At 38.2% G+C, this 144,179-nt stretch overlaps 2 protein-coding genes across 2 annotated transcripts in view; both read right to left on the minus strand.

Annotated features, from left to right (window-relative positions):
• Positions 1 to 17,329: 17,329 nt before the first annotated feature.
• On the minus strand, positions 17,330 to 105,524 carry prdm5 (PR domain containing 5). Its single transcript, XM_067371680.1, has 16 exons — positions 105,303 to 105,524; positions 99,993 to 100,076; positions 92,946 to 93,068; positions 86,409 to 86,583; positions 85,785 to 85,962; positions 85,611 to 85,706; positions 85,254 to 85,375; positions 81,173 to 81,252; positions 69,543 to 69,627; positions 69,292 to 69,449; positions 67,774 to 67,867; positions 64,767 to 64,927; positions 58,917 to 59,010; positions 37,286 to 37,371; positions 29,086 to 29,190; positions 17,330 to 17,928 (listed from the first exon to the last, which is right to left on the minus strand). The coding sequence occupies exons 1-16, from the start codon at positions 105,399 to 105,401 to the stop codon at positions 17,764 to 17,766; spliced, it is 1,905 nt and encodes a 634-aa protein (XP_067227781.1). The 5' UTR covers positions 105,402 to 105,524; the 3' UTR covers positions 17,330 to 17,763.
• Positions 105,525 to 128,009: 22,485 nt separating this feature from the next.
• The window catches only part of ndnf (neuron-derived neurotrophic factor), an 18,478-nt gene continuing 2,308 nt past the window's right edge, over positions 128,010 to 144,179 (minus strand). The window contains exons 2-4 of the mRNA XM_067371733.1: positions 136,988 to 137,176; positions 134,381 to 134,505; positions 128,010 to 130,183 (exon numbers count right to left, since the gene is read on the minus strand). Coding sequence (XP_067227834.1) covers positions 128,772 to 130,183; positions 134,381 to 134,505; positions 136,988 to 137,175 — 1,725 coding nt within the window. The 5' untranslated portion in view covers position 137,176 and the 3' untranslated portion in view covers positions 128,010 to 128,771. The remainder of the gene's footprint in view (positions 130,184 to 134,380; positions 134,506 to 136,987; positions 137,177 to 144,179) is intronic.

Consider the following 144,179-nt stretch of genomic DNA (forward strand, 5'->3'; position numbering starts at 1 on the left):
GCACACTAATAAACAGAGAGAACTGCATTGCTACAAGGCAGAGCAAGTGTGTACATGCAAAACATTGTCAGTGTTAGTCAGAATTATTCACGTTAACATATAATTATGTGTGTACACCCCAAACCTACCTACTATACATGCACATTTACGATTACACATGATCTAGGGGCTGCTACACATCATTCACTGAATCTGAATGCAACAAATATAAACATGAAGAGCTAGAAAAACACACTTGCACATGGGCCTCCTTTTCTGCTCTCTGACATAAGCCCACATGCTATAAAACACTCATTCACATGTTTGCTTTCTTTGCTGCTGTGTGTCAGTGATGTCTCACTCCTCTCTGAGTGGCTGTCAGTCACTGGATTATTTATCCTTCACTGATTCCCGCTCACCATCTGGGAATTCCACTTTGATTTTCTTTCCTGCAACACCTGCAGTGTTATATTCTCTCCTCCGATCTCTGTCTCTCTCTTTTCCTAATTCCTGCCTCTAAATGATTTCAGACCTCAGTAATTAATGGAGATATGAATGTTGGATGGACGGATGCACGATGGACAGACGGACGGACGGATGGACGGACGGACGGATGGATGGATGGATGCATGGATGGACAGATGGACGGATGGATGGATGTTGGATGGATGGATGATTGTTGGATGGATGATTGGATGAATGTTGGATGGATGAACAGATGGATGGATGGATGGATGGAGGGATATTGGATAGATGAATGGAGAGATGGATGAATAGATGGAAGTTATATGAATGCTGGATGGACAAATGATAGATGTATTGATGGGCGGACGGATGGAAAAATGTTAGATGGATGGACGGAATGACAAATGGACGGATGGCTTGGATGGATGATTGGATGAATGATGGACAGATGGATGGATGAATGTTGGATGGATGGATGGATGGATGGATGGATGCATGGATGGACAGATGGACGGACAGACGGATGGATGTTGGATGAATGGATGGAGGGATGCATGGATGGATGGATGGATGTTGGATGGATGGATGGAGGGATGTATGGACGGATGGATGGATGTTGGAATGATGGATGGATGGAGGGATGCATGGACAGATGGATGGATGGATGATTGTTGGATGGATGATTGGATGAATGTTGGATGGATGAACAGATGGATGGATGGATGGATGGATGGAGGGATATTGGATAGATGAATGGAGAGATGGATGAATAGATGTAAGTTATATGAATGCTGGATGGACGGATGATAGATGGATTGGGCGGATGGATGGAAAAATGTTAGATGGATGGAGGGAATGACAAATGGACGGATGGCTTGGATGGATGGATGGATGATTGTTGGATGGATGATTGGATGAATGTTGGATGGATGAATGGATGTATGGATGGATGGATGGATATTGGATAGATGAATGGAGAGATGGATGAATAGATGGAAGTTAGATGATTGTTGGATGGATGATAGATGGATGGATGGGCGGACGGATGGGTGGAAAAATGTTAGATGGATGGACAGAATGACAAATGGACAGATGGATTGGATGGATGGATGGATGGACGGATGGACAGATGGATGGATGAATGTTGGATGGATGATTTGATGAATATTGGATGGATAAATGAAGGGATGGACAGACGGACAGATGGATGGAGGGTTGGATGCATGGACGAACAGATGGATGGATGGATAAATATTGGATGAATGATTGGATGGATGAACAGATGGGTGGGTGGATGGATGGATGGATATTGGATAGATGAAAGGAGAGATGTCAATGTCAACTTTATTTGTATAGCACTATTCAAACAACACATGTTGACCAATGTGCTTTACAACATCTAAGTATAAAAAGAAATAAATACAATTTTAATAATAGCAATACACACATTAACAGTAATAATAAAAAAATATTTCAACAAGAGGGATATGCCATAGAAAACAAGTATGTCTTAAGTTGTATTTTAAAAACGTGCATGGAATCAGCATCCCTGATGTACATGGGTAAGCTATACCAAAGTCTAGGTGCTACTGCCGCAAAAGCACGATCCCCTTTCCGGCTTAACTTGGTCCTTGGAATTTTAAGTAGATTTTGAGTTTTTGATCTCAATGTTCTTCCCGTTTGATGTTCAGTTAACAAATCTGATAAATAAGACTGTGCAAGGCCATGCAGAGCTTTATATACTAGTAAAAGTAACTTAAAATCAATCCTGTACTGTACAGGAAGCCAGTGCAGGGAGACCAGGGATGGAGTGATGTGTTCATGTTTTTTAATATTCATTAATAATCTTGCGGCAGCATTTTGAACCTTCTGCAGCCGTAAGATAGAGGCTTGACTAATTACTTTATATAACGAATTACAGTAGTCCAGTCTTGATGATATAAGAGCATGAATTGCGATTTCGAGACTCTTAAATGTCAGACAAATTTCATCTTGGCCAGATTTCTCAAATGAAAAAAAAATAGACTTTACAACATGATTTATCTGTGTGTTCAACTTCAGATGGATAGACTTTTGGATGAATGTTGGGTGGGACAAACCTCTCTCCTCTAAACCTCAGATCAGTTCATGAAGTCAGTTCCCTTTCACTTTTCAACATGTTTCTAATGAAACTCAATCTACCACATTAAAGAAAATTAAGATTAGTCCTCAAACCTGTGTGTGTGTGTGTGTGTGTGTGTGTATCTTATAAGTAAAAACACTTTTTATCCAAAGCTCAACCCCAAACAACCCTGCTCTCTGTCCATTTCTGACTCCAAACAGGTGGGTGAATGAAAGCCAAGAACTTTACCGAAGATCTCTCAAGTTACCAGTTGTTTTTAAAAATGCTATGACATCAACATAAATTACAGTTAGGAGACACAGGCCTCTCAGAGTGAAGCATCATGGGTACGTGGGGCTACCGGAGCAACTGCGGACCTTTGAAGATGAGAAAGTATTTAAAAAATCTGTTAAACGAACACTAATCCTGAACAAATGTTCTCCCTAGTGCTCAGCGCTGATGACTTACTGAGGGCCCGGGACGCACATAAAAAGAAGCCAAAGAAAAAAGCGTGAAGCAATACATTCAATGTCTGCATATAAATTATGACTTTTCAGCGAACTGGAGAGGAAGCCTTATAACTTCATTTGAAACATGCTTTTGTTACTGTTGAAAATAACATTCACGGTGAGAAAGAAAATAAGGGTTTCTTGAAAATGAAACATCTTGTGTCACTATAATAAATCACAGAAATGTTTCCTTTTTTGCTCAAGAACAGAAATGTATGGTGCCGCATTAATACTGCCCATGCCAGTGCAAATACAACGTAAATGTAACATTAACACAATGTAAAACCTACATGACGACTGTAGCGTTACCCAGATCACTGAGGTAAAACTGCAACTGAAGCATGTCAGATTTTGCTTCCTGTTAGTGTCAGCGGTTTGTGTGGTTCTATACATATTAATAATTTACATTCTGAATGCTACACACATGAACAATAACACTTTGCATAAGATTTTTCTCCTGCAAAACAAAAAACAAAAAAAGGAATCACATGCAAGTTCCAGAAAAGATCTCAACAATGTCTCAAACTGTGCTCAGATTTTGCCAGATACCAAAATATACAATAAAAAGATTTTAATATAAACATTTCTTCTCAAATTCTTTCAAGAGTTGCTGTCCACATTAATTGTTTAGCTCAATTGATTCATTTGTGTCTATTTTTATTTCCCCTAATGGATTTTAGAAGAAACACCAGAGACACCATGTTAATACTTCAAAGAAACATAAGTGAGATTTCAAATAAAGTCCCCTGAGCAAAGAAAGAGTGACTTCTGAGCCATAATATTTCCTCTGGGTAAATAAGAAAACAGTTTCATTGAGCTGCAGATGGATTTAGCGTGTGTGAGAGCGAGTGAATGTTTGTGTACTGTATGTGTGTGTAGTGAGATTCTATCACACTAAACGCCGCATGGCTCAATGGAGCAGTTCAGAGAGCAGATGAGCGGGTGATGAAGGAAAGGTTTGAAGAAGTTCCTGTGTTTGAAAAAGAGATATATACAGGCGACCCACATACAAATAAAACATACACAGATATGCACAAGAATCCCCCACCACTTCTCTTTCTCTCTCTCTCTCTCTCTCTCTCTCTCTCTCTCTCTCTCTCTCTCTCTCTCTCTCTCTCTTCTTTGGAATGTCATGCTATCTATTATTTTTAAAAAGAATGTAGTAAGCAGTATGAATGGAGTGGACAGTATGCATTTTTTATGTGTTTGAGGGGATGTGTTCCTCAGAGTTCGCTCCTGGGTCTTATTAAGTTCTCCCTTTCTTTCAGTATTTTCATTTTCTCACAGATGCAGCCACTTTTGTATCACTCCTTGTTGCTATAACTCTGCAATACCCAGATGACCTACTGCATGTGCTAAACTGTACAGTATACAACAGAGCACACTGAATGAGATACTGTATTCCAAACTAAAATGTGCTCACATCTTCCATTTGGAGTTCAAATTTCATTTTAATTTTAGTTTAAGTTTTAATAATAAAATGTGCTTTTTCTATTTTTATTATTTTTTTTGTTAAAAAAATATATATTTCCATGTCATCCAAGATGTCCATGTCCTTCTTTCTTCAGTCAAAAAAAAAAATAAAAAAATACGTTTTTTGATGAAAAATATATGGATTTTTCTCCACATAGTGTATTTCAATGGATCCCAAACGGTTGAAGGTCAAAATTACAGTTTCAGTGCAGCTTCAAATCATTCTACACGATCCCAGATGAGGAATAAGGGTCTTATCTAGAGAAACCATTGCTTATATTCTAAAAAAAAAAATAAAAAAATATATATACATTTTAACCATAAATGCTCATCTTGAACTAGCTCTCTTCTTCTTCTTCTCTATTAGAATTCCCGCAGTGTAGACACAAGTGTATTACTGCCCTCCACAGGTCAAAGTTTGAACTAATTGTTATATACTTGCACTAGCATATTGAATATGACAATTGAGTTCAAACTTTGACCTGTATAGGGCAGTAATACACTTAGCAGTGTCCACACTGCTTGAATTCAAATAGAGAAGAAGAAGAGAGCTAGTTCATGATGAGCATTTATGGTTAAAGCGTATAAAATTGTAATTTTTTTTTTTTTTAGAAAATGAGTGATTTATTTACTTATTTTTCATCTGGGATCGTGTAGAACGCTTTGAAACTGCACTGAAACTGTAATCTTGACCTTCAACTGTTTGGGATCCATTGAAATCCACTATATGGAGAAAAATCCTGGGATGTTTTCATCAAAAACCTTAATTTCTTTTCGACTGAAGAAAGAAGGACATGGACATCTTGGATGACATGGGGGTGAGTAAATTATCAGGAAATTTTAATTTGAAAGTGAACTGATCCATTAACATCAACAAAAAACATTTTAGTAGATATTACTAGATATTTCCTATGTAAATATATATAAAAAATATTTTTGTGAGTGGATATGCATTGCTTATGACTTCATTTGGACAACTTTAAAGACAATTTTCTCAATATTTTTTTTTTTTTGCACCCTCAGATTCCAGATTTTTAAATCGTTGTATCATGGCCAAATATTGTCCTATCCTAACAAACAATATTAGCCTTTTACACATAATTTGATTATAAATGACAACTATTTTAGTTTTTAATTCAAGTGTTACTGGATTCATTATTCATCTGGAAAACCCCACCCCCCAAAAAGAAAAGAAAAATAAATAATAATCAGCACCTTGCATTTTTTAAATATTTAATTCACTGGATTGTTCAAAAAGTCACTAACACAAGCACAACTATTGTGATACTATATATACCATTCAGTTATCAGGAATTAATACCCATACTGTGCAGTGTGCTAGTATTTAGTTCCAGTGTTGGGGGTAATGCATAAGTAACTTGAGGTACATAATTAGAATACTTTTTAAGTAACAAGTATTACTTTTTCAAATAAGTATCAAGTGCAGAGGTGTTGTGTGCACAGTGTGAACATGATGGTTATTGTAATTCTAGACTAAATGTGAACATTTACTCAACTCACTTGCAGAAAAACATTCAGTATTCCTCCAAGTTAATAAAACCAGTGAAATGCAATCTTAGAATTTTGCACAAACCTGTAATAATAACCTAAATACTTTATGTATTTAATCTCACTTTATTAACCAATGTCTTTGCTGCTGACCTTCAATGATCCAATTAAACCATACTAATAAGCACATACTAATACATTACTTTAGATTAGATATATAATATTTCTTCTGTATCCCGTATCCAGAATGGCAGAACAGCTGAAAGGTTTGTTTGAGCTGCGCCCTCTACTCTACAGGCATAAATATGCATTTCCTTCAGCCTGAGGCTTATTCATTTCACTTTTGGTGTGAAAGGGCCTTAACATTTGCCAAAAAAATAGAACATTTTTTGTTGTTATTAAAAAACAAAAACAAACAAGCCCAGCACAGGTGAGAAAAAGTAACTCAAAAGTAATGTAACAGATTACTTTTCATAATAAGTAACTAGATAACGCAATTAGTTACTGTTTTAGGGAGTAACGCAATATTGTAATGCATTACTTTTAAAATTAACTTTCCCCAACACTGTTTAGTTCTCTGTATTCCATATGCATGCAGACTTATGTCAGGTTCCAATCTGAGCAGTGACTAATGCGAACATAAAAGAAAAAGAAGATAAAAACCAGAAAAGATGAAAGAGAACAATAAAATGTTCTGTAAAGTCTCTTTCATTCAGTCTTGGTGATTCACATGATGCTCCATCCCACTGATTTCCCAGCATTCACAGCAGTTACAAACCACAGAATGAACCTGAGATTTACACACTCATTGTCATCTTTGTCCCAGTGGACAGAGTCTCTTTCAGCCCGATGTCACGATGCAGCCCAGATCCAGCCTGGGTTCACACTGATGTGGTCATGTCAGATGGTGAAAGAGGTTTTTATCAGGTTGAGATGTAAGTGTGTGAGAGATGCGGTTTTCTCTGAGTCATGGTGGAGGCCCGATGATGAGTTAACCTAACCAGGGTTAGTATGAGACGGAGTGTTTGAGACTCCATACTGTAACCATTACTGTATCCAAGCTTCAGAGAGCCCAAACATGTACATTGTCTATTTGAAATATATAAAAACAGTTATACTTTCATCCTTACTCCAGTCTCCAGTGTCACCTGATCCTTTGATGAATAGAAAGTTCAAAAGAACAGCACTTATTTAAAAATAGAAATCGTTTGTAACATTATAAATGTATTTACCATCACTTTTGATCAAATGTATGCACCCTGTACTGTTTTTTTTTTTTTTTTTCTCTGTATTCTGATGACTTATCATCACGTACACAACAGGAGAAAAGAGGCATTAAAAGATGTTTCCGCTGGTTCAGAATCACCTGTCCTTCCATGTGTTTGAGCAGATGCACGTTATAAAGCGAGCTGTTCGCTGTAGGTAAAGAGAGAGCATCCTTGTGTGTGTATGTGTGAGTGCGTTTGGTTCAGCTGGAGCAGTGTAGCCTTGAGACACAGACAGTTCTAGCCACACACATAATAGAAAATGAGAAATGTGTGTGTGTACGCACACAAATTCTGATGGCCACATGAGTTGTGGTTTCCTGTCTGACAGATATGTGTTGTGGTATATTAGTGCAACACCAAGTATGCACTGACACCAAGGCCATTGATTTTGTTGAATGAGTGTGTGTTTCCAAATGCATGTGTGTGGTCCAGCAGGTTAAGTGTGACTAATTGAGGGGTCTCGGGCAAGTACTGTGTTTCCCCCATTTTCAAAAACACACATGTACACATACACTAGAGGGTAATATCTTTGAATCCATCCGTCAAGGGGATGAAGGTTAAGCAGAGTTATAGCTAAAAGGAGTGACACAAAAGCAGCTATCTGTGTGAGAAAAAATGAAAACAGACAGAAAATGAGAATTTAAGAGGACCCAGGAGTGAACCCTGGGGAACACATTGCCCCTAACACATAAAATGAGAATTAAAGGTATAGTTCAATTTCAAATGAAAATTAGCCCAAGCTTTATTCACCCTCAAGACATCCTAGGTGTATATGACTTTCTTCTTACTGATGAACGGAATCAGAGATATATTAATAAATATCCGGACACATCCAAGCTTTATAATGGCAGGATCAATGAGTATGAGCTGAAGAAAGTATCTCCATCCACATTCATTCATCATAAATATGTGCTCAACACAGCTCCGGGGGGTTAATAAATGTCTTCTGAAGCAAAGCGATGCGTTTGTGTAAGAAAAAATCCATATTTAACAAGTTATGAGTTTACACTTTACAAACGCATCGCTTAACTTCAGAAGACCTTTATTAACCCCTGAAGCCGTGTGGAGTACGTTTATGATGGATGGACGCTTTTTTTTCAGCTCATACTCATTGATCCCATTCACTGCCATTATAAAGCTCAGATGCGTCAGGATATTTATTAATATTTCTCTGATTGTGTTCATCAGAAAGAAGAAAGTCATATACACCCTGGATGGCTTGAGGGTGAGTAAAGCTTGGGCTAATTTTCATTTGAAAAACTAATCCTCATTTTTTGTTTGTACAAATGTGTCTCATCTACAGCAGGTGATAAAACACACCAATATTTAAAAAACATAATTAATAAACAAACTAACAAATAATCTGCATGTTTGGATTGGGTGGACAACCTCATCTACCTCTTACCTCACCATAAAGACTCTATTGCCAGACATTCCTCTTTTCAGGGAGACGTCGCTCCAGCTCTCGCACAAAAAAAAAACCCTTTTGTTTTTGACAAAACATTCCGTTTCATGGGATAAATGGCTTTAATTAGACAGATCCATGTGGTTTGAGTTTTGTAGATGGACATCACATCTTTGATGAAAGATTTTAGTCTTTGTTTGTTTGTTTGCGAGTCTGGGGAAATAAAATCATGCCATTAAGGCATCATTCAAGAAAACTTACAAATATCACAGGAGATTTATTTAGCTATGTTTTCCATATGAGATTCTGCAATCAAGAGAAATTTCCTGTCCTATATTATGATTAAAAAAGAAAAACATTTTTTAATTGTCTCAAGGCATTTTAACTTCACCTCTATAATACATTTATAAAAATGTGAAATTCTCCTTTGCATTTTATGTTCTTAATACATTTGGAATTGATGTGTACTATTTAAAATTTATTATTATTATTATTATTATTAATAATAATAATAATATATAAATAAATAAAAATCACTGTAACCAATACTGCTGTCAATACCGCTGCATTATAAAGACAAATAGAGGCTTTCAAAAGAGTTTTCATTTGGTTATGAAGAAAATCAGAAACATTTCTGCCAGACCAGCAGTGTGACAGATCTAAAATGTCATTCATTTTAAGATTTTTATTTTTGACTTTATAGAAGAGTACTTTTTTTTTTTTCTTTTTTTTTTTTTTTAAACCAGCGGTCTGTATTTTGAGAATTTAATTCAGAATTTTAATTCATTGACTGATACAGCCATTTACATATTCTCATCTAAAAAGTCATTGGCATCCCACATCATTTACACATAATATCAGTCTACCACAGCACACACACTCAAAAAAATAACTCTTTGAACGAACATAAAAAAATCATGGAAAGGATTTCCACATGATTAAGTTGCTTTATTTCAGCATTATGCAATTCTGTTATTCCAATTTAATGTACTTACGTTGGGTCAACTTAATTTATTAAGGTTGATTCAACTTATTTACTATGGTTGGGCACAGCTTAATTTAATAGTGCCAACTAATTTGCAATGTTTTGGAAAATAAATAAAAAGCAATAAATAAATAAATAAAAATAAATTGTTTTCATATACATTGACTTTTACAATTAATTCTTCTTGTTTAATTTTGTGATTTACATAACTTTTGTGATGTTCTGTGTCAGAAATCTAGATGTGATACTGGATTCATCCTAAATTGTCTTGACCAAAAACACTGTAAAGCCTAAATTGATCAGAAGTCCATTTGTGGCAATGGTTTTACAATCAACATAAGCTTACAATGCTTTTGGGAAATACAACCCAGAGCACTACCACAGTGATTACTTTCTCATTAAAGTAATTTGAAAGTTTATTAGCAGGTCCTCAGTTCAAGCACAAGTGCAACAATTCACCACAATGGTAACCCAAAAACTATTAATTAACAGAAACTTTTAAATACCAACATAATAGAACAGTAAACATTAAAACGCCTTTCCATTTTCTCATCTTCCTAAAAACTGCTTAAAATAACACTTTATTTCAACATTTACACTCTTAGTTCAGCCCCTTTGCAAAGCATGATGGGAAGTGAAAATCCTGTTTGATTGAGTCCTGGTTGGGTTTACTTGATGTTTTCATATTGAAATAACATGTTTCAATCAAGTTAAGTCAAAGAGTAATCGTTTCAAGTCAATTTAACATGAATCAATCACATTTAAACCAGAAACCTGATACAATGGTGTTGAATCAAAATAAATTGTTTAAATAAACTGAACAGCATCAAAAAATCTTTTTGAGTGCAATATACCATTTTTATGAAAGTTTTTTCTTTTTCAGGACTTCAAGTCAAAAGTTTCCATAATCAAGAGAGAAAAAAACCAAAAAAAAAAAAAAAACACATTTTAAATGAACTTTTCTGTGTAAATGTAATTCTACTTATTCTGTCATAATTTCCTGTGTCATTTTTACTCTACTTAAATACATGCCCTCCATTCATTCTCCAATTGGAAAATGGACCAAGAAAAGTTTATTCTGTTCACATGTACAGCTCTTTTCTTTCACTGAAACGCAATTCCTATAATTCCCTGTGTGTTTTTCTGTCAGCATTCATCTGTAGAGTGAGGACAGCCCGGTGTGTGTGCGTGTGCGAGAGAGTGTGTGAAAGGCTATACGTTTATGCACGTGTGTGTGTGAAGTGCGGACAGGTTTGTGGTGGAGTGCTAATATACTTTGTGATGTTTGTGATGTGTGTGCTGACAGACCTGAAGGTTCTGCACCATACCGCTCTGCTGATATGTCTATTTCTCCTTTTTGCCTTTACCGGAGTCATGTTATAAATTCAATCAACGTGTTTCTATCATTTTCCCCATTTGGCTTCTTTTTTTTTTTTTTTAATTCCCATTTGACATTTTTAAACGCACTCGTTCTCTCTTTCTATCTTGCCTTATTGTGGGGGAATGTTATGAAATGTGTTTATAGGTTTAGGATAAACCGCCTTGCGTTCACTGGAGACATACCAAGAGACTGGAATCAAATTGTTGCTCTTTGGAGTTGGAATCCCCTCAGAATGGGAATGTCGGGCTCTCCAGCAACCACTAATAATCCTCAGAGCGGCGGGCTGGCCGTGTGTTCCCCGTGGGCTTCCTGATGAGGGTACGAGGGACAGAACTCCAATACGCTATGTTTTCTTTTGCAGAAGGATGAAAGCATGGAATTCCGACTCTGGGATTATGTGTTTGGCCTGGCAACCCAAGTCATGAGAGATAAAACATGAAAAATTCAAGTAACTTACTCAAATCTGCCTAGTTCATAAAAGACAGCAATCAAGCTTCCACCTCTTTATGAGATGAAAATGGATCTGAGTGAGAAAAATTCACAAATTTCCCCAATAGTTGGCTAGACATGGAGGCACTATAAAATCACACAGCCATAGGAAAACGTCAGGATAAATGTTTGCTTTGGCTTGACATAGAGCCGTAGAGAGAAAATGCCTTAAGAATGGTTTGGATGAAGGACACTAGCAGTGTGTGTTCTCCATGTCTCTGCTGATGTAATTGTCTTAGCAGACATGTTTGAAGCTTGTTTTTGCTTGGGAAGATCTGAGGAGGAGAAAGTTGATGTGGAGGTAATGAGGAGACCCGAGAACTTTCATTCAGCTATTATGTCTGACCACACTTAATGTACACACACACACACACAAACACACGAATGTATGTGTGCAGGGACTCCACTACCTCAGCTGAACGTCATACAACAAACATTTATGATTCTTACAGGTTTTGTTTATCATGATAATCTTTACAAATGTGGAAGCGTAAATACAATCGACCGAAGTAAAAAGCTCACCATCACCATCAGACAGCTCTTTTGGTCTTTATTTAAAACATTTTCCCTGAAGGTTTGAGCTTGAATAGTTTGCAAGAGCGAAACACACCACAGAGTTCACCTGTTCGGCTGATGACGTTTTATGTCTCCGACAACCTAAAAAAAAAAAATCCCTCACACACAAGAGGGTATTACTGATGTATTTTTAGGCTGTAGAATAAAATGTGAAAATATCGTGAGCTTGTTATTTCAGGCATTTTATCAAAAACCAATTCAAATATCCAGGGTAATGCAAACGGAAGCCAATGCTAACTCATTTCTTGGATTTGGCCTACAAAAATACATCATTGCCGCAGCACCCTATACATCATCTCTAACCAAATCATCTCTTTCAGTGTTTAGTAGAACTAGATATGCTTTCGCTGTGCCATTCATCTGCAGTAACTGTTTCAGGCACATGATCACATGAGCTCCATGGCCAGCACTGCCATTGGTAGTCACCAAATGTCATCAGTGCTCATTTGCATAAAATAACCTCAAGTCATCAGTCCTCAATGAACATACTGACTTTCAGTCAAAATTTTTACAAGTGAATGTTGATATCTGCTCTTACATATCAAAAAAAATCTTTAGTATTGGTTATACATATGTTTCTAAGAGATAAATGATCAATATTTTATGTAGAACTGCAACATAGGGCCAGATGTGGCTTATTGATTTTATAAATCGTCAGCCATGGCAATATGATAAAAGACACCAATATTTAACAAAATAAAGAAATAATAAATACTAACATCATCAGTGTGATTATTCTTTCTCGTTTAGGTCAGTATTTATGTCAGATTAAAAATAGTTTCTAAAACTAATTTTTCTAAAAGATTTATTTTCTAAAAATAGCAATAATTTATCTAATTAGCCTTGTGAAATGACACTTATCGGATTTAAAATGGTAGAAAGAACAAGGTCATAAAATTGACCAATATTCAATAAATTAATAAAATGATTATTAATGAAAGTAAACAAATAAACTAAGAATTAAATAAATATAAAAAAATAAAAAAAAAAAGAGAGTGATAGATTTCTAAAATAGGAAATTGTTAAACTTGTAAATGGACATTTGATTTTAAAATCATAGCAAGAGTAATGTGATAAAAAGCAACTGTTAAATCAACAATTAAATTTGGTAATAATAATATTCACTTCTGCCAAGTAATCAGTGTTGCCAAGTCTGCGGTTTCCCAATGGAACTGGGCTTTTAAAGGGTTGGTTCACCCAAAAATTTCAATTCGGTCATTTATAATTCACCCTCATTTCATTCCAAACCAGTAAGACTTTCGTTCACCCTCGGGAAACAAATTAAGATCTTTTTGATGAAATCTGAGAGCTTTCTGTCCCTCCATTGACAGCTACGCAACTACCACTTTCAAACCCCAGAAAGGTAGTAAAGACATCATAAAAGTAATCCATGTGACTCAGTGGTTTATCCTTAATTTTATGAAGTGAGTGGGTGAGTAATTTTTCTGTAAACTAACCCTTTAAGCTGTTGATTTCCACCCCTGTACGTAAAGATTTCAGAGCTCCAACACCCTCGAAACATCCCCCAAACGTACAAATTCAATGGAGAATTCAGCCATCCGACAGAGAACATCACATTGGGCTATTTTTGGGGCTATGTTTGACTGGCCATTGGGCTACCTTTGTTGCACAGACATGGCAAACCTGTAAGTAATATAGTTCATAGTATATAGTTTTATTGTATTATAGTAGCATGGCTCATGCAATCAGACTTTAGAGGCATAACAATCTGTTTTATAATAGCAAAATAAGCATTGTCAGACATTTGGTGAACCTCACATACATTCTGTCTGCTAAATGAACCTGACATTGTTTATCCTACTAGATGCTTCAGCTCTCATGTTAAAGCAAATTCACCGCTCCCCTCTTTTATTTCAACTAATGTCCGTTCTTGATTTATCGCCTCCTTTTCTCTTCCTCGCTGTGGTTATGGGCCTGGGTTTCCCTTCTTGGTACCGCTCCCTGTTTTTCCATGCAAACACACATTAAACACACTCTTTTCCTTAGATTCCAGACCCACAGGATTCAATCTGGACAACCATACTTCACATTCCGAAGGTCAGGAAGGCATCCCACACTACCTGTTACTGTGGTGACGGCGGTCCTGTCTGACTGGACGGTTTGTGTGGTGAGAGGTTAATGATACTCCTGAAGTCAGGGTGGAGACCAGTGTCACCATCCACACACACACACACACATACACATACACATACACCGAGGGGCACAGGAAACCAGCAGACTCATAAAGAGAATAATTAGAAACATATATATATACACACTGTACACACTGTGATACTAGTTCTCCATCACTGCTGATAAAGTAAAAAAATTCCAGGACGCTCTTGCAGTCTGCGGTCGTGTGTGTGTGAGTGCCTCGGCCTTGGATTCGGCTGCCAGCGTGGGTTGACAAGGAGCGGGATGTTCCGTCACGCCCGTGGGGGTTGCCGCGGTAGCTCCTTTTTCCCGAGGGAATGCAGCCAGGCTTGGGGCGTCAATGTAGGCATTTTGGGAAGGTTGAGGAGACGGGGAGAGATAAACAGAGGACGCAAGATAGAGAGGGAACCCGCAGTTTGGAACGGATGCAGCAGATACTGATTCAGAATCCTCACACACCACTTCAAAAACCCACAGAGGACGTTCTCACACACACACGCCCTCACAGCTACGCAGATGATGCCGTGTAAATCACTTGTGTGTGTACGAATCTCTGTGATTGAGGACGAATTGAAATGTAGAAAGGATGTGAGAGAAACAGTCCACACTCTGAAGTGGTTTGGAAATGGTAAACGGCCCTTTGAAAGAACTTGAGATGATCATCTCCCACTTCTGACTGTCGTTCTCACACTACGACCGTCCTAGTCCTAGAGAGGCAGGCTTTTGACTTCAGACTGAAAGTCTGTTCAACTTTGCAGCTTATTTTAGCCAAGAAATGCCCACTTGAATAGGAAACGATCATCTGAACAACATTTGAAACAGCCAACTACACAAGTTTTTTGGGCAGCAAAATCTGAAACTAAGTAGCAAACAATTGCTCAGCAGTCTCCGCTAATCTTTAAACAGACAAAGCCAAAGAAACCAAAGCTTCCTGCAATTGCAGATCAATCCTGCTCAATGGTCAGGAGGAATTTTGCACCACTCCTCTAAACAAAACTGTTCCAGCTCTGCAATATTCCTGGGATGTCTGGTGTGAATTGCTCTCTTGAGGTCATGCCAAACCATCTCAATCAGGTTGAGGTCAGGACTCTGGGCTCCTCAAGAAGGAGTATTTTCTTCTGTTGAAGCTATTCTGTTGTTGAATTACTCCTATGTCATTGTCTTGTTGTATCACTCAACATCCTTTGAGCTGCGATTAGCAGACAAACCACGTAATCCATCAAAACGTCCTGATAAACATGGGAATTCATTTTTCTGTCAATGATGGCAAGCTGTCCAGGTCATGAAGCAGCAAAGCAACCCAAACTATGATGGTTCTTCCCTTATACTTCACATTTGGGATGAGGTTTTGATGTTCTCCACCATGTTTCATTTGTCCAGCAGATATTTTCCTAGTAGCATGGTGGAACATCCAGGTGCTCTTTTGTCAAATTAGATGTGCAGTAATGTGTTTCTGGACAGCGATGGCTTCATTCAGGATTTCTTCTAATGAACACAGCTCTTGTTTAGTGTTATATATAATGTAGATGTCACTTTTCACATTGAGTCTGTCTTGAGTCCAAGTCTTGTGATGGACTCGACCCTCTTCTGGTCTCAGTCTCTTGGCTCGGGCACAACCTACTCATGTCTCAGCCTGGACTTGGACTCAAATTGAGCTTGTCTCGACTACAACACTTGTGGATGTTACCAGAGGTGTTACCATGTTCCAGATACTTTCTAAAAATCTTAAGTTGGCACTTTTATGTTAGAAAATGCTAGAAAGAAAGCTAAAAACAATGAAAAGAATCAAGTGAGGATGAAAGAAAGTAGAAATAAACTGAAAAAAGAAAGGAACAGAGGAGAAAACAAGAGATGAGAGATGTAGAATTGTGTACAAAGAATATTTGTAATATTATCTCAGCCTATAGCATGATTAACTCTTGAACTTGTTAAATATGGACTTTTTTTTCCTTACACAAACGCATCAATTCGCTTCAGAAGGCCTTTATTAACCCCCCGGAGCCGTGTGGAGCATATATTTATTATGATGGATGGATGTGGATGGAGACACTTTCTTCAGCTCATACTCATTGATCTCTATCACTGCCATTATAAAGCTCAGATGCGTCAGGATATTTATTAATATTTCTCTGATTGTGTTCATCAGAAAGAAGAAAGTCATATGCACATAGGATGGCTTGAGGGTGAGTAAAGCTTGGGACAATTTTCATTTCAAAGTGAACTAATACTTTAATGCAATCTACATAAGCAGGACATGGTTCCTGGAGCAACATCCTTTGTTGGTCATTCTTATAAACCAATGAGAGCCCTTTGATTTTAGAGAAAAGTTCTGACTTTAGAGGAAAGGTCTGATTTTAAACATTTCAGATTCATCATTACTACTATGCTCAATGGACATGAATGGATTTAAAATGTTAAGAAAATCTCATCCATACTTATTTGTATACTATTGATCCTGCATAAGGGGTACAAGTTTTATCCTTAGAGTTCAGAAGTAGAATTTGTGCATTTGGCTCTGGATCTCAGACTTAATGAGACATTACTTTTCTATCCAAAGCCACACTGAGGCTTTAATTATGCTACAACCAGCGGTAACCAGCTTTAGAGAACAATCATCAACCGAGCATGTCTAATCAAGTATCAAAGCACATCTGATTCCTCAAACACCAACCGTTTACCAAGAACCAAATGTTTATAATTAACTAAAGCAAATGTGATCAGGGCAGAAGCACTGTAGACTGTATCCCACTGCAGATGGACAGGACAGGGTCAGGAAAAAAGTTTGACCTAATAAATTAAAAAAAACAGACCGACCAGATTAGTGGTATCAGTGATTCAATCGTTCATTCATCCAAATGAAATCCAAACTTTCCAACTTAGAATCACAAGATGTTGATCTGACAATCAAACACAAACCTCATGTGAACCTGAACGCTGAAAATATAAAATGATAAATATTGAATAATACAGTTAATTCAAACAACATTTGAAATCAACAAACTTTACTCTCAACAAAGTTGTAGAAAATTGGCACATAATGTTCTTTGGTCACGCAACATCACTCAACAATTGTGAGAAATCTGAAACAACTGATATTGACATACAAAAGTACAAACATCAACAGAAAAAGGAAATGGATCAATATGATGGATATACTTTGTTCATGAATCTCTTTACAATTGCACATGTTCATGCTTTTCTTCAATCTAATCCTGATTTGCAGCCATGATTAAATGCTATTTAATCAGACTGATCAGTCTTGTGATAACATGTTAAATGTCTGAAGGAAATAAACTGGTTCTGGACATGTAGATAGGACAGATCTTTGGCCACTCTAAGTACACCAATGCTTGTGAAAAAGAGTGTGTTGTGTATATACCCTGTGTATGTATGCATCCTTTTTATACATGATTTTATACATGGCTTGTATGAATATGTGTATATGTATAGGTGTGTAATGTATGATTGTCTATCCCTCCGTCTCTCCGTGGACGTTCTCCATATGGACTTTGAGGTAGTCGTTGCGGGTGAACTTCTTGTGGCACAGAGAGCATTCAGCCATGGGTCTGTTGGGATTATGGGTCAGTTTGTGTCTGATCAACATCTTCTTCAAACTAAAGGACAGGTCACACACCTAGAAACACAAAAAACAACCCATTAAGAAAACATGATGTAGTTTTTTCGATTTTTAATATCTTTATCCCAGTTTGAAGTCAACATGAAATGGATTCTTGGAGAGTAAATAGATATTTTCTTACTCTTAAGGCCTTTGCGCACTGAGTCCGAAATTTTCGCATGCGTTTTTTCCATAGACTGTAAAAAATATGGACGTAGTGTCCGTGACGTCACCCATAGAGTTCTGAACAGCAGTTTTGAAGCGTAAATGAGGCCACGGCCATCTTAGCTGCACGTGACCGCACGTCACTCACAGAAAACTGAAAATGGGCAAAGAGGCGGGATGTAGATGGAGCCCATGCGACTTGTTGCTGAAACCACGCCCGCCTAGCATATCTATCTTAGATACTATCTAAAATATCAATAAAGATAACAATATCATTAGAAAGTACTAAAGGTTTACTGTCAATCTACGGTGATTTTTAAGATAACGTTAGAGATGCTCTAACACCAGTTAATTTGTGTGGGGTGTGCAAATAACACAAAAAAATCAACTGGGACTTCATACTTTTAATGAAATAGAGATCGCGAGATGAATCCAATCCGTTGCACTTGGGTAAAATGTCCATTTCAAAACATAAAACATTGTTTATAATGTATAACTCTATACGTACATTATATATATATATATATATATATATATATATATATATATATATATATATATATATATATATATATATATATATTATCTCAGGAACAAAACCTTTAGCCAATGCCACGACGATCCAACAACGTGTGTAGACCAAAACACAATTTGAACCAGAGTGTAAACGTTTTTTTCTGCTGTAAACTTGGCTGTTTTAACATGATGGTCAATGAGATTCTGATCCCTTTTGCAGCCTGTCCCTTTCGATGAAACGCAGTTTAAGTTACTTCCGTATTGGCTTCACGAGAAACTGGGGGAGGTTGTCGCTTTTTCATATTCGTAATCCTAAAAATTTGTCACGCACAGAGACCTTGCACACTGAGTCCGATGCGTATTAATGAATACGTTGCGAAAAAAAAAAATGGCAAAACAATACAAAATGAAGTCTTTAAGCAGTGAGCACGATTTAGTTGTCCTCTATCTCTTTAAAAAGAGGAAATATTGGGTCCATCCAATTTCGAGACAATTTCGAGGCTCAGTTTGATGCTTTGCTACTGGCACAATCTGTCTTTGTATTCCGCACGTTGTTTGTCATTCAGTGCTGCTGTTTTGTGCTGTAGGCAACGTGGATCAACTTGTCAGATGGGCATTCGGGATTTTTGCGTTCACATACGGTGGCTCTGAATTGTCAAAACGTCTCTCAAAATGCGTGCCACGGATGCGAAAAACGCAGAAAATCGAACCTGATCCGAATATTTTTTTGATGGATGAAAGTTTCGGAGGCAGTGTGCAAACTTGATTGACGTAACGTTGGGTCGAATTTATTTTTAAAATTTTCGCATGCAAATTTCGGACTTAGTGTGCAAAGGCCTTTAGTGTCCATGATTCATCGGTGTATGTTATATAAATATATTACATCGTAGACAGTCCTATATTGTTGAACTAATGTGGTTCAAATGACAGAGATGTGGTCGGTTTGGGGAAACAGTCCTGGGGCGCGTTTCCCAAAGCGAACTATGGTCGCAAGTTCCATCGTTACCAATAGAGTTCAATGGGACTTACGAATATAGTTGACTAACAATGCTTTTGGGAAGCACACCAAAGACTAGCTAGTTATTTCTACAACAATGCATTGTGCTATGGTGGTTAAGCAATGTGTTATGTCATTGTGTGTGAAACACACCCCAGAACACCTTTAGAAACCATCCAGAAACCAACTAGCAACATGCTAAAAAAAACACTTTAGCCACTGAATAAGCAAAGGCCTGGCAAACCTACATTGTGGCTGTGACTTTTGTAGATTTTTTTCCAGGACAGGACATAATAAATTAGTCTAGTAGCCATAAGTGGATTTATGTTACATAACCCATAAAAAATACCCATGAGAGGAAGGTTTTTATTTTGGAATTCAAATTTAGTGAAGCGGCGCTTGTTTACAGACTTGATTCTGTAATGTTTTGTGTGTTAGTATGACTTCATGCCCTGCGACCGCAGAGAGGATGTGAAGGCAATGCTCAATACATCAGACCAGACACACAAACAACCAATAACTGAATGAATAAAAACACAACCAAATAACTGCAAGCCAGGGTCAAATCTTCGAACTATGCCATATGCTATTGGTTGAGACCCACACACACACACACACACACACGGACCATTGGAAACAACACTGCCAACAAAACACACACACTCAAAAACAGCCAGTTTGCAAACTGAAGCCAAACCAGTAAATCGTATTCAGTTAAATCCTGCAGTCAGAGCAGCGGCTTGGTGCCATGACACACACACGCGCTCACACACACACACACACACACACAACAACAGATATAGAACACAAATCCATTTCGCATGATAAATCAACTTTATCTCCTCAAGAACACTCAATATTCTTTATCTCCATGAAGAGACAGTGAGAGATATTGCAGCTGTCACTTTCTTCATAAAATGAATGTAATTTTCTATTTAAGCAGCATGAAAATACATTTAACGCCTTGATAGACGACTTATTAGTCTCAGTCTCTCACATGAACTGCAGATATTAATGGCTGTGGGCACATGGTGTCAGGATGTTGTATGCTGGCCATGTGGTGGTAGAAATGTGTCATCCGTTAGAGATTCTGCTAAACCTCCATAGCACGATTAAAACAAACGCTGAGCAGAAAACTATAGAATACTCTGGAAAACTGAATCGCGGTCTTTAGATTTCTGTTTGAAGTGAAGAAGTTGTTTATGGTTGAAATACTGCAGCTTGGTTGCCAAGCAATGTAATAACTTTATTTTTTAAATTACAAATACCCTTAATATTGGTTTGTATTCCAAACAACAACAACAACAACAACAACAAATTTATTTCACATGAAAAAGATTTGAAAAGAGGAAGTAAGTGACTGGATTTGTAATACTTTATTAGTAATATTGTTAAATATTATTATAATGTAAAATAGCTGTTTTCTATGTGATTATATAGTAAAGTGTAATTTATTCCTGTGATCAAAGCTGTATTTTCAGCATCATTACTCCAGTCTTCAGTGTCACATGATCCTTCAGAAATCATTCTAATATGTTATGAATTCAAAAGAACAGCAGTTATTTGAAGTAGAAATCTTTTGTAGCATTATAAATGTCTTTACTGTCACTTTTGATCAATTTAATGCATCCTTGATGAATAAAAGAATTCATTTTGAAAAGATCCTGCTGGCCACAAACTTTTAAATCATAGTGTATAATTTATAAATCATTTTGGGGTGAATTTTCAGATAAAAAGAACCACTGTATACTGTAATATATTGTTACTGTGACTTAAAATTAATCAAACTGTCATATACGATTTTGGTCATACCGCCCATCCTACATGAAAGTTCATGTTTGTGTACTGTATCACTTTTACTCATTCTTTAGGAGTCAAATAATCAAACTTTTCTGCAGCTGAGATTATGTGAATGAGAAAAGAAAAAGCTAGCAAAATTCCACAGAGATATAATATATATATATTGCTTGCATTGTCATGAACAGTGTAAAAAAAAATATTTATTTTTATTTTGTGTGTTATCTTCAGTCAGTTTCTGGCCAACACTTGCATTCATTTCAGGGGTCTCAGAGCATGAATTTTGGCGAGTGTGTTAACATGCTAAAAAAACCCAGACCCTCTCAGATGTCCACAGAACAGTGTGGTTCACTTGTAAAGTTCGTTGTGAACACAACATGCTCAAGTTTCACTTTACTGTCACATTTGTTTAATTCCATTACACAATAGCTAATGCAGGACACCATACAAAAATAATTAAACAATACACTGGAATGCAGTTTGGGAAAGAGAAGAATCAGCAAGTGTTAGAACCCCTAGAGTGTTTATATTTTAATGAGAATGAGCTTGGTGAAATACATTCAAATATGTGATTTATTTATGAAAAAGTTGTTTCTATATTGTGCATTTTAGTACAACTGAAACACTGCATTGACTAATCAGAAGTAAGGTCTAGATCTATCACTTGTGAAAAAGAAGTGTGCTTAAATGTATTGGAAGTGCACTTGTAGTGTACTTCAAAACTTTTAAATATAGTAAAAAAAAACTGTACTTACAGATAATATAATGATAAACTACTCAAGTGTACTTAAAGATAGCACTTTCATGACTATGTTTCTTCACACATTTAAGTCCACTTAAAAAAGTGCCCTTCGCCATAATGTCAAATTAAAAGTTACTTTATCTCTTTCCCTGAAAGTTTTTTTTTTTTAATTGCCAGCCACTGCCTGCATTTTTGATCATTTTCATAAAACTTTCAGTAGAAAATTTTGTTGTATGAATATCTGAACAACATACAACATCTGAGCAACATATCAACAGAGAACAGAGCTTCTGCTTTTAAACAGAGAGAGAGAGAGAGAGAGAGAGAGAGAGAGAGAGAGAGAGAACATTTTATTCTAGCTTCACACATTCTGTTTTATTGAAACTTGAATATGGGTAAGTTTCATGAAAAAAAAACAAAAAACAACAACAACAACAAAAAAAAAACATTTTGAACAAAACGCTGAAGAAAAAAAAAATCGAGTATTTTCAAAGACTCCATCTGGAGAAGATCACATCCATCAACACCACCAAAGCTGTACCTCATCCTGGGTCGATATTTCATGCAGAAACGTTATTCAGTTGTAATTTATATGCTGTTTATTGTTTTATGATAGCATTATTTTACATGTGCTTCTGTCGCTTGTTTCTGATTTTTTTTGCCCATGTTTTGAACAGGAGATGCATAGTAGCGCCCCCTACCGTATAACAGTGGAAAAACAGATTGTCAGCAGGGAAGCATTGTCTAATAAATGATGAAAATTCCATCAATCGCGGGGAAAGAATTAAAGTATTTGGTCCCACTTTATATTAGGTGGCCTTAACTACTAAGTACTTACATCAAAAAATAAGTACAATGTACTTATTGGGTTCATACTGAAGGTGGGATACGGGTAAGGTTAGGGAAAGCTTTGGTGGTATGGTTAGGTTTAAGGGTAGGGGTAAGGTGTAAGGGATGGGTCAACAGTGTATTTATAAATGTAATTACAGAAATTAATTACAGAAATAATTACATGCAGGTGTTTTTAAAATATAAGTACAATGTAAAAACATGTATGTGCACAATAAGTGCATTGTATTAAATGATTAATTTAAATGTAAGTACATAGTAGTTAAGGCCCCTTAATATAAAGTGGGACCAATTATTTTAATCTTTTGACATGCTTTAAAGAAGTACACATATTTTGATATGTTGACTAACATACTAGAGCACATGTAAAGTACTTTATAATTATAAGAAGATTATAGTTGTAACATTAGTGTGTTATTCGATATTAAATTTAAAGTTAATATATTTTAAATGTATTAAATTGTGCTTATCATTACAAATGTGTAATTACAGATACTGTATATATCTTATTACTTTAAGTACACTTTAACTATATTTCAAAGACAACAGAATTATGAAATTACAAATAAAGATGTACTTAAGTGTGTCAAAAAAGCACTCTACAGTTCAGCTAATTGCATTTAATATGCATTTAAACTAATATATTTTTATTTAATTGTAATTAACATGTCCATTAAGTGTCTGAAAACATTACAATCAGTTCACACTTTATAATATTCTTTTAAATATATTATTTCTGTAAGAGTTACTCTTTTTAAAAGTATGCTAAAGTGTACTTATTTTTCACAAGGGATTCCATGTATGGAAACAACAGAATAACGAGATCTAAGCCAATAAAGTTCCTTTAGAGCAGAAGTGCCGCGATAACCGTTAAAGTGTTTCAAAATGTTCAAATCGTCTTTTTGACGTTTCACAAAATAACACCACAAAGTTCCTTTCCTTTAACTTCAACAGGAGCCGTGAAAGACAGACGTGACCACCCCAAAAACCACTTCAAATGCAGTCATATACTCAGAGAAAGTGAGTCAATAATAAATGAATTTTGAGTATAGATGGTTTCTGGCACGTTGAACTTCAAAAATTCTGCGCATGAAAGAAGTGCCGGAATAATTTGCCATCATCAATGGAAGCCATTCTAACAACCGTCATCAGAGCGCCAGATTTCAGACCAAATCAGTCCAGGCTTAAAAGACTTGTCACGTCAAATGCAGAGAGAAAAAACAAGGAAACAGCCAATTTCATTCTCTTATGGTCTTTAAAAAAGTCAAAACTTAGAAAGACACGCTTGCAGCTTGCCATATAAATCAAATAAATACACGGGAATGTTTCTCATTTACTTTGGTGAAATGTATGTGTAGAGACTGCTCTCTCTCTGTGTGTGTGCGTGTGTGTGTCTGTGTGTTTAGATTCCTCAAGAGTCTCCCGCAGAGTGTGTTCACTGCTGGCAAAGTGTTTTAGACAGAGAGGAAACTGCTTGTGTGTGTATCTTTATATCGCTCTCTGATTCTGCCTAAAAGAGAACAATAATAAAGCATTAAATTGTAAGTGTAATAATGAAGAACAGCAACAGCACACTTCTCCTCAACAAGCTGTGGGATTTGAGGAATCATTCATGTCTGTAGCACAATCAAATCATGCAGCTTTTTGAGGTCAGGTGTGCTAATACTACTGTAAGTGATCACATCTGCAATTTTCATCTGATGGATGACTCGAAAGGGCTCGACATTAACACTTGTTCAGGACAAGTGTATTTTTTGAAAGGGCAAGTGAGAGAGAATTTACTTTCCCGACTGGACAAGTAGCCTGACTTTGGTGATGACGTAATGCAAAGTATCCCCAGCTATAAAAAATTGTCACAAAATTTGTTATTTTAAAATTTGCCATTGTGAACAAACCTGTCGCTACTACAACTATTAAACTAAAAGCTACTGAGCAAATGCAGATGGCAGAGCATTGGATAATATTACTACATAAAACAAGAAGGAAAACTGCCTAGGCCAACACGTTATTCGAAAATTCAACTCCTCTATATCCATGATATAAACACGTTCTAGACCACCAGATATAAATATGTCTTAGACACACCATTTCAGTTATTATGATACCACTGCCACCAAAAGTAATTAATTGTATTTGATTTACAATAAAACACATGGTTGTTGCAACCGCTTCACTAACATTGTGACACGTTTAACAGATGAATAATTTTATGGCAAATTACAACATCCTGAACAATAACAATAAACTGTAAAAAATGACCGTGATTTTAACAGTAAAAGACTGTAAAAATGCTGCGGTGAAAAACTGTCAATTGGTTTACAGAAAGTTTCCCTACTATATACGGTAAATAACTGTAATAGATCTAACGGTACATTCAAATACAGTTAAATTCACAGTTTTTGGAAGTGAAAAATAACAATTAATTGTAAAATTAAACAGTGAAAAACCGTAAATTGGCATTCCCACAATTCCCTGCGTGACACTTCACATTTGATATATTTTCATTGAAATAACTCTGTTTCTTCTTAGTTTTTCTCATTTTTTTTCTAATCAGTTATGTACATTAGGGTTTTATGTTACATCTAATGTTGTTAAATTAATGTTTATTGCATTTTTAAAATTTCATGCATGTTACCATGATGGTGTTTAGTGTGTGTGTGAATGACACTGTGTGCACCTGCTATATATTAGTGTTGTCCTCCTCAGCTTGTGGAAAAGCTGCTTGTGATGAACTTTGATTCATCGTGTGACTCTTTATCACCACTGTGTTTAGTGACTGTCAGTGTATTATAAAGGTACAAAACAGATATTAGTACTTAATTTAGTTTGGTAGATTATCATTATATCGGTTAATGAAATATGTTATTTTACCGTAAATTTAACAGATTTTTTTTTTTTACGTTGCTACTGTATTTTTTACGGCAAAGTTCTGGCAACCACAGCTGCCGTTTTTTTTAGCGTAAATTTTACTGGGATTTTTTTTACAGTGTACAGTAAAATAATCAACTGACTATGACCAATGATCTAGCTGTTAGGTTTACCTAGCCAGGAAACTGATGAAGAATACTACTAGAAAACAGACTTTAATGATCAATACTCAGGAAACAGGAATAAACACGTAAACATTAACAAGAACCGACAAACACTAAGGGAGAACTGAAGGCTTATAAGCATGAACAAACAAAGGGAGCTAACAAGATGATTAACAACACACAGGTGAATGAAATAACTAATTAAACCGAATGAGGAAAACTAGGACACAGGACAGAACCAAAAACACAATGAGAACAGGGAGCCTGTTCTTCGTACATCGCTAACTCAGTTAGCTGGATTTGACTGATGACGATTTGGCATGATCTTAGATTGTTCGGTTCTTCGACGCTCATCCTGGACTTGCTGTCATAGCAACAGGTCCGTAAACTCAAACCTGAAGCATTACGTTGCTGTCTTGACTCCAACCAATCACTGCATTGCTGATTGTGGTTTCGAGTATTGATTCATCTGCCCTTTTCATGGAACATGAGAATGTGCAGTAATTTTAGAAAACTTAATCCTGATATTTTAATCCAATTCGTTTTAAGAGCCAAATTAGCCAGAGTTCAGTTATCACGATTAAGATCTGGCATCTGTCAAATCATCTCAGATGTATTAAGTGAGGTACGAAGAACGAACCCCAGGGTATACTCGTGACACTAGCCCTCTAAACATGAAAAGAAATGTCATCATACCTTTAACCTACTCAGTGGAGCTTTATTCTTCAAGGTGAATGAAATTCGTAGGCTAATGTGTCAAATGTGCCAATCAAAATGTGACTTTGTAAAACAGAATGTCCTTATCTAAAAACTTGCTATAGTAGCCTAATATTAATGCTAGAAAGCCTTGTGATTTTTGTTTAAATATTACATTTTATCATTAAAATTCATTTTCCAGTGTTTTTTGGATTCAATAATGCTCAGTAAGATCAGTGGCCAGTTGCATAAATGCTAATATCACAAAGTTAGTCATCTAATATTTTCTTCAAGTCTGGTCATATTTTTTAAAGGCCCACTGAAGACTGTTGTAACACGCAGCAGTATTCAATGTGTTGACATAATTTCAACAGAAATGGGAAGACAGGCCGATATATCGAACAGTCCAGACCCTTTTATGAAATATCCAGTAGCGTTTTGTTTGTTACAGCTTGGCCAGAGACATTACTCTGTAAAACCTCAATTTCCTTCTAATCTCTAACAGTTTCTCCTCCTAATCTCCTTTATATCGCTTTATTATACAGCATTCTGTGCCGAATTCAAATGAGTACAATACCTTTTGTGGTCTGTGCCGACTTGCGCATATGATCCGCTCAGTCACTGTGATTTTGCCAAGTAACACATGTTCCTGGATCAACATATTTTGTTGATCCTGGAACAACATTCCAGTTTGAAAATGTACTGCTAATCCTTTCCCTACCCCTAAACCTAATCCTACCCATAGCTTATCCCTAAAATCAGAGTGATAGGTGAATAACACTGATGTAGAAGCACCTAACGCTGGTTGTAAGCCTAAAATTGACATAAACTGTAAACTTGTCCCTCAAATCTGATTGGTTGATTGGAATGTTGTTCCAGGATTAACAAAGATGTTGATCTGGGAACATGATGTACTTGGTGAAATAACATTCACCGATCTGCTCTGTCCTCTCGTGTCTCTGGACCGGAACAGATTGTGCTCGCTGCACCGGTTCATGTGACACTAACACAAAAACAGACTTAATTCGCGTCAAAGGAAAGCATATTTACACTGTCTAAATCATTCCGTATTCTCTATATAGTGCATTATGTGCCATTCACCATGTAGAAACTAGTAAATGTGTGAATAAATGACCAGCCGCAGCCTCTGTAAGAGTGTAGGAGGAGGCGGGACTTCAGATTCTAGAGAGCATTTGATTGGACTGAAGATTTGATGAGAAACTGAAGTGCGATGTGATGTCATGGAGTAAGTTTTGAATGCTTATATCTTCTAAATGTGAATTTTGTAATTGTTTTGGAACACGCATGCTTATTCATATTCATACTAAAAGATAAAAAACTTACATTTTGATTTCAGGGGGAGTAATTTGCATAAAAAGGTATTGGTCTAATTTGAATTTGAAAAGTAATACTGATTGGCCCTAACTAACTGCATTGACTAATCAATCATTAACTAACTAACTGCTAGTTGGTCAGACTAGTTCTTAAGAAGGTTATCAGTGAAGAATGACTTCATTTTAGGTCCGTTCCTCACAAAACCCCATATGACTTCAGAAGACTTGGAATTTGATTCATATGAATCACTTTTATGGAGCTTGTTTGTGGTGCCTCTTTGAATCTTGAAAGCCCCAGCAATCAATCATTGTAATTGCATGGAAAAAAGCAACATTATTCAAAATGTACATTATTCAAAATGTCCTTTCATACAGGAAGGACATGAGGGTGAGTAAATGATGAATTAATTAAAATTTGTATGTAAACTGATTGGTTGTTTGGCTGAAACAGAAGATTGTGTGTGAAACGGAGTCTGTGACGCAGAATGGACACAAACGTCTTTTCAGGGATGGTGAGAAGATAAGAGGAGCTCACAACTGGTATGTTTTGGAGCGAGCCGGTCTGATTGTGTGTGTCTTAAGGCACTGAAAGTTCAGAGATGGGTCAGTTTGTGCAGGGTGGTTTCATCCTTGTGTCCGCCTGGCAGGACGTCCTCCTACTGCGGCTTTGACACCACAGTAACACCCTCACACACACACATGCAGACAGACAGCTTGAGTGTGTGCTGGTTTATGTGGCGCGCAGCAGTGAGGGCGTTCTGGTTGGTGGTCTGATGCGCGTCATGGTGCTGATTATGTGGACTCGGCGTGGGTTGCGGGGTTAAACTCAAGCCCGGCTTTAGCTCTTCCAGCGGTCTTAGACTAAACCCCGCTGAACGTCACACACTACCCACAAGCCACCTCTCTCTCTCTGCTCTTCCACTGGGATGTGGCTGCGGTGTGTTGAGAGTGGTTGTGTGATAGTCAGCCAGAATCAGACATAAAAAGAGCCTGTGTTTGTGTGTCAGAATGCAACATTATGCAATGCGGTTTGCGTGTGTAACTCACGTCGCACTGGAAAGGCTTCTCTCCGGTGTGTGTGCGCATGTGTTCATCCAGACCGCGCTTCTGACTGAAGGCCTTGTTGCACTCGCTGCATTTATATGGCTTCTCCTGTAAGAGAGAGAACAGTAAACATTCAGAAATACCTCGTTTTTGTGTGATTATGAGATGAGTGCAAATGTTGTAATAACCAGTGGGGATACTTCTGAGGTGGGGGCTTGTCAATTAAAGAATCATGGCAAAACCTACATATTAATAATTCATCACTAAAGGTGATTTGTGTAATTATTTTAATTCTTAAAGGATTAGTTCACTTCAGAATTAAAATTTCCTGATAATTTACTCACCCCAATGTCATTCAAGATGTTTGTCTTTCTTTCTTCAGTTGAAAAGTAATGAAGGTTTTTGAGGAAAACATTCCAGAATTTTTCTTCATATAGTGGACTTCACTGGGGTTCAACGGGTTGAAGGTCCAAATGTCAGTTTCAGTGCAGCTTCAAAGGGCTCTACATGATCCCAGATGAGGAATAAGGGTCTTATCTAGAGAAATGATCAGTCATTTTCTAAAAAAATTAATAAAAATTATATATTTTTAACCAAAAATGCTCATCTTGCTCTGCTCTGCGATGTGCCATGAATTACGTAATCATGTTGGAAAGGTCATGTGTGACGTAGGTGGAAATACAGGAGTAGGGCGAAAAACTCCATCTCATTTTCTCCTCCAACTTTAAAATAGTCAGACATCATTGTTTTTGTAAAAGGTGTTTGACTTAGTCTTTGCATATATGCTTAGTAAACACTGGATCGCTACTTTCGCCTACATAGCGCGTGACCTTTCCGACATGATTACGCAATGCGTGGCGCATTGCAAAGCAGTGCAAGATGAGCATTTGTGGTTAAAATATATAATTTTAATTTTTTTTTTTGAAAATGAAAAATGGTTTCTCTAGATAAGACCCTTATTCCCCGTCTGGGATTGTGTAGAGCCCTTTGAAGCTGCACTGAAACTGCATTTTGAACCTTCAACCTGTTAAACCCCAGTGAAGTCCACTATATGGAGAAAAATCCTGGAATGTTTTCCTTAAAAACCACAGACACGAACATCGTAGATGACATGGGGGTGAGTAAATTATCAGTAAATTTTAACTCTGAATTGAACTAATTCTTTAATTTAATATGTAGAGGCCACTTTAATTCGTTTATGTTGATTTTGCTGAAAAGTGCACATTTTTTTTGTCTAGCCAGACAGACAGAAACATCAGCTCAAAGAATTGCTTGATGATGTGACAGGTTTGTCTAACAAAACTACATTGAAATTTCCCATCATTCTTGTTCCAGCATTCTCATTTTATTAGTACAGAGTCCCAGACATGAAAAAATAATGTGGCCACAAATTAAGATTTAATTTCTACAACTTAATTAATTTTCTCATTTTAGCTAAATCATGGCTATGTTGTACTAATTGGTTTTATTGTTTTAATTTATTAAGATTGTGTCCATCAACAAATTAATAAATCATGGGAACAAATTAGTATGTGGCTATGATTTACCTTAAAGGTGCCCTAGATTCAAAAATTGAATTTATCTTGGCATAGTTAAATAACAAGGGTTCAGTACATGGAAATGACATAAAGTGAGTCTTAAACACCATTGTTTCCTCCTTCTTATATAAATCTTATTTGTTTAAAAGACCTGCGAAGAACAGGCGAATCTCAACACAACACTGACTGTTACGCAACAGTACACCCCCGATATTTGCATATGCCATTATGAAAGGGATTAGACAAGGGCAGAACGTCAGGATCTGTGCACAGCTGAATCATCAGACTAGGTAAGCAAGCAAGAACAATAGCAAAAAGTGTCAGAAAGAGCAATAATAACTGACATGATCCATGATAACATGATATTTTTTGTGATATTTGTGAATTGTCTTTCTAAATGTTTTGTTAGCATGTTGCTAATGTACTGTTAAATGTGGTTAAAGTTACCATCGTTTCTTACTGCATTCATGGAGACAAGAGCCATCGCTATTTTCATTTTTAAACACTTGCAGTCTCTATAATGCATAAACAACTTCATTCTTTATAAATCTCTCCAACAGTGTAGCATTAGCTGTTAGCCACGGAGCATAGCCTCAAACTTATTCAGAATCAATGTAAATATCAAAATAAACACTGTACTTACGCGATTAGACATGCTGCATGACGAACACTTTGTAAAGATCCATTTTGAGGGTTATATTTGCTGTTTGAACTTTTTTTATGTTGTTTTAAGGTAAGCGCGAGCTCTTGGGGCGTGGAGCACGAGATTTAAAGGGCCACACACCCTGAATCGGCTCCTTTCTAATTATGCCCCAAAATAGGCAGTTAAAAAAATGAATAAAAAAAAACTATGGGGTATTTTGAGCTGAAACTTCACAGACACATTCAGGGGACACCTTAGACTTATATTACGTCTTTTAAAAAAAAAAAAAGTTCTAGGGCACCTTTAAACGAGGGAACTAATTAATAAATCATGGGAACAAATTTATAAATTATGGGAATGAATGTTAGGCTCTGTAGCTCTCTGATTTTGGCACCAAGTGAAAATGGAAAAGCATATGAATTAACCTACACATCAAACTCGTTCCTCCAAATAGGGTGTTTGACATTATGCCATTCAAGTCATAAATATAACATGGAAGTAGTCTAAAAAAACAAAACAAAATAATATTGTGAACTATAACATTTGATGTAGGATTCACTTTGAAATTGCTAGTATTAGCAATGAGTATTAGTATTTTCACAAATAATTAAATAAATTCTTAAGTACAAAGACTAAATAGTGTTTTTTTGTTTGTTTGTTTTTTGTAAAACATATTTACAACTTCGAAAAACGAAAATTGAAAATGATGAAAAAATAATTTCTACTTATTTTCACATGGTATCAGAACTAAATGTGAATAAAGCCATGAAAGTTGAGTGATTAACACCATTCGCTACAGACTTGCTTTCCACTCGCTGATCAATGTATATATAGATTAAACAGATGCTACATAATATTCTATAGCTATATTACAGATCAGAGTTTCTGCAATGTTTTAAATCGACACGGCCCTTTCAACATCACAACTTGGGTATCATCTCTAGATCATCTCTCAATTCCATATTATTAGGAAATCTTTTCAACTCCACTTGAAGGGCACAAATACTCCATATACTAGGAAGGTGGTCGTTTAAGGAGCAGGATTGGACACTCCTGATGTAGGAATTTCCTGATTAGGACTTGAAGACAGAAAAACCATGCGAGTGTGTAATACAAAGTGCTGCTGGAGGGACTGCCTACAGTTATTGTGTTTTTGAAGAGACTAATGAAGAGCTGATACATTTAGAGAGAGAGACAGAATAATCCCTCAGGCATGAACATACATCTGTATGTTTGCAGAAACTAGAGATCCCCATTACACACACACACACACACACACACACACACACACACACACACACTGAAGATGGTCTGGGATAAACAAATTAAGTGCCTTTCATGTGTTACACACCTGGAACTCATTTCACATGGACACACGAATACATTTACTTATATAACACACTGAAAACACACCACACTCCTGTCACACCACAAACATACACACTTACTGAATAAAACACACCTGGACATAATAACATACACACACTTTTGATGTTCTCCCTGTGTTGAGTCATTATTTTCATGATTTACTGTTAACTGGGTTTTTAATGTTCATAAAAGAAGCTCACCAAGTATGCATTTATTTATCAAAAATACAGAAAACAGTCATATTGTGAAATATTATCAATTTTAATAAAACTTATTTTAATAAAATAAAAAATATTGATGAATAGAAAGTTCAAAAGAACCATACTTATTTAAAACAATATTTTGTAACATTATAAATGTCTTTACTGTTACTTTTGATCACTTTAATCCATTTTTGCCTTATAAAAGTATTACTTTCTTTAAAATGCCTTTGCATATAAGTGTGTATATTTATTACATAATATGATTTAAGTATGAACCATTTTTCCAAATGTGGACATGCCCGTTGTCAGGCTTAGCTTCACAATTCTTACCGCAGCTGAGTGAAAACACACAAGAAGTGTGTGTGTGAGCAGATGTGTTTATTAGAGACAGATAAGGTGTGTGTGTGTGTGTGTGTGTGTGTGTGTGTGTGTGTGCATGCATGTGTTTGTGTGTGTGGTTTAGATAAACCCTACACTCTAAAAAATGCTGGGTTAAAAACAACCCACGTTGGGTTGAAAATGGACAAACCCAGTAATTGGGTTGTTTTAACCCAGTGGTTGGGTTAAATGTTTGCCCAACATGCTGGGTAGTTTTATTTAACTCAACTGTTGTATAAATTACTGTATGGCTTGCTTAAAATGAACCCAAAATATGCTGGAAATTAACATTTATTAATATGTTTAATAAATGAGCATTTATTAATAAGATAATGAATAATAAACAATAAACATTTATTAAATTGCTTATTAATAAATGTACACCTTTTGATTATTATTGTTGCCTCTAGTAATTATGTGTCTGATTTTCAATTTCTCACCTATTTTTGATTCATTTTAAGCCAGCCATATAGTCATTTTTAATCAGTAGTTGGGTTAAATAAAACTACCCAACAGGTTGGGCAAACATTTAACCCAACCACTGGGTTAAAACAACCCAATTGCTGGGTTTGTCCTTTTTCAACCCAACTTGGGTTGTTTTTAACCAAACATTTTTTAGAGTGTACAGGAACAAAACAACAAAGATGGCAATACCAGAAAGATATTTGATGCTGTAGAGATCCCATGAGGAAAATGGTTTATAAAGAATTATGTTTTTTGAAAATGTAAAAATGCATGTTTTCTGTGATTGGTCGGTTTAGGGTTAGAGGAGAGAATGGACAGTTTGTACAGTATAAAAACCATTATGTTTATAAAACATGGAAAACCAACGTGTGTGTGTGTTGAGCAGTGTGGTGAACATGCATAAATTGATAGTCCACTCACACTTCCAACACCCAGCTATCATGGGAATGGGTGGACACAGGAAGAGAGAATCCTGGGAAATGGAGCAGGGTAAGGTGTGGTCACACCACACAGGATATGCAAGGTGCTGAGGATCAAGTGTGTGTGTGTGTGTGTGTGTGTCAGAGAGAGACTTAATAGATATGGGCCTAGGCCAGAGTTGACACGTGTGTTTGAGTAAGAGAGGCAAAAAAATTTAGTGTAAGATGAGAGTTTTGGCGATTATAGAGCATAATACGTCCAGCGTGTAGCTGTGAGACTCCCTTGCTGAATCAGATCAGCAGTAAAGCCATCAGCTGGGACTATCAGCAACACGACCCCCACAAAAATACGTCAAGGTCAAGAGTCACAGACTACGACATACGCTAGATACTTGAATGTTTTGCTCTACAACATTAATGCGAATTTTGAAGCTGTTATTTTAAAGGTGCAGTAGGAGTCCTGGGAAAATGCTCATTTTAGTCTGCTAAACAATGTTTTAAAAACAAAGTAGATGCAGCAAATTGATATTCTGGACATTTCTAATGTGACAGCTGATGAAAAACTAGCAGCATTGAGCACAAAATAAACCACATCAGTGTCTCTAAACCAAAAAGGTTATAGTATTTCAGCAAAAATACAATGTAAACATTGTCATAACATCAAGCGAAGGAACAACAGAAAACCGATAAGAACAACACGCATAATACCCGCAGGGACGCTGAGAGTATTTTCAATGAAGGAGAAAACAAGACGTTTTACTCATTGTACTCAAAAACAAATGCTCGAAACATCTGGTTGTGGTGGCCTTACAATCCATGCACCAAGGGTGTGGATGTTGTAGTTTGCTCATAACTGAAAACATAATAGTTCCCGATTAGCTCAAAGTCAGCAGCACCAACGTCTAATAAAGGTGCACAAACTGCATATGCTACATTATGCGTTACTATCAAATCACATCAAAATCGAATCATACCATATACCCACCTGTCCAAAAGAAATACTGCAACCATGGCATCAACTTTCAGACAATTTGGCTCCCGCAGCTGTCTCCAGCATGAAAAAGCAAGGCCGATATAGCGTTTTTTTCATTAAGACTGTCATTCTTTTGGTTGATACTTTTCCAGTGCCACTTGTTGTCAGTTCAGAAGGAAAGTTAGGTGCTGTTCGCCTGTCATTCCCGCGCGGACTCTGCACCGCGTACAAGAAACACGCTGATGACGTATGATGTCTGCGTGAACAGGCTGCGCAGTGTTATGCAAACACACGTTGGCCGACAGGGAACAGATGCTATTGGACCGTTCGGACTGAATTGAATGAACATTTTATGGTCCTACGCCTTCCGCAGTTGATATACATTTATAAAAATACATTTAGACTGCTTAACATAGTGATTGCTATCAGGATATGAGGAGACTTTCAACCAGCATAACAAAAAAATCTCCTATTGCACCTTTAATTTAAAGGGTTAGTTCACCCAAAAATGAAAATTCTGTCATTTATTACTCACCCTCATGCCATTCCACACCCGTAAGACCTTCATTAATCTTCGGAACGCAAATTAAGATATTTTTGTTGTAATCCGATGACTCAGTGAGGCCTTCATAGCCAGCAATGACACTTCCTCTCTCAAGATCCATTAATGTACTAAAAACATATTTAAATCAGATTATGTGAGTACAGTGGTTCAATATTAATATTATAAAGCGACGAGAATATTTTTGGTGCGCCAAAAGAACAAAATAACGACTTATGTATTGATGGCCGATTTCAAAACACTGCTTCAGGAAGATTCGGAGCATAATGAATCAGCGTGTCAAATCATGATTTGGATTGCGTGTCAAACCGCCAAACTGCTGAAATCACGTGACTTTGACGCTCCGAACCGCTGATTCGACACGCTGATTCATAACGCTCCGAAGCTTCCTGAAGCAGTGTTTTGAAATCGGCCATTACTACATAAGTCGTTATTTAGTTTTTTTGGTGCACCAAAAATATTCTCGTCGCTTTATAATATTAATATTGAAGCACTGTACTCACATGAACTGATTTAAATATGTTTTTAGTACATTAATGGATCTTGAGAGAGGAAATATCATTGCTCCCTATGCAGGCCTCACTGAGCCATCGATTTTCAACAAAAATATCTTAATTTGCGTTTTGAAGATCAACGAAGGTCTTACGGGTGTGGAACAGCATGAGGGTGAGTAATAAATGACAGAATTTTCATTTTTTGGTGAACTAACCCTTTAAGGAGGATGTTGTGCTGAAATACATGTCTTTAAAGTGGGCAGCTCTTTACTGCGTGTGATGCAGGCCTAAACAGAAAGAAATATCTGTCACTTAAGAGGATTAGCACAGTTCTGTCACTGCTTGTTCTCATTACAGCATCACGACTGCTTTGTTTTCATATGATGTCTTAATGGCTGTGTTTCTGTGTTGTGTCAGTCCACAGCTCATATGTTATGCTGCAGAATTACAGGATCACGGTCCATATTTGGCAAAAAGATCTAATGATGTGCTGCATCTGTTCTGCTTTCTTAGGTTTTCTTGGATTAACGCTGATGTTGCCCCTCTGTCTGTGTTATGAATCTGAGAGACACTGCTATTCTAAAAGACTGGGGGAAAGATGGGAGAAGTGATACAGTTCTTTCAGGAAATGATGTCATAAACACACATGCCATCCATCATCAGAGATCAGCTTTCCAAAATTATTTAGCAGATTCTATTCAAAGCGTTTCTTAGCTCCCACTATGCAATTTTTCCATTTAATCATTGTTAGACTCATTTACATAATACTTTGAAAATCTAGTTGGTGTGTGGTTACAGGTAAATGTTAACAGCCATACCGACTCAAATCCCTGCTGTGTTAATGATATTACAACCTCTGTGAACAATATATAGTTTCAGAGTGGGGCAGCTCTCATTGTCTTCTTGGCACTGACCAGTGTATTTTTTCTCACCTTCAATTTACACTGAAGAACTCATATACTGACAATTTTGGCACTTCTTCTTCACGTTGGTTTGCCAAAATGAACTCAAATTGCATGGTTTTGTGAAATGAGAAGTACGTTCACATACATGCACAGGCAGAGCAATGCAATGACAATGAAAAAAGTGAGAGAGAGATGGGGAGGTTGATGAACGATACATTTATAAGTAAATGTGTGCATGTATGTGTGTAGTCTTACCCGAGTATGTGTACGTATGTGCATTTTAAGGCCGTCGTTCTTGCTGAAGGCCTTGTCACAGTATGGGCACTGATACGGCCGCTCACCTGAAGTCAAAACAAGGACAAACAAACATCAGACTTCCAGAAAACAACTCACTGATAGACATCCAAACACTGCACATAATGTGATCAAACAAATATTGGCAAGAAAATTTGATAACATTTTACTTCAACTTTATATATACAAGAGCAAAATGCTATGAGAGCATAAAAGAGTCAATTCCACATCCTCCAGGAAGTAACTACTGTGACCGAATTTCAAGCAATTACAATCTCAAAGCACTTTGGCGCAGACATGGTGCTGGTAACAATACATCACTGAGTGCTATTGATGATGAGTGGCACTGACTAATTCTGTTCGTAATATCGGACCCTTACATCTAAGCCGGTGTTGAAGGCCCCAATACACTCACAGAAAAGTTATTTTTTGCTCTTCACTTAGGGGTAAAAAGAAGTTGGAAATACCTTTGCAGTGATACACTGTTAACGGACGTACTGATGCCACTCACACTGCTGAGAGCAGTGTTTAGATGAATATGTAAATATCTGCTGAGCGCTTTCCTCTTAATAACAAAAACACACAACAACAATGACAGCAGTTAAGAAAGCATCTGATCATATCGATGAGGTAGAAGTACTTTAGTTTCTACTATAAAGCGGCTCTCCAGTGTGTTTATGTTTTTACTCAGGGACATCTGACCTCGACGGACTGAACAGAAGAAATGAACCGTAGAAGATTTCCACATCAAAAAAGGCGAAGCAGCAGAGCCACACCTACCTATTACGTAATCACCATGGACCAATGGGAGTTCAAAAGTGTTAACTAGCTGGAGATTTGGCCATAGACTGTATAAAACATGTATGTAGTGTCCGTGACGTCACCCGTAGGTTTCTGAAGTGCGTTTTTTAAGCCTAAAGTGGGCAGAGCCGGCTGTCGCCATCTTGGCAGCGTATCCCCGTTCGTCACTCCCGGGCAAAGAGGCGAGACATGGGTGGAGCTGAGGTGCCGGTGTTTTACGATATAGACGCTCCAGTTTCAGTAATATTGTAATTTGTGTCGGGTGTCAAAACGGGACTTCATACCTTTGTAATGAAATAGCGACCGCGACATGAATCCAATCCGTCGAACTTGAGTAAAATGTCCATGATAAGCGTATATTGAAAAACAATTTTCAATGAAAAACATTGAAAAAGCACTTTTTGTCCATAAAAATCCATGGAATATTGATATATTGTCCATTGTTTGTGTCATATTTCTCCTGAACAAACTGCTCTCCATCGTTCGTCAAGAAATTATGCAATCTGAGCAGCGTTTATGGTGTAAAACTGTATATGATCGTATACATTGGAGCCCGCGTCCAAAGTATATTTTTCAAAATAGTGCAGCAGTTTTAGTTATGTAGTAAGCAGTGCTGTCGGATTTTGTGGTGTCTTAAGAGGTATATTGTCCAGCCATTGTCATTGTAGTAAATCTGACAGACAAAACTTATAGCCAGTGCCAAGACAATCCAACAATGTGTTCTGTTTATCTTCCGATTCCAAGTTCAGCAGCTGCAAATAGCTGAGGTGACATGACGGCTAACAGACAGCTGACAAACGGCGAGTAGTGACAGCAGCGGCATTCCGCCTGTCACTCAAGTGGCCACAACCTTAATTACGCAGAACTTTAAGACTTAATATAAACGGATGAGTTATAAATAAATTTACTCCCCTCACAGTTGTAATAAAAAGCAAAATTAGCTATATAGACCAAAACCATTTTTTGTACCAGGCTGTAAACATTTTTTTTTCTGCTGTAAAGTTGGGCATTTTAACATGGGAGGTCTATGGGATTGACTTCCTTTTGGAGCCTGTCTGTAGCGGTGAGTCGATGAATTGCAGTTTAAGTCACTTCCAGGTTGGTTTCAAGAGACTGGAAGGTTGCTGCTTGGATTTGGCAAACTGTTTTGAACTTCCAAAATGAACAAACATCATTGTGGCCTAGCATAGTAGTGTATCGTAGTATATCGGTAGGCTTATAGTATATTGGTGCCTTAATTCAGTTACTTGGATGCTACAATAATCTCAAATGTAAGACTCACAAACAAAGACCATGATGTGGCATGATTCTTTTTGGGGTGTTTTTTAGTAACACAGTCAGTTACGTCATTGTTCAAGTTAGTTGATTTTAACAGAACTCCACAGATCTCCATCTGAGCAAGAGTGCCAACAGTCCAATTGGTGATCAAGGCACATAATGGCATCACGATCATTCCTAATGTTCTGAACCACTACAAATCAAAGCTTGGAAAAAAACTGGAATCTTCTGCCTTTTTGGATTGAGAATGTTTTGATGCCAGGCATAATTCGGGTTTGGAACGGGAAACTTGGCACAGAACTTTGGAATCTGCATCATATTAAAGGCTCCAATATGTTGTGGGATTCAGTGCAGAAAGTGTATTCAGCACAGAACCAGCAAAATAACATATTTGATGATTTACTTTGATGTTATAAATGCTGCACCTTAAGGCTGGATAACTTTTGTAAAAAAATGTTCCATGTTTTTTTTTTTTTTTTTTTTTTTTTTCACAAATACCTTTTTTTAGCCCAAGATCAAGTATACATGGATACAGCTACTGATATTTGCATACTGATATTTCAAATGGATTTATATATATATATATATATATATATATATATATATATATATATATATATATATATATATATATATATATATATATATATATATATATATATATATAGTATATATAATATTATATGCAAACAGAATAGGCTGTAATCTTTATGAATGGGAATATATATGCGATTTAGTCCAAAGAGGGTCTAAATATATGCTGTCTGATCTTTGACTACATGAAGTCTGGAATAATGTGTCCACAAGGAATATAAAATATAAAACAGGATTTCCAAATCAATACTTCATGTGTCTTTATATTACCAGTCTTCCTCTCCAGAAATATAAAACCAAACACACAGGGTTTTTGTGTCTCTATCTCTACCATCTTCAACCGCAGAGACCTGAAGTGGGTGGAGTCAGTTAAGCCACGCCCCTCCATGGATCAAAGCGTTGCTGAGCTGAATGGGAGAGATGCAATCTGAGCACGCTCAGTATCACCACAAAGGAGGAGTGACAAGCTGTCAATCAGAGAGTGGACAAACACATGGGTCTGCTTTAGATAAAGCTGATCCAGGTTGCAGATAGCAGAGCAGTTATGATTGCCGCTCAACAATACTGCAGTGTGAGGTAATAAACACTGCTTCACTGGAAGCTCAATTCACTTCTTCTGAATTTGTTTAGTCAAAAAAAATAAAATAAATGCTACTAATTAACATAATTTGAGTTAATTAGTATCCTGATTGTTTATTTTAAATCACCTGTCATGCCGGTGACGTACAGTAGGTGGTGGTATGCATATTCAAGTGGGTTTGCCAACCGGCAACCGCAGTTAAAAAGAAGAAGCTCAAATATGCATGCTTGTTTTAAGCTTCTGTGTTAAGCATATTTGATGTGCACTTATGTAAGGAATCACTCGAAAGTCATTTATTTACTATTTATTTTTATCTGCCGTCAGACTATTTGAGACGCTGTTGCCATAATGTGTTGAGGTGGGTTGCATCTTGCTTTGGACTTGACTGACAGACTGGCATTCTGACACCGCAAGCTTCATGCTTTCAAAACTTAAGTCCAGCTTTTATCCCTTTATGTTGGATTTTTTTTTCTGCTTACTGTACATAAAAAAAAACAAGAAGTTTATATCAGTAGTCCCATATTGAGAATTGTGACCACACAGTCTGTCTACAGTGTCTACCACAGTGTGTGCATATGTTTGTGTGTGTGTGTGTGTGTGTGTGTGTGTGTGTGTGTGTGTGTGTGTGTGTGTGTGTGTGTGTGTGTGTGTGTGTGTGTGAAAATGAAAAATTATTAAAGGTCCCGTTCTTCGTGATCCCATGTTTCAAACTTTAGTTTGTGTGTAATGTTGTTGTTAGAGTATAAATAAAATCTGTAAAATTTTAAAGCTCAAAGTTCAATGCCAAGCGAGATATTTTATTTAACAGAAGTCGCCTATATCGAACGGCCAGTTTGGACTACATCCCTCTACTTCCTTCTTTAATGACGTCACTAAAACAGTTTTTTGACTAACCTCCGCCCACAGGAATACACAAAAAAGGGGGCGTGGTCTTGTTGCGCTCCCACGGAGAAGAGCAGAGTTGCGTTTGTAGAGTGTGTTTGTCGCCATGTCGTCGAAACGCTGTTATTTTCATCCCGCAGTCCAATCACCTTTGTTTGGCCTTCCCAGGGACGCTGTACTTAGAGATCAATGGTTACAATTTATGTTTAACTCGGTTCCCGAAAATTATAATTGTGGTATCCTTACTGCAATAGTTAATGTTGGACTGCAGTGCACATAATGGCCACAAGAGGGGACTATGTTTATGTATATGGCTGTTTTCCGTATGAGGTACTCTTCTGAGTGAGTGCTAACGTTGTACATTTTCTGTCGCTGCTTGTGGAGATTAAAGAGTTCAGTCTCTCAGGAATTATTGTCTTTTGTGTTAATTCGACACAACACCACAATAATCCACATGTAAAACTATGTGCAGCACACGTTATGGTAGAGGCGTGACCTTTCCGCGCTAAGCTGCTGTCGAATCACAACACAGGAACCGCTGGCACAATCAGAACTCGTTACGTATTTCTGCAGGAGGGACTTCATAGAACAAGGAAGTCATCAGCCCGTTTTTATGACAGTGGAAACAGCGGTATACAGATAAGTAAATTATGTGAAAAATACTGTGTTTTTTTTACACGCGAAACATGAACACATGTTATATTGCACACTATAAACACAATCAAAGCTTCAAAAAACCACGAAAAATGGGACCTTTAAACTGACTGGAACTATCTGAGCATTAAACAGTTTTAATGCACATCTTTCAGTCAATTAGAATCATGTATTCAGACAGACCATGGTATAAATAAAAATAATTTATTCTTGTTAAAAATGAACGTATTTAATGTAGTCTGAATTTTATTTTCTGGTTTTCTTCAAATAAGGCAAGAAGGCCTTATCTGACTGACTTTTACCTAATGACAGACTTGTGCAAAAATACCACTTGAAAAGATGCAGAACTTTTGACATCAACAAAAAAATGTATGGGATGCATTCTGTGCTCCTTAAAAGTCGACAAATCTATTTATTTTCTTATTTATGCTTAGTTGATTTAATTATTTGTGTAATTATTTATATACACATTTAAAGCCATTCCACTGATTTTTGCCACATAATCAGTGCAGAAAATGCAAAAAATGCACATATTTTGTGTGGGCCTACTCATTTCTTATGAGTGTAATTACAACATGGACACTAAAATGTAAAGTGTGATCAGACAGTGTCATACTTTAAATAATGTGGTTACATTTGCAATAAATGAAAATGGGACATCTCTCCACAGATTAAGGCTTGTTTCACACGGATGTCTGCAGCATGTGTGTAAGTGAAGTGTAATTCATTAACAGGATACAGTATTCACACTGCACGCATAATGGCAATGTAGAAACATCGCAGGGGTTAAACTGCAAATAGAGTTTCAGTGCTGAAAGATATTTACAGCGTCACATGCTGAACTGAATGAAAATAAATGCAATGTAGAAATGCAATACAAATCTCTTTACTGACACAATATTTTGCAATATTGTATTGTGTATAATTCGTTTTGGATCCTAATGCAGCCAAATTAGATTTCATCATAATCAAGTTAGTAAAAAATATTAATGGCCCACTCCTGATTACCATGTTAAAACTGTTACACTTTAGAGAAAAAAAAAAAATACTGTTATATATATATATATATATATATATATATATATATATATATATATATATATATATATGTATATATATACACACACACAATTTTCACTTAGAGATTGCAAGCAAATTACAAGTAACACATTTTTACATTTTTACGTAGAAAGACTGAATTATTTAAAATAAATTATAGTAAAAAAGTATTTTTTGGTAGATCGTACTCCAATAATATGTATAACTTTGAAAACCTTTGCAGTGTATTAGTCTTTATTTTATGTATAAAGCCACAGGTACGGGCGGCAATAGTTGACAAGAAAGAAAAAACTTTCCGTAGAAGAGGATACTTTACGCTAATGTATACGCCCTATAGTGCCCCTTACAACTAAGTAGAGAATGTAATATGTATACTGTGCATTATATATTGCAGTCTGATCAGGAATATGCAACATACAAATTAAGCTTTGCATGATGTCAGCAAAAAGATTTCCCCACACAAGGCACAGAGTTATAAAAGGCACAGAGAGATAAAAGTTAGCTCATTGGCACAGCTTCTGTTGCTCTGGCATGTTGTGTAGGAATTATTTAGAGAGTTTCGGAAAAGAAATAAAATATCAGGCTCACATAACCGTGAGATCCAGCTGTCACTAGCAGGAAGCAGAGAGAAAGCCAGGCACGTGAAACAAAGCTCTATTCTCATTACAGGCCTTTCTGGGCTAATGAAATAAGGGTTTTCTGGATGGAGAATGGCTCCCTTTGGAATAGGTAATGCGTCTGGCAATTGGGGCAGCCCCACAGAGAAACGTGAAATGGCAAAACATAACTTAATAAGACACTGTCTTCAGAGAGATGCCAATTGCTGTGTTCCTGTGTGTGTCCTGATTGTGCAACAATCCCGTTTCTAATTCGCTTTCTTGTTAATGCAATCTCGAGGGAATAATTGTTGGATTAAAAAAAAAAACTTGCGTAGATTAATTAGATAAACGAAGAAATTGGCGAGAAAAACTTTTTTGCTGCCCTTTGAATAATAAGGTTAATTAGCTCAGCTTCAGGGGGAATGCACATGTAAGATGTTCATTAAACATGAGACCGCTCTCCAAACGAGTCTGCCGAGACATTACAAATGATCCGTTATGGTGCTGATTTGATGGTGACAAGCTTCCCTTGAACTTCCAAAATATGGATGTAATGCACTGTGCAAAAACCAATGCAATCCAAGGAAAAACTTTGCCTTCCACATACTCCAAAGCATCTTCTTGCTGGAGCCACCAACCCTCATCTATGTGACTGGTTTTAGGACAAGCTAACTAAACAACCTTATACAACTTTATATTTGATGACATTTTTTGCATGTGCATCTTGAAACCGGTCTTCACCAGCCACATCTTAAAACACATATCACATCCCCATATATCTCTCAAGATTAAGTGGTTTCCTGCTTTGGTTTTGGTCTGTATTTTGTTTTGTATTTCTGCCATCAAGAAACGTCCTCACCCTGTAAAGCTATTCATCACCATCGCGTCTGTTGCAGTCACGTTGATTTGTCTTGCATGGTTTCATGCCAATTTGCAACTTTCATTGAATATCAGTGTTGGTTTACAGGTCAGCATGTTGACAAACAAGAAGATGTATTTCACAGATGTGCTTGGGTGCATCAAGAGGGATCTGTCATTGATGTAACAAGTAGGGTATTGGGTTAGAGCTTGTCTTAGCCTGAAGGACCTCTGTAGAAGACATTAGAAGAGGGATCCAACAAGATAGGGTTCAGCCCCAGACCCTGGGTCGAGGGATTTGAGCATCTGTCAGGTCTGTAAAACAGGGATTATGTGAGGACAAAAAGAGCCTGTGCTTTCATGAGCAGATGGTATTGAGGAGGACCGTTCCTGAAGTTCTGCCACTTCTTCCAGTTCTTTTGGACTATAGTCTTAGAATAGGAGTCTCCAATATGTGGAGACATATCAAATACATCTTCGTTCCTTCCCTTTAGGATATTGGTCTACACTGAGTGCTTGGTTCATATCTGATGCGAGAGCAGCATCTAGTTCCACACAACATTATATAGGGGCGTTCATTCAGATTTTAAAGACAAACCTCAAAAACCCTTCATTCTGTTCACTTTGATCTCTAGTTGTCTTTGAACATAAGAACGCATCCTGTGTGAAAGGTCCCTAATGCCTAGTTAATACTACAGGACTTTAAACGTCGGCAGATCGCTGTGCTGTTCAGAGTACATGACTTGCTGTGAAGTCTTTAAGTCGTGGCATTCACACAACATGACACTACGTAAATGATCCACAACAGGGGGTTACACACTACACGACCTGACAACAATGACTCAATCCGGTCCCCAAACCACATTTTATCTTGAAAACATGCAAGAAGTTTCCATGAGCAAATTATAACTGAAATATACACATACGCAAGTGCCCCTTAGAAACATTTTACCATTCTTATTTTTCCAACTGTCGTTTTCTCCGTTCGATGATGGGCCTGATGAATTAATTAGCTACATAAAAGTTTATTCGTGTTTCACGAAGCGTAACGCACAGACTGCAAACTACATTACCAACCAACCAAAAAACAAACCACATACCATTCATGTGTGTTGTGGGGAGTCGCGCTCACGCTGATATCTGATGATCAGTAGTGGTTCACTAAATAAATAATTTAATTAAATACATATTTATAATATTAAAATAACTAGAGAACTGGATGATTAAAATCAGCTTGAAAATGCTATCTCATGAAACAATGGCGAATTTAAAAGGTAGGCTATACTGTGTTAATTCATCAGTCAATCGTGAAAGTCTGGTGGTTGAAAGCTTTTTCAGTTCTAGTGAGTATGCACACGTAAAATCTGAGGGAGAGCAGAGCCATAAGACTGCTGTATATTTGTGAGCGCGCATCCACTTTTGTGCTAAAGTGAAAGAAATCTGCCTGCGAGCGGAGATATTTGTTACATGGATGTGTTCTCGCATTTCGAGTTGGCCATCAGCTCCAAATATTTAGCATGCTAGATATTTGTCTGGCTTCGGTGAGGCATTGGCGAGGCGTCAGCGAGCGTCTATGATACGTCTTTAAGTAGTTCACACGTAAAGATTGGCGAGCGCCCGCTGATTTGCCCCTGATCACAGCCAGACCTGATGGCGAGCTCGTTAACTAAATCAGGCTTAAAATCCTGTAGTGTGAACTTGGCATAAGAGAGTGTGTTGTCTTGATAGATGTTGGATTTAGTACTAAAAGTAAAAGTCTTCTTGTAGAAGTAGGGGCCGCACCGATATTAAAATTCTAGCTGATAACGATAAGCTGCTAACTATTTTCATGTTATGGCATGTCATGTTATTTAAAATAAACTGCTTTAAATTCTACAAGTGAAAAACATCACAACATTAAAATATAAAGTATAAAAAAGGATATTCATTTTGAGATTTGATAAAGATTAAATTCAACATTGAGCACTAGATGATGGCAAAGTGAGTCAAATTGGGTAAATGAAGATATATAATATTCAATATCAATACATATAAATAAAAAAAATGTCTAATATTGGTCGATGACCTAAATAGTACAGTATAGTACAGTACATATGTTTAATATATATAACACATTCCTAATTTAAAGACAAATATTAAAGAGATATATATCACCCAAAAATAAGAATTCTGTAATCAATTTACTTCTGCTCTCATCGTTCAAAAACTGTATGACTTCTATATTTTTGGACCATACAATGGGAGTTAAGGGGCTCCAGTGTTGTTTGTTTCCCAGCATTCTTCAAAATATCTAGTTCTGTTGAAATTCATACAGGTTTGGAGCGACATGAGGCTGAGGAAACGATAATATGCTCTCTTTTGACTTGGGCTGGTAAGTATCCACATAGTAGCATTCTAAAAAACAACACTGTAGTGTTGAGGTGGTGTAGGCAAACATCACTCGCATTTTCATCCAAAACTGTGAAAGTCTACTTGTTATTTTGATTTATCCAGTGGATCACTATCTGAGACCCTAGAGTGTGTGTGTGTGTGTGTGGAAAGGGGGCTAACTGATTTAGCATGTGTTGTAATGCGACACCGTCTTTGTGTGACCCGAGTGTCTCTGCTCTCTTTCCAGATCCCCGGCGGTCCCCTGTGGCCCCAGACACCCCTGTCTGCTAATCGATCCGTTTGGCACCCCCCTCGTGTGAGAGTGTGTGTGTCTGGTGAACAGATGGTTGTCCCTGTCACATGCCGAGCATTGTGCTGGTGTTACGGGGAGATCTTTGTAGCTCAGGGCCTTCAGTATGAAAGACATTAGGCCTGTCCATCACACACTCCATCCTGGCTTCCTTATTTCATTCCAACATCCAAAACAGACTCACCCATGCAGGTTAACACATTCACACACACACAAGAATTGTAAATGTAGGCTTGAATGCCGCCGGGTACGGACCAGCAGACAGGAATGGTGCAGTAATACAATATTGATGGGTTTTGACCGATAAGCGATTGACTTTGATCACAGACACACCCAATCACTTCATACTTGACCTGGTGATTACTGACAGACCTCCACAGCTAATGCTGCGGCCGCCACACATGCTTAAACATTACCATGTATGCACTGTGTTCAGTACATGCAGTCTTACACACACTGCCACCCAGAATTATTGACTAGTCAGTGGATAGTGACGTTTTTTGCTGATGGTGCTTTAAATGTCATTAAGTGTTTTGATTTATTGATGAAAGTTTGTGAACAGGCCATACAGGTACAGTTGCAATTTTGAGTTGCATGTTGAAACCCTCTCAAAAAAGTTACGTCTCTAAATCTGTAGTCGCTTTAAAGCACCGCAACTACAGACATTAAAAGGCCTGCATTGCCAGCAACACAATTAACACTTTCAATGCCCAGAAAGCTACTAAAGACTAGGGGTGTAACGATTTATCCCAGTACGATATATCGCGATGCAAAAATGTTACGATATGCATCGTAGAATGATGGCGATGCTTTTACGATATGACGGCAGTCTAATCTTATTGGTTGAGCTGCCAACGTGACCTACTCTGCAAGGTGGGAGTGAGAGAAGCCGGTTGTCACCGCATATAAATGGTGTGTCTCAATCAGCTCTCTAGTTCAGTAAGTGTTTCGGGCACACATTGAATCTTGCATGCAGGTTTAAACGTTTCTCGCGTCAGTCTCTTGCTTGGTCGCGTGAGAAAAGTCGTGGCTTTCCTTTACCGCAGTGCCACAGCAACAGCTGTGCTCACAGAAAAGAAAAAGATGCTTGCGATGCTTTGCTTTAAGAAGTTCCGTGGGGCCGTTCACATATTGCGTCTTTTCCGTGTGCAAATCAGTTATTTCAAATGTAGGCGCGCTCATAATGGGATCAACGCGGTCGCGACGCGCATCCGGTGCGTTTTCCAGGGGCATCGAGATGAACAATTCTCAACTTTTCAGAATGCTGCAAGCGCACTGGAGGTGGTGTGACAAGAATCAACCGATCAGCTATGGCCTTTCCATAACAAAACAACAAAAGCTCAGCCGAACAGCTGATCATAGCTGTACAGGGTGGTTTTTATAATATCTCCATAAATATATCTAGTAGTAAAGCTAATGCAAGGGCTGGAAATCATCCTTTGCAGAAACTTCCTGATCCTCTTTGAGAGCGCAGTTCATGGTTGAATAGCAACGACCGACACCACTGGAGCGCAAGTGCTTTGGAAAGAAGGAGAAACGATGCGGCCGCACCTTCCACGCGTTTTTAGATGCGATATGTGAACGGCCCCTATTCATAATTCTAAGTTCATGTTAAATTTAACATTCTTTTTCAGTGACAGACAGCCCTATTCAGCTGTTGATCTGAATACAAAATGTTTTACCTTGAAATGTGATCTTTTATGTACAACAAGGAAAATTATTGAAATTTGTTAATGTTTTTTTAATAAATCTTGTTTGAATTTCAGTTTCATTTTGTTCAAAATATCGTGATACGTATTGTATCGTGAACTCCATATCGAGATACGTACCGTATCGTGAGCTGAGCGTATCGTTACACCCCTACTAAAGATGTATTTAAAACAGTTCATGTGACTACAGTGGTTCAACCTTAAATGTCATGAAGCAACGAGAATACTTTTTGTGCGCCAAAAAACAAACAAATAAACAACAACTTTATTCAACAATATCTAGTGATGGGCAATTTCAAAACACTGCTTCATGAAGCTTCGAAGCTTTACGAATCTTTTTATTTCGAATCAGTGGTTCAGAGTGTGTATCAAACTGCCAAAGGCACATGAACCATTGAAATTTCAAAACATTTATGACGTAAATGACGATAAATGTCTATGGTGGACATAATCCTAAATCAGCCTAATTACACATTAATCAGTTTGACGAATCCTTCTGATGAATCCTGAATCTTCAACATATGACTCATTTACTGGACTTCAAGTTCCATGTCAAAGTATCATTACAGTAATTCATTAATGTAATTAGACTGCTTATAGTTGCTATGTCACCAAAAAGGAAAACATATATTTTAACTGTATATTTCACAATTATGTCTTTGGTCATGGTTATCCTCATATTTTAACTTACAATAAGCCTTACTGGTCCCACTTTATATTAAGTGGCCTTAACTACTATGTACTTACATTTAAATTAATAATTTGATACAATGCACTTATTGTGTACGTACATGTTTTTACATTGTACTTATATTTTAAAAACACTTGCATGTAATTATTTCTGTAATTAATTTATGTAATTACATTTATAATTACACTGTTGACCCATCCCTTACACCTTACCCCTACCCTTAAACCTAACCATACCACCAAAGCTTTCCCTAACCTTACCTGTATTGTGTTTTGCAATTGAATATGAACCCAATAAGTATATTGTACTTATTTTTTGATGCAAGTACATAGTAGTTAAGGCCACTTAATATAAAGTAGAACCGCCTTACTGTAACGCAATGAAATTTAGAAGTAGGCCTACCCAGTGTAATTCTATGAGAAGGAAATATTTAAATGATTAAATAAAGGAAATATATTTCACTTTCCATTTTTAGTGGGTTTCGAGATTGACCATTATTTTTTCCTAGCATGAAAAACTTTGGGAGCCCCTAATTCAAACAACTCTCCAACTAATCAGCATAGTCCTACTCCCAATGTTGTCATCAAATCAATCAACAGTGGCAGCTACAGTAAATGAGGAAAAATATATCCCAAACACATCTTGAATCTGAATTAATTCAAGTGGAAAAAGCTGTTCTGTTGTTTGGATCCAGTAGTAGGCAGTTCAGTAGAGATGTTTATATCACGCACATACTTAGTTTTACTGGACTGGATGGATTTCACTTTCCAGATGTGGATGGACAGTTTGTGTGTGATTGTCTAAGTGAGCACCGTTAGACTACTGTGAGGCTCCTGCAGCGAGAACATCCTAAAGAATTACCCATCACTACACACACACACATGCACGTGCCTCGGCTTCCTTTAGCATTACAAGATACATGTGCAGAACTTCCTACAGCTGTGCCGTAACATTTCATACTGCTATCTTTCCACATCTGAGCACCATAAACATGTCACTCCAGCCCTGAGATAATACGACTTTGTCTCCTCAAAGTTTGATTGTAGTGTGAAATCACTTATCGGATGGAAATCAAGCAAAACCCTGTCTTAAATCAAATGAAAACCTTTGACAGAAAGAGACCGTCTGACTGACCAAGGATGCGTTTCCCATAGGTATCGTTAGCCAACTATGGTCGCAATTTCCTTTGTTACCAACATACTTCCACGATTTGATGTTTCCTGAATGCACAGCTCCAACAAACATTCTCAAACAGCATTGCAAAGTTGTGTGGCTGGAACTACAGCTCTAGACCTGTGGCTAGAAGCATAATTTATTGATAGTATATGAATTTAAATAGATCACACTCTTGAGCAAAATAAGCTAACATGCAGTATAATATATAAATATTTAATTTCATATAGACATACATTTTGTTCAGTGTCTTTTAGTTTGTCAGGAGAATATTTTTTTAAGAGTGTGCATGTATGAATGTGAACCCTGGAGTATGACATAAGAGGGAACCCATGATTGAACCAGACATCTGTAAATAAAGCAAAACAACAGAGAATAAAAAAACAGAAGTAGTCCACAGGTTCCATGTTTGTTATTTAGAGCAATAACCTGACATCAATTGTGAACCAATTAACTGGCAGAAGTTATTACTTTACCACCTGCATTATGTCATTAACAACAGTTATACTGCTGAACTGCTGGTTTGAATGATGAATGTGTGAAAAATTGAACTAGCTACTCACAGCTGTTTCCTGAAACCATACCTAATTATAACCTAATTTACATACATAACCTAATTTCTCCAACAATGCATTCTACTGGTTATGCAAAGAGAGATGTTGTTGTACATGACACACATCCCACTAAGTTTTGTTTTTAAGTGTTATTTAGGGGTTTGTTTATCGGATACAATTGACTCTTCGCAAAGATCAGTCCCCTGAACAATAGAAAACATTTTGTGGCTCTTTAATGTGTTGTCAGAGATCGCTGTAGCGCCTCATCTCCATCGGCTCGTGAAGCGATCATCTCTTACTCATCTACTAGTTAATTTATAGCATCAAATAAACATGAATGAACATGAGAAGGAATGTTGTTTCAAACACGGAAAGACGTCAGTACTAGGGGTGCAACGGTTCAAATTGCTCACGGTTCGCTTCGTATCACGGTTTTAGGGTCACGGTTTCGGTACGGTTCGGTATGTGCTATGTTTAGGGAAAATAGGACTACTGTCAAATAAAAATTAAGAAAATAAGAACAAACAATCAAACTTCAAGCAACATCACTAGTAAGTACAATAAAGCAAATATTCAAATAAAATAAACAGTGCTTTTTGGGTTTTTCAGGTATCTACCAGTAGTTTTCAGGTACAGAAAATGGATAAAGAAATCAAATATAAAATAACACTGCATATTATCTTTACTGTATAAAATAAATAAAGAATAATCATTATTGAAGTTACAAAAACTATTCAGTCAAAAGAAGTGTGTGATTTCTTTGTCATTTGTTGTTTGATCTAACATTAAAAACAGGCAGCAGGAATAGTTTTTATTCCCTTTAAGACATGCACGATCCAGTACATATACTGTTACACATGCGCTGTCTTTATCGACTAATATACGTTCACTTAAGACATAACCGACTATGTTTGCTAGGATACTCGCCAAGACAGGCATGTTAACATATTTTTTGTATGAATTTGACCGCTGAAGTGCAAGACTTGAAAAAGAACTCAGACTGGAATAAGCATGTGCGCGCTTCGGATGAGCGCACAAAAATCTTCTCACAGCGCGTGCCAGTTCTCTTTCGCGTCTTGTTCTTGAAGGTTTAAATCAGCAAGGCTTAAATGAGTTTAGTTTAAACACAGATAGCAACGTGTGCTGTTCAGGTCTCACCTGCGCTCGCGCGCTATCGACGGCGTAAATGACTGGACATTAGAGCAGACGGCACTCGCAGTTAACAGTTTACAAAGGGTTACTGTTTTGTCCACGCTTTTTGATTATCGTTGTTGTAACGTTTTTCGCATCCATCGACTGAAACATACTCTGTCTGTCTGTTTTCCACGTTGCTATTTTAAACAAACCATATTAACCAATAGATTCGTCGTCATTCGAGATGGACCGCGGTGCAAGTGCATACCAAACCGTAAGTGGAGAACCTTACGGTTCGATTTTTTACCGAGAACCGTTGCACCCCTAGTCAGTACACACAATTTTTCAAGTTCAAGTCCACCGAGGTTAATTTTCTAACTCCTGACTGCTTTGTCAGACAAAATGGCGGATTCGGCATTATGATTGGTTAGATTGCTTGACAATCAAACTCCCGGTGAAGGGTCAATTGATACCACAATGCAAAACAAATCAATAAATTACAGCATGCAGTCTCAGACTATGCACAACATTGAAGAAATTATCAGAAACATTCTAAACTTTGCAGTAAGAATTTCCATCCGTCAGGAAGAAATAATCACTGACTACTTTATGGACATACAATATGTCTAACAACATGGAATATGTTGTGTGACTAAAGCCATAGTAACTTCGAAAGATTTCATGCAATGAACCTTGCTAACCCTGACAAATCCAGAGATCCGTTCATCCTGAGAAATGCTCATTCTAAGACCAGTATCCTGTAAACATAACTTTGTTTTCCAGTGGACTGATTATAAGCTGTGCACAGTGCACCCCGATTCCCGGAAATTATGAAAAGCCAGCCCATTAGATTGGAATCAGAGGGGATTTTAAGAAAGCTATTGGCATTATTGTGTATAACATCCATCAAGCGTTCAGTGAAAGGTCCATGGGCGTTTGAGGCTAAGACTAGTGGAACTCCTGCTGTTTTAGATGGACTGTAATAAATTTGTAAATACCAACCTTATTTGTGTTCTACCTCCCTGATTCAGTTCTCTAATACAGAAGAGCATTATACAGATTTTTGGCAGAAAAGACAGAGTCTGACAGAAACTGACTACAGATAGTGACCATAGAGAGCATAGTGATACCATTCGCTGTCCAACAGAGAGGGGGTTTTCAAAATGTGGTCTGAGGGTGTCCATGAAAAACTTACAAGATTGTATTTTTAGAACTATCAAAGGTAATGTGTTAACTTTATATCTTAAAGCTGCAGTTCAGTTGTTGTGTTTATGAGTGAATTGCATTATTGACTATCTGGAAAAGTGTTGTGTATGACGTAATGTGTGTGGAGAATGGAAGTGAAAAGAGTAAAACAGGATGGATGAAGTTCGCTAAGCTTGTCTTGTGTGCTTTATTGTCGCTAACTAACAGTTACCAACCGTCAATTTGGCCCTTTAGCGGTTAAGGCGTAAAACAGCAAGTTACTCAGGAAATAATTTTTTTCTTGAAAGTACGTGAATTGGGCTTTTCATAAAGGAAGAATATGATGTCCTGATAGTGTACTGATAGGTGTACTGATATAGGTATCATTTTATAAGACAATTGACAGTAACAATGTCAAAAATACCACCCTTCTAAAAGAAAAGACACAACATAAAAAATAAATGAGTACCTGTACATAACATAAAACAGACAAATATCCGTAATTTCTGACTCATTGAAAATTTTATAAAAAGATAAATATTAGATGAAAAACAAAGTAAACAAAAACTTAGATTATTTGGCTAATCAAAAAAAAACAAAAAACAAAAAAACACCAAAATATGCTATGGCATGCTACATTCAATACAACAACATTAGAAACACAGAGGTAGCCAGACAGGATGTAGGACTTTTCTAGTTAATGTTAGAGAAGTGTGTTCAGATCATGGCTAATGTTTTGTGTCACTTTCACCAACGACCATCAATAACATGAGCACTGACCTCATGGCTGAACTACTTTCACTGATGAGGGCACTAGACTAATGTGGCTTGATCTGTCCTGAGGGCAAACGCATAGGCTTTTCCACACACGCACACCTTACACATGGCGGCTGTACAATGGCTCTTTTCAGTTTCACGTAAATGAGATGTAAAACCAGGGCAACTTTAGCTTGTCCCAGGCCTTGACACCTCACATGATGTCATTCAGCCCTTCACATTCCATAAGTGTTTCCTTTAGGTCCTCCTGCATTCCTGCTGCCAACGGCACCACGCTAACCCAGCAGAGTGTGCAAACTAAGACACATGCAAACACGCAGACAGAACATCCATTCACGCCAAGGACCTTGGATTTGTTTGGATGGTGTTTTTAGTTCGACCTTTAAAGAGAAACACCCATTCCATCTTAAAAAAGCCCAGTCTCCGTTGTCTTTGAAGTTCTGTACTGTATTTGGCAATCTTAATGCTGTGACGCACCAAGCTGATGGCCGGCCCATGTCGAGCTGTCATTAAGTGTCTGTAGGCCTAGTTTCTGCATTTTGCACCAGTGGCACTAGTCGGACTCTTATTGGCAGCTTTCTGTCCGATTGAGTATGTTGAAGTGTCGACGGCAAGAGAGATCACTGATAAAAGTGACTAAAGCAAGCAAATGACAAAGTCAATAGGGCAAACATAGATATTTTCATATCCGCAGTCCTAGCCTTTTTACGATTTCTCTTTATGAATGACGAGTTCAGATTACTGCCACCTGCTGGTGTGGAGAGTTACATATACTCATGCAGTGCAAGTTAACCGTTGACTCTAGTTTTACAGATGTTTTCAAGCACATCTTTTTGTCCCAGATGGAGACAAGATGAGGCAACAACAACAGCTCTTTGATGTTGGTTTAGTGTGTCGTGGCATGAAAATGTTTTCAGTATTTATCCAGCAAGTTATGTTAAGGTTCAGTCACATTAGCAAAAGTCTATTGTAGTAGTGTAGCGATGTATGAAGCTCAGCTCACACAGAAGTCACTTTTAAACAAAGCAACTTTCTGTTTGTCAATGTGGTGAATTCAAGAGACCACCTTGAAAAGACATAAGTCCCTCACAAAATTTACAATGACAAAATTTTGCAGAGCAATGGTAAATGTGACCGCACTTTCATTCCTAACCTGTATGGTGTTATTTTTTATTCTCTGGAATGCAGAATTGTTTAGAATTTTACAGCTTTGATGGAGAAGATTTGGAATATAGTGCGCAAGTCATATGGACTTTTATAGTACTTTTAGGGTGCTTATACATTAGCTGAAGAGAATAAAATCATTCATAGAGCTGTTCGGCGGTACAGTTGTGACATTATAAAATGGAAATTAGGTGAGGTTATGTTTTTAAAGGTAGTTTTGTATACCGCGCTGGCTAACAAGCGGAATCCCATGTGGCGCCTGAGGATGACATCATCAACACGTTGAGCTCAGTAAAGCTCACGCCAGTCTGGCTGTTGGAGAATAATGCAAATCCCTCTGTTCTGTGCCCTGTCAACTCCTAACCCAGCATTACCAAATAAACAGCCTTGATCACACATAGGACATTCAGCTTTGCCCGAAAAGGCTGTGTTGTCACCACATAAAATGAAACAGAGTTAAAATCACAGCTTTGTGGATGTTAATGTGCGGGTGGAATGAAAGTTTTGTGTTTAGCTGAGCTTAAATGCAGATCTGAGAAACAGATGGTTGGGTTTATGATTAGGTTTAGATGTTTTAATTAGGTATGATTTCATTTATAGGAAGTACTGGGTTGAGTTTAACTTTGGCAAAAGACTCTAAATCAAGCTTCTAATCAAGCAGGTTAACCAAACAAACAATCATGAGATTAACCCTTTGAACCAGCAGAGAGACTGTCAGCACTGGGTTTTAACCCAGAGGTAAGCTGGGGGAAGGACAGAGGTAGACACAACTGCAACAGAAATCAGTTGCCCTGCTAAATCCATTGCTGATTTCTTCAGTGGTTTTATCTTTTAACACATATAATCCTATGGTGACATAAACCACACAAAATTCACTGAAGATGTGTGGTATATTGGTTGATGTACTGATCAATCATGAAACAATCACAACAAAGTTGTCTGCAATATAAAAACTAAGTCACTGAGTCATTTTCATATGCAAATATGAGAGGGTTAGTATTATAGCATCTTTGCCACATCAAAACAGCAAAAGCGGCCTCTGAGATGAAAAAGTTAATGTTCAGTTAGTTTCTCGGAAACTGTTTTAATGATCTTATACACATTTCTGATCATATTTAATCAGATTCAGATATTAAAATGCTGTAGTAAATATATTGTAAATGACCATATAAATCAAAATGATTAATCCTTCTTCCTTCAATTAGTAAAAACTAGCAGTATATTTAAGTATTCAAGTCCGTTCAATCAATGCCCATCTTACCTTTGTGAAAAATAACTATACTTCAGCATACTTTAAAAAAAAAAGTACTTACTATAAAAATAACACTTTAAAAGAAAATAAATACAAGTGCAAACTCAATGAAATGCTTTTAGACACTTATATTACACGCAATTAGCTGAACTTTAAAGTGTTTTTTGACCCACTTAAGTAGGACTTTAGTGTATCTTTATATGTAATTTCTAGTGGTGGGCATAGATTAATTTTTTTTAATCTAGATTAATCTCACTGTAATCTTGGAATTAATCTTTGCAAAGGGTCAATTCGGCTAGGCATACATCTGCGCTAAAATATCAAGGTGAAAGTCATCATAGCTTGCGTAGTACAGACCCAGCTCCCTACCCAACTTTGAGAATAGATTAACGGCGATATTTTTTTTATCGCCCGATAAGAGTCTCACGTTAATGCAGCACGTTAACGCCGATAACGGCCCACCACTAGTAATTTCATAATAACTTCTATTGTCTTTGAAATATGGTTAAAGTTACTGCTGAATGTACTGACAAACATGTATGGTAAAGTAAAATAAACTTGTGTGTCATGTATTTAAATATATTTGTAGTTACACATTTGTAATGATGAAGGTGCAATTTAGTACATTTTAAATATATAAAATTTTAAATGTAATATCAAATAACACTACAGTTACAATTATAATCAAGTATTTTACATAGCAAAATAAGTGTACTTTTTTAAAGCACAACAAAATATTATCACACCATGATTTAAAATGTATTTTGACCATTATTAAATTAACAATCAATTATATAAGTTCCTTTTTCAAAAGTGTTTTTAATTATTTAAGTGTACTCTTTTTTTGTACTCCATTTTTTTTCATTAATATATTATCAGGAAGGGTTCAAATTTATTTATTTATTTTTTTTAAATATACCTTTAAGATTTGAAGTACACTACAAGTGCACATTCAGTACAATTAAGTGCACTTCTTTTTCACAAGGGAAGTAATGCTCTAGACAGTCATTCAAGTACAGCTCATATGTACTTGAACCATTTTCCAAGCTTATGTTGTATTATCATGTCAAATCATAAATAAAATTTGGGAAACAACAGCTACATTTAGCTTTTGTGCTCAAATGAGGTCTGTCTCCTCCTCATACTGTATTTGATATTAAACAAAATATGAACGAAAAGAGAAAGATCATCATTTCACTTTCAATAACAAGAGACAAAAGTCTTGTGCCTTAAGGAAGAGATGTAAAAGGACTACTAAATGTCTATGCTCATTGACATTATGTGAATGATCTGCTATTACAGTGGCGTCAAGACCAGGTACAAAGATACCGAACGGATGTTTTTGAGCATGTGTCTCTTTAAAAGAAGAAGTGCAAATAATACAAGTCCAGCTGAAAGAAAGGAAAGTCGGATTTACAGGCACTAGAGGTCAGAGGTCACAATGCTGGATGCCTACAAAGAGTGTTCTTTTCTTTCAGGCGCATCACTCACTCTCACCATGTCTACAGCATTCCAACACACACATACAATGTTTCTACTCTACTGGGCATGTTTTGGCCTTGTCGAACTATGTGTGTATGTGTATGTGTATGAGTGTGTGTGTGGGGTAAGGTGCTAGTGTGTGTGTTGTAGTCTGTTGTTATGGCCGCACACAGGAATGCCGAGCTCTCCACTATAAAGGCCCCTTAATGAACATGCTCTCTGTCACCATGTCCACGCTGAGATGTTCACAAAGAGAAAGAAAGAAAGAACGAGATATGTGCTGTTGTGGATGGCATACTATATACACTTCTATATGATAAGTCAAAGTTTGTTGTTATGCCACAAAACAAGTATCTAAAGGTTTAATACTTTAATAAAGTATCTATTGTTTTTACATATACTTAGACAACCTCTGAAGATAGATAAGCTCAGGATGAATGATAGATCAGCAAACAGTGTAAGTGATACTGGTGAGGAGGTACTGACCTGTGTGGCTGCGGATGTGGACTCTCAGAGTGCCGTTACTGGCAAACTTCTGGCCACAGTACGGACAGATCTTCTCCTTCTCTCCTGTATGGGTCTAAAAGAGAAACAGTAAAACAGAGTATTAACATTTAAGAACGATCCTCTATCTTATCTATGAAAACCGCTGAGCTAAAGTGATCCGAACTGATCCAATCTGATGTGATTCAAACTGAGATGATCTATACTAAGGTGATCTGAATTAATTTGAACTGATGTGTTTTGAGCTTATGTGATCAGAACTTTTATGAACTGAAATAAAATAATCTAAACTGAGTTGATCTGAACTAACCTGGTATTATATGATCTGATCTGACCTAAGGTGATTTGGAAATGAGGTGATCTAAACTGAACTCAAATTATCTGATCTAAACTGACCTGAACAGATCTGAGAGGATCTGGTCTGAACTGAAGTAATCCAAACTGGTGTGTACTGAAATGAAATGATCTGAACTGAAGTGATCTGAACTGATTTGATTTAAACTGAATTATTATATGTTAACTTGAACTCTTCCTCTTTAAAATGAATTGCAAGGACTCACTTTTTGTTAGTTTTTTTCTCATGAAAAGCTACTGTTTGGCTTTAAAAGTCTGAAATAAATGGATAAACCTGAGGTTCAGTAAATGATAAAGCCATTTTGACAGCCATAGTCACTAAAAGTTGTGTGGCTGTGTTGTTAATTTTTGAAAAGAAAGTCAAACCCAGTTTAGACTGACATCAACTGGTATGACTTTTGTAAAATGACAGATCGTGCAGATCTTTATTCGTAGCAATGACATGAGCGCTATTGTTAAAGTTTAAGGGAAACATATGAATCATATCATTTTTGGGCTGTATTCCCATAAAACAGGCCTTATCTCAGAGCGCTGGAGAGAATATCTGTACCAGCTCCTCCACCTCCTGCTATTTTCTCCATCTCTTTATCTTTTTCCTTTTTTCCTCCCTTTTCCCTCTCACTTCCTTTCCCGCATCTTATCTCTCCCCTCCCATCTCCACTTCCTCACCTCCACCACTTCCTTTCCTCTCCCTCTTTCTGCACACACTCAAAGTGTGGAAAGACAGTATAAAATACCATTACTCTTTCTGTCTAATCTCTTAAAATGCTCTCTGTGATGTTGTATAAAAACCTGTGTTTTTATACCTCACACGTGTCCACCAGATGCATCTGTATACCATTAGTTTGGGGTTTGTTTGTGTCACGGAGCTGGACACGGCACTTAACATTTTGTAAAATACTTAAACAGTCAATTTTATGACTATACTATGACTGAAATATGCCTGAAAATTACACAGCTTCCTGATGTACTTGACTCTGATTAGTCAATCATGGCATTTTGCAGTCAAACTGTTTTATATAATGACACTAAACGGTATATTTGATGTATTATACAATACTAGTTTCATATCTTGTGCTCTTCACACATATAGTAATACTAATAATACATTAAAATTAAGTAAACAAAATTAAATGAATATTTTTATTCATCATGGATGCATTAAATTTAAATTCAAAAGTGACAATAAAGATGTCAAGTCTTTAATGCTGTTCTTTAATGAACTTTATATTCATTAGTGAATCCTTGAAACACATTAATCACAATATCCAAAAAAATCTGAAGCAGCAAAACTGTTTTCAACATAGATTTATTTATATAATATATATATATATATATATATATATATATATATATATATATATATATATATATATATATATATATATATATATATATATATATATATATATAATATAATATAATAATATATATAGTTGTTAAGTAGCTGTTAAGTAGCCTATTATTATCGTTAACTACATGTCAGGGACCTGATCACCCTTTTGGGGGCTTATTTCGCGATAATGACCAGCTGACTGCATATTATTGCTTACATAACTGTATTATACACACACTCTCGTCTTAGGTGGTGAGAACGGTCACACTCACTCACTCTCACATACGTAATCCCGTAATAATGCAGTAAAGTTTCAGTTGTCATACACTCCATCAGGATAAAACAGCTTTTTTGCTTAAAATGTCAAGAAAAGAAAGCCCAGAATCCCTCTATCATGACAGTGTGTGTGCGCATGTGTGTGTGTGTATGCGCGTGGGTGTACGGTAATGTACACCAGCTAAGCTTCTAAGCTATTATTTCTTAACTAAGGACCAGCAAATAAATAAATAATTAAAGGAATAGTTCACCTATAGATTAAAATGTTGTCACTGAGCTTGATACTGTCCATTTCCATTCATTCTCTGTGAGGAAAACTGCACTCAGGACATAAAGCAATTACTTATGTGTTCTTTAAAAGAAAGAAAACCATTTTGGGGGGTTTTGAAATGACTTGAGGCTCAATAAATGATGGAATTTTCATTTTTAGTTGAACTATTCTTTTAAATACTGTGATGTAAGTGAAATGTGTTTAGCTATGTTATTTTTTTTATTTATATATTTTTTGTTTAAAAATGTTCCCTACCCATGTGGTCTTAGTTATCCTAGCACAAAAATCATTACAGACAGCCTGAAAGAAAGTTATATTTGTTTGAAAGATTATGAAAACTTTGGAATAATGTGCAGTGATGAATTATGCACAAAAAAGTAACTTTTAAACCAAGCGGCTTTTCTATTTTGAAAACCTATTTTGAAACTAATCTATTTTGAAACATGCATGGGGAAATCTTTTACCCTCACATGAAATGCAGTATTGGGTGGATTACTATTGAAATGACTGGATTTTGCCAGCAAACATTTGCAGAACATCAGTAAAAGTAACCACACTCTTATTGGTAGCTGACATTTAATAAACAAAGACACAAAGGAACATAAGGGGCATATGTAGACCTTTATGAATAAATGGTGTTCAGATTCTTTGGAAACGCCAGAGCTTAAAAACTAACCCTTTTTTTTATTTGGAATATTTTATATGGACAATTATTAGAAACAGTTTTGATTTCATGATCACAATAAGTACTGTTTAAAAGTGTCATATCAGTGATGGTGTATCTGTCAGACAGTAATGGATTATGGTACAGGTTCTTTACTCTTGTGCCAGCAGCAGGTCACATTTCAGTCCTGTCTGAAATTAGATGACACAATGTCAAACTCAGCCCAGGATATCTCTACTGTAATCACATACACTGCTTTAAAACGATACTGGAGTTTGGTGTCACTGTGCTACTGTTAATCTTAAGTGGTTTACCTGAAGTATAAATCTGACATGAAATTGAATATGAAGTTGATGGTATGTGAATACAATCATCCTCTGTGTAGATGGGGCAATAAATCATGATAGAGCTGTGGTATGCTGTGATTGGAGGGAATGTGCAGGATATAAGATGATTATGGAATTGAGTTTCACCGTGTGTGAGGAAACACATTGGAAACATTACCGTGCTGAAATATATGTGAGAAATATATATCTTTTTTTAAATAGAACTAAAAGTGCTCTTATTAGAAAACAGAAATCATAACTGCATATTTTACATTAAAATAATTCCATTTCGGTTCAATAAAACACACACTGGGTAAACTTCACGAAATATGTCATATTTCACACTGATGTTGAAGTAGAGGCCTATTGATCGCTCAGATCACTCTTTCGTGATATTGGCCACAGGATGTCATGATTGACCCATCAGAATTTCAGGATCACAATCAATTAGACAAACATTTCAATTCTGGGCTTGAACCTGCACCACCTGCATAAAGAATCATCTGGAGCACATGCACTAACCACTGCACCAGTTTTGACACTCATTCAGTGAGTGTCAAACCTCTCAAACATCACACATATGCAATCTCATGACCAGACCAAGACAAAATCTAAAGTGATTTAAAGTTGTAACATGTGTTACACAGAGCTGGGATTATTAAGATGCGGTCACACTAGCAAAAGATTCACTGTCTATTGTCTGTAGGGCTGGGTTGAATATATTGATTTCTCGATTTTAATCAATTCTCGTTTTGATGAACCGATACGGATTCTTAAATCTCAAGAATTGTTCTTTTGGTCTGTGCTGTTTTCTATTAATGCGTGAATAAAGCACTGAACGTTGTTTGCAGCGCACCTCCCATCCATCGCAATAAGTTTTGTGCTTCTTTACTTCTTTACTTTTGATGTCTCAGATTCCATCTACGTGGCACATAAACAGATAATCTCTTCCTCTTTACTACTAGTTACAGCTTGAAATACACATGCATGAACATCAGAAGGAATGTTCTGTCTCATGTAAATGAATCATGTCTTATGTTATAGCTCAATCAGTGTTGCGACCGCCGAAAGACGTCAATAAAACAGCTGGGGAACAATTAGTCTCGTAACGTCACATTTACCTCAGAAAAGACATTCAGTGTCCATAAACCCGATATTCAGCTAGAAAAAAAATAACTACAGTGAGGAGCATTTTGCTAAATATGTGCACTATAATATATATTCATAACATTTTTACTTGTTATAAAATATCTGTCATGAAAGCAAATGTGCTTATAAAAGCCACCATTTAAATGTTTACATTTTAAAAAAATGTAGTAGAAACATAATTATATAATTAAAAAGTTATTGTTATAACATTATAATTATTATAATAAAAACTGCCTTGTGCAATTTAAATGTTTGTATACAAATCAGTTATTAATTTTAATATATTATTACTATTATAGTAACACAACAACTGACAGGGTTCCCTGTGTGGTTTACAACATAGTCGAGAGAGATTTATTTTCCTTAAGAAAAAAATTATGTAATTTATATAAAAATATGTAATATATATAAAAGATGAATCGCGATTAATCACATCCAAAAAAAAGTTTGTGTTTTACAGAATATATGTGTGTGTACTGTGTATAATTATTATGTATATGTAAATACACACACATACATGTATATATTTAAGAAACATTTGCATGTATAAATATTTATACAATGTATATTATATATAAATATTTTATATATAAATATAACAGATTTTTCTTAAATACATACATAAATGTGTGTGTATTTATATGTACATAATAAATAAATATATATATATATATATATATATATATATATATATATATATATATATATTTGTATACAATTGAATCAATATCAAATCAAATCGAGATCGGAACTGGATCAGTTCGAAAGCTTGTGAATCTGAAATGAATTGAATCCTGAAACTGGTGTCACTGCCCAGCCCTAGTCAGTAATGTTGTATGTATGAAGCACTGCTCACACAGAAGTCACTTTCAAACCAGTCAGCTTTCTATCTTGAACCTGTTGCAAAAAGAAATCTTTCGTCCTCAAGTAAAATTCTGGATTGCATGATTTCCTATTGAAATGACTGGATTTTACCCATGAAAATTTGCAGATTAATGGTAAATGTGAGCTTTACGCACTTATTGGTAGTTGACAGCATTGTTAAATTAGCCAAAAATTATTTAATAAACAAGCACACAAAGGGGCGGTGCATATGTAGCACTTGAATAAACAACGTTCAAATTATTCATAAATCAGCTTTTTCCAGAGTTACAGATTCTGTGTTGGTCGGCTCATGACACAGATACACTGTAAAACCGAACAATGAAATTAATGAAATGAAATGAGTTTGTTTCACTCAAATAATAATAAAGATCATTGTGCTTAATAGAAAAAAGTTGTGTGAACTCAAAATTTCATTGTAGTAAGCTGAACTTAATATGATTGAGTTGAGTTGCAGCAGATTTCTAATTCCCAGCATGCTTTGTGAATTTACTGAATTTTACAGTGTACGACACTGATGAGATCTTGGATTATTCTGTGCTTTAGTAGATTATGTCTGTGATTGTGAAATCACCTTCTTGTGGCTCTTGAGCACAGATGGCGTGACGAAGGCCTTCTCACACAGGTCACACTTGTACTTCTTGTGGCCATCATGTACGACCTGAATGTGCACGTTGAGCGTGTCCTTACGCTTAAAGGTGGCATCACACTGGTCGCACTTAAACGTTCTCTCACCTGGACAGAGAAGAGCAGAAGATAGCAGTCAGTGGCACAGTAAACATCGCTTTATAACGTCACGCCCAGACTCCTTGCGAGACGCTAAACTTCAGAACAATGTTGACAACCATTGTTCCACATTTGAAAGCGTGTCACTCAATCGTAGCTTTACAGGAACTTTCTTTGTGTCTGAATCCACTTTGCTGCCCTCAGAGTCAAAATTGTCCCATTATCCTTTTATGAGCCACTTTTTCCTTTAGAAAAAAGGATGTCAGCCCTGTGCATCCAGTTGTTTTGAAAGATGGAAGGGTATAAAGAAGAACGATAAATGATCAGGTAGAAAAAGCGTGGAGCTGTTCATCTCTCAGAGGAGGTCACAAATCTTTTCAGAAGATGGCACTCTGTTCGTCTTCCAATTCTTTCTTTAAATCCCGCAAAATCGTAGACGCCAGGAAATGTAAATATGTGCTGTGAAAACATCTATAGAGGCTCTTGTGCTCAAACAATGCCTTCTGTAACAAACACACAGAGTCTGTGCCAAAACTCCAGTTCTGCTCTTTAAATGGTTGAACAGAGTCCAACACGTCACCGCATCAAATCACCAGCAGAACAGGCTGAATGCTAGGTTATAAAAACCTGGACTATGAACAATGTCTTTAAATTAATGGACATGCAATGGTGGCTGTCATCACATGAGATGCCAATATTTTTGTGTTTCCGTACCAGTGAATCTCTTTATTCTTGAGGTAGTTTTGTTGGCATCTGAACACATGTCAGAGCCCATAAGGTTGTGTGCTGTGTTCTGGAAAGAAACTGGGTATGACGTACTGTGATTCCATCTTTGATCACACATGATTGGAATTACTAGTCATGTAAGCAGGTCGTGTCAGGTCAGCAACTGGTTCACAATCCACAATGGCTATAATGTAAGAGATTGCTGGTGTGTTTGTAATTTCAGTCAGTAACAAAACACATGCATGATATCATTTCAGATTTTGATGACATGGAAATTCTGGTGATGGAGGTATTTGCTCTCCTGGTACTGAAAGACTAACATGTGTCCTACAAGCACCAACAGAATTCAAAACATTTTGGTTAGTCAGCCCCAAATCACATAGTTGTTTTGTCACTTTGTGCAGCATTCGGCTTCAGTGAATAATCATTTAGGAGTCGACATGAAAAGGCGAACATTTCTGTAAAGTGAAACAATATTCAAACAGAAGAAAGTGTAAGATAAGACCTTTTTTAATCCAGTGTTTGGATTGTGAAAAGTGGGAAGAATGGAGTCAGATGTAAATGAGATTTTGCAGTGAATCCTGTTTTTGTATTTACGCCGCAATTACTTTGCCCCACTGATGGTCATTAACATGACAGTTGAGCAGAAAAGTCATGTGACTGAAACAGATGAATGTAATGCTGATGTGCATTACCGTTCAAAAGTTCTGTAAGGGTTCTGAAAGATTATTCAATGTTTTTGAAAGAAGTCTCTTCTGCTCAAAGCTGCATTTATCTAATCAAATATAAAAGTAAAAACAGGAATTTTGTGAAATATTATTACAATTTAAAATGTTTTCTATGTGAATATATAGTAAAGTGTAATTTATTCCTGTGATTAAAGCTGAATTTTCAGCAGTCTTCAGCGTCACATGATCCTTCAGAAATCATTCTAATATGATGATTTGATGCTCAAGAAACATTCATTATTATCAATGTTAAAAACAGTTGTGCTGCTTCAGATTTCTGTGGAAACTGTGATGCTTTTTTCAAAATAATTTGATAAATAAAACGTTCAAAAGAACAGCATTTACTTGAAATAGAATCCTTTTGTATTCACTGTCTCTTTCAATCAATTTAATGCATTCTTCCTAAATAAATATATTCACTTTGAACAGAAAATCTTATGAACCCCAAACCTGTGAACAGTAGTGTATATGTGATATGAGCTAAACAATGTAATTATAGCAATCGCAAAATACACAATGAAAACAAACAGCAATTACTCATAATTTGCAAAACATATTTGGAAATGGAGTATTATTATATTTTGGAAGTGGGAGAGCTCACACTTCTCTTAATCACTCAGGCGGTCAAGCACAATGCCAATAGCTAAATATCGGTTGATTTGTCCATAGCTTCTGCAATGTTAATATTGAACTTTGATAAAGTGTAAAAGACACTGTGCCAAAAGACCCCGATAAAGATCTAAACCACAAACACACATACATACACACACACACACACACAAACACACACACACACAGAGTGGTGTTTGTAAAATATTTGTGAAGGACTTAGCCCACTGAGCCACTCGGGCCTTTTAAAACGATAATGTGTGTTTAATAGATGGTCACAAAAACAGCTTTATTTCATAACCAAATATTGACACAGATGGATCAGATTATGTCACAGTGGGCCACACACACACACACACACACTGTAAATACAGCACACATCAGAGTAACCACATACAAATCCAAATCCCGGACAACACTTTGTTTCTCTCTGTGCATGTCCTCTCCACCAGATACATAAAAGTGTGTTAGCCCACTAGTTCTCAGTGATTTGTGTGTGTGTGTGCGTGTGTGTGTGAGAGAGAGTCTCTTGGGAGGACAGCAGGAAATTCCTCTAGCTCAATAATCTCAGTGTGATCAGTCTAGACTGGGCAGAGCAGCGCTGAGATCCATCCTGCCCGGACCAGTCGGCTCCATGAGCCCCTGCACCCGCAGACACAGAGCCCGGGGTTCAGGGGGGTGCTGGGGGCTGATGGAGAGGCTCGGGTCAGACTGAGCTGAAGCCTAGACACATTTACTCATGAGTACACACACAAACACAGAGCGCTCGTGTCTGATCTCACACACACTTACTGTTATGAATGAGGAGGTGGCGCTGTAGTGAGAATGGGGTGCGGAATAGGGCCTTACACTCCTCACACTGGAAAGGCCTCTCCTCAGAATGAGTCTACAGACAGAAGAGCAGGGCAGAGAACTGATTTAGTTTTTCATTAACGGGTCAAAAAGAACATAAAACACAATTCCTAATTCATTTAACTTAAATAATGTGAAGTGTCTGGACATGGTGGACGATTAAGAAAACGAAAAATATCCCACAGACTTGAAGTTAGAACCTGAGTCATATCTAAGGGACTTGAGAGTGACTGACTGACTTAGGCTTGAACCCTAAAAACCACAAACACCACAGACTAGTGTGTTCATGGGAAGAAAAAAAAAAAAAACAAAAAAAAAAAAAAAAATATATATATATATATATTATATATATATATATATATATATATATATATATATATATATATATATATATATATATATATATATATATATATATATATATATATATTTTTTTTTTTTTTTTAACAAAAATATTTTTTAGAGCTGTCAAAGTCACTTAAATTCTTAAATATGTTAAACATAATGTTTTTTTTTTTTTGTTGTTGTTGTTTTTTATTTTCAATCCACATTCTTTTACACATTTTTTAATACATTTACAAAATTTGATAATATTACAATTTCATCCTGCTGGTCAATAGAAATCATGGGATTAATTGTGATTATTTTATTCTATTGACAGCACTAGTTAGTAAACAAAAAAATACCCCAAAAAGTAGTAATAATGATAATAATAATAAAGATTTGTCCATATTCTGGACACAATTTTTAATGTTTTTGAGTGTCTTCTTCTCACCAAACCTGCATTTATTTGATCAAAAATACAGTAAAAATTCTTAAATATTATTACAATGTAAAAAAGATGTTTTCTATGTGATTATATAGTAAAGTGTAATTTATTCCTGTGATCAAAGCTGAATTTACAGCATCATTACTCCAGTCTTCAGTGTCACATGATCCTTCAGAAATAATTCTAATATGATGATTTGCTCCTCAAGAAACATTTATGATTATTATCAATGTTGAAAACAGCAGAAAAGTCTTACAAAGTTATGTACATTTTTATTTATTACTAATTGGAGTCATTTATTAAGAAATTAAATCTAGTCTTTTTATCAATCTATATCTAAGTGTTTCTTTCTGTGCTCTTTTTTCTATTTCACACACTCTCTGTTTGGAGCGGTGTGGAGTTTTGGGCTTAATGTTATCTGCAGGGTGTAAAGGTCAGGGATCGTGTGGGGTCATTACAGGTCAGAGTTAGGCTGAAGGTTTTGATTAGGCTCCACAGTGGCTGATTGGGCTCCAAGATCTCCATTAAGATAAGATGCCAGCAGTTTATTTGGCAAAAAAACTGTCAGATCAATCCATCGGTCTCTCTGTCCGTCCAGCCATCTGTCTTTCCTGTTTAATTCTGCCTCTCTGCACGACTTTAAACTGGAAGATCGGACCCAAAGGACAAACACACAAGCTGATCAGTACCTTTTTATGGTTTTTGTAGACGTTGCGGTGAGCGAACTCCTTCCAGCACAGCTTACACTTGTATGGTTTATCTTCACTGTGGATGATCTTATGAGCAGTGGCCTGATCCAGACGCTTGAAGCTCCGGCTGCAGATATCACAGGTGTACGGACGCTTTTCTACAGACACAAACACAACGCAACACCAACATCATGTTCTGCTCATGTGTTGTTTGTATATTATTTGTATGCATGTGAATGCTTGTTATTTACCAGAATGTGAGATCATGTGTCGCTTCAACTGATTCATGGAGATGAACTTTTTATCACAGGCAGTACAGTCAAAGACCTCATGAACCTGAAATACACCAAAATTATAAGATGTAAGAACTGTAATCCATACACATACAAATATTCATACAAAAAATACTTAAAAGTACATCCAATACATCTAAAAATGAAAATTCTGTCTTCAATTTTTCATCCTCATGTCGCTTCAGACCTGTATGACTTTACTTCTTGTGCGAAACACAAGACAAACACAAAAGATATTTTGAAGAATTCTGTTGACAGTTTTGGTCACCATATACTTGAACTGTATGGACAAAAAATATCTTCTGTTTCACAGAAGAAAGAAAGTCATACTGGTTTGAAACCTCATGAGAGCCCTTTAAGTGTAAAACAATAACTTTCAAACGCTGAACTTTCAGTGTCACAAATTGTGTTTAGTAACCACAAAGTAAAACACACTGACAGACCAGACCAGAACCGAATGCTCAGTGTATGAACATAATGACCAGAACACATCTGAGGTCTTTTAACGGACCGGTGAGGGTGATTGCTGAACACTTGGGTGGGATTTAGTTGCCTGTTCTTGTTGTGTGACCTTGAAAATATCCTTAACCCAACTCTCTCTCTCTCACACACACACACGGATGGAAATGTAATTAAACTTCTGAGCGGTTTTGAATAGCTCCTCTGCTAAACACAATTCTGCTCAATGGGAAGAGTTCTTCAGCTGAAAAATGTTCACATTTCAGTATGTCTGAACACTTCAGTCAGATTTCTCACAAGGAATTGGGAGATACAAATTACAGTGAACTCTAGCCAGTCAGTTTCCGTTGAAAATTACAAACAGTCAATAATAAAACTGTCAAATTTCCTCTGCTACTTCATCCAATATGATGAAAACAAGCCGCCACGTTTGTACATGATGTAAAACCAGCATTGAGGTACTTTGAAACACTATCTTTGCGAGCTACAAGCTACTAATAATTTAAAGTAGTTCAACTACAGTCAAGTTACTCTTCTGAAAAAGTAGTTTGCTACAAAGCAAGCAACTAACAAAGTATCACCTACATTGAAGCTACTTAAAGTGGCTATGTCTTTTAAATTGCATAACTTCTATTATATAGTATTCATACAGTATTTGTTTCTCTCAACAACTACAAGTATGATCATTAATTGTTTTAAATTCAATCCAAATCATAAATATAATAATATATAACTGAGTCTTCATATGCTGTACTACTACTTGTTAGATCAAACAGGTTGTTGCTGGAAAAGCTTACATTTTTTCAAACATCTTAGCTATTGTCATGCTACTGAAATCAGTAGTATTGCAGTTTCCCAACATTGTATAAAAGCAAATTGCATGTAATCATCTAATTAAGCACTCGTTGAAGTTTTATACAACTGTGGATAAGTCATTGATGTAAAAAAATTTGCCACAACTATAAATCTGAGGGATATTTCCAGTGGTGTTTTATTGCCCTTCAACAAGGCCTTTTTGCAGCAATGCCTCCTTATAATTCTGTTTTGTTAACATTTTAAGGTGTCAAGTACATGTTATGTTTAAAAATCGTCTGTGTGAGAACCTATAAAGACTTATACTGGGTATACAGTATACAGGGTGGGGTAAGCTGAATCACAAAATGCAGAAGTCCACTGGACTCATTTTGTTTATGAGAAGTCATATTTATAAAGGTATAGTTCACCCACAAATTAAACTTCTGTCATTATTTACTTTCCCTGCTATCATTCCAGACCTATAAGTCATGCGATCATCTTAAAGTGTCATGAAACACAAACAACTGAGTTTGAGGCATGTTGATATTTTAAAAAAATATATATAATCCTATGACGACAAACCCACAAAAATCTTTAGGCAAATTAACTCTTTCAGTAAAAACTGACCCATCTTACTCCCCTCTCCTCTCCTCTGTGAATATATCTGCTTTTGTATGGTGATTTAATGTGAAATGTCACTATTACAGCACTGAAACTCTTGAAACTCTCTTCTCTTAGTGTTTAAATATTGAGCTACAGCTCAATTCATAGCTCTAACGGCTTAGTTTTCTGTGAAACGCTTGGCACTTGTAATCTTCTCATGCCAGTTTATGAACATATAGAGAAATTGCCTGCATGTGGAAGTGACTCTAAAGAAAGCCATCGAGCTTCCACCCTCACAGAGCAAATCATATTTGCAGGCTTTCCAAATAACATGGCTGGTACGAATGAACTGCAGTCAGATGGACATGGTCTGGTGCAAAAAGGAAGGTTGGACATCTATTACTCAGACAAAGATGGAGAGGGATGGAAAGCCAGGAAAAAGGTCCGTGACCAAACTGTGTGTTTGTATAAAGGGAAGCCCAGGAAATCAAGTAAGGCCACAGAGATTTAAACTTCATTCTGCTGAAATTAAACTTAAATTCATCATGCAATGGGGGAGTTTCATTTTTTCCTAGACCTACATAATGCCAAAATTCTTCCATCAATGAGTTGAGATGCGTTAGTTGTGCATACATTAACTAAAATGTTAAAAGATCAGCTTCCCACTAAACTTTCTTTTAGCTAGACAGACTTTCATTTCATTTTAAACGGCAACTTAAACAACACATGCACATCCCCAGTGAACTGCTCTCCGAAAGCAGTTTGCTTCCTTCTTCTCAGTAAAAAAAGAATCAGTAATATCATAAAGGTGATCAGCACATCCTTGTGTTGCTCTGAGGTCAGAAAGACTTGAACACAACTTCAGAAATTAGTCACCATGTCTGATTTTGAGGCAACTGATGGTAAAATCTTGGAAGAAAATGTACAGCATCTTAAAACATCAACCTGCTCCCTTGACACACTCAAGTCGATCGCCTAGAAGTGGTAAATGCTTCAATTCTTTCTGGGACTTTTCCAAAGTACGTGAAAATTGCAGTTGTTAAACTTCTCCTAAAAAAGAGCAATCTGGATTACACCATATTGAGCAACTACAGACCAATTTCAAATCTTTCTTTCATAGGCAAGGTGGTGGAAAAAGTTGTTTTCAATCAGCTGAACAAATTCTTAAGCTCAAATGGATACTTAGACAATTATCAATCTGGTTTCCAACCACATCATAGGCCTTGTTTACAGCTTTTAGACAAGGGAGACACATTCCCGTTCACACCTGGTGTTTTAATCCGACTCTTTTGCCCTTTTTTCAACCACCTCTGTCCTGATTTCTTTGAGGGGAGCGTCTATGGGTGGGTAAATGAATGGGCTTTTTCAGATCTAATGGACGAAATAAGCTTGTGCAATTTACATATGAACACAACCAGAGATGACGGAAAAACATAAGGAGAGCATCAGCTTTCATTTCTGCTCTGACAGCCACAAGACCAGCTGAATGTTGTGAGTGTGTGTTCGAAATCAGGAATGGTGAGATAACATTGTGCTTGGTACATTTTTTCATCTTCAAACCAAACTTGGGTCTTCAGCTGACAAAGTTTAAATCCCATCTGACCAGAGCTCTTCTCCTAATATTTATGCATTAGATCAGTAGGTGGGGAGTGTTTTGTGTCTGTTCGAACACATTCGACCACATGAGCGTCTACATTACGAAAGCAATCCAGACAAACTACCTCTGGAAGAGGTTGAAAGTTAACAAGCTCAAAATGATTTACAACACCTGAATTTAGCGTTGTCCACTGGAGATCAGATTGAAAAAAATGCTTCTTAATATCAGGTGTAAACAGGACCATATTACAGAGACAGTGCTCCAAGACAATAAATTATATTTGCTTAAATACAGATACAGACAAATTAGCAGTGCCGGTACTACTTGATCTCAGTGCTATGTTCAACACTCTCAATCACAGCATACTTCTTGACAGGCTGGAAAACTGGGTTGGGCTTTCACGTATGGTCCTCCAATGGTTCAGGTCATACTTAGAAGGGGGAGGTTATTATGTGAGTATAGGTGACCATAAGTCCATGACATGCGGAGTCCCTCAAGGCTCAATTCTTAGACTGCTCCTGTTCAACCTATATATGCTGCCACTGAGCCAAATAATATTAAAAAAACAAATTGCCTATCACAGATGACACCCAGATTTACCTAGCCCTATCACCTAACGACTACAGCCACACTGAATCCCTGTGCCAATGCATTGATTAAATTAACAATTTGATGTGCCAAAACATCCTTCAGTTAAACAAAGACAAAACTAAAGTAATTGCGTTTGGAAACAAAGATGAAATTCTCAAGGTGAACGCATACTTTGACTCTTTGGTTCAAAAAACAAACAAAAAAATCAAGTCAGGAATCTTGGTATGATTTTGGAGTCGGACCTTAGTTTCAGTAGTCATGTAAAAGCAATATCTTGAATATTATCATTTCAAACAAACTGCAAGAATTAGATGCTTTGTTTCCAGTCAAGACTTGTTAATGCTTTCATCACCAGCAGGGTGGATTATTGTAATGAACTCCTCACTGGCCTTCCCAAAAAAAGCCATAAGACAGCTACAGTTCACACAGAACACTGCTGCCAGGATTCTGAGCAGAACCAGAAAATATGAACATATCACACCAGTCCTCAGGTCCTCAAAGCAAGGAGAGTCTGCTTTTAGCTTTTAGCTTCCAGAAGTGATCGGATGTGCTCCAACAGTAGCAACATTCAAATCCAGACTATATCTATCTTATCCATGTATCCTTCTCTTTTTAGCACTGTTTTAAAGGGGACCTATTATGCCACTTTTCGCAAGATGTAATATAAGTCTCTGGTGTCCAGAATGTGTCTATGAAGTTTTTTTTTATTATTATAGCTTGTCAAATTCGCCCCTACTTGGGTGTGAGCAAAAACACACCATTTTTGTGTGTCCCTTTAAATGCAAATGAGCTGTTGCTCCTGGCCCCCTTTCCAGAAGTGGGCAGAGCTTTAACAACTCAAACTTCGGTTGCTCAACTACAACAAAGCTGGAGAATTTCACGCAGTCAAAATGAGGATTGTCAGTAACGATGTTTAGCCTTACATTGTTTAGTCTTTTTTTTTTTTTTTTTCTTTCCTCTATATACAGTGTGTTCCTGTTTGTCTTTTGACTTGTTTTAGATATGTGCTTCCAAATTCCCTCTATTACTAACACTCGTAAATCGCGTGCTACACGCTGTAGGCAGCGCAACCATAACAACCTGCGTTCTTTACCCATGTCACCTACTACATTGTTTTCTATTTCGATTGGGCTCTGGAATTGTCAGTCTGCTGTCAACAAAGCAGACTTCATCACAGCTATTGCTACTTATTCAGATCTCCATCTCATGGCTCTGACTGAGACATGGATCAAACCAGAGGACACTGCCACACCAGCAGCCCTCTCCTCTAATTTCACTTTCTCTCACACCCCACGCCAGATTGGGAGGGGTGGTGGTACTGGTTTGCTTATGTCCAATGAATGGAAGTTCAATCCATTACCATCTCTCTCTGAAAATCGCTCATTTGAATCACATGCAATTACCATCACCTACCCTACCAAAGTTCATGTTGTAGTTGTTTATCGTCCCCCAGGTCAGCTAGGTAACTTCTTGGAGGAGTTGGATGTGTTACTCTCATCCTTCCCTGAGGATGGCACTCCTCTGCTAGTACTTGGTGACTTCAACATCCATCTAGACAAACCTCAGGCTGCTGACTTCCACACGCTGCTTGCCTCATTTGATCTCAAGCGAGTGGCTACCTCAGCTACCCACAAATCAGGTAACCAATTGGACCTCATCTACACACGCTGTGGCTCCACTGACAATACACTGGTTACTCCACTACACACCTCAGACCACTTTCTCATTACTTTCACACTCAACATGACCCCCAACTCATCACACACTCCACCACGTCACTTTTCGGCGAAACCTACGCTCCCTCTCACCATCTCATCTATCCTTTTCCGTCTCATCCACACTTCCTCCCGCTAACCAGTTCTCATCAATGGACACTAACACTGCTACTGACACTCTCTGCACCACTCTATCATCTTGCTTAGATGATTTCTGCCCCCTTTTAACCAGACCAGCCCGCGCCACCCCCTCTGCACCCTGGCTCTCTGATGTTCTCCGTGAGCATCGGTCTAGACTCAGGGCTGCAGAGAGGAAGTGGCGCAAATCTAAAAATCCTACTGACCTTAGCTTATATCAGTCACTCCTTTCTTCTTTCTCTACTAATGTCTCCAATGCTAAAACCTCCTACTATCACACAAAAATTAACAACTCAAATGACTCCCGGACACTTTTCAAAACCTTCTCTTCTCTTCTTTGCCCTCCTCCCCTCCCTCCCACATCAGTTCTTACAGCTGATGACTTTGCCACTTTCTTCACACATAAAATAACAACCATCAGCAGCCAATTCTCCACACCACACACGGACAATAACATCTTAATTGAAAACACACAAATTTTCCCCTCCTTCTCCATGCTACCTGAGGCAGATGTTTCCAAACTCATTCTTTCCAATCACCCCACTACCTGTCCGCTAGACCCTATCCCCACTCATCTTCTTCAGGCCATCTCCTCCTCAATTCTACCTGCACTCACTCACATTATCAATTCCTCCCTTCACACTGGAACATTTCCCACAGCTTTTAAGCAGGCTAGGATTACCCCACTGCTTAAGAAACCCACTCTGAATCCAGCACTTTTAGAAAACTACAGACCAGTATCCCTTCTTCCTTTCATTGCGAAGACACTTGAGAGAGTTGTATTCAACCAACTGTCTACTTATCTCACACAGAACAACCTTCTTGACAACCACCAGTCTGGTTTCAAAAGTGGCCACTCAACTGAGACTGCCCTGCTCTCAGTCACTGAAGCCCTGAGACTGGCACGAGCATCTTCAAAATCATCAGTACTCATCTTGCTGGATCTGTCTGCTGCCTTTGACACAGTGAACCACCAGATCCTCCTGTCTACACTCATGTCGAAGGGCATCACGGGAACTGCGCTCCAGTGGTTCGAGTCTTACCTCTCAGGTAGGTCCTTCAGGGTATCTTGGAGAGGTGAGGTGTCCAAGTCACATCATCTTGCTACTGGGGTACCTCAGGGCTCTGTGCTTGGACCACTTCTCTTCTCCATCTACACGTCATCACTAGGATCGGTCATTCAGGATCATGGTTTCTCCTATCACTGTTATGCTGATGACACACAACTCTACCTCTCATTCCAACCAGATGATCCGACGGTTGCTGGTCGTATCACAGCCTGCCTGACAGCTATTTCTGCCTGGATGAAGGACCACCACCTCCAACTCAACCTTGCAAAAACGGAACTGCTTGTGATCAGTGCAAACCCAACACTTCATCACAACCTTTCAGTTCAACTTGGGTCTTCAACCATCACTCCTTCCAGGACAGCCAGAAATCTTGGAGTGGTGATGGATGATTGTCTAACCTTCACAGATCATGTTGCAGCAACGACCCGGTCCTGCAGATTTGCCTTGTACAACATCAGGAAGATTAGACCCTTCCTATCGGAACATTCCACACAAATTCTTGTCCAAGCTCTTGTTCTATCCAGACTGGACTACTGTAATGCTCTCTTGGCTGGCCTTCCAGCATGCACTATCAAGCCTCTGTAACTGATCCAGAATGCTGCAGCAAGACTGGTCTTCAACGAACCGAAGAGAACGCACGTCACTCCTCTCTTCATCAGTCTGCATTGGCTGCCAGTAGCTGCTCGCATCCAATTCAAGGCTCTGATGTTTGCCTACAGAACGACCGCTGGCTCTGCACCGTTATACCTTAACTCACTACTTCAGACTTACGCGCCTTCCAGAAAGTTGCGTTCTGCAAGTGAACGGCGCCTTGTGGTGCCATCACTTAGGGGCACAAAATCACTCTCCCGGACCTTCTCCGGGACTGTTCCTGGCTGGTGGAATGACCTACCACGCTCTATCCGTGCAGCTGAGTCTCTAGCCATTTTCAAAAAAAATCTTTTTCGGCAGCACTTGACCCAGTAGTAGTAGCACTTACCTTGATTAATATTCTTCTATCTTCTATCTGTGTATTTATTTAAAAAAAAAAAAAAAAAATATTCGCTATGAGCACTTTACTGACATAACTGTGACTTCACTCAGCACTTACATACTGTTGTTCTCATGTTGATTTGACTGATTCTACTACTCTCATTTGTAAGTCGCTTTGGATAAAAGCGTCTGCTAAATGACTAAATGTAAAATGTAAAATGTAAAATGTAGTCCGGAGTTGGACACTGATGGAGAAACTCTGAAGTTTCAACTTTTAGAATCCAAATGGACGTTTCTGAATGGTTAGTGGATACATTTATGTAGTTTCTGTGGAGTTGATTCAGCTCATCGACTAGCATGTGCCATCATGTTAATCTTCTGTGCAAAATCCATATGGATGTCCACAATACATAGCGTACCTGTCTGCCAAACAGAGCCATACACACCAGGCTAACATTTATGATTGCTATCAAATGCTGTAAAATAAATGGTCTAATATTTTTTCCAAAATATCGCTCGGATAGAAACGCTCCTTTTTTAGCAATCAAGCTTGCCAGGGTCAACTTGCAGGCTATCCGAACTAACGAGATTCTAAAAGCCCCGATATACTTCAAACAAAGTTCTTTTTCATTCTTCGTTTAGGAGTAAAACAAAGTTTGAAATATGTGCGCTGCAATATACTGTAATCGAACATCTGACGCCGTTCACTTAGAGCGGCATTTAGATTGATATGTAAATATGTGCTGTGCACTTTATTCTCAGTAACAAAAATGAGAAAACAGCAAGCATTTTTTATAGAAAACATACGAAAATCATCTGATCATAACATTATTTACCTCAATGAACTCAACAGATAAAATGAGTCAGAGAAGAATTCCATGAGAAAGAAGGCGGAGCATCACACCTCCTATTACGTTATAGTCACAGCAGTATAAAGGTGTTTTGAAGCTGGAGCAAACTTTTCCTGAGAGTTCGGTTTGGCAAGCCGTTTCGAACTCCCATAAGGAACACAAACAAACTTCGTTTTGGCCCGATTTTATTCAAAATGATGTCACATCAGTTCGTTCTTCGATTTCGTTTCAAGTATATTGAGGCCTTAAATGGTGTTCTGTGCTTGTCTGTGCAGACAACGACAGAACAGTTAGCATGCTTTGCTCAAATTTTTACCATGGAGTTAGAACTGGTACACCATTGTTGCTTTTGAAAACAAAATGACGGCGGCGTGGGTGAAAACATGCAGATTAAGGGGCAGTAATATTAAAACAAGATCCCATCCCTATGTCATAAGGTGAGTGAAATCTGAGTGGCTCATTTTTTCACATGCTTGAAGAGAAAGAAGTACCAAAACAAAGTTACTGGGTTGTCCTTTTTCACGTTTTCTGGGTTGGTAGATGCACCGGGGACCCGATTATAGCACTTAAACATGGAAAAATACATTTTAAATATATTTTTTTTATATATATATATATATATTTTTTTTTTTTAATTATTTGCTTATAATGTCATTTTTATTTCTTAGCATCTGTTTTGATTATGTTATGAATATGTTTTATACTTTTTATGTAAAGCACTTTGAAATGCCATTGTGTATAAAATGTGCTATATAAATTAACTTGCCTTGCCTTTTGATATAGAATAAATGTTTGACTAAATGGATAGATGTAAATCTCAATTCAACATACTGCAACTGTAGTATACCATTAGTAAATATTCTAAATATTATTATATTACAACACAATATTAATTCATTTAAATGTATTTTTGTTTAAGAGCGAGAAAGTGTCCAATAAAACAAAAGGACATAGAAGCGCCAAACAGGTTTTGATTTAACACTACCTGTGGGACACATTTTACAGAAACATTAGCATTTCCTCTCTAGAGAGACTGACCGCTGCTGCACAATCAGAAACACACACCAGAGCAGCAAACGCAGATGATGCTCGTGCAGGTTGAAGCCAAATCCGGACAGCTGTGACTGGAAAGGCTCGCTCTCAGAACGGCTGCACTGATAACTGCTGATGAGTGAACGCTGACAGGAGGAAGTGCCTGTGTTACGTCAAGTTTAGGCAAAGAGAGTGACGATAGTATTCTCCAGGCCAAAACAGAAAGGGATGTTGGTTTGGTGGAGCAGTGGAAGCTCGGGAAGAACATTAAACCTGCATTGTGGTTCTTCACCCACCTCCTTCAGGCAGAAAATCAAATTACCTTAATTTGTCCCTCTCAACTCACTTTGCCAAGGTTTAGCATTGTGGTTTCATTTAAAAGCATCTAAAAAGTGGTATATACTTTGAAAAGGACGCCCACACACCAAACCATGAATATTCCCAAGAGAAATGGAACAGTGAAGAGAGCTCAAAGCTCTGACTTTTGTGGTGATTTTGGAGATGATGATGATGATGAAGTCAGCGAACTGTTTGTCTGATATTTCTCAGGTCTTTTTGCAGAAGGAACCCTGACGCCAGCAGGAAGGCCGGGCAGTCTGGTCTCCCAGCTCTTAAATTTCACGAGGGCCACAGGGATGAGCTTGTGAAACAAAAGACGACCTTTCTCTGTACACACTCACACCAGTGGAAAACCTTACAGCATCAACACGAAGCCCACCTCCTACTGAGAGACAGAGAGATGGACGGCATACAAGAGCTCTAACCATACAAGAGCTCTAACCAGAGCCTAACACGGCCAAATTTCTTCTTCTTTTTTTTTTTTCTTTTTTTTGATTAATTTTTCAAAAACAATGATTCAGATGAGGAGAAATTTTGTACATGGATCATACAGCAGCCTAAGAAAGAGAAAAAGGAGGAAGAACACAAGCGAGATATGAGAGATGGACAGATAGAGGCCTTGTCCTAAATGGCACACTTGACGTCGATTTATCATCTAGTGACCTTCATTTGTGACTGTAAGATGTTAGTCATAAACAAATGTGAATGTGAATTTAATATTGATTTGATAATTGTATTTTTGTGATTATGCAGTTGCAGCAACAGATATTATGTTTGTGTATGTTGGCAGACATGTTCACAAAGGCCAAGTCCAAGTCAAGTCTCAAGACTTTGTTATATTTTTAGCAATAGTTCTTTAAGCTAGTTATTGTAATTAACAGTATTTTGAAGTATCAAATTAAATTTATATAGAATTATAGATTTAGAATTGTGTTTTATTCACAATGGTCAGCAGTATTTGCCTCAGTATTACCACTGAGGTATTACCGCTGACCATAAACTCCATTTTGAAATTTAAAGAGCCAACTCAGGTGTCCTGATCCCAGTGGTTGTTTGGTGAATGCTGTACATCCCAGGTAAAGTATGTCAGATTGTGGATGTCTACTGCATCCTTCAGATCCAGCCTGCAAGATGGAAAACTACCTGGTGCAAAGTGTTCTCAGCACTACATTTTTGAGCATATTCGTTGCACTACCTGATTTGCATAATTCCTTTAGTGAATCGGATGGTAGACGTATGAACTCAACGTATGGAGAAGTGCAAGGGCTGAGGGTGCCATTTGAGACAAGGCCAGAGAAAGGACAGATGGATAGATGGCATGACAAAGTAGAAAGATTAAAGACAAAATAGATGAGTGAAAGGAAAGAAATATGAAGAGATGGAATGGATGAACGATAAGAGGAGATTTATGGAGGGATGATCTGACCTTGCGGTGCTCCTGCAGGTTGAGTGAGGATGAGCACTTCTTACTACAGATGGTGCATACCAACTTCCTGCGAGCACTCCCTATGCACACACACAGATCATACATCACATGAGCAGTGGGACACATCCTGATGGCATGAGGAGATGCTAATGGAGATACTGTATCAGTTCGAACAGTCTTTCAAATAAACATCAGGAAGTCCTTAAATAAATCAGTTCCTGGTTCAGTATGAAGTGCACCACGAAGACAAAAGCAAAAACAACTATATTTAACAGAGGGGAAAGGTCAGCTAACATGTAGTAAGTGGATACAAGATCCCTTAATAACAGTTCTTGTAGCACTGGTATTTTAAAAGGCTTTAAAATGCCATATTCTTCACTAAATAAATCCACTTTAATGTCAGTCTTGCAGTAAAAATTTAGGGTACGTTTACATGACAATGATGTACTAAAATGGAAAAGCTTTCCCTTTGTGTTTTTGAAAAGTTTTACACACAGACGACAATGTTGTCAAAACATTCCTGTGATAACGACTAAAAATGCTGTATTCTGCTGCCAGGCCAGTAGTTGGCGATCTCACTTTGTAAAGAAACACTATGCATCTGCGCACATATGCATTATTTTCTTCTATGTATGTTTTCACAAATTCACATTTTTGTAGTCTATACGGTGACAATTCTGCTACCATTTAAAAAAAAAAAATCTGCACTTTGAAACCCGTTTTCAAAAGTTTGCATTTTCAGGCCCCCAAAACACAGTTGTTGTGTAAATGAATGGCCAAAATATACAAAACATTTTCCGTTTTTAGTTGTCGTGTAAATCCCCTTGGTGTTTTAGTTATTTTCCACCCTCTCACTGATCCTTAAACTTTTTTGGTACTGTATCTTTAAAATTTCAGTATGTAAATGTCCTCTCTTGTGATTGGTTAATTTCAGCATACCAGCAAGCTGTTGAATTTTAGTAAGTGTTGCTATGTAACTGTGGCCAATCATATGTTAATGAGGTAATGATTGTGTTGATTTTGTTCACAAGTTCACAAGTGTTAAGGCGTGGTCACATTAGCGAAATTAGGTCAAATTCTGTGAGCAAAGGTCCGTTATCAATAGTGCACCAATACACAAAGCAGCTGCTTACTCAGTTGTCAATTTCAAACTAAGCAGCATTATATTGTTCAACATGGTGAATTTGCATCTCCAGACTTGAGTTTAGTGCAAAACCTGCATGTGGAAATTACAGATAGCACAGAGTCCTATTGACATTTCACCCACTGAATTTCGCCGTACAGAGGTAAACGCGACCGCAACCTAACATCGTGTCCTAACCAGCCACAACAATGATACACAATATTCTATTTTAGAAATGGTTTCTATTTATGCAACGTCATGGCTGGGTCAACAACATACAAAGCATGTCAATGATAACCTCAGATACTGATTATGTGCTTTATTTAATGTAAAAAGAATTCAATGTGAGTTTGAATATAATTTTGCGTGACCTTTATAGCCATACTGAAATCAACAATGATTCACCTCAGATCTTTAAACTGTGAACTCAGTGTGAACAAACAAGCTTATTCTATGAAAAAGATTGTTTCAGTCGCTCAGTATTTATTTTTACTTTTGATTAGCTACTTATCCATTTTGTTGCGAGTACAGAGCGCTTGCAAAGAGGCTCCGCCCACAGTGTCTTCTGATTGGCTGTGATTTTTGACTGATTTTGTGACATTTTGTGGTGTGAACAGACAAATTGCTAGTTGCTGGAATCTTACTGCATGTTACTTGTCGTTTTGAGAATATTTTAACATACAGAGTGATTCATCATCTTTGAGTTGGCTTTGATGTGAACATCATAATTTTAAATAAATAAATTTAAATAAATAACAAATAAAAATATAGCTGTGAGCAGCAATTATCAGGGTTCAAGCGCTTTAAGGCCTTTAAGCACATGTAAAAAGGTATGTTTTATTTAGCAAACCTGTAACCATCTTGATCATAGCTGGAAAAGAGCATTTACAGCCAATACAGGCAATTTTCTATAAGGAATATATGGTTTTTAAAGCTTTTTAATAGTTATCAAGGTTGAGCCAAAAACCTAGGACAAGTTCACCATAGTTGTTTTTTGAAATATCTCCAATATTTAAAGAATGATTCAAAAAACAGCAGCGGTCCTAGAGGCCAAGTTGCTCAGAGTGAGGGGTTCTACCATGTGGTATGAATGTTGTGGGCGTGTGCGAAAAATTGTGTGATACACAATCCTTTACGCACATGAAAAACTTGAAGGCGCCACCCGGTGGCCGATTTCTTTAGAATTTCTTACAGGCCTCAAGGGCCGTGAGTCAAACAGGCCCAGCGGGTTTGTTCCGATCGGCCTTCGTTAACCTTGTCTGCTAGCTGCTCAATCTGCTCAATGGCCAGTCCCCGCATTCTTTTTCACGCAACCACAGAATGAAGTTTTGGTGAAAACATCTCATTATTACAATTGGAATTCAACTTTTTTTTTATATTCATTGACAGTCAGACTCCAGAGAATCTTGCTGCACTGGCTTGGTTCTGATCGGGTCAAAAACCTAGGACTAGTTCGCCAAAGTAAGTTTTTCAAAAAATCCAAATACCTGAAAATTTCACCAAACAACGAAATGAGAATCCCAACGATATAAAGGCCGGAACACACCAAGCCGACGCCGACGAACTAGTAGGGATGAAAGCAGACTGTGGGGTTGGCTCATGTCGGCAGCGTCTGTGTCCAAAATTGGCCTGACACACCAAACCAACGCTAGATAGTCGATGACCAAGTAGCACGTCCGTTCTGTGCCTGCATAAGATGAAATGCCCTTCCGAACCAGCAGGTGGCAGTATCTGAACAGCCAATCAGAATAATCAGATGGCCCGACGGACCGACGAGCTCTGACGCCGATTCAACATGTCGAATCGGCCGGAAAAAAGCAGATGAGGACCAACTTCAACCGACCGTCGGCTTGGTGTGTTCCTGCCTTAAGACACTTGAGCCTACAGCCAATGGTTCAGGAGTTATAAGCCATTTCGTACTTTTGGCCGCTGTAGCACCCCTGTCAGGCCGATCGGGGCGAGCCTTGGTGACGTTGTATGGTGTGAGTACTACCAGCCCTTAAAGTTTCAAGTCTCTGCGACTTACGGTTTGGTCTGCCAGATCACTTTTAGGGGAGAAAGCTGATCCTTGGAAAATTTAACAATTACAATAGAGTTTCAGTGCTACACACTTGAAACCCTAAATCATTAGCAAACCATTCACGCAAAATATATTTGTAAATATTTTTTTCATTTTACTACAAATGAAACCGGTAAAATAAAGCGTCTAGAGTAGCTGTGCAGTGCGAAAAAATATAGGAAGGTGGTGTCCGTCAACTAATATGTGCTGCAAGTTGACGGCATGCAAAGCGTAGAAAATAGTAATTATAATAGAGATATCTAGTTTTGTACCAGTCTGTTTAATTACATTTTTTTTTCTTTGAATTCTGAAAGCTTGACATGGTGAGGGCACTATCCCATCCCATATTTACAGCCCAGAATGGAAAAGACTAGTGAGAGAGTTTGCATTGTCAATGTTTACGTCTACATAGTACACCAAAACAGCAAAAAATCCTGCTTTCCATGTCAACTTTAAAGACTCTTATTATAACAAAACACGCACAATCATTTATGTAGCTATAAGCACTTCCACAAGCACTCGGTAAATCGTTCAGCTTTACACTGTTTGGATTCATTTGCAAATGACTGATTCACTTGCATGTTGCCAAACTGTCCAATTATAATTACTGACAATAATATTGAAAACGTGCTTTCATCAGGCGATTAGGGGTCTTTGACTAATTTTCTCAGATGTCTGCGCTTCTGGCAGAGAGACAGACGCTCTGAGAGTCTGGTGAAAAGATGAGTGCAGAGAGGGAGGGAGAGCTGAACGTTTATCTGACAGACACAGGGGATGAAGAGCGGATCAGAAACCCAGAGATTAATGAAGATGTTAAACAGCCGCTGATTAGACTCTCATTACAGACGGGTAATTTCACGCTCGCCTCAGTCTCCAGTCTGTGTGTGTGTGTGACCAACCTGTGTGCACGTTGGCTTTGTGTTTCTTCAGGGCGTCTTTACTCTTGAATCTCTTCCCACAGCTCTCCGCCTTACAGATGAACCGACCATCTCCTTTACAAGCCTCTTTATGCTGCTCAAAACTGTCACACACAAACACAATTTTACTTTAAAATCAACATGAAACACATCTCCAATCCATATTGCTCCTGTAATGTGATGTATTACCAAGTGAAACAGGATATAGGGATTGTGCAAAGTGGGCATTGAGCAGTAGAATGGACATATACATATACATATACATATACATATACATATACATATACATATACATATACATATACATATACATATACATATACATATACGGTACGGTACCTGGACTCTGAACAGAAGCTACTGTGACACAGGACACACTGATGAACTTTTGAAGGGTCTTCTGATGAAGCTGAGCTCTCTGTACAGTGAAGAACACTACAAATAAACATGATATCAGCATTATGAGACACTGACGCACTGTATACTGAGTGTGAGTGTGTGTGTGGTACTGACTGGCGCTGCAGGGCCTGTTTGACAGGAAACTCTTTTCCGCAGGAGCTACATTTAAACTCTTTGTCCTCGGTCCTTCCTCTTTGATGAAGACTCTGAAGATGCTCCGCTAACACGTCTTCACTGGGGAAGTTGCTCTCACACAGCAGACATGGGTAATCTTCATTCTTAATCACCAGATCTACACACACACATATATCTATGAACTACTGCTTGACTGATATGAGTTTTGCAATGGCATATATGAAACTGCCATATTAATCATAAAACATAATGAGAGCAGTGGATTCAAGGCACAATATTAAGCACATTTTTTTTTTCAGTTTGAACATTTTTGTCATTTCAAAAGTAATAAATAACATTTTTTCTTGCAAATAATATTTCAGTGTCTGATTTTTTAAAAGTGTAGATTATAATATCTGACTGATGACTGAACGTGTTTGCTTAACCCTATAAAACCTACTTTATCGTATTTGATACGCAAATTTCTAAGGCCTCTAAATTATGAACATGATCAAAACTTTGCTAAAAGTAAAGACTGAAGTAAACACAAGAATAACTTATATTAAATTACTATTATACTAAATGCTATATTAAACCCTTTTTAGAGAGACACTAAACACACACCTGTTTCTGTGCTGAGGTGTTTGCTTTCTTTACTGTTCTCATCTTCATCTTTGATGTCCTGATCTTCCTCCAGGTCCTCCTCTTCCTCCTCCATGTCACTGTCCAGGTAACCAATCAGAAGCTCTGTATCTGTCTCGATGTCATCAACAGCCAGATAGAAGATATTTTCTCCATCCTGTTAAAAGAAACAGTGTCAGATACTTCATTCAAGGATGCACTAAACTGGTTACAAAGATTTCTATTTTAAAAAAAATTCTGTTCTTTTGAACTTTCTATTAATAAATGAAACCGTTTCCATAGCAATCTGAAGCAGCACAACATCTTGAGCAGCAAATCAGCATATCAGAATGATTTCTGAAGGATCATGTGACACTGAAGAGTGATGTAATGATGCTGAAAATTCAGCTTTGATCACAGGAATAAATTACAGTTTAACATATATTCACATACAAAATATCTATTTTGAAATGTAAAATATTTCACAATATTACTGTTTTACTGTATTTCTAAACAAATAAATGCAGCTTTGCTGAGCAGAAGAGACTTCTTTCAAAAACATTAAAAATCCCTCTGATCCCAAACTTTTGATATGTATGAAGAGTTCAGATGCAAACACCTAAGAATATGTATTAAAAATGAAAAACACTTTTTGAAGCACTTGACTTACATATTTCCAAATTAGCAATTTTATAGTATTATATACACACACATTTACTTATTTTCTTTGACATAAGATACAAATTATTTTGATTGTGATTGGACAATATTTTTTTTTTCACGGTGTAAAACTGTTAAATTAGTTTATGCCCCTCAAACACCAGTCCTCCCTGTTACATGGGTTTGTTTGTTTGTTTGTTTATTAAGATCCCCATTAGCCACTGAAACAACAGCAGCTATTCTTCCTGGGGTCTCCTCCATATTCATTACATGTTTTACTTATTTTTTTTTACACCATTCACACAACTACACACACAATAACAATATACAAGATATACAAAAGTTCATAGCAGCTCAATGCCAAAGAAAAGAAAACTCAAAACCAGCTCATTTTCTGGTATCATTATACACTACAATACATATTCGCATTGTTGTATAATTACAACAAAACTAAATCATTAGATTCTACTTCAATCTTCCTAAAAATGATCAGTAATCACTGTGTGAACAAGAAAAGTTTTAACTTCTTTTGAAAGCATCTTTATTATTTTCCAGCAACAAAAATCCTGGTAATGAGTTCCATGCCACCATAGCTCGACCACTGTATTTGGTGAGTTCTGCATAAAGGCAGCACACATCACATCTCACCTGTTTGTCTAGTGAAATAATTATGTGTATCTGAAAAAAGGACAACCTACTATAAATTATTTCTGGAGTTTTTGATACTATAATGTTTCTCATAAATGTTACTAAGAAATACTTAAGTCTAAATTTTACAGTTAACCAAGCCAAACTATCATGCATAGCAGTCACACACTGGTTCTATATGGACAGCCCAAAACAATTCGGGCTGCTGTATTTTGAGCAACCTGAAGTCTGTGTAAATTGTTATCACTTGTATTTGACCAAACAACTGAGGCATAATCCAAATGGGAAAGCACTAAGGACTGAACCAGTTGTTTTGTTGTCCAAAAAGGAATGAACTTCCTACAATGTCTAATAATGGCCATACTTCTACCCATTTTTTTGTAAAATTTGGTTTATTTGACTGTTCCAAGACAGCTTACTATCAACAATTACACCTAATAATTTAGTTTCTCCTACTTGTTCAACCAAAGTATCTCCAGATGACAAGTGTAATGTAGGTGTCATTTTTAGAAAATATTTTGACCCAACTGCCATACATTTTGTCTTTTTTATATTGTTGACTAATCTATTAGCACTAATCCATTGTGTAACTAAGGTCAATTCTTTATTTAAGATGTTATTAAGTTGATCTACTGTTCTTGCAGATGCATATAGTGTAATGTCATCTGCATATATTGCCATGGTGGCATGTTCCATCACCAGGGGAAAATCATTAGTAAAAATAGAAAATAGAAGGGGCCCTAAGCAACTGCCTTGGGGCACTCCACAACTCATCTCTTCAACCTCAGAATAACTGCCATTAAAATACACAGTATACTCTCGGTTACTGAGATAACTCTCTATCCATTTAATAGCAGCTGGTTCAAATCCATAACAACATAATTTTTTAAGTAATATACTATGATCTAAAACATCAAACGCCGCACTTAAATCCAAAAAATCTGAGTCAAAGCTGTGGTCGTGGAGTGACCCTTTTTATATGCATGCTGATAAATTGTATTTAACCCATTTACTGCAAAATACTCCTGTATTTGATCATATACTACTTTTTCCATAATTTTACTTATTGCAGGTAACAAACTAATTGGTCGGCTATTTTGACCTGAAAATGGTTCTTTATTATTTTTTATTAAGGGTGCTAGCCTTTAAAAATCTTAAGCATATTCCCTAAATCACATGACTTGCTAGATGTGACATCATCTCCTTAGAGGGAAAGCAACTCCAAGAACAAAGTATTAGTTATAAACTTTTCTTTCTGTTCCTCATTTTTCAGTGACTAATCTAATCATAATATGTCCACCCTGTTTTGTCAGTTTATACTGGACATGAAAATGTTTATTTTATAAAATAGATTTTAAATATCTACTAAAATTCTTCTGCTAACATGATGTTCTTTTCTAGCTAGTAATGACCTTTATTATCTTAGACGTCCACCCTGTTACATATTGTCACATTGTAAATATGTCATGTAACAGGGTGGACAAACACCAGAGAATGTGAAATTTGAAATATTTGGTCAGGATTATTAAGTTAATACTAGCCTGAGCTTGACTATATTTTTGTTTATGTTATTTTCTCACTCTGACAAGACTAAAACATAATGAAATCTTAAAAAATGTTTTCAACAAACCTGCTAAATTCAAAATCCACCAAACTGTAGGAATGACCTAACAAACATAAATATCAGCTCTTGGTATCATACAAATTTCTATATCAGAATCTTTAACATAACTTTTGAATTTTTAAAATTGTTGATGATTACTGGATATGATTTTTTTATTTTTTTATTTTTTTTAACTAAGACCTTAAAGAAAGACATTCCATATGTAGGCGTCAATCGTCTTGAAATTAGATTTAAATGACCCCATTAAATGTCTCCAGAGAGATTAAAATTGCCCTCAGTTATAAATGCAGCTCAAAGGATTCAGCTTTGTGTGGTCCCTGTGTGCTCAGAAATTATTACTTTCCAATACCTTTAACATTTCTGTATTAATTTCCAGGCTTGACCATAGGAAACCCATGTTAGTGAACGCCTACACTTCATTAACTTGAGTTAAAGCAGTCAGCAAAGTTTGACTGGCTCATTTTCAATATATAAAAACACTACTAGCATCAATTGTTTAAAACTATCAAATGTGTCTTATTACAAAGGGAATAAACTGAATTAGATGTTGAAAAGCAAAGATCCAGGTGTGGGCTGACACTGAACAGACAACACAACAGCAATCAAACATTCACACAAGGGGAAGCGTAAGATCAACAGAACTTCCTGATTAAGGTCAAAGGGCAAACACTTGAACCCCTGTTTAATGGCTTTATCAGACCTTCATTTCCTAAAAGGTCATGCAGAAATAAGCACAGTTGCTGTACATTATGTTAAAAACGCAGCCACAGTTTTATCCACAGGGAGATGGTGAGAGAAGTGTCATGTGTGATGAAACACAGACTCAACTCTCTTGATTTGGCTGTAATGGCCATCAGATCATCAACATCTCAAACTCTCCAGAGACCACAACTGGTAAAAACGGATTCACAAACACTGTGATGCTTTCACAAATGATTCTGCATCCATCCATGCAGGGGGGGGGGGTCATGATAAAAATTACTTATTTCAAAAAAAATGTTACAGATGCAAAATGTAATAGGATATTTCAGGAACACATAAGACTTGTACTTTAATGACAGGATCACAATTTCTGCTTCTCTAGTTAGTGTCATGTGTGTTACCATGATGGTGCTAAATGTGCATTAACACTGACTGGAGATTGCCAGGCCATGGCACTATTGGTAGCAACTCAACTGCCGTATCCAATTCATGTCACCTCAAATGTTTATGCCTACATGTGTACGCCTACATGTCTGTGCACACGTGTGTGTGTTATTCATCTAAGGCTCACTGCACTTCTCTTATCTCCGTACTCTTTGGTGTTTTCAGATCTCTGGCACTGTGAACGCACATCAGCACTGCTAGACATAACAAACAGCTCACTCCATCTCATTCCCTCTGCTGTCTTCTTGTGTTTCAAAGCCTTACGCAAAGCTGCTGTCACACTCTGTGGCTCTGGTCTAAAACCTAATGAGTGCCCTACATAGGCAGCATTTTAAGGAATCATAGGTGAGCTCCTTATGCGAAGGCTGTTGCAAAAGGCAGGCAGGCAGTTACAGTTACTGCATTGTATGTGTTGTTCACAAAAAAGGCCATCTTAGTGGAAAAATTAATCTCATGACCAACTGATGTGGGGAAATCTTTCATCCTCATGCAAAATTCACAAATGGTGAAATCTTTTGTCCTCACGCAAAATTCACAATCACAAAATCTTCATGGGCAAATATTTCGTCTTCACGTGAAATTCACAATCACAAAATCTTTGTGGGGAATCTTTCATCCTCATGTAAAATTCACAATCACGAAATCTGTGTGGGGAAATCTTTTGTCCTTATGTGAAATTCACAATCACGAAATCTGCATAGGGAAATCTTTCATTCTCACGTGAAATTCACAATCACGAAATCTGTGTGGGGAAATCTTTTGTCCTTATGTGAAATTCACAATCACGGAATCTGCATAGGGAAATCTTTCATTCTCACGTGAAATTCACAATTCTGAAATCTGTGTGGGGAAATCTTTCGTCCTCGCGTGAAATTCACAATCACAAAATCTGCGTGGGGAAATCTTTCGTCCTCGTGTAAAATTCACAATCATGAAATCTGTGTTGGTAAATCTCTCATTTTCATGCAAAATTCACAATCACAAAATCTGTGTGGGGAAATCTTTTGTCCTCACGTGAAATTCACAATCATGAAATGTGCATGGGGAAATCTTTCATTCTCACGTAATATTCACAATCACTAAATCTGCGTCGGGAAATTTTTCATCCACATGTGATATTCACAATCACAAAATCTGTGTGGGGAAATCTTTCGCCCTCACGGAAAATTCACAATTATGAAATCTGTGTGGGGAAATCTTTCGTTTCTGCATGAAATTCACAATCACAAAATCTTTGTGCGGAAATCTTTCATCCTCACCTGAAATTCACAATAGCAAAATCTTTGTGCGGAAATCTTTCATCCTCACGTGAAATTCACAATAGCAAAATCTTTGTGGGGAAATCTTTAATCGTCACATTCCCAATTAAGAAATCTCTGCTTCCTGCTTCTCGGCCAGCCAATCAATGTTAAATTTGGACATGGCACGAGTCACAACCTCCACTAGCTTCTCATAAGCAGGGGACAGAACTGGCGAATCCTCAAAATCCTCTACCTTGACGCTGATAATATCCACCTTCTTAGAGCTACAGTATATAAAGTCAACGTAGGGGCCTTCACTTGGGGCGGAAGAAGACGCAGAGCGGACTTTCGGATCCTGAGTGACAGCACTGGAGCATGCAGCTGAGAGCTGAGAAAGGGAGGGGGCTAGCATTTCCAAGGTCCTTTACAAGCTCCATCCTGACCACTCTCATCAAGGAGGGCCAGTCAGGAGCGAAGCGTTCTCAGCGGTAGCTGACAATGAGCACAGTCAGTCCCCTCGAGAGCTGACTGTGCAAGCTCCACTCCCAGGCAGCTCACACATAGATCTAAATTGCTTATTTTCCATTTTATGGAGCTAATATAGTTAAATATAGCCTTACAGGACAAACAGACACCAAATAAGACGGACATTATTCAAAGAGCGCTTGCTAAAGATACAGAAGCTAACGCTGCTTTGTCCTGGGTATCCTTTATAGCTTCCGCGGTAAGCTGTCACATGTCACAGGGTGACATAGAGCCAAACAGAATTGGAATAGTTGCGCACATGCTTCAGATGCAGTCAAGTTGAGGTGTTCCCCATAGCGTTGTTATCCATCCAACATGGAGTTTCCTCGAAAGGGAACCGTCATCCTCACGCAAAATTCACAATACATGGGGAAATCTTTCATCCTCACGTGAAATTCGCAATCACAAAATCCCCAAACAAAATTCCCAGTGTGGATTCTTCTTGAAATTATTATATTTTGCTCACAAAATTCGCCAAACAAAGGTAAATGTGCATCTTGAGAGGTGGAGTCCAACTGTGAAATCAATTGTGAGTCAAGACTTTAGACAGACATACTTTGATGCACACACTTTTTGAGTATGTAGAGTGTTCCAAATCGGTCACTCAAATAAAGTTCCTTAGAAGGCAGTGCACAGTGTATTTGAGACCGTGTAAAGAGATCTCTGTGGTTATCAGGCTGTGGCATCTTGTCATACCTGAATGGCGGCCAGGTTCTTCTGCTCCTGTGAAGGGGCCTGATGAACGAAGCGAAGCCAGTTAGCATGACGAGGGTTACTAGCATCCAGGATATACAGCACGTCACCTTTATTCCCTCGAACCTGCAGAAGCATACATATTCAAAGGTTACACACAGGTTAACTCACAGTATTACAATATTTTATATATATATATAAAAAAAATCCCTACTTATCATGCAAATACAATTATTCTTTATTTATACAACCAGGTCGACAAGTCTATCCATTGACAATGTATTTCGACGTACCTACAGAGCAGTATCAAGCACTTTTTTTTTACAAATATATTTACTAAAAGCAGTATTAAATGGAGAGTATCTGTTGCTGCCATGTACACAAGTTCTTTCAACATCTGTAGGAACAGCCCAGCTGCCATGTGTCCAGTAAGGCAAGGCAAGGCAAGGCAATTTTATTTGTATAGCACATTTCATACACAATGGTAATTCAAAGTGCTTTACATAAAAAAGAATAATAAAAATAGAACATAAGGAATAGAAATAACAGTAAAAACAGAGAATTTTATCTGATTGTATCTATCTGGATGGAAGAGCTAGAAGTCTCAGGGAGTTTGTTGTTGTTGTCGTCCATCAAAGTTGGATCTAAACGGATCTATTCATCAAAGCGGATCAGAATGGATCTTCCTCATCCAACAGGACTGCTACCTGTTAAGGCACTTCAAACTTATAAACACAGTTTCAATCTACCCTTTTGCCAAGACACCTCAAACTGCACCACACAGCCCTAATCCCCCTTCCAGAGATATCTTATGCAACACAGTTCAAATTTCCCCTTTGGAAAGTGTCCTGACTGTAATCCAGAGATATCTTAACCATGCACTACAGCTTAAATTTCCCCATGGTTTGTCTCCTTATCCAAATTTACCCAATTTTAACCTAATCACTTTCTTCCTAATTCTCCCAGTTCTTTCAACCAGACAGCAATATTTAAAATGCATTAAAAGTCAGAATATCATACATATTCTCAAACAGGACATCTTTTCATCATATATATCTAAAACGTCAGTGGGGTCTTAAATCTGGAACATCGCTCTCTTCCCACAGGCATGCTCTTTGCCCAAAATATATATGACGAATACCTATATTCCACTATTTTTGAATACAAATTATTATTTTGAGACATTTCACGGTCTTAACTTAGTTAAACGCCGGCTAATAGCGACTTATTCTGACTAATCTTGAAAGGTAAATTCTTTGAAATTGCCTGCATCATAACACACGAGCAGCATGAAAGAGCGGCACAGTGGACTGCATACTAACATGATATATCATAATAATTATATGCACAAGTGTGTAATTTAAGAGTTAGGCTCACTATACTTTGGGCAGAAAAGTGTCATCAGGGTAGGCAGATCAGTAAATCACAGCTCTAATGTGGCTGAACACGACCTGATCTGCACTATAATTAAAACTTTAATGCAGCTGAAAATAAACTCAAATCTTTCAAGAGCAGATATTTGATGGGATATTAGATACGGCATGCACTGGGAGGCGCGTCTTGTTCCCGTAGTTCTGTCTGGCCTGGGAGAGTCAGTGTGAGTCGAGTTCATGCTGGCATGTCTCGTCCAATTAATGGTTGCCTGGAGATGAGCAGTGATGCGTCTGTCTGAACAAGAGGGGCAACAACTTCTCCAAGACGGTTAAAATCAGACCTCAAAGATCTCTGTTTGATAAACATCACTTAGTGATCTGAGTAAATCTCTTACCCAAAGTATTAAACTTTGGTGTGTAATGCATCCCACACTGTTTATGCTACAGACATCAATACCTCAAATCATGTGACATGTTGTTGTTGTTGTCTGGTGAACATTTGCCATTGCCAGTAAAATGGGTGAAAACATCCATAGATTTAAAACAAATGAGAGAATTGAGGATTAATGGATACTGAATGAAAACAAACATAACACATAAAATAGTGCTGAACTTTATTACAAAAATTGAAAAACATTGCGGAACCATGAAAAAGTACTGTATTTTTAAATATAAAAATAATTCTAATATTATATATTGATCATTCATAGTGCACTGACTAATGTTAACAGACATGACTTTAAAATGTAAAAAATGTATTAGTAAATGTTGAAATTAAAAATGAATCTTTTATTAACCTTAGTTAATGTTACAGACGGACTCTTTTTGTAAAGTGTTTCCATTTCATATAAATCCAAACAGTCATGCTTAAAGATGGCCATTTTTAAATATCCACACGAACGCCATATTATTGGAATTGGACACATGTAAATTGTGTACTCTCACACTTTATTTGCTTCTATTTTAGAACACTTGATGATTATCTAATCAAAATAACAAAATATGTATTACAGTGAAAAAAGAACGTTCAAACATTCTGAATTGTTTATATGTTTCTGTCGGCTGCACAACGATACTATGGACACTTGTTAAATTTCTAAAAAAAAAATAAAAAAAAGTTGAAATACAATGTTGAAAATAAAAACAGTAATTTCCGAGAAAATGTCGAAATAAAATATTGAGAATAAAAACGCATTCAATCAGTCATTGCTGATAGAGGACATGATAGAGTTAGATCACTTAGTCAAGCTATATTTTAGGCTTTCTTTCAATAACAATTCTCGATTCCAACTTTTGCCATACTTTTATGTGTATTTGTTCTTTCAAGCTCAAGAACAGTAGGCCTATTTTGTGCGCTCTCTACATGCACGCTATGGATGAAGCGCTGTATGCCTCACACCAGACGTGGCGCATTCTCAAGTTCAGGGCAGCAGTCCAAAACAGTGAATCTAATCACCATACAGGCAAAAAGTTCATTTCAAGAATGAAAACAGTGACATTGATGTGTTTTACTGTAAACGTGCAAACAGAAACAGAAAGGTCAATATATATTATATCTCTACAGACAGACTTAATGAAATAGCCTACACAGAAAGATAAATGTCTATACACACTCGTCCAGCCTAGAGTGAAGTTATTATGATTATCTGCACATAGTATGGTTTATTAATAAGGTGTGTACAGAATTTGATCTTTTAATAAGAAGCATTTTTCATGTTTTAGAATGTCCCGTTTTCTTGCAAGTAGGCCTACGTTGCGCAAATTGTACTGTTTTTTTCTTCTAAAAAGACCCAGCCGCTTGCAAATTCTCTTTAAATTTCGTATGTTATTATTTGGTTATAATTAGCTAAAGCTGTATTTCTTTGTTATTGAAGGAAAGTCTAAAATATCACTTAGGTGATCCAACTCTGTCACGTCCTCTAGTATCAGTATGCAATGAACATCACTGATTGAATGCTTGTTTATTCTCAACATTTTATTTCAACTTTGTTCTCGAAATTTTGTGAGTTTATTCTCTACATTTTGTCGACAATTTTTCCTCTAAATTTAATGATTTTTTTTTCAAACCACAATGACTTTATTCTCAACATTTAGCAAGTTTATTGTCGACATTTTATTTCAAAAAACATTTTTATTCTTTATTCTCAAAATGTAATGATTTTATTCTCAACATTGTATTTTGATTTTTTTTCCCTCGAAATTAAATTTTAATTGTTCCAGCAACCGGTTATCATTGCTGATTAATTGGCAAATCCGATCAATTGGTAAACCGCTACTAAAATATGCTTTATTGTAACTTCTATTGAAATGTCATGTTTATTTTTAATAATACAATGATGAATGTTGCAAATGTTGCAATTTAGTACATTGAAAATATATTCACTTAAATGAATAACACACTACAGTTACAATTAAAAAATATAGCTGCAAGCAGCAATTACGGGGCCAAGCACAAAAACGGCACAAGAAGCCAGCCAACATGGCCGTGAGCATCAGACCAACAGCAGCAGTGAGCAATTAGAAAAAAAAGTTATTAGCATTTTTGTCAAGTTTGTTATAACTTTTGAGCACGAGGTGGCGCTGGTCCGAAACTTCTCAGGCTGCTTCAGGGCATTGTCCTGATGACCCATACCAAATTAATGAATTTTGGTCAAACCCATCAGAAGTTATAAGCAAAAATAGCCATTTTTCATATCTCCACTCCAGTAGGTGGCGCTGCGCCGAAACACTGTATGATGCCTCAGGTCATGCTTGTGATGACACGTACCAAGTTTGGTCTGAATATGTCAAAGCATTGTAGAGATACAGCTTCAAGAGTAATTTTTGCATCATCTCTCAAATTCTTTGCTCCGGTATACGAAAACGGTTTGACTTATCAACTTGAAATCCATAACTTTTTGTCGGCATGGTCTGAAGATGATACGGTTCAATTTTGGTGAAAATCGGAGCAAAGGTCTAGGAGGAGTTTGAAAAAGTAGGTTTTTAAAGAAAAACAATATGGCGGACAGGAAGTTCAGCTGAATATGGCAAATTTGATATCTATGTTCTCAGCATGACCCAAGGAATCTATTGAGACCAGTTTCATTACAATCGGTAGATATTATCAAAAGTTATTAGCATTTTTGTCAATTTTGTTATAACTTTTGACCACAAGGTGGTGCTGGTCCGAAACTTCTCAGGCTCCTTCAGGGCATTGTCCTGATGAACCATACCAAATTTATGAATTTTGGTCAAACCCATCAGAAGTTATAAGCAAAAACAGCCATTTTTCATATCTCCACTCCAGTAGGTGGCGCTGTGCTGAAACATTGTATGATGCCTCAGGTCATGCTTGTGATGACACATACCAAGTTTGGTCTGAATATGATAAAGCATTGCAGAGATACAGCTTCAAGAGTCATTTTTGCATCATGCCTCAAATTCGTTGCTCTGGTATACGAAAACGGTTTGACTTATCGACTTGAAATCCATAACTTTTTGTCAGCATGGTCTGAAGATGATACGGTTCGATTTTTGGTGAAAATCGGAGCAACGGTCTAGGAGGAGTTCGAAAAAGTAGGTTTTTAAAGAAAAACAATATGGCGGACAGGAAGTTCAGCTGACTATGGAAAGTTTGATATCTATGTTCTCAGCATGACCCAAGGAATCTACTGAAAACAGTTTCATTACAATCGGTTAATATAGTCAAAAGTTATTAGCATTTTTGTAAATTTTGTTATAACTTTTGACCACAAGGTGGCGCTGGTCCTAAACTTGGTATGCTCCTTCAGGGCATTGTGCTGATGACCCATACCGAGTTTCATAACGATACGCTAATGCGTTCGTAAAATACAGCATTTTAGCACCAAATTTAAAATGGCCGACGGCCAAAATGTCCAATATGGGAAAATTGGATATCATTCGACTCGGCATGATTCCCCGAATCCAACGAGACCAAATTCATGATTTTTGGCCAAACCCATCAGAAGTTATAAGTAAAAATAGCCATTTTTCATATCTCCGCACCACTAGGTGGCGCTGCGCCGAAACGCTGCATGTTGCCTCAGGTCATGCTTGTGATGACAGTTACCAAGTTTGGTCTGAATACGATAAAGCGTTGCGGAGATACAGCCTTATGTCTATTTTCGCAAGCACTACGTACAATTCGTTTGCGTGTTTTTCGAAAACGGTTTGAGAAATCAACTTGAATTCCATAACATTTTGTCGGCATGGTCTGAAGATGATCTGGTTCAATTTTCGTGAAAATTGGAGTAACGGCCTAGGAGGAGTTCGAAAAAAGTACGTTTTTCAGAAAATTCAAAATGGCGGAAAAATTTTCATGACGGAAAATGACGTCATATGGTGCAATCGATTCGTCTTGACCCAAGGAATCAGAGGAAAAAAGAATTTTGTTTCTAGCCCTTATGGTTCAAAAGTTATTAACATAAACATAAGTGCAACTTTGGACAGCTGATGGCGCTAGAGGGATTGAGTTAGAGACTCCAAATTTGCTATGGACAAAGGTCAGACTGTCCTCTAACTGTGTGCCAAATTTCACAACTTTCCCGCAAGCGGTTCTATGGGCTGCCATAGACTTCAAGAGCGGAAGAAGAAGCGGAAGAATAATAATAAGCGTACGGAACGCCAACAATAACAATAGGTGCCTAAGCACCTTCGGTGCTTGGCCCCTAATTAAAGCTGCAAGCAGCGATGAAAGGGCCCTTGCATCCGGGGACACCGCCACCTGGTGGCCTTAGGAAAACAGTGAATAGTGGTTGACATGCATGTAAGCGAGTAAATAAAGGAGAAATATGACTTGACTTTGCCAGGCCGCCACGGACACGCCCTTCAGCAAAAACTCAATATCTTCAAAATTTTACATCGCAAAGGCCTTAAGATTAGATTGACCAAATATGATGTTGATCTGATTAAATCTCTATGAGTTAATCACAGTGTAAAACATGTCATTTCCTGTTGCCAGCAGGTGGCGCTATGATTGTAACTGAATATTGGCATGTAGACGTCTTCAGGCCAGGACTCTAATAAAACATATGAAGTTTGAAGCAGATCGACATAGTATGCCTGAGTTATACCAACTTCCTGTTTCATGGCGAAACATCGAATTTTGTTAGGGCGCCATAGACACACCCTTCAACGAAACCTCTAGATCTTCACAATTTAAAATCCTAAAGGCCTTTAGATTAGACTGACCAAATATGATGTTGATCTGATTAAAGCTCTATGAGGAGTTCGTTAAAGTATAACGTGTGGAAATGGCAAAAACTGCAAAAATTTTGCAGAGAAAATAAGTGTACTTCTTTAAAGCACAACAAGTGCACAATCAATACAATTAAGCACACTTCTTAGCTACTATCTAGCAAACCACATATCAGCACATTTAAAACCACTCAGGACAGCTTAGCAACTGAATATCACCCTCTTAACAACCATTCCCAGCAGCCTAGCATGGTCGCGGTGTGTTTTGTGCAACCACTCGCATTCTCTTCAGAAGAACATCAATGTTATACAGTCATAAAACAGCCATAAACTAGCATCTAACATTTTAAAGAAGTTTTATCAGATATGAGTTGCCTTTGAAGTGCTCCCAAGTGACACAAAAACAAAAAGCTTTGTGGCGACACATAGCAAATGCATTATGGGTAAAGCGATGGAATCATTGTTGAGTCTAGTCACCCACCTCCCACATCAGTCGTGGATCCATGCTTTCATCCAAGTCACTCAGCATCCGCTTTTCACCTGCAAACGGCCCAAATTTCTCACCCTGTGAAAGAAGAGCAAGACTGTGTGAGAGTGTGTTGTAGGCTTGGGCTTTGATGTCACATCCAGCAGTCTGGGTGGGATCTGAACATGATCAACTCAGAGCTTCGCTTCTCTATTGGCCCGGAACAAAAAGAAAACGATACATTTAGCCCTGGATCACTTAGAATTCACATTGTCACTTTGACCAACGAACCTAAAGATACAAATCAGCTTTTATGATGTATATTTTGAGACAGAATTTACCTTGTGAAAGTGGACTGAGCCAAGAAGAAAATGCAACATTGTAGCAAATCAAGTTTCCTGTTTCAGAACAAAGCAAACAAGTCTTAAATGCCCTGTTTCCACCTGGTATTGAGATCGGTTTTGGTCAATCGGATCACAAGTAGACGAGGAAGACACATTCCCGTTTACACCTCATATTTTAATCCGTCTATTTTTTCCACTTTCAACCACTTCTGTCCTGACTCCTAGGGGAGGGTCTATAGGTGGGTAAATGTATGGGTTTTTTTCCAGATCTTTCAATCTAAAGGATGAAATAAGCTAACAAAATTTACATATGAACGAGACTGGAGAAGACAGAAAGACATACGGAGAGCATCAGCTTTAGAAGGAAATATTCCATTCATTCGCTGCTATAGGAGAGGAAGAATTGTCTAAACTTGTTAAATCATCGAAATCAACAACATGTATGTTAGACCCTGTACCGACTAAGCTATTGAAAGAGATGCTTCCAGAGGTCATAGATCCTCTTCTTTATATCGTTAATTCGTCTTTATTACTAGGATACATACCGGAAACTTTTAAGCTGGCTATTATTAAACCTCTTATTAAAAAAAACACAACTTGATCCTAGAGATTTAGTCGATTACAGGCCGATCTCGAATCTTCCTTTTCTGTCAAAAATACTAGAAAAGGCAGTATCATCACAACTATGTTCCTTCTTGGAAAGAAATGGTATCTGTGAGGATTTCCAGACAGGATTTAGACCATACCATAGTAGTGAGACTGCTCTCATTAGAGTTACTAATGATTTGCTCTTATCATCAGATCGTGGTTGTATCTCTCTATTAGTGTTACTAGATCTCAGTGCTGCTTTTGAGACTATCGATCATGATATTCTTTTGAATAGACTCGAAAATTATGTTGGCATTAGTAGAATTGCATTGTCATGGTTCAAATCATACTTATCTGACTGTTATCAGTTTGTAGTAAACGAAGAGATGTCATATTGATCACAAGTTCAATATGGAGTACAGAAAGGCTCAGTACTAGGAGCGTTGCTTTTCACTCATGCTACCCTTGGGAGATATCATTAGGAAGCATGGCGTTAGTTTTCATTGTTACGCTTATGATACTCAGCTCTATATTTATTCGCGCCCTGGTGAAACTTACCAATTCACAAAATTAACAAAATGCACAGCTGATTTAAAAAAATTGATGACTAGTGATTTCCTACTACCAAAATTCAGAAAACACAGAGATTCTAATTACTGGACCAAAAACTTCTGCACATAATAACCTAGAATACTGTCTAACAATTGATGGCTGCTCTGTTAAGTCTTCGTCATCAGTTAGGAACCTGGGTATGCTCTTTGATACCAATCTTTCATTTGAAAGTCACATTTCTAGCATCTGTAAAACCGCATTCTTCCATCTTGAAAATATATCTAAATTATTACATATGCTCTCAATGAAAAATGCAGAACAGTTAGTTCATGCATTCATGACTTCAAGGCTAGATTACTGTAACGCTCTACTGGGTGGTTGCCCTGCACACCTAATAAACAAACTCCAGCTGGTCCAAAATGGAGCAGCTAGAGTTGTTACTAGAACCAGGAAGTATGACCATATTATCCTGGTTCTGTCAACACTGCATTGGCTCTCTATTATACATCGTATAGATTTTAAAATCTTGCTAATTACTTACAAAGCACTAAATGGTTTAGCTCCCCAGTACCTGACCGAGCTCTTAACACATTATAGTCCTTCACGTCTATTGCGATCTCAGAATTCTGGCCAGTTGATAATACCTAGAATATCGAAATCAACTGCAGTCAGTAGATCCTTTTCCTTTTCAGCACCTAAACTTTGGAACAGTCTTCCTAGCAATGTTCGGGAAGCAGACACACTCTGTCAGTTTAAATTTAGACTAAAAACATCTCTTTAACCTGGCATACACATAACACATTATCTACTTCTATAATTCAAATCATGTAAATTGTTAGGCTGCATAAATTAGGTCAGCCGGAACCAGAAACACTTCCCATAACACCTGATGTACTCACTACATCATAAGAAGAATGACGTCTACGCTAGTATTAGTCTCTCTCTGTTTATCCCGAGGTTTACCGTAGTCTGCCAGAGCCAGGCCGTATCCGGATGAGATGAAGGACGTGCACCTAAATGAAAACGATGAAAACGCAGCCCTGAAGTGTCAACTAAACTATCCCCTGCGAAGGCCTCCTTTCCTTTCCTTTCCCTATGTAAAGATAAAATGTTATCAAAATGATTCCAGCTCACATAGATCCACAGACATGACTAATTTTTCTGTATTATGGGGGCCAGATAAGTAATTTGGCAATGTTACTTTGTAAAAAAGAATAAGCATCTGTGCACAAACATGCAAACCTATAGACTAAACACGTAAATGAACGGCAAGAACACATTAAAGGTCTTTGGTTTTCAGTGGGAAAGGTGTCATTTAAGGTAATAATTAACAATTTTTACAATTGAAGTGATTCAATCAAAAACCTACTTTAGCTCGATAATAATGTTTTCTTAGATCTGCTGTAAAGTCAAAACAATCAGTCAATTAATTTTCCTATTATCACTGTGAAGCTGCTTTGAAACAATCTGTATTGTGAAAAACACTATATAAATGAAGATGACTTGACTTGACATGACATCTTAATACCAGGTGGAAACCTGGTCAAACAGAAACAGATACATCTCAGAATACAGTTCAGAACATGCAATATGAACACAATAACGGTCTGAAGTCCTGAGATGGCATTTCCTAAAGCTTGTGTAGATGTTTTCAATGCTTTTGGTCATTTGACCCAATTAAAATCTGGCAAATCGAAAAATCAAGACAATCAAAGAAAGTGGAACAGGAGAACAACCAAGTGGAACAACCATTTCCTTCATGGTTGAAACACATGAAGAAATGTACAGGTTATATTTCATGTTTCATTACATAGCCTTGTTAAAATGAAGTGTGCTTCATTGTAGTGAATGTCCACTTGTAGTGTACCTCATATCTTAAAAGTTATATATTTAAAGAAAAACCTGTACTTGCAGATAATATAAAATTAAAGAGAGCATACTTTCATGACTGTTTCTTAACACTTTGTGCACTTTGTAATAATGTTAAATAAAATGTTTTACTTCAAAGTGCATTTTAAATCATTGTTTTAATAATCTTTTGTCATATTTTAATGAAGTACTCTTATTTTGATGTGCTGACTAACATAGTAAAGCACATGTGAAGTACTTGATTATAATTTTACATGTACTGTGTAAAATATATATATATATATTTTACATCATGAAACTTTATGTAAAAAAAAAAAAATGTGTCTCGCATTTTGATGTCACTACCGAAAAAGTGTTTTAGTCCATTGGCTGAGACTGATTTTAACCACACTTCTATATTTTTGATCAGGAAATATTCCTGTGTCCCTCCATCTCACAGCCTCTCTTTCATAGTAGATAGGGACCATCATTTTGAGTTAAATGTGTTCAAAAGTCTGAAAATTTGTGTGTAAATTTAAGGAATGTCACTACCAGACACCTTTTTTTCTGCAATTAAGCAAACTTTTTGGGGTGTTATTCCATAAAATTTAGTTTTTATGTGTGTACAACTGTTCAGAACTGTGCTTGCTAACCATATGCTGCTTAGCATCTTTGAGCTAGGCTTAAAAGTAACTAAAATTGTCACTACCGAAACAGTCATGACCGAAACATGTGGTGAAGTTTCGGTAGTGACAAAAGGAAAAACATAATTGGGGGAAATAAACAAAATTTTAGTACAAAGAGACTTCACATTAGTATTTTAATGTTTTAGTATTGTTTTAGTATGTGAGTTAATATTCTGTAGTGTGATGTGGTCACTACCAACACATTACTGTCACTACCGTCATGACCGATACATGGGATGTTTTGTCAAAAATAAAGTATATTGAATTATCAACTAAGATGTTATTATAGTGTTTGGTTCAATGTATATTCAAACTAATGAATACTTAACTTTAAAATCAGTATGACAAACTTTATGCATTTTACAAAGAAAGATTGGATTCAAAATACAACAAATCTCATAAATTACACTTGAAATATTGTTAAAATTGTAATCGTTATTGATTTACCTGTGAAAACTTTTTTAAAAAATTGCAAAAAAAAAATATATTTACAAGGTCAATGTAACCCTTCTTATTAAATTATTTATTATTGTGTTGCGGTAGTGACAAATTTGGGGAGAGGAAACATATTCCAAAACTTCCTGAAAATACAATATGAGAATTAAATGTACAATTACTAATAATTATATTATACATTTTGAACCAATTCTGTAGAATGGCCCATATATATATATATATATATATATATATATATATATATATATATATATATATATATATATATATATATATATATATTATCAGTTTTGGTGTATTTTCTTAGTGTTCTTGCAGGTTTTGTGATGTTCACACACCTCATCTTTTAGCTGTAGAGGGTAAAAGAGGGTAAAAGTCTTGTAAATAGATATAGACCCCTTACAGACAATTACCACAGAAAACACATTCGCAGCCAAATACCATAGTAACTATATTTATTGCTTTCGCTGAAAAGTCACAATAAGTTAATATCAAATCTCTTTCAAACAGTGTAAAACTATTTCTGGTATTAATTTGATTTACTTTAAATAGCAGTGGAGGCTAATATCACGTAACCGTTACTGTACTGTAATAACAACAATAACTGTAGTAAATTTATTGCGGAAACGGTGGCTGGCATGGTGAATTTTTGGCGGAAACGATGGTTACCATGGTGATTGTTTGTAAGGGACGTGGCAGCACACGTAAGCACATACACAGAGGAATGCAGCTACAACCAGGCGTTTATACTTAATACACTATGAGCAAAGTGAATATATTGATAAAAGAAGCATTTTTCCAGAAGTTACTACTTTATCTCTCATGCTGAGGTTTGTTTTATACACACGAACCTTCTTGACTGCTCTGGAAGTGTACAGCCCCATCCCGTCCTGAACTTTTGAGGACTTCAGCACGAATCTGTCCGGCACGTACATGCCCAACATTCTCATTACTTCAGAGAGACGCCTTTCTTCGGAACAACACAGAGGAAACGCGCTCGGACACACGGTTAGGGGCTGGTTTGATGTTCTCAGCTCGCTGTGTTTGTAAATCTCAGTCCAGTCTGATCATCCATGTTACAGTCCGTACAGGAGAGGGGCACTGCGCTCCGATTGGCTGTTGGCCGTACAGGGAATGCGATTCTGCGCTCTGATTGGTGGAAAGTTTATGAACGTACACGTTAGTGTCAGTAACAGAGAGGTTCTGCGATCTGTTTGGTGAAAAGTTTGTTACCGCGAGCTACATATTTTATTTTCCCGGGAAAATTTAATATTTCATACTAAATAAAACTCAAATCACGAATAATAATACTACAAAAACATGATAATATCAACAACAATAACGGTGTTGTTAATAATAATAATACATTATGTGCAATAGTACATTTTAAAGTAATGTTTGTGTTAGTTTATGTTTGTGGGGGACAACCAGTCCCTGTGACAAGGAGGGCTATTAAGTACCTCAGAATGTAAGCAATGTTCCAGATTTAAACATTTAACAGCATTAAATTAAATAATGAACTGCATTGTTTTATTGTTTTATAATGTTTCCTGGGGTGCACTTAATGTTAGTATGCTTTTTACATCAAAAAATCATTATAATTTAGAAATAAAAAGCATTTTTTTTCCTAACCTGATTTTAGCCCTCTGATTTGAACACTCTGTTTTAAGCATCGTGTCTGCAGACTTCAGTGTAAACGCCCACTGCTGTGATTGGCTGACATCTTTCTATTTGAAATAGTTAACTTTACTTTAACAAAGCATATAAATACCCCTATATGTTTGCAGATATTTACATGCTAAGTTCACCTACTTGTTTCTCAGAAAAACAATGCTACAGCCAGATATTCTACTTTGAAAATGTGCGTTCCGTGTCAGAATGTCTGTCTTTGTTTTGGTCTGTGCGAAACCGTGTGCTGCCAGTTTATCCAATAGTATTTCGACATCACAGGTTGCCAGTTGGCGGAAAACACATGGAAACACATGGAAACCAGCAAACAAACTGGGTCAGAGAATTGCAGATTCTACCTGACCTAAAAAGCCTCTGCATCCATCTAAAAATCTCTATGAACGACAGCATATTAAAACACAGATAAATCAACTCATCAGCTTACAGTCTCCTCAGCTTTCATTGTCAATTGCGCTCGCTCTTGTTGCGTGTTCTCAAGCTGGCCACCCGTGTCTTTGAACGAGGGGGCGGGGCAAACAATATTTTGAATTTGGACTGCAGTACCTATTACAACCACTGGGTGTCATTCCTACATAGAGCCCCTTTAACTAACTAATCATGAAAGTGCTGATTATAGCATTACATTTAGATCTTATATTTAGATTGTGGCATGAAAGTTTGCAGTGATGAACATTGTAGCCGATTAGACATGTTGAGCGCATGAAATCTCACAGTGATCTCGTCATTGCAACTCAATTTCTGTACTAACGAATGTTTTCATAATAACTAACAATGAAAATGCAAAAAACTAAGATATTCATTGAATAAAACAGGAGTTTTGCCACGAATCCAAAAATCAGTCACTGATAAATTCTTTTTTGATTGACAGCTCAAGTGATTGTTAAGGGAGCGTTCTTTGATCAGTTTCTATATATAATTTAATCACCATTTAAATAACAGATTTTTTCATGCTACTAAGTTGCATGTTGTTGCATTACTGTCGAGTCCATATCGTAAAAGTCTGTTTGCAAAGCCTGCGCCGAAATGCAATTTATTTACCAAAGAATCCACAGTAAAATGTACTGAATATAAATAAATAAAGCTCAACTGAGACATTCACATTGTTGAAAATAACCAGATTCCTAACATTATGATCCTTTGAAAGGTAATGTTTTTTTAGTCCTGTATCGCTCTTCTCTCATCCTCATCTCACTAACACACCAGTGGGCGAGGCTAACGTTGTAATGATGAAGTAGGCATTGATTTCTTCTGCGGAGGCGGTGTTTAGAGCTTAGATCGGGCCCAACAAATCAAGCCCGACCCTACCCGAGCCCGAGCACGTTGTGTCCGAGCCCGGCCCGGCCCGACACGTCCACTGTAATTATGAGCCCGAGCCCGATTTAAACCCGACCATTTTTAATATGTGGGCCGTTATAACCAGGGGCGGCGCCAGATTATTTTATTTTTTTTAATGCAGGTGCTGCTGTGCTAGATCATAGGCTACAGGGGGGAGCTGCGCAGTTATATAAATTATATAAATACTATTAATAAATGAGCAAAAATTGGCCACTCAATATTAAATATTAAATTATTTTAATTATAATAAAGTTTTAATTTTATTAAATTGAACAAGCTCAACATTCAGCATTCAATCAAATATTCTTAAAGATTAATTATTATTAATAATGTTACTTCAACCTATTGTTATTTTAACATAATATGTGTGTGAGCAACAAGCAAGATGTGCATTTGTAAATTCGGTGACAGCGTGTGTTACGAGTTTCAAATGGTGTAAGTGTGTCCGTGGCGCGCCGGCGCCTCCATATCAATATTATATTGTCTGCTATATTGCTTTTTATGTATTAAATCCAGGTAATTGGATGATGAAAAATGTATTAAAATTAAGATACAATTAATACTAAACGAAATTCACTTTAAAGAAAATCTTTCTTCAAAACAAAACTTAACAAACTTGAAACTAAATGTGCTTATTTAATGGCTAAAACACGTAGGCTATAGACTCTCTTTTTGTACAAATTGCAGCACATTCATTTAATTCTGAATTTTGCATATGTAAGTTGAAAAGCATTTGTTTGTGCATAGTAAAACATATCTGTAACATTTATCAAGTTCATAATTGTGCGTGCATTTATTAATTATTATCTTAATGAATAATACGACATGGAAGAAGCATGTAAACTGCGTTGTTTGTTTATTAAAACTAGTTTAAAATGTTTCCATACCTCCGATTTTCCTCCAGACTTGCTCAAAGTTAATTCTCCTGTTTTATTTTTTTTCTTTGGTTCTTCAAGCTCCATGTTGTACTTAAGCCTCGTTTCGGCTCCGACAAGGTTTTGTTCCGTCTTCTGAGGGGTGTCAACTCACACCAGAAGCATTTCAGAAGCGAAGCGGCTGGATTCGCGAGACCACTAGATTTGCCTGGCAAACATTGTTTTTGTTAATTTTTTCATGTTTTTAATGGCTAAATGGTTATATTTTGTCCGGTTTGATTGTGTTTATTGCTATGCCATACTTTATTTTGCTGTAGCCATACAGATGAAGTTAAAACACAACAAAAAACAAGAAATTTCAAGTTCGAATCTCTTGTCGTCAGTTTCTGGCATCGTATTAATGTGAAATATGAGCGGGAGTTTACTCAGGGTGATTATTTTGACTTTATTTTGTATTTCAGCTGCGCGTCTTGAACGCGGCGTCCGTCAAAAATATCTTTAGCGAAGCGGCGCGGTAAGCCGCTTCTGGGACGCTTCTCAAACGCACCGCGGCGCGGCTGGTGTAAACACGAGCATTGACTAGAGTGGCCGCGTATCAGCTCCGGTAGCCGCGTCGCAGCCGTAACGCGCCGCACGCGTGTAGTGTAAACGAGGCTTTAAACGAGGCTTTAAGCTACTGAATAGTACAACACGCACAACAGGTGTGATGCGTCACGCGTGCGAGACTGCGAGTGGACGAGACGCTGCGCATGACACGTGACAAGGGCCCGACCCGACCCGGCCCGAGGACGGTGGCGGGAAATATAGGCTTATAGGCTTGGGCTCGGGCAGAGAATCTAAGCTCTAGCGGTGTTTCACCTATCAATAACATACGTTCCAGGATCAGTCATTCGCTGGGTCTGGTGTCAATAAAAACTTTTATTGGACTAACAAGGATGTTTTTAGTTCTGAAACTTGCAGGATATTCTTATAGTACAATGACCTCTTATGGAAAAGTTGATTTCTCAATTCATGACCCTTTTAACATTACCATTTTACTGACATGTTATATTTACATCTGACATCCAAACAGAGCTAATGCACCTCAGTATGAACATCAGCCTCTGCTCTGACTGTGTGGTCTCTGTTTCATATACACATTGTGTTTTCTTTTATTGATTTTCAAAGCCATTCGATGTAATGCTCTATAAACAAGGTGGTCGCACAATCAGCCACAGTAATGGAGGATGGATGTTCATATTAGTTGCCGTTAACAATCGCAGCTCTGTGTTTGTGTGTCACATGTTTAGATGCTGTTTACTGGCCCTTCATCAGTACCTACCCACATCTATTAAAGACAGGTTTCTGCAGAAAGCAACTAAGGGAAATGGGTATACAGACAGCAATGGATGATCTAGATGACAGAGGATACAATACAATCACAGACACACAGGGCTTTTAAGGCCAGGCCCATTAGACTAAAACCACTGTGGGTAATTTGTACAATCACATAGGGTTTGTACAATTGTGAGTAGTGTGTATACAGGCCGGTTATATCCACAACCACATTACTAAAGGAATTTAAACCTTCTGCATGATCTGTTATGAAAACCAATGAAGTTTGGCATTAAGATGAAGATTCTCAAAACATCTCTTTTTGTGGCTGATGCAGAAAATAATGGCTGGAATACACACGACTTTTAAAATCTAAAACGATTTTAAAACACTTTAATACACTTTCCAACATTGTAAATGGTTACAAAACTGGGCATTATACACTAAATGACTGAGGTTTACAGACTAGCACACTTGAACACAACAAACACACAGAAACTTGTGGATCTTCGCTAGAAAATGCATAATCACTATGTGATCTTCTGTGAAATTTGCCAACTCTGACTGGCCAATATCTGAAGACTGACTTTTGGCATCGACTCTATCAGACTGGAGGAGGCAAAAAAAAAAAAAATCATTGTGCAGTTTATTCTATTTAGTTATTTTGGTTTGGAATAACATGAGGATGAGTAAATTATGGCAGAAGTCACTCATTTTACTGCAATGGTTTAGTTTAACAGGGTAATCTGGTCCATAATTTCATGCAAAAAATTTCACACATTTCAAAGGCAGTTGGTCTATAGTAATATAAAGAAATACTTGAGTTATACATTGCTTAAAATATGGTTAGAATGTTATATTTGAATAGGGCTATTTTGAAATGGGGAAACATCAATGTTGATACATGATTTTTGCCATCATAACAGTGTAGTTACTGCATCTGCCAGCAGGGGAGACAGTAACCAATCAATTTCTGAACAATTGTTCGTTAGAAAGTTCTTAAGCAAGCTTGTTTATTTGAGACTTTGGTAGACTGGCATAAACATGAAATCTTTTGTGTAGCCATGGAAAAATATCCACCACAAAAGTTTGTGGTTCAGTGTAAGGGAAAACAGAGCTTTATAGCAGTATTTTTTCATTGAATATCTAGACTTTTTTTTTTTTTTTTTAGAAAATCAGTGACACAAACAATACAAAACATTTTTAAAGTGCTCCATTATGCTTTTTCGAATATTACCTTTCATGTAGTGTGTAATAGAGCTGTTTGTGAATGCAAAAGCTCAGCAAAGTTTTAATGATCAAAGTTCATGACAAATAATTTTTTTTTTTTGCCTTTATTATGATAGGACAGTGAGCCGGGACTCAAACTCGGGTCGCCCAAAGCGCATTGGCGCTACATATCAGCGCGCTGCCCATGAGGCTATTGACGCCGACATGACAAATAAAGTTCTGGTTCGTCCCAATTCGCGTACTTATGCACTATTCTATGACGTTTTTAAGTATAAATAGTGCGAGTAGTGCGTTCACACTGAAAATTCCAAAAAGAAAAAGTACACTTTAAATACCCGGATGATGCACTAAATTAACGGAAAAAATGAAGTGTGGAATGCTGGACACTTCGTGCACTCAACTGTCGCAGCTTTAATTACGTAGTCGGGGGGGAATGGAGGATCGGACTCCGTTGTTAAATGACAAAATAACCTTATACAATTGGTATAAGGTATTGGTATTAACCTTAAACAAAAAGTGTGCAGTGTATAGTGCGTCATTTTGGACGCAACTATTGTCTCATTAAAACAAAGAATGGATTCGGAATTTCTGAAATGAGTCATCAGCAATTCCAGTCTCACTTCCTGTTACATACTTTAACAATGTAACACATTCGCGTAATGCCAGTCTATGGTCTTCAATGGTTGTCCATGAAAAAATGTCTACTTTGCCCCGTCCTCAAACACTGTAGAAGAGTTTGGCTCATGTTGTCGATATGTAAAGAAAAAGCTGTTTTCAGCACTGTAAGAGGACTCGTGCTGGAATTGAATTAAATCCGTCGATTTTAATTAAAATCAACATCATCGTTACTCTTCTTATCACTATGTATTAAGCGCTGACAAAGCTGAAATTCAGATATTCTAATGGATGTTTGGTTTCCGACACATGCTGTAAGAGGTAGACCATCACAACAGACTGACCAATCAGGGCAATGAGACTCAATGAGATCCTGCTCTCTTTTGCAGCCTGTCCCTAGCGGCCAGTCGATAAATTGCAGTTTAAGTCACTTCCGTATTGGCTTCACGAGAAACTGGGGGAGGTTGCCGCTTGATCACAACACACTGGACCATCTGACCAATCAGAGCAGAGTAGACCAATCACAACACACTGGGTCATTTGACCAATCAGAGCAGACTAGACCAATCAAAACCAAAGACTATAGAATAACACAAGACGTGTCACTCGTATTGTTATGAACGGGAGAAAGTGTAACGCGTAATATGGCGGAATAAGTCCCGCCTGGTAAAGGCATTGCGTCACTTCAGCAGCCGTTAGAATCACCGGTTTCTATAGAAACAGTCAGACGCGCGCCTCCGAAGAGACGCGCATTTAGGTCTGTGCATGCGCATTAGCTTGATCCAGCCTGAAAAATATTTTTTTTCTGTCATGATTCGAGCATTTAGAAACTACATTTATGAGACCGTTGTTGTTAGATTTCATTGGTGATTTCAAATATGAAATTTAATCGTAAGGTTGGCGAACAGTTTTGGAGAATTTGATGTTTTCCCATTCAAAGAGATTGCATGATGCCCAAGATGCCCGAGAGGTGTTTCAAAGATGGCCGCCGAGTGAAATGACTTGGCTCAAAGGGACTTTGATCACAACAGACTGTACCATCTGTCCCATCAGAGCGGAGTAAACCAATCACAACACACTGGGCCATCTGACCAATCAGAGCAGAGTAGGTTCTCGGAAGGGAGGGGTTTAGAGAGACTCTTTGATGAATAAGGTGAGGCTGCAATGTTTAATATGAGAAAATGAAAGTGTTTTCTGACCTTGGATGCATGTAAACCTATTGTAGGAGACTCCAAATCAAACTTGGGAACCTAAAAGCACTTTATATATCCCAATCAATCATATTAGTGGTTTTTAGTCCATATCTTGATTGTTTGTGATATGATAAATTAACTTCTAGATACACATTTATCTTATTCTCTTTTAAGAAAACAGAACAGTGATGTTTTACTGTTCAAACAGTAAAATAATGATGAAAAATTTTGATTGAAAAAATCTAGTGCTCCAAGCCATTTCATAGTATAGTTTACTCCATTTTCCCTCACTACAAACCATGCAGCTTTGATATTTGCATTTTTGAACTATCTCCCACTTGTGGATGCATATTAATGGAAGTGAATAGGACACAATGTCTAACATGAAGGGCCTAGTCCCGCCCAACTTCCTGTTTCGATAGGAAATACGTCAACAAAGGGAAGAAAACTGTGCTTTTCCGACCATTTCCTGGAGTCTTTGGAGGCTGCTGAATGCATGTGTTGAAGAGTATTTGCAGTGACAGAAGTTTGAAAGTGATCTCTGTGTGGCCCATCTTTTTCGATCCCCTGACCCCCAGTGACCTCCAGGACCTCGCTGACCCCTGTTGTCAGAGTGCCTGGAGTGAGGACTGTGAGGATGGAGAGTTGCAGCGATTAGGACTCAGTGACCCTTAACCTGACCCTACACACACTCACACACACACTTGAGCATCAACTTTTACTCTCTCAGCTAGAGTCACTGATCACAGACTAACACTGACCACACACACATTTCAACTAAGGAACTGAACTAAAAGAAATGCTTTGATGAAAACAGTTTTCTTATTTGTGTTGACATATTTCCTTTTGAAACACAGTGGAGGCAGGATATCAAAATATCCAATAAATAGCCAATGCCATTAGTTTATAACATAGCTCAGCAAAATCATGACTTGCTATCGGTAGTCAATGACAGGTGGTTTGGGGGATGGACATTCTTACAGAGTATTTGATTGGACAAACCAAATGATTCAATTAAAGCAATTCATATTTTTGTCAGTTTTCCCAGAATTTATGTGTAAAGATGATTCATTTACATCAGAATTTATTGGAGTTACCATAATTAATAACATTTCTTGGAGCTTATTAGTATTTTAATAAAGTTTCTGTCTTGTAACCAGAGTTGGAAATATGTAGTTTTCAGAATTTTTTAAATGGCCCTCTAAAATCTCAAAAATGAGATCTCTGTAACTTTTTTCACTGTTTCTCTTAGAAATAAATAAGGTTAACATCCATCAAATGGAGACTTTTGCTTGAGTCTCCTGCTTCACACTTGTCTCCTGAGACAAAAACTCTAACACTCTCACAATGGTCTACTCTAAAGATTCAGAAAAGATCTCAACAACATCACACACTGTGCTCAGATTTTAGAAGTGATCTCATCAACTTTATAAAGTGTGTGAAGTAAAAAAGAAGTTTAAGCCTATATTAAGAGTGAAGTTATGCAGAAATAAGGTTAATGTCAGTCTTAATTGTTGACACACAATAAGAGGATAGAGTTGTACAGTTTATGTGCATAGGGCACATCATTTGTTCTTGGAAATAATACCTGATGTACCTAATGCCTTTATCAAAACTGACTTAGGCTACAGAAGTCTTACTACAGGAACATCAACCCTGGAGCTTTCTTTGCCGAAAGGGACATTGAATTGCTTTTGACTCAAACCTTGACTAATTTGATTATTAATGGTAGAAATGTTTGAATACATATTGAGACATTTGAATTGGTACATACTTTTTTACATTTACATTTATTAATTTTGCAGACGCTTTTATCCAAAGCGACTTACAAGTGATGAATACAAGCGATTCATCGTGAAGAGGCAATATATACAAGAAGTGCTTACAATACAAGTTTCAGACATTGCTTAGAGTAATATAAGCTAGAATAGGGAGGGATTAAAGGTGCCCTAGAATTGAAAATTGAATTTACCTCGGCATAGTTGAATAACAAGAGTTCAGTACATGGAAATTACATACAGTCTCAAACACCATTTTTTCCTCCTTCTTGTATAAATCTCATTTGTTTAAAAGACCTTAGAAGAACAGGCGAATCTCAACATGACACAGACTGTTACGTAACAGTCGGGATCATTAATATGTACGCCCCCAATATTTGCATATGCCAGCTCATGTCCAAGGCATTACACAAGGGCAGGATGTCTGGATGTGCACAGCTGAATCATCAGACTAGGTAAGCAAACAAGAACAATAGTGAAAAATGGCAGATGGAGCAATAATAACTGACATGATCCATGATATTTTTAGTGATATTTGTAAATTGTCTTTCTAAATCTTTCTAAAAGGAGCACGAGACTTTAAAGGGGCCGCAGCCTGAATCGGCGCATATTTTATGATGCCCCAAAATAGGCAGTTAAAAAAATGAATTTAAAAAAATCTATGGGGTATTTTGAGCTGAAACTTCACAGACACATTCAGGGGACACCTTACACTTATACTACATCTTTTGAAAACACGTTCTACAGCACCTTTAAAGGTGAAAGCATTTTTTAAGATGAGGTTAAGTGCTCACGAAAGAGATGAGTTTTCAGCTGTCTTTTGAATATTACCAGGGATTCTGCATTCCGGATGAAGGCAGGGAGATCATTCCACCAGCAAGGAACAGAGAATGAAAATGCTCTAGAGAGTGATGGTACCATGAGCCTTCATTCATTTAGCGATCACAGGCTTCTGGTAGGGATGTAGACTCGTAAGAGTGAGTGGAAGTAGGAGGGTGCTGAGCCTGTGATAGAACTGTAAGCAGTCGTCATCGCTTTGATCTTGATGTGAGCAGCAAGTGGTAGCCAATGCAGAGAGATGAAGAGAGGTGTGACATGCCCTTTTGGGCTCGTTAAAGACAAGACATGCTGCAGCATTCTGAACCATTTGTAGAGGTTTGATTGCATAGAAGCCTAGAAATGACCCGGGCCTGGACGAGAGGTTGTGTTGCATGTTCTGCTAGAAAAGGCCTTATTTTCCTGATGTTGTGTAGTGCAAATCTGCATGATCGAGCTATCTTTATATTGTGGTCTTTGAAGGTCAGTTGGTCATCAAAAATTACTCCAAGATTTCTGGCCAACCTAGCTGGATGGTGAAATTGCGCTGTACAGTCAGATTGGCAGGGAAGACAAGAATCTCTGTCTTTGCCAGGTTAAGCTGCAGGTGATGTTCTTTCATCCATGCCGAGATGTCCGCCAGACAGCTTGAGATTTGTGCAGCTACTGTGGGATCATCTGGATGAAATGAAAGGAAGAGCTGTGTGTCATCAGCATAGCAATGGTAGGAGAAACCATGTGTCTGTATAATGGGACCCAGTGATGTAGTGTTTATAGAGAAGAGGAGAGGTCCAAGAACTGAACCCTGAGGAACCCCCATGATCAGTTGATGTGCTTTGGATACCTCCCCCCTCTAGGCCAACCTGAAAGACCTACTGTACCTGTGAGATAGGATTCAAACCAGTGAACTGGAGTACCTCTGATGCCAGTGATGAGAGGGTGGACAGAAGAATCTGATGATTCACAGTGTCAAAGTCAGCAGATAGATCCAGCAGAATGAGAACTGGTGATCTGGAACCAGCATTCACAATCCGCAGGGATTCAGTGACCAACAGTAATGCAGTCTTGGTTGAATGGCCATTCTTGAAACCAGATTGTTCTCGAGATCACTTCTAAAATTTAGATGAGACAAATATGAGTTCCCTTTCAGTCGGTCACGTTCGACGTACGTCAGTAGTGACCGACGAATTGGGATATCGCTTAGAGAGCCCTATCAGCTTCGTGTAAACTAAAACAAGCCAATAGAATTGGCGTGCGATATTTGCATAATGCGCACCGCCTCCGACAGGTGTATATAAATAGGAAGCAGATGCAATCGCACTCTGTCTTTCGCTTCGGAGCCATACAGTGGTGTCCTGTGTTCAGAAGACTAACCTTCTTCGTAAAAAACGAAACTGCCTCAGAAGGGGATTCTACAGCAAGCTGTGTGCTGGCAGTTACGGCGCTTCAGCGAGGTCGCGAGCTTCCGAGGAGCCGAGCTATAGCTCTCAACTGCTGTTTTCACAGCAACACGCCTAGAGTGAAACAGAGTGTGTGCTGCGATTTGGGCCGGTTCCTCTGTGTGTCCAGGGAGTGGTGTACCTGGCACATCGCGTCACTCCCTGTGTGCTTCAGCACGAGCGAGTTGACTGTTTCCCCTTCTAAAAGAGCTTACAGACAAACCCTGACAGTATGTCATTTCGTCTGTGCGTTAGTGGGTGCGGTCGTTCCCTGGTACCTGCTGATGGGCACAATCGCTGCATCTCGTGTTTGGGCGTTCAGCACGCTGAAGCAGCTTTTGTGGATGGTTCATGTTCCCATTGCGGGAACATGACTATCGCGGTGCTGAGGTCTAGACTCTCCTTCCTGAAGTCTCAGGAAGCGGGGGTCCCCTCTCCTATGCCCCGTTCGACCGGTTTTTCCGGCCCGGGCCGGAATGAAGGTTCGGCGGCGTATAGGAAGGGTGACCTGAGGACCAGAGGAAGATCCGGACGCGCTGCCGCCCTCCAGGACGGTAGCGTTGCCCGAGTCGGATCCCGAACTCACGGCTGTGCTCTCCCGGGCCGCCTTGTGCGTCGGGCTGAAGTGGAACCCTCCACCCTGTCCCGGCCCACCTCGGGTGGGTGCTGGGTACTTTGGGGGGGGGGGGGGGGGGGGTTTGGGGGGTTGGGGGGGTCGCGCTGGTCAGCCCCAGCGTCCCGCCCCAATGCCTTTCTTCCCGGAAGTGCATGATGAGGTGACCAGGTCTTGGCAAACACCGTATAGTGTTCGTGCCAGGCCTGGTCCCGCGTCCGCCTTCACCTCCCTGGACGGCGGGGTAGCCAGGGGGTACGCGAGGATCCCGCCAGTCGAGCAGTCTGTTGCGATGCAGCTGTGTCCAACGGCCACTGGCTGGCGTGGTGAGTCGCGTCTCCCGTCCCGGGCCTGTAAATTCTCAGCCGGTCTGACTGAGAAAGATTACAGTTCCTGTGGGGGCGAGGAGACTGAATCCTCCTCGCCCTTCCTCCGTACCCTCTTGGGATCTGACAAAAGCGCTGTCGGAGATGCCCCAGGAAGGTCCTGACCAACAGCTGCTGGGGGAGCTGCGCGCTGCCACCGACCTTGCCCTCCGAGCAACGAAGGTGACAGCACGCGCTGTTGGTCATGCGATGTCTACCTTGGTAGTCCAGCAACGCCACCTCTGGCTGACCCTGGCGGACATGCGGGATACCGACAAGCAGCGGTTCCTAAATTCCCCCGTGTCCCCGGTCGGCCTATTCGGCGACGCAGTGGAGAGCTTCGCCCAACAGTTCTCCGCTGCACAGAAGCAGGCTGAGGCTATCAGTCACGTCATGCCACGGCGGTCCGCTGCTGCCTCCACCCAGCCTCAGCCCGCTCGTCGCCAAGGGCGCCCGCCTGCATTGTCCTCCGCCCCTGTTAAGCCGGCAAAGCAGCAGCCTACACCAGCCAGGCAGCAGGGTGCCGGTCGGAGGAGTGCTGCCCTCGGAGGAGGCAGACCCAGCCCTAGCTTTGTTCTGTCCCGTCCGCGCTCTGTGCGTTTACGTGGACAGAACGCGAAGCTTCAGGACCTCAGATCAGCTCTTCGTCTGTTACGGAGGCCAGCAGAAGGGAAAGGCTGTCTCCAAGCAGAGGATGGCCCACTGGATAGTGGATGCCATCGCCTTGGCGTACGAATCCCAGGGCGTGCCTTGCCCGCTCGGGTTGAGAGCCCACTCCACCAGAGGGTTGGCCTCTTCCTGGGCGCTGGCTCATGGCGCCTTGCTGACAGATATCTGTAGAGCTGCGGGCTGGGCGACACCAAACACGTTCGCTAGGTTTTATAGCCTACGTGTAGAGCCGGTATCTTCACGTGTACTCGCATCCACTAGTTGGTAGACGTGTTGTACCCGCTCTAAGTGTCGGCTTGCAATGCCATTCCCGCCACTGGCCGGATACGTGCATACTTTCACTCCAGTCGTGTTCCCCGCTTGGCGAACCCTGTCGAGTTCCTCCGCCTCCCCCTTCGGCTCGGACATTGCGGAGTGTCTGATGCCAGGCCTACATCCGTCGCTGACGCTGTCTGTTGGCTGGGGCCCATATGTCGTGACCCCTCTACGTGAGCGGTCCCATATGTGTAATTATCCACGGTTTAAAACTCCCTACGGGCCGAGTCCATGTCTTTCCCTTAGCAGAGCCAGCTCTGCTGTCACCTGTCAGATGAGTCTCCCCCTACCAGGTGGAGCCATCCCAGGGACTCCATATGCGTACTGCCCCCCGGGCCAGTCCATATGTGTATTCCCACGTAAACTCCTCCCCCATTGGGTAGGTAGTGGTCTCCGCAGCGTCCCTTACGGGTTCGCTTCCCCAGTGTAGTCTAGTTTACTTAGTGGGTAGCGGTTAGACAGAAGTAGACTCTCTCGGTGTAAGCTCGCCCCCTTCACCGCCAGCCGGTGCTATGAGCGGCTGAGCTTGCGCTGGGCACTGGAAGGGGTTCATAACTGTGGCGCTTTAGTTGGGATCCCAATTCGTCGGTCACTACTGACGTACGTCGAACGTGACCGACTGAAAGGGAACGTCTCGGTTACGTATGTAACCCTCGTTCCCTGAAGGAGGGAACGGAGATGTACGTCCCGTCGCCACAGTTTCTGTACCCTCGCTGTAGCGCGGACACCAGTTGTCTCCTCAGCGAAAAACAGAGTGCGATTGCATCTGCTTCCTATTTATATACACCTGTCGGAGGCGGTGCGCATTATGCAAATATCGCACGCCAATTCCATCGGCTTGTTTTAGTTTACACGAAGCTGATAGGGCTCTCTAAGCGATATCCCAATTCGTCGGTCACTACTGACGTACGTCTCCGTTCCCTCCTTCAGGGAACGAGGGTTACATACGTAACCGAGATGTTTCTAGTGTAGGAGAAAATTCTGAGCACAGTGTGTGATGTTGTTGAGATCTCTTCTAAAACTTTAGAGGAGAAAAATGTGAGACTGTTGTCTCAGGAGACAAGTGTGAGAAGAAGGAGACTCAAATTTGTGTGTTTGGAAAATGTGCTGCATATACAATGCTGGACATTGCAGACATATTCTGAAATGTATTTAAATGATAGATTTAGTATTTACAACATTAGGAATATATTAAATGTAAAATGTAACATGTTACTCCTACAATAAAATTGATAACAAGATATTACAACCAGACAATAAAGAGATCTCCCATGTTTATCATTTCAAATTCATGTCTCAGTTGTGTCAACTTGTATTTCTCCTACATCTGAGACACTGTTGATACTACAATGAGATATATGAGAATCACAACTAAGTATCCTGAGCTTAGAAAGAGCAACCTCTGATAATTAAAATACTCCTATAATGGAGTCTTGAAAGAGATTGCAGCAAGACAATAGGTGACAATGGCAATGCAACATGAATTTGAAGAGTTATGAATATTTCAATATGAGAGTTACGGTGGACACAAGGTTTTCAGTGGAAAAAAAATGTCAACCATCATATGGTTTGAGAAGTCATGGAATATTGCTTTTATACTGCTTTTTTGGAGTGTAACAGATCCTCGTCAACTGCTGCTGTATGAAAAAGAGCAGCCTGGAAACTGATCAAAACATCTTGTGTGATCCACTGAAAAAAACAGTCATAGAGGGTGACTGATGATGACATAACTTTATTTTGGGGTGAACCATTCCTCTAAAGTTCTTTAGTCATTGTGAATTGATCAGCAATTCATCCTAACTCTGCACTGTTGTCAGTAACACTGAACTATTGGAGCTGATGTGATTCAGCATCTCTTTCTGACTCTAGAACCCACGAGCAGTCAGACTGAGGCTGGTACCAGAAGTACAGACCATTGAGTACCGCCAAGAAAAAAAGAGTTCTCTCTTTCTCTCTCACTCCTCAGGGTCTCTATTTCTTTGCACAAATATTTTCTTTGCAGACAAACCTCATTTTGGCAGTCCACACAACCACTTTCATGGAGGATTTTCCCCAGCACTTTACCATATTTCAGAAACACTTCTGAAAACTTGATACTGAGAGATCTCTTCAAACTCGAGGTGTCTCCATCATCCAAACCTCACTCCAAACCAACCGTCAGTCTCTCCAACGTCCCAATGAATGCTATTTCTGGCCTGTCCTGCACTGCTGACGTTACTATATACACTGTGTTTTACTTTGTCAAGCCCCCGCTGGTTCTTGAGGGCCACCAGGATGAGAAGCGTTGATAGAGAGAGAGAGTATGAGAGGGTGGGCAGAGAAAGAGTCCTGAGAGACAGAGAGATTACAGTGAAGATAAAGCGTGAGAAAATGACTGCCACTAACAACAGGCATCTGATGAAGGACAACACAGACACCAGACCACCCTTTATGAGGGCGTAACAAAACTCTGTCTCCATTTTATTAATCTTTACTCCCTTTATGCAGACGGAGACAATAATACCTTGTATAAACTCTTAAAAATAAAGATTCTTCAATTGCTCCTAGGTTCAGAAAAGCCCAGAACTCTGCAGTTATTGAAGTGCTACTAGTTCTTGATATTTCATTAGAAAACAAGTGAAAATTGTACTCTTATTGGTATACAGCTAGTCACATGGGACACATACTTATCTACCATTAAAAGGAGCATTTTAGTACTTTGGAGTATAACATGTACACTTAAGGTACAACTTTAAACTTTTAGGGGTAAATAAGATACAAAGATGCCACTTGAAGGGTATTGGCCAAGTGACAAGCTGTTATACCTCTAAAGGAACCATTGTTGCACTTTTTTTTCGAGAATAAAATGGTAAGATCACAGCGGCCAGTTGCATAAACATAGCCACTGTGTTAAGACTGTGGCCCTGTTTCCACCTGGTATTAAGATGTGTTTTGGTCGATCGGATCACAAGTGGACGACACTAAATACAGGTGTAAACGGGGTCTAAAAAGCTTTGAGCTTGTCCACTTTTGACCTCTTCCAGAGGTAGTTGAAAACGCATTAGACCGGATTGCTTTCATAGTGCAGACGCTCATGTGGTCGAATGTGTTCAAATAGCCACTAAAGATCATATACTCTCCTCTTACTGACCTAACGTGTAAACATTCTGGGAAGCGCTCTAGCCAGACGGGATTTAAACTTTGTCAGCTGAAGACCCAAGTTTGGTTTGAAAATGTACCAAGCACAATGTTCTCTCACCATTCCTGATTTCTAATACACACTCACAGCGTTCAACTGGTCTTGCGGCTGTCATAGCAGAAACAAAAGCTGACGTATGTTTTTCTGTCGTCTCCGGGGGCATTCATATGTAAATTGATGAGCTTATTTTGTCTACTAGATCGAAACATCTGAAAAAACCCTTACATTCACCTGCCCACAGAATTTCCCCTCGAAGAAATCAGGACATAAGTGGTTAAAAGTGGACAAAAGAGATGGATTAAAACAGCAGGTGTAAACGGGAATGTGTCTCCCTTATCTACTTGTGATCTGATTGACCAAAATGCATATTAATACCAGGTGGAAACGGGGCCTGTGTTTAAAGAACTAGTCTGACCACACTGCTGAAAAATACATGATTGCTGGTCACCAGTATAAGGCATTTTTTGCATACTGGGATCAGCATGTGATGCTTGTTGCTGGTTTGTTGGTCTCCATCATGGGATCAGATCAGTTTTGCTCAAGAACAGCATGACTATGCTGGTCCACCAGCTGGACCAGCATAAACCAGCCTGGACCAACATGGGATTCATGCTGGTTTATGCTGGATGTTTCAGCAGGGCAACTTAAGGGTTACTCAAGGGGTAATCAGTCTTACTTTTTAGATTCAAATTAGACCAATCTACTTTGTTATGTAACTGGCATTTAAAAAGTTATGACCAGTCTAAAAGGGGAAAAAAATAGATGACAAACTTGAAAGAGTTCAAGCCGTTTATGCAACTGAACACAAAACCCCATTTTGTTCATTGGAAACTTTACTTTTAAGGTGGCATCAAAATCTTGACTTTTTTTGAACGACTATTTATGAAACCATGTCTACGTTGTTAAATGTATCATAAGTCTTCTAAAACAGTGTAACTTGAGGAAAACACAATATTCAAGTTATGTATCTCCACCTCAGCTCTTAAATGTCATTCTCATTTTCGTGTACCACTAACCATGTCACATTTAATCACATGAGAACCAATGATGTTTGAGATCATGGGCAATAGATCTGACACAAAATTTGGCAGTAAATCAGTAAAATACATTCTAAACCTTCTGGATCTGGATTTAATTGGAACCTCTATTTTTAGGAGTTATAGCTACAATATGTACATTGACTTACCTTGAAAGATTATTTATGATACCCAGAAATCAAGTCTGCTTAAAGTCTTTAGAAACCTTCACCTAGGAAAAGAGACCTTGGGAAGCGTTGTGTGAAACCAGCAGGATTTATTGTTGTTCATGATGATGAACCACATTGGACCACACATTAGAAGAAGTTTTTGATCCATGTGAGGAGGTCTTTAGGTACAGATGGTCTGACCTTAGAGGAACTGCCAGGACTGCAGTTTGTGAGATCTTTTGATAGTATCAGCATTTCAGTCTTAGGAACACCATCACACACAAGTGTCATAACCGGAGCTTGTATGTGGATGTTTGTGTGCGTGAAAGAGTTATTTCAGAGTCCTTCTTCACAAACTATCTTCAAAAGTGTCAGAGCTCTAAGGAACTGGGATTTAAGCTATGCATAGATGCAAGCACACAGACACACGCATGCCAGAAATCAGATAAGAGAGGAACAAAGTTAAGCGCTAAAAGCTGAAACCCATCACTCTGAGTCGTGGCTTCCATCCCTCTATATTTATTTCATTCACTGTTTTCTCTGGCTGTATATCTCTCACTCTTTCCCCTAACAACCACATCTCTCTCCTTTTATATTCCCCGAAGAGCAGGCGGCCAGCACGAGACCGTTTATTCTGTGTATTTGAGTATTTTCCTCTTTTACAACACCAATGTGAACTGCTTTTACAGAGAGAAGACCTGTTTTGATAGTGCTGTTATCATCTTACTCTGAGTGAGTGTTGGCAGCCGACTGCAGCAACTGTGGCTCAGAAAAATTCCACAATAGAGGATACAGCGAGGTGAATGGAGTGCGTGTGTGTGTAAAGACTATGTATATATGAGTGGGATGGAAAGATACAGAAGTTCAAAAGATAAACATAAGCTCTGTTCCAAAGTCTAATGAGCTGCCCAACTGGATGGTGTGCAACCAATGCCAAGACTCTTCACAGAGTACAGTTATGCTGCTTTTTAAGACACTTGTTTTGTCCAAAATCTAAAGCAGTACACCACATATCGTTTGAGAAATAAAGCCATCCGTGAAAAGCATTGCGAAATCAGGTCCTCCTTCAAAACTGGGTATCCAACTTTCAGTTATACTAAGAAGACATACATTTAAAATATGTATTGCTTACTATATAGTTAAACAAAATGGACAGTAGTGTAAATGTGTATCAGGCTAAATGGGTATTTGTATGCTATGCTATGACAGTGACTATTAGCCTTGCTACCTTATCAGGCAATGACTCTGCAGGCAGAGTTTGTACATGAAGGTCCCTCGCGAAACTGATTTCAGACAGACTAGTGTAATGGTTTAATAATTTACAGCAAAATAGAGAAAGCCTTGGTGAAAACTAAGTGAATATTTAATTACTACAATAGGAATGTCTCGCTATACATCAAAAGTGGAAAGCGTTGGTGAAAAACGTACATTTACACACAAACTGACCACCAACCACAACTTGCAGACACCATCTTTATTTTTTAGCTCAACTGTCACAGAATGGAACGCACAGGATTGTGGGATATCAAAGGCAGCAAAGAATACATCTATGCTGCCTTCAAAAATTGATCAGATCAAGGGATCTCAGGAGAAAGGAAGTGAAGCTAACACTGGATTCGGAATGCCTTGGAATACCTTGGAATGGATTCTCCGAAGGCAGCATTTTTAAAGGTGTGGTCGATTATGATTTGACTTTTTAAACTTTAGTTAGTGTGTAATGTTGCTGTTTGAGCATAAACAACATCTGCAAAGTTACGACACTCAAAGTTCAATGCAAAGGAAAATATTTTCTGTTAAAGAATTTTCTGTTTAGCTGGTAGGGACAACAACAAGCTTCTTCCTGGGTTGGTGACATTACTAACCCTAAAATTTACATAAACCCCACCCCTGAAAACATGCAACAAAGGGAGTGAGGCCATGTTGGGCTGCTTTAGAGAAGAGGAGTTGTTGTAGTAGAGTGTTGCTGCCATGTCATCATTTTACGCGGGACTGCTTCACAAATGAGGGTCAATTCAATGTTGGATTTGCACAAAAGATTAACATGACGGCACATGCTAGTCGATGAGTTGAATCAACTCCACAGCAACTACATAAGTTTGTTCACTAACTGTTCAGAAATGTCCAGTTTCATTCTAAAAGTTGTAACTTCTTCCTGAGTCTGTCTATCAGTGTCTGACTTGGTTTGAACAAAGTAAGGCTGAACACTGTTACTGACAATCCTCATTTTGGCTGCGTGAGATTCTCCAGCTTTGTTGTTGTTGTGCGACCGAAGTGTAAGCTGTTAAAGCTCCGCCCTCTTCTGGAAAGCGGCCGGGAGCAGCAGCTCATTTGCATTTAAAGGGACTCAAACAAAAAGGGTGTGTTTTTGCTCACACTCAAATAGGGGCAAATTTGACAAGCTATAATAAATGATCTGTGGGGTATTTTGAGCGGAAACCTCAGACACATTTTGGGGACGCCAGAGACTTATACTACATCTTGTGAAAGGGGCATAATAGGTCCCCTTCAAGATTTCGAACACAGCCATGATGTGATTTTGTATGAATTGTCATCAGGCACTGAAGAGAGTATCCAAGTTTGTAAAAACATTTAACTTGTTACAAGATTAATAATACATCCAGTTTAATGGCACAGTCATTAATTGGAATCCCCACAGAAACGTCTAAGTATGTACAACGATATAATGGACTCCACTGGGGTTCAACAGGTTGAAGGTCCAAATTGCTGTTTCAGTGCAGCTTCAAAGGGCTCTACACGATCCCAGACAATCCCAAAAAAAAAAAAAAAAAATATATATATATATACGTTTTAACCAGAAATGCTTGTCTTGCACTGCTCTGCGATGTGCGACACATTACTTAATCATGTTGGAAAGGTCACACGTGACGTAGGTGGAAAACACTTCTCATTTTCTCCTCCAACTTCAAAATTGTTTGACATCTTTGTTTTACCTTTTTTTGTAAAGGGTGTTTGACTTAGTCTTTGCACGTTCACTTTGTAGACACTGGTACTTCGGTACTTCCGCCTACGTCACGTGTGACCTTTCCAACATGATTACGTAATGCGTGGTGCATTGCAGAGTAGTGCAAAACAAGCATTTGTGGTTAAAAAGTATATAATTTTTTATTTTGTTTTGGAAAATGACAGATCGTTTTCTCTAGATAAGACCCTTATTCCTTGTCTGGGATCGTAGAGCCCTTTCATGCTGCACTAAAAACAATTTGGACCATTGAACCCCAGTGAAGTCCACTATGGAGAAAAATCTTGGAATGTTTTCCTCGAAAACCTTAATTTCTTTTTGACTGAAGAAAGAAAGACATGAACATTTTGGATGACATGGGGGTGAGTACATTATCAAGAAATTTTCATTCTGAAGTGAACTAATACTTTAAGTATGTACAATACGCATGAATGCACAATGCATTGACCGAACACATCTGCCTTTACTTACTTTTGTGGCAGAATTTGCAGAAATGTGCTAACTTAAAACTCTCAAATAAAAATTACATTGTAAGTTGAGTCTCTGGTGTAGTTTATGTGAGGATGTTTCCCATGTGCTTCACTATTTGTGTGATGCAAAGTGTTGCTGCCAGTGTAGTGTTCTAAATCAGTTACTTTTTAAGGGTTTATTTCAGATCTCTACCTTAGAAGGCAAATGGCTATGTAGACTGTAGTGAGCAAGGGCATTCACCAGGGTTTGGTTTGAAAAAGAAAAGAAAAGAAAAGAAAAGAAAAGAAAAGAAAAGAAAAGAAAAGAAAAGAAAAGAAAAGAAATATATGGCCTCTTCTTTTGATTCTCTTGGGATCCAGAGAATTTTGGTTTTATTAAAAACACATTCACTCTCCAACTGACCCTCTTTCTGTCAGCTTTGCAACTTTCCCTGCTGACCATTCTCATTAGCCTCTCTGTAAAGGGATGTCCATGTCATTCCCAAGCCACTGCCTCAAGCATTCCCAAACCATTTCCACACCATTCCCAATGCTCTTCCTCATTATTGCAGGGCAGAAATGAGGCTAATTTAAGCCAGGCAAGGTTCTGTCAAGTCTGTAGTGATTGACAGGCTGTGAAGGGAGCTCAAAAAACCAAGCCCCCCAGGAAAGACACTCTACTGACAGTGAGAAGTACAGTCCGGTTTGAGCATCATGCACAAATTCTCCTGTGTACAAGTGTTTGTAGGGAGAAAGAAAAATAGTGATAAAGATAATAGGAATCTGTACTTATTGTGTAAATATGCTTTATACAAATGCAAGCAGTTGCATTTGTTTAAATTAAGTTGATTGTTAGTGAAATTGTGACTATGTTGCATACTTTACAAACCTGGTGATTATTGTCTGTGATCAAATAGTCAAATAAACTAGTGATCAAATAATCAACAATGACATTTATGCCTCATTAGTATCTGTTTCTATGGGCTGCAATACGTGAGCTGTCCGCCATATTAGAATGGTCAAATTCAGTCCGTGGCACAGAGCAAGTTGACTGTGCATCTGCAACCTAGTTATTTACATGTATGAATATCTATATAGGCAATAGACATTATCAAATTATTTTCTCACCATTTCGCTTATCATTAATGTTATTCTCTATAAGGATATTGCATAATGAGTTGTAAAAACACAAACCAACACTTTCTCACCTCTATTTGTCTGGAATTTATAGCTTGGTGATTTTTACAGCCTTAGGCTGCACAATGCTGTGAAAATTTCAATAAAAATGAATTGATTTGTTAGTGTGAGTGATGAATGGCGTCATGGTAACCATTCCAAGATGGCAGACACGGTGACATGTCTGAAACAGTCGAATGTGACATCTAAGTATACATATCTATGATGAGTCAAGTGAAAGATCAATTACTTCATATCAGGACATACACCTCATTCATGTGGGTATTTTCAAGCATGTATATCACACTGGCAGTGAAACACAGGTCCGCTGGGATTACAGATGTCTATATTTAGTGTTTTATGTACATGAATATTGGGAGAGAAAATCTGTACATGTGACACAGAGGTGAGACACATTTACACACACCAGATTCACAAACTGAGATTATACACACACAAACTGACAGTGGGGAAACGCTTCAACAACGTTGACTTTCATATAGATTTAAAACACATTTTCATCACTAATAATTGTTGTCAATAACAAAAAAATAACAGTTAAAAAAATAAAACATTAAGAAGTATGAAATAATTTAAAAAAAGTCTTCTAAACCATGTTTTTAATACAGGGCAGGAGAGTGGAGAGAAGGAGTCATGGAGCTACCTCTGCGAAGGCTGGCGTAATGAATGAACCAATAGAACGAAGACATAAGGCAGACAAATGGTGCATGCAGTGGCTAAAAGAGAACTGCAACTCCTCCAAACTCCCATTTCCATGGCATTGAGGATGCAGTACAGGGACTCTTTGCATTGCAACAGCGATGGCACCCCCTGAGAACAAACCTTCAGGTGCCTAGGGTCGCCTGAGACCGCCTGACTCGACTCGACTCGGTAATGTAAACATAAATACAGAGGTTGATATCTCACTCTACAGGCAGTTCAGTAACTGCGACACATGCAGCTTTAGCATTAGCATTGTGCGCAAGTAGTCAGTCTGCAAAACTCTCCTTAGTAGAATATCACTTCGAGTTAAATAAACTTCTTTTTTCTCATTATATATATAATATATTTACTTCTGTGCAGAGTCTGTGCTTCTGAGTCTTTTTTAACAGTACTTCCTAGTTTTCACCAGTTTACTCTGGTACTTGACTGAGTGCCCGCTGTGTCCCACCACATAAACATCCAGGAGGTAGCTCTTTCCTGCCTCCAGGCCCGTTATGGTCTCTGTGGTGACGGCCTTCTGCAGGTTGGCGCTGTGGAAGTACTTGCAAAGCACTTTCTCTGACTTGCGACGGCTCTCCGGTCCGGCGCACTGGTTCTGCTCTCGGCGCCGATGCTCTTCACCATAACTTTCTGAGACTTCGCGTCTGTAAACACAGTACTTGTTGCGCTCCTGTGTGCCAAGCCAAGCCACGGTGACGGAAGAACAGGTGCGCAACTTATCGAAAGCCTTGATGCGGGTGTCCTCGGGAAGGGCAGGGAAAGGTTGCTTTCCTCCGGCACGTGTGCTAGCCAGTACTTTCAAGGTGGAGGCACCCTTGCGGGACCCCCGCAGACGAATCAGGTACTTGGCTTTGGGCTTTCCGCGGAGCTGGAACTGACGGACACCCTCCACATTCTGAGAGAGGACAAGCTTCCCATCACGCCGCACCTGAACTTGCACCGCATCCAGACAGGCGTGCACAAAGAGCGTGACACGCTGGTGAGAGGAGACCGGTGCAAAACGGAGGAATTTGCTGCCTTTCCTCTTAATGAAGACATCGGTTACTTTCCCATCCTTGAGCTCCACTGTCTTCTGCTTGGCCTCTTCCTTGGTGCGGGCAAAAGTGCCCACGTACGCAGTGCTCATGTTGGTGCCCGTGTTGACGGCAAACACATCAAAGTAAAACTGCGTGTCTGGCTTTAGGTCCGTCACGGTAAAAATATTCTTGTTGCCTATGCAGATTTTCTGTATGTCTGCCACTTTTGGCTTGGGGATATATGTGCGACTCATCTTGTTGCTCAGAGCTCTGTTGGTGGTGAGGGAACGGTCTTTGTGGAAATCATTCTCAGATGGGACGAAACCAAAATGAGCAAAGTCAAAGGGGCTGAAGTCCCTGCCGGGTTTTGGAGCAATCATGAAGGCATCATCCAAGCTCATCTTGGCCTCCGCTGCACATAAGCTCTTGAAGTTGTGCTCCTTGTTGATAACCACACAGTACTGGATCGGCTGGCCCATTACGGAGCCAGTAGGAGTGGGCTTCCAAGCTAGTGTGACAGTGGTGCGACCCAGCGTGGTAACATCAACCCTGGGGTCGTAAGGCAGTTCAGGGTATGGCTGGTCGGACTCTGGAGTTGTGGTTGAGTAAATCTTAAAGTTGCTGTCCTTTTCGGTGGAGATGATTTCCAGCTGGTACAAGCCTGAAGGGGAGCTGGTAGAGATGAATGACTCGACATCATTTCCTTTGTAGGTAAAGAGTTCAGTACCCTCATTGGCCGTGACTTGCTGTTTCTGCTGTTCCAGAGGTTCTGGCTCACCTGAGACCCAAGAAAAGACACACAAAAGATTCACAAAATTAGACCTTGGGAAACAAGCACAATAAATCAAGAGATGATGGGGAAATGAGTCTCCCCACAGAACAAACCACAAACATCAAAAACATGGCCCATACAACGGCGATTTGGAGACTTGTTTAAACCACACACAAACACAAGCCACACAAACTGTCGAATAAATGGATGTACACACTTAAGCTTAAGCATTTAACAGTAACTGCCACATAATGACGCATTTCCCTCACCACTCCGAATCCTCTCATCTAGTTGTTTACTTTCCACTTCCTCCCCACACCCCAATTAACACCACTGGAAAAAGCAGCAGCAATTTCCATCTTAACAGAAAGAGCATCGTTTAATGTGTTAATCCTGGTGAGGTCATTGGAAGCTACCTGATGTGATGGACAGTTAGCCACTCGTCTGCTGTGTTTTGTATCCAAACAACCCTGCACATCAGAGGGTGACTTTAACTTTACTTTCCCCGGGAGCTCTAAGCTACACAGAGATGCCTTGTGGCCTCACTGTTCCTTGAGTTCCTTTCCAAGCCTTCTCTGTTGAGCTGGGCGAGAAAACATAATATTATGTTTGTCAACCAGAGAACGAAATGAACACGAGTTGCACTCAAAGACCGGCTCCCAGTGGATATATTCCGCAAACATGGGAAAAGACTTGTGCATTAGTATATATTTACTGTGACTGCTGTACTGTAAAAAAAAATAAAACGCTTCCACGTCCTTGTTTACATTTAATTTATAATGTAGTCCTGCAATCACCCAGAAAAAATGTGAATTGCACAGAAGTTGCTCTGTCATAGCTCAGGAGACTAAATCGAGTTCTCAATTATGTGTTAATATCAACTTTGTCTCAGATGTATCTCCTGAGATTCCCTAGGGGAAAAAACAGAGACAATTGTTGACATTCATTAAGCATTCATGCCGTTCAAATAGTGGAGCATGGCACCAGCAACACCAGGGTTGTAGGTTCGATTCCCAGTCAATGCAAGGACTGATAGAAATGTATATACTTTGAATGCCAAGTAAGTTGCTTTGGATCGAAGCATCTGCCAAATGTGCAAATGTCAGTGTTTAGAGATAAAATCATAACACGTGGATAACACAGTTCGAGAAGATCTGATCTATTCTGAAACTCTCAGGAGCAGGAAACAGAAAGACCCTCGGAAAAGGCATATAGGTGGTCTCAGAAAGACAGACATAGACTAGCAGCCATTGCCATGATTTTATTTATGAAGCGATCTTATTTGAAATGTTCTTTCTTATTGTCCAATCCCACCAGAGTGTGTGTATATGTATTTGATTTATTGCAGTTGTGAATGAGTGAATGGGTACACGAGTGAGGAAATGAGTCTGAAGGTGGATATCATCAGCTGTGACTGATTTGTCTTTCAGGATCTCCCAATCACAGCCAAGTCAAGCCTTCAGCTGAAGCAAAATGATCATTAAAAAAAAAAATCTAAATCTTTTGCATAAATCCCAAAGGTACAACAGTGAATGATAGGGGTCTCTGCATTTCATTAGCCAGGACAACCAGCCATATTGGGCCACAGACCGAGAGGAAGAGGGAAACCCAGGGCCTGGGAATCATTACTGGACAAAAAGTCAGAGAGGATCAGAGAAGCTTGTCGTCTCACAGGGAGACACTCATGTCTTTATGTGAGCTCACACATGGAGATGTTCTGCACACACGCTTCTGCCTGGTTTGGGTCCTATACATTAGGTTTCACAGACACGTGGACAGATGCACTCTAACTAAAACAGCTACGCTGCACCATGTGTCTGGAATGAAATACAAGGGTGTTTTGTGGAACTTTATTGATTTCTTTTTTAGGATACTGTCCAGATGGAAAAGTAGAGATGTAGAGAGAGGGTGATGGGGAGAAAAGGGAAGAAACGAGAAAAGTACCAGGAGGGAGAGCAAAAGAGGTGGGAGTACAGCTGAGAGAGAGAAGACGAGAGTACGAGCGAGAATCTTGCTTTGAAGAAATGCGCTGGTCTTAACCTTTTGAGTTGATGGAAACAGTGGGAGGAATCCTACAGCTGTGATTGAAAACATGTCTAGGTCACATCTCACTACAAAATTAAATTTAAAAAAAGAGAAATTATATTTTACATTAAGAAAATTAAGTCTAATTTTATGATAATTACAATTTGTTTCATTATTTGCTTAACAATATAGTGGTGCAGGTATGACGTCAGAACCCAGAAGTCTAATTCGCCGCTGGTTCCTTCGAGATTTTCCAATGGGGTTTTTTTAGAATAAAACATGAAAGTATCATCAAGTTATGTTTACCACAGGCTTTATTTTACTCAAAATCTCAAAAGAACCAGGACTAAATTAGTCTTCTGGGTTCTGACATCATGACTGCAACACTCTATTAAGCACGTAATTCACAGAATGAGAACAACTTGGAGGAAATATGCTTAATCATGGTGAAAATGTCACAAAGCAAAAAAGTTTATAGGTCATGAATATAGAAACAGATATAGCTGCAGGATTGGAGTAATGGGCATGGTGAAAGGTAAGGGTGTTCTGAAAGGAAGGGTCATGCTAAAAGATACACAATGCTTCAACAGAAACAAACCCCACACCTTAAAGGATTAGTTCCCTTCAGAATGACCTTTCCAACGTGATTATGTAAGGCGTGGCACATCGCAGAGCAGTGCAAGATGAGTAATTTTTGTTTAAAAGTATATAATTTTAATTTATTTTTTTAGAAAATAACTGATCATTTCTCTAGATAAGACCCTTATTCCTCTTCTGGGATCGTGTAGAGCACTTTGAAGATGCACTGAAACTTCAACTTGGAACTTCAACCCGTTGAACCCCATTGAAGTCCACTATATAGAGAAAAATCCTGGAATGATTTCCTCAAAAACCTTAATTTCTTTTCGACTGAAGAAAGAAAGACATAAAAATCCTGGATGACATGGGGGTGAGTAAATTATCAGGAAATTTTAATTCTGAAGTAAACTATTCCTTTAACAGGGTGCTTTCACAACCAATTGTAAAGCCCTTTCGGCTCGCCCATTACTCCAACCTTCAGATACTCACACTTGTAAATATAGACTTACAGACTTAGAACATTTTCTTTAAGTAAATATAATTTTTTTGTCTTTTCATTTTGGGGTCACCAGGACATTCTTGACAGGTTTTGTGAGATTAACCCCTATATATCCTTATACAAGATTTTTCTCTTTTTCATTCTTGCTGCAGACATCAGATGCAGTCCATCAGTACACAGGTGCGGTCACACTAGGCCCAAAACCACACGTGCTCACAAACACGCACTGACGCAGACATGTACACTAACAGCGGTAATGATTGACCATGCTGGAAAACACTGACCCACACTGGACACGGTCCACAGTACTTCACAGAAAACACATATTTATCTGCAGCCGTGCTGCTTCGCTATTTCTGCTGAAAACTTTCCAAGGGGGCATCTATAGGATACTCATTTTGACCTTTTTTTTTTTTGTTTGTTTGGTTAAATCAGTCTGAAAACTTGCAAACACTAATACTCTGTTCCAAAACGCAGTGAGCTGCCTTGCTGTCTATTCCCTTCATAGGCAGCATCTTAACTGAAATGTAACCTCATAATACAAATAGTGCTTCTCATACGGGAGACTCAACTCACTATACTTTTCAATACAGTTATTGAATAAACACTAAGTATATTTTAGACATTTCTCTTGCCTTATCGTCATCTTTTGTCATAGTGCATTCTGGGATGCCTTTCTTTGTAAAGGCCAGAATTATAATTATAGGACAGCCTTAACATTGGGAGATTAAAACGCTGCATATGGAGGTTTTGGAACAGAGCCACTGCACTTAGTATTTCTTATTTTACAGTTTTCTTTAATCCTTTCAGTTTATCTTATATTTTAGTTGAAAACAATTCCTTATCCTCTATGATTGAAATGATTCCTAATTTAGGAATGACTTCCTTCCTAATGAGGTTCAACCCTATGGAGATTAACGGAAGGAGATACCACTGCCTACTTTAATCCTTAAACTGCATTGAATGGCTATGGAATACATTCTCTTGTTCCACAGATCTAAGGCCAGTTTTTCTAATAATAGTTTAGAACGTTTACATGGAAAACAAGTCTTAAATTACTGCAGAGCTGCAACATCGATTGGGAGATTTAATTCGGATACCTGATCCTTCCCCACTGCGGTCCTCTGGGAGCTCCTGCAACGTCAATCTCCACTCGAGAGGAGCGTCGCAAGGTGTCACCGTCACCAACAGAGGAGTGTTGTCTTCCTCCACCACAAAATAGTACCTGCAAGAGCAAGGAAAGTTAGCACACACTCTGAAAATGACTACAACATAGGAATTATGCAGGAAATTAAACATGACTCATTGTATGTTGTAGCAGATGTGCTTTTGTTTGGACTAAATCGGTTTTGATGACTGTGTGAAAACTGGCCATCTGTATGCATTTATATTTTTAGGTTTTAGGTGCAGTTTTAGCATAAAATTACATAAAAGGCATACAGCAATACTTTCCACAACTCCCTAGGTATGAGACTTCCATTTTAGCAAGGTTATTCATAATGGTGTTGCTGATTTAGCCCGTCTGATTGCAGTCATGTTACGTCTTTAAAAGTACTTGAGATATATTAAAACCCGTCCCAAGACACAATGAGCTGAAATTAGAACTAGCTGGCCTTTCAGAGACCGCTGCCGAATTAGGACCATATTCCCCAAACACAATGCTGCTACATTGGCTTTGCTGTCTCAACACATTTCCGCTATCTTTGTTAGCGTTTTTAGCACTGTGTTGCCTCTGAATTAGCTTGCTTTTGACAATTCATTGCACATGGGAGATGTCTTATAAAAAGCACACCAAACACAGCTAGAATATTTCAGCTGTAAACTATTTCTAATGCCATCTTCAGAGTAGAATAGTAGCCTACCACTTAGTGCAGAGTATAGACTGAACACTGCAAACCTTTTTTTCTTTTTTTCAAAAATAGCATGTGAAACAGAAAAGAATCATGCAACACTTCAATTAAAATGACTTCCATGACCAAATTACGTATGTTGAATTGGAACTACATCATTAATTTGTTTTTGTCCAATCTGTTTATGTCCCACTAATGGTTACCTTTAGGAGTGGACCAACATGTGTTTCCATACAAATCACATGGTATAAATTTATATAAAATCACCATCTTTGAAAATAGTCTTCTCATGAGATTGGATTGGCACATTTATAGGAAATAAAAGCTTTTAAACTGTAATGTAATATTAAAACAATCTTTTCTGTGAGCAGAAACACCTTACAACTCTGTGTTCTGTGAATTATTATGACAGATGTATGGTAGACTTCAATGTAATTAGCTATATTTGAGAACACTGCAATTCATTAGCAGGACACGACATTGACAGAATCACTGGCATGGACATCAAATGGAAAACGTGAAGATTCTTTGTTACTATAGAGCATTTTTAAATTGTGAATAGCTCAGCATGCGACCATCTGTGGTGTGTTCATTCTGATTAATTCATCCAGGATCCTCAGCAAAAATAACCCTGTAGCCTTTTGCTAAGACCTCACATGTGGTACAGTTTGATAGACATGGTGAACATGGTTGATATTCTTCCATTTGAGTCCACCTGCTACTCAAAACAGTACTTCATCAAACACACACACGTTTCAAGCATCTCATTTATAATACATGTCTTACCCTCATCTAATGCATTGTGGCTATAATAGATTCCATATTTCTTCTTCCCACACACAAAGACATCCACAAATGCACATGATCATACATACATTTTTATATCATACATTTAAAAATTTGGGGCACGTGGGGACATCCAGAATTAAATCAATCATGAATTTTAATAGTATATATAGTATTTTAATAATATATATATATACACAATATATATATTTTTAATATATATATACACAACAGTTCTTTCTGGTTCTCGAATCTGATTGGCTGACAGCCATACGATATTCTAGTGATAACAGCACTCCTACCTTTTTACCGTTTGTATCACTCCACTTGAAGAGATACAAAGATACAAAGATCGCCTTCCTCAGCGGACATTCAAATGGATTTTTATAATGGATATAATAATATGGACATCGACCTGAAGAATGAATGTTATATCAGACACAGGTGCTCACTCAGGAGATCTCTCCCTCTCTCATACTGTACAAAATACAATGAGTTTCAGTGGAGGGACCCAACATTCCTTCGTTACTAGTTCTAAAGTGACATTTTAGAATTAGTAGCAGATTTGAATCTATGGCGGAAGGAAGTAGTTCTGCACAAGAGGGTTTTAAACATTCTCCATTGTTATTTCTTATTCATTTATCACACTCGTGTCGTCGAACTGTTGTATAAACGCAATATCACACTCGTATGTGATATGGCTCTATATCAGCATCACAGCCGTGCTGATATACAGCCATATCGTACGGGTACGAGTGTGATATTGCTCATGTATCTATCTATCTATATATATATATATATATATATATATATATATATATATATATATATATAGGGAACAGGCTGATTGATCCTTTACGTGAACCCCTCCACCTCCCCAGCTCCACCTGCCTAGATCTCATTTTATGTATGTCTACTTATGCAGCAGATTTTTTTTTTTTCAAATATAAAATTAGGATTGTGTTATTCTGTAGTATTATAGTTATCATACTTTACTTTATAGAAATGCAAATATCTAAGCAAAAGTGGGTATGTGTATGTCTGTTACATGTATGTGATGTTTGAACCTACCTTTTCGGTGTATCCCTGAACAGGTATCCGCTGATCTCGGCTCCATCTGGCATGACAGAAGAGTCATGAAACAGAGCTTTATCCCTGATCTGCATCTGAAAGAGGCCTTCATCACGCGTGGGCAGTTTCTGTCCCATCACCCCCAACACCAGCAACACCAAACCATAACATCCACACATCCACGCCATCCTAAAGAGAAAGAGAGAGAGAGAGAGAGGCATTGACAGTGAATGAACAAGAGAATGGGATTTTATCCTGATTTACTGTACTGTTGATTTATTGTTCATGAGCTGTGAAAAAATTATTCTGAAAGTGATTGCATCAATATCGTTACTTTGTGATACTATCATAATAGCTTTGGCGTGGAATTCACTATTCTTTTATAGAATTAGAACAATTATTAAAACTTTATAATTATCGTTATAATCGTTCTTGGTGTGAATGGGCCTTTAGTTGCATCACAGTCACTAAACATGCTTTGCTTCTTGGGGGAGGGGCCATACTACTGAGCATTTGATTTGACAAAAATCTGTGTAGTGCAGGATGAGTCATCAATATTCTTGCTCTGTTTTCTTAAAAGAGAAAAACTTTTTAAATATGCCAAAATGAAGTGTGCAGAAAGTGAATTTTGTAGTATAGAGTGCAATATTGGTGACCGCAAAGCTAACACACAGGAACATAGCAATTAAATGTAGTCTTAAACCATCAGTAGCATTTAACAACTATTTAAAAACTCTAATGGAGGACATTAGTAAATCATTTTATGACATACTTTTCTAAAAGAACATCAAATTCTTCTTAACATTTAGTTAAATGCCTGGATTGCACCATCACACTACAAGAAGCAAACCAGACTACAGCCGATTGGGAATGAAGAATTCAAATGAATGTCTTTACTGACCACCTTTGAAGTTTTTTTAACTCGAGGGGCGGCACCGCTGGGCTAAAAGACTTGTATGCGGTGGTTGATACTGCACGCAAACAGCATTCAAACAACTCATGAGAACATCCAGGCACTCGGAGACACTCACAGATGCACACATCTGCTGTGTGTGTGTGTTCAGTGAAAACACACACACACACACACACACACATTTTCCCTCACTAATCACTGTTTGAATGCCTGTGTAGAGTGTCCGAGCTCACAGTACAAAATTTCCATGTCTGGTTGGTGTTAAACACCTGCTTATAACTATTCACAGATTCTCTTTCTCGATGATCTTCTGCATCTGTCCTGTACACTTTTTATTGACTAGGTTTATGTATGCTGTGCTGAAGTAGACTGTGCTGTGGTGAAGAAGAAGAGCTGAACTTGGTTTAGCTGTGTTGAGCTACAGTCTAGGCTGGATTTGGCTTTGCCTGGATCACATGACATCCGCCTTTCTATTGATTTGGTGCCATTGATTGGAGCTGAAGGCAAAGGCCAATCCCCCAGATATAATCAGGCTAATGATGGCAGATTAGAGTGATACTCCAGTGTCATTAACAGCAAGTGAGTGCTTGTCCTCTTAATGACCTCTCCAGGAATCCCTCCCCTCCTGCTGCCTTTATTCCTGCTTTTCTTGACCTCCTTCACTCACTCTTTATTTGCCAGTCTCAGATAGTACTCTCTCTTTCTCCTCCACCACTTTCATCCATTGTTTTTGTCTTTACGTGCCTTCCTCTTTCCTTTCTTTTAAAGTTGCACATTCTCATTCCCGCCTCCTTTACACTTGGCCTTTTCACTTCGGTCAGTCACAAAATCTACTTAACTGCATTTGCACACAAAGCACTGCTTTTATCATGCATTACATTTCCTCTGTTCTAACTCTCACAACAAGAGTGCTGCTTTCTCTCGGGCTGTGCTTGTGTAATAGGATCTTCTCACACACAGGAAAGAGATGCTCTCTCTTAAAGTCTCATCTAAATATGTATATGGGGTTTCATATATACTAATGCTGGACACTTTTGGTTCAGACCGAAGTCTGTTTGACATTTGGTTAATTTGGATGTGGTAAAATTGTGGGGCGCACCAGTAGTTTGGTCTGGGGTACTCTGGAGTATGTAAAATTTGTGGAATGAAAGTAATCCATCTTAAATCACAGTCATGAACTGCTATTAATGATACACAAAGATCACTGATCTAACGTAACATCTACTCAGAGAAATCCAGTCCAGGCTCACAAAAAATAAGACTATGTTCATTGACGAACTCTGAAATGAATTAGGAAAACAAATTAGCTAGATGGCCATTGTCTGGGACTGGGAAGACATTGTATGATAGCGGACATCAACAGCAGATGATATTTGGGTAGGATTCATAATACTGTATCTCTTTGGGTGTGAATGTAGAACACTGCCTCGAATTCCAGTATATGACCAAGAGAAGAAAGCAAAGAAACAGGAACATGGATTTCCGATTCCCTCTACAACTCCGCCAGGTTTGGATGCAGTTGTGTTTTCCAGAGCAGAAAGGGTTCTCTTTCTAAAATAAAACTTCAAAACAAAGCCCCATCTGGAACAAATAAAAGCTAATGTTTAATTAGAGCTGAGGAGAATGTCTGATCGTAATTTGGGGGAGGATAATTTGAAGGCAGAGTCGGCCGCAATCGTGTCAACTTTGTTTTGCTCTTTTTTTTTTTTTTTTTTTTTTACATTCATTTGTTTTTACCAAACTTTTTTTTTTTTATGTCAGGAAAAAGTTTGTTCGGGTCCTGGATCACTTATGGACCATGTACAAATCTGAGATGTGTGATGAATTTTGGTGGTTTCGGGAGAGAGTGTGTTGTGGGAAGGTCATAGAGTCAAGTTCATAATGTTAAACAGCTTAAACCCTTTGAAGACAACAAGCTGTAATGTTTGAATTATCATCCTCAAAATGCTCCTAATCACTTCACGTGCAAGTAAAACAACTCATTTAAATGTAATGGTGCTTTTAAAACAGTTTACTCTTTAACTCTTTACCTCATTTTAACCTCCTTGATTATCATTCTATGATCTAAAGAGTCATTAAAGATAATTCTGCATTATACGAATCTTGTGTCAGGTGTTTCAGAAACATCTGGCTGCATTCCACTCTGAATAACACAATTTCCTTTTGTTACATTTCTTCTAATTATCTCTCTGGAGACAGAAATGTCATTCTCTTCAACATATGTGTATCCAAATCAGATAAAATGATCATTCATCTCCACTGGGAGTCTACAGGCTTTATGCAACAATAGCAAAGTCTGACTGATTGATCAACAATTAGGAGCAGATAATTCTATCAGCCTGTCATAAAATGATTCAATCAGACTGATTAATTACCACAGGAAGTGTTAACATGCAATTCACCAAGGTGAGACAGAGACTAACAGGCTCAACACACACACACACACACACAGATGAATAACACATGTACGGTGCATGAAAAGCAGCACTACTGACAGGGTGAAAACACACATCGCACCAGAGCAGCTACCACCTGTCAATCAAACTGCAACAGTCCGGGCCACAAACAGCGGAGAGCCATCATTACCGCACTAACCTGTGCAGAGATGTCACTTCTTTCTCGCTTGCTTTTTAATCATGTATGACTGCAGGTTTACACACACACATGCTGCTTCCATACAGCCTCTCCTCCCTATAGAGCTCAGTGTTACATACGTGAACTCTCTCCACCAGAGGTGCAAAAGCCTTCATTTTCACAGAGATAAGGGAAACATTTCAGATTCTGTTTCAACAGAAGCACGACGCCCTGAAACTGGAGAATGGGTGAGTTTTCCTCAGCTTCTGTCAGCGCTTCCCGAAACCTCTGAACAGACATTTACTGTGAGCTTCGTCCCCTGGGCTCCTCAGGGCCCTGTCATGCATACATACAGAGCCAAACTGGAGTTGGGAAGCTAAAGAAGGGGGAAAAGAAACCAACCTCAAAAGTACACAAGAACACAATGGGGACAATGTTGGATTATGTAGGGCAGTTTTATTCCGAGAGTCAGTGGTTGCAAATCCCAACGTCCTGCCGCACTAAGAGGAGTCCAAAACCATAGATTTTTTTTTTTTTTGGTATAACTCATATATGTTATTCACAAACCCAACTCAAAACCACATTCAATTAAAAACTATTTCATCTATTCTATCTATTTTAGTTTGACCACTCAGGCCCTGTTTCCATCTGGTATTAAGATGCATTTTGATCGATCAGATCACAAGTGGACGACACTAAATACAGGTGTAAACGGAGTGTAAAACATTTTGAGCTTGTTCACTTTCGACCTCTTCCAGAGGTAGCTGAAAACACATTTGATAGTGTAGACGCTCATGTGATCGAATGCGTTCAAACAGCCACAAAAGACCATCTACTGACCTAATGTGTAAACAGAATATGAAGCACTCTAGCCAGATAGGATTTAAACTTTGTCGGCTAAGGACCCAAGTTTGGTTTGAAGATGAAAAACGTACAAAGCTCAATGTTCTCTCATCATTTCATAGTTTTCAGCTGGTCTTGTGGCTGTCAGAGCAGAAATGAATGCTGAAATGATTTGTTTGTTTGTTCTGTATGTTTTTCCGTCATCTCTTGGCGCAGTCATATGTAAATTGCTTGAGCGTATTTTGTCCATTAGGTCGAAACATTTGAAAAAAACCCATACATTTACCCGCCCATAGACCCTCCCCTCAAAGAAATCAGGACAGAAGTGGTTGAAAGAGGACAAAAGAGACAGATTAAAACACCAGGTTAAAACGGGAATGTGTCTCCCTCATCTACTTGTGAGCCGATCGACCAAAACACATCTTAATACCAGGAGTAAACAGGGCCTCAGATTGGATTTTTTTTCCACCACTTGGGATGTGACGTGTAATATATGTCCAATACTGCTCCTGAAGGGCCACTATCCTGTAGATTTTGGCTCCAATCCTTATCAAACACATGTTAACCAGCTAATCCAAGTCTTGCTGGAAACTTCCAGGTTGTCAAGTCAAGTCAAGTCACCTTTATTTATATAATGCTTTTTACAATGTAGATTGTGTCAAAGTAGCTTTACATTGATAACTGGTACATTATTTTGGCTGCACAGCAGCTCTTAAAGAATAGTGTCAATGCAGGCAGATCAAAGCACTGTTGAATATCAAATGTCAAGTCAAATGTCAAGTGTCCCCAACTAAGCAAGCCAAAATCGCCCCTTATACCCTTACATGGTGCACTATTTGAGGTGACAGCCATTTATAGTGGAGTCCGAATCCATAATACAGTGTTTCCCAACCTTATTTCTGGAGGCACACCAACAATACACATTTTGGATGTCTCCCCTATCCATTTCAGGCCTTGGAGTCTTTACTAATGAGCTGATGAGTTGAATCAGGTGTGTTTGATTAGGAAGAGTTTGAAAATGTGCACTATAGGTGTGCCTCCAGGAACAGGGTTGAGAAACACTGCCCTAGTGGACATTATTGACTGCACTCACTCGCTCCCATAATACACCACAATAACGAGTTTACAACCGCCACTAGAAAACTGCGAGAGTCACACCGAATGGATTCCTGTGTCTCACCAGAAGATCATGTCCACAGCACTTCCAGTGCACGCTCGCTCGTTTACATTCACTCATTTAGTGGACTATATTAGAGGAGCAGGGTAGGGCTGTGGTCTGCTCTGCACATTTCAGCTCATTAGATCTTCAGCTCATTAGATGAGAGCCCTATAAACTGAACTGAGTGTGCAGATAAGAGAAACATACAAAATGTGCAGAGCATTGGGTCCCCAGGATAAGGACTGAAAACCACTGATGTAGGGAATAGTGAATGAGGGTATGAGGGTGATTTCGGATACACCCACAGGCAAGTGTGTGGGGCAGGTTGGATATAAACCCTGCAGGACATTGGGCCTTCAGGAGCAGGACAGTGTCTCAGTTCCCTCGTGATGTGGTATTTGATTTGTCTTTCTCACCTTAAATGTTATGATTTCTTATAAATGAGATCAGCACTTTAAAGTTGAGGATGTATCTTCATGCCAACCCTGAGCTGTGCTGGTGCTCTTGTACAGCCAAATGGCACAATGACTAATTGTTAGAGGCCGGTTTTGAGAGCTGAGGTCTAGCACTTCACAGTGGACACTTGGCTGTCCGCTGCTTGTTTACTTTGGCAGGGACCCAGAACAGAGTTTGTTGAGTAAAATCTTTGACGATATTTGTGCATTTGAGGCACATTTGAGAGTGTGTGAACATGAGTACTGGCTACACAGAGAAGTTGTGAAGTGTAATGTTTCCATGCGATTTGAAAATCGTTAAAGGATTAGTTCACTTCAAAACTAAAATTTCCTGATAATTTACTCATCCTCATGTTATCCAAGATGTTCATGACTTTCTTTCTTCAGTTGAAAAGAAATTAAGGTTTTTGAGAAAAACATTCCAGGATTTTTTTTCCATATAGTAGACTTTACTGGGGTTCAACGGGTTGAAGGTTCAAATTGCAGTTTCAGTGCAGCTTTAAAGGTCTCTACACGATCCATACAAGGGAAAAGGGTCTTATCTAGAGAAACCATCTGTCATTTTCTAAAAAAAATAAAAATGACATATTTTTAACCACAAATGCTCATCTTGCACTGCGATGCGATGCGCCACATATTACGTAATCATGTTGGAAAGGTCATATATGATGTAGGTGGAAGTACCGCGGTAGGGTGAAAAACTAATTTTCTCCTCCAACTTTAAAATCGTTCGACATCATTGTTTTTCCTTTTTTTGTAAAGGCTCTTTGTCTTAGACACTGGATTGGTACTTCCGCCTATATCACGTGTGACCTTTCCAACGTGATTACGTAATGTGTGGCGCATCGCAGAGCAGTGCAAGAGCATTTGTGGTTAAAATGAATATAATTTTTATTTTTTTTAGAAAATGGCTGATCGTTGCTAGATAAGACCCTTATTCCTCATCTGGGATTGTGTAGAGCCCTTTGAAGCTGCACTGAAACTGCAATTTGGACCTTCAGCCCGTGGAATCCTGGAATGATTTCCTCAAAAACCTTAAATTTCTTTCGACTGAAGAAAGAAAGACATGAACATCTTGGATGACATGGGGGTGAGTAAATTATCAGGAAATTTTCATTCTGAAGTGAAACTTTAATAAAGTCTAACCCACTCTAGAGTGTTCAGACTGGGATGTCCCATTCAAGCCTCTAAGTTCTTATCTCAGGAATCCAAATTAGTACGGCGTTCGCAAATGTTCATCGTCTGAGG

The sequence above is a fragment of the Chanodichthys erythropterus genome, chromosome 20 (assembly GCF_024489055.1).
Source record: "Chanodichthys erythropterus isolate Z2021 chromosome 20, ASM2448905v1, whole genome shotgun sequence".
Lineage (NCBI taxonomy): Eukaryota > Metazoa > Chordata > Actinopteri > Cypriniformes > Xenocyprididae > Chanodichthys > Chanodichthys erythropterus.

Excerpts from the sequence above, each read along its gene's own strand:
- prdm5 (XM_067371680.1), bottom strand. The coding sequence starts at position 105,401 with ATGAGAATGTTGGGCATGTACGTGCCGGACAGATTCGTGCTGAAGTCC. Across the intron at positions 100,077-105,302 it reads CTTCCAGAGCAGTCAAGAAG|GGTGAGAAATTTGGGCCGTT; the intron begins GTTCGTGTGTAT and ends CTTCTTTCACAG. Across the intron at positions 85,376-85,610 it reads AGCTTCTGTTCAGAGTCCAG|TTTTGAGCAGCATAAAGAGG; the intron begins GTACCGTACCGT and ends TGTGTGTGACAG.